Genomic DNA, 140,493 nt, shown 5'->3' with positions numbered 1-140,493 from the left:
TACACTTGTTTAGCCAGGAAAGCCTCATTAATTTAAATGTTTTAATTAAAAGCTATCTGAGGGAATTATAAGGGAATGTTACACTTCTTTAGCCAGGAAAGCGTCACTGAGTCTAAAGGGTTTTGTAGGGTCATGCCAAGTGTTTGCAGTAGGGGGCGATGTTGCTACACGGACGGACGGACGATATAATCTATTGTAGGCTGGTCCACTTCGTTCCTACCAGTATAATATAGGTTTTTGGGTCAGATCGAGTTATTTATAAATCTGTCGTAACCCTCCACCACCCGACACGGCCAAACAGTAAAAAATGTGTCATGTTTTTTCAAAGGACAAAATTATTCACTTATTTAGCCCACCAGTGTGTTGAAGAGAGAATCAGCAGCATTTTAACATTTGAGTATGACGTTTCGCTGATAATTACAATCAGCTTCATCGGGCAAGAATGGTGAAGCTCTCCTGTTGCTTCCGATGACGTCACCCTGCTGCTGCTCTATTTAAGACGTGACACATTTTTTACTGTTTGGTCGTGTCGGGTGGTGGAGGGTTACGAGACATTTATAAATAACGCGATCTGACCCAAAAACCTATATTATGAATGGTACACTATACACGGAAACAAACATATAGTATGTGCTCCTTACAAAAGGATTTGGCCAAACGTGCCGATATAGCAGGACGCTCCTTAAATATAACAAATCACGCTGTCATGGACCGGCAGAGCCCGTCAGAGCACGAATTCATTCGGTCTGCCGTCTCCTGCTATAAAGTCGGACCTCCACCCGGTCTCACGCCGCCACAGTGGATGGGAATGCGATGTTCCTGTTGCAGGGCTAAAGTCTGCCGGTAAGACAGTACCCACGCCAGACATGGTGTTGGAGATGGCGATGTCCTCGGCGATGTCGACGGTGTTGGTGACGAGCTCCGGCTCGAGAGTTACACGTCTGAGCTGTTGCCCCCCGTGTCTACATGAGCTGCTGCCCCCCGTGTCTACATGAGCTGCTGCCCCCCGTGTCTACATGAGCTGCTGCTGCCTGGGTCTGCCTGGTCTACTCCTCCACGGGCCTGTCTGTGCTGCTGCTCCCTGCAGCTGCCTGAGCTGCTGCTCCCTGGGCCTGCTTGAGCTGCTGCTCATTGGGTCTGCCTTAACTGCTGCTGCCTGGTTTGCTCAGAAACGCTCTCTGTTAGCAAGGAGCCAAAGCTTCTGCAGGAAGCCCTCGACCATCTTGACCCACTCCTTGAGGTTTTTACCCTTCACCTGCTTGATCAGGTTATTGCCCTGTTCGCGAATACGCTGCTTGAGAGAAACAGAGAGTGAAGTGTTAGGTTACATGCACACTAGCGTAGAGAAATAGCAACGCACAAAGGTGTGCTTACAAACAGCAAGAACCTGAACGACTAGTAAACTTCGTGACTGGGAGCTGACCGCCACCACAAACTCAAGCACACGGGCGAGAAGCCGTACATGTGTGACGAGTGCAGCAAGACATTACTTGCGCTCGGCCTACCTGTACGTTTTCACGTGTGTGTTTAACTGTTGTGGTTCTTTGTTATTTTAAAGATGGCAGTTCTGCTGTATATTCTACTGCTCTCCCTCCCGGCCATATCTAGTGCCAAACACAACTCCACCACTGGCAGCCCTAGTTATTTATCGTCCATACTTGATGCTCCATTTGCCACTACACCTGCTAGTGAAACAGCTTATAGCCACTTCTACACTCCATCATTGTATCCTTTTAAACCCTATCTCTGTCCTATTACTTCACCAGCACTCCTTCCTAACTTCATTCTGCTCTTAAAAATGTCACCATACGTAAGCAGCTGCTATTCGTCCATTCGTTCGTCGCTCTTCATCCTTTCACAGAAAATACTTGTGCAAACTATTAATTCTACTTTTCTTATTTCTGGGAGGTATTGAGCTTCACTCTGGCCCAAATGTAAAGAACTCATTTAATTCTGTAGATTTTTCTGGCAGAAAAGGTGTTGGTGTTCTACACGTCAACATCAGAGGGCTTATGATTAAATTAAGTCAACTAAAACTATAAGTGGCAAATCTGGACTCGGACATTTTCTGCCTTACAGAAACATTTCTCACTCTGGCCGTCAATGACTTGCAGATTATTATTGACAACTACAACCTTTTTCAACTTGACCGAGGGTCTAAAGGAGGTGGAATTGCCATATATGTTCGTAGTACTATTGCATGTTCACCAGCTCATTCCTTGTTAAAGAAATATTGCTTTTAAGGTCTGGCTCTCAGAATCACTCTCCCTAAAAATCAACAGATATTGGTAGTGTGCTGCTATAGACCGCCTAGTGGTAAGGATGTTGAAGCTCGGAACGCACTGAGGGAGCTTCTTGGGGGCCTTCCTAAAGGTGAAATCATTTTAATGGGTGATCTCAATTGGAATTGGCTAAACCCGCCGGCCGTGGCCACAAATTTTGCAGATGAATTTAACCTGTTTCAATTAATAAATGTCTCCACAAGACCCAACCTAAAAAACCCAGGACAATCATCTCTGCTTGATGCCTTATTAACAAATGCCCCTCACAATTTCGCGCTGATTGGTGTTCTGGGTAATAACCTTAGTGATCACTCCTTCATATTTGGGGTGAGATCATCAGCCAGACCCAAAGCCCCCCCTAAATTGGTTGAGAAGCACTCCATGAGACACTTCAGCATTCACGCATTTACTAATGATGTGCTTCACTTGGATATTGACAAGGTTTGTGATATCCCCAACCTGACTACGGCTTGGGAGACCTTCAGGTACACGTTTCTCCAAATTCTTAACAAACATGCTCCGTTAGTTAGATTTAAAACTAAAGGCAACCGCCCACCATGGCTTGATCCCTTGATTACTAAGCTCATGAAAACTAGGGACAAGGCTTGGGCATGTGCTCAGAAAAGTAATTTGGTCCATGACTGGTTAGAATGCAGGATTTTAAGGAATGGATGCGTCAAAAAAATATGGCATGCAAAAAATGCGTACTTTTCCTCCACTCTCCTGGAATTACATGGAAATGCCAGGATCTTCGGGAAAACAATCAAAAGTATCGAAAAGGCATCTAACACAGATAATTTGCCCGTTGAGCTTAACCGAAATGGGGAATATTTTTTAGAGCCCCAAAAAATAGTTGACAATTTTAACCTTAATTTTTCTGAAGCTGGTGACCTTTTTGATAATGTATTGGGAGTCACCCCTGCGCATGCAAATTCCTACACCCCTGTCCAAACATTAAACGAATTTAGTTTCTGAAACAACTGTCCTACCTCAAAGGGTCCTCCTCTACCGGAGCAGATAGTATTCCCGTCTTTGCTCTGCTAACTGTTGGTCACCTAATATACAAACCTATAGCCCATGTTTTCAACCTGTCCATCAAAGAAGCATCAATACCTCTAGAATGGAAACATTCCTATGTTCGTCCACTTCACAAAGGGGGCCCTAAAGATGATCCAAATAACTACCGACCAATCTAAATTTTGTCCCCGTTGATGAAAATTTTAGAAAAATTATTGAACTACCAAATTAGCAGTTTCCTGTCCGACAACAATCTATTACATCGAAAACAATCTGGGTTCCGAAAAAAATACAGCACCACATCTGCTGCATTAGACTCTCTGAATCACATTTACAGTAGCCTTGATAATAAGCAGTACTGCGCCAGTCTTTTTCTTGACTTATCCAAAGCCTTTGATACAGTCGACCACAACACCCTGCTTAGTAAACTAAGTTGCCTCCCTTTCTCCAAATACGCAGTAGAATGATTAAAAAATTACCTCTCTTCTCGCACCCAAACTGTACTCACAGATGGTTGGAGGTCAAACAGTGTTAAGATAACAAAAGGGGTTCCACAGGGTTCAATCCTCGGCCCCCTCTTGTTCTCTCTTTATGTCAATGAATTGGGCACTGACCTGGATCATTTCAGGGTAAATCTTTTTGCAGATGACACGATACTGATTACTGCTGGCCGCTCTCCAGATGACGTGATTGCTAAGCTCCAGGGTGATTTCAACAAACTACAACATCAGCTAGTTGATCTTAAACTAGTCCTGAATACCTCCAAAACCAAGGTGCTATGCTTCTCATCAGGAATAAAGCAGGAAGCTATTTTTCCCCAATTACATTCCTTAAATAATTATCAAATAGAGCAAGTCAAGATCTATAAGTATCTTGGGGTCATTCTTGATTCAAAACTGAATTTTGAAGATCACATTGATTATATTGGTAAAAGGACAAAAATAAAAATTGGTTTTCTGTATCAACACAAGCACTGCTTCCCCCCTATGTTCCGTTTGGAATTGATAAAAGCTACCATACTGCCTCTACTTGATTACTGTGACATCGTGTATAAATCAAACCCCAGTACTGTACTGAAGAAGCTTGACTCAATGTATCACTCGGCCTTAATATTTGCATTGAACTGTCCATATAGGACTCACCACTGTGATCTCTACATTGGGTCAAACTTAACATCTCTCAATGTTCGACGGCTTGTGTATCAGATCTTATTTATTCATGATGTACTTACAAAAAAATCTCAGATTACCTGCTGGATCTCCTCTCTGTTTCAAAGAACAAATTTGACCCAAGGTCTTCGCTCATTTACCAGCTTCACATTCCCTATTGCCGTACAAATACTGGAGGAAGGGCCTTTGCTATTGATGCCCCCAGGGTCTGGAATGCTATTGCCAATAAACTGCAACTTGAATCACTACCTATGAGATCTTCACTCAAAACTGCTCTAGAGGAGTTGTACACCCCAAGCTGCCACTGCAATTCAGTGGCCTAAAATACAATGTTTCGCTCCGGATGATCGCTGCAAAGTATGATCTGTATTTTGATTTAGTGTGCTGATCTTAAAGGTGCATTTAAAAAATGTTCATAATCAACGATTTTTGGGTTTAGATCGCGTTTATTTATAAATGTGTCGTAACCCTCCACCACCCGACACGGCCAATCAGTAAAAATGTGTCACGTTGACAAAGACAAATAGTTCACTGCTTTAGCCCACCGGTGTGTTGAAGCAACAACATTTACAATTTGAGTACGACGTTTCGCTGGTAATTGCAATCAGCATCATCGGGCAATTCGCCAGAATGGTGAGGCTCTCCTACGTGTTAAACAGAATGGTGAGGCTCTCCTACGTGTTAAACTAAAAAATGTTGATACTCCGACTGATGCTCCTGCTGTTGTAGAGTGACTCATGCAGCCAGCTATGGCTACAGGGTTTGGTGGTACATGTTGTTTACGTCGTTTATTATGAAAATTCGGTCACAGTTCCTATGATCACTGTTTCATTGCTTTTATGGCTTTATTTTGGTGATTTTCGAAAAGTTTTTTAGTTTGGCCATGTTTGTTTGTTGTAGTACAGAGTTAGACTGATGGCCTTAATCTAAGTTGTCTTGTGGTTGTTGTTGTTGTTGTTTGACTTGCATCCCACTGGGATTTTTGCACACAGTGTTGGTGTACGGTGCTTTTTCTGCGATATTTTGCTGTCTTTTCTTGGATTTTCTGTTTGCACATAAGATGTTTTCTTGTTCATGTTTTTGTTTTTTGTTTGTTGCGGTTGCACCCGATTCAAGAGCCGAATGGCTCACAGGGCTATACCTAATAAATGAACTTGAACTTGAACAGTAACTACTGCCGATTTCCTGCCAGCGGTGGTTTCAGCCTCATTAAATAAACATCACTTTACAAGCATTCTGGAAGGCGAGTGTTGGTGGATCGTACATATGTTGCGAAACTCACTTTTACCGTTGGCGTCGAGGTGCAGTCATACCACGGCTCGCCAGGAGACGGCGGTACAGCCAAAATGTTGGGGCCGTCCATAAATGACGTCACGCGATTTTGGACGATTTTTGCCCCCCCCCCCCCTAGTTACACGGCGTCACAAAAAGTCAGACCCCCTCAAATATGACGTCACAAAGCTCTGCCCCCTCCCCCCCCAAAAATATTTTAAACATGCTTCAAATCGCTTTAAACTATTGTCATTATAGTGCGTATATAATGTGGCGCTGCAATCTGATGTTGTAGGAAAACACATTTATTAAAAATACTATTCAATTAACTAGAACGTGTTGTCTATACTTATTTAAAGTTGCGCATTTTGATGTGACGTCATATTTCTCACCCCCCCCCCCCCCTTCGTCACACATCGTCACAAATGTCTGACCCCACCCCCCTAGTTGCGTGACGTCATTTATGGACGGCCCCTTACGGACTCCACTCGTCACTGATGTTGGCCCTGAGCGATAAAATCCATCTGGTGGGCCACCCACTGCACGAACCTACACGACCCTTCGTGGAATATGGAAATTTAAAAAGGTCGGATTATTTTTATAAATAGTCTGAACTTTACTTATGCATCGTCATTCCAGGCTGTATTGCCTCACTAAGATGGTTTTAGAATACAAGGTGATGACCTTTTGTTAAGGCCTGGCCACCACGTATTGTATTTGCCCAGCCACGCGGCGAACGACCTCGCCTGGTATGAAGGGATCGTGGGTTCGATCTTGACCCTGACGCCTGCTGTGTATTTTGGAGTTTGCGTGTCTCTCTTTCCGTGGTCGCGTGGATTTTTCTCCGTGTCCTGCGGGTTTCCCCTCGTGCGATTCGAGTTGTATTTGGTTGCTATACATTTCCACGTGATAAGCCACTACGTTGAGCGATCATTTGTGGCCAGGTCGCTTCTGAAAAAGAGCTGTGTAGCTCAGTGGGCCGTACCTGGTAAAAAAATAAAAAATCGAAATTTTTCGTGTAAACAAATGCCGCAATAATGTTTTTACAGCCCCTTTAATAAGCCACTCATGCATGAAGGCATTCTCAACACCGTGTCAGTCGGGTCACTGTGCAACCGTCGCACACATCCATTATACTGTCTAATGTAATTAAATATGCTTCGTGATATAATGTCACGATGTCATATAAATACAATAAGTAAACATTCTGCCCCAAATCAGAATCTTTATCCCGGATAAATTCGATGAGTGATGAAACTCTTTTTTTTAACAGATGTCCAGTAGTTTTCACAGATCCACCCGTTGTTGCCATATCTCGCAAGCTACGCAGGTTTCAGCATGGACAATGCGATCACCATGCAGAACACACAGGTTGCCACGGTTCACATTCGCAGGAAGTCTTTGGATATCAATGCTGTTTTGAAGTACTGTACAGTATCGTCAAATACATCAGCAGGGCCTGTCTTACCCCTGAATACAACTCGGAAACATGTGTCCAATAATGACCTGTAGCTCAAGTTCAAGTTGTTTGGCCGGGGCGGTCATTTTAGGTATAATCCCAATTTAGTCATTTGCGGATAATTTTATAAATCATGGCACATTTGGACCCTGACACCGGCAAATTACGTCAGAGGATCTTTAACGCCCACTGTGAACGAGACTGCCCTTAAGATTGATTTTGACAGCTACAGTAATAATTTGGGCGGTCGCTAGATTTGAACCTTGAACCTCTACCAACAAGCGGTGAACGCGCTCCACCTAGGCCATGCCACCACCCCAAGGATGCATGATGCATCATTCTATATTAATCTCAGAACAAATCACGTATCCATTGCAATTCGTGCGAATCATTGCTTACGGCCAAATCACTCTGAATACGCCCGATCATGACGGATCTCAGAAGGTGAGCGTGATTCAGCCCGGTTAGTACTTGGAAAGGGCTTGCCAGGTGTTGTAGGCGTAAGGCTGCGAAAGTGGCGATAATATATTGCGGTGAAAATCTGCCGTTCGTCTCGGCCCACACCGTCCACCAGCCACACATCGCGACTTCGTCCCGATTCTCGCGAAAATCCCGTCACGCGTGAATCTTGTCTCTTGCACGTTCTCCCTCCTACGGTGCCGGTACCGCAACGGTGAGAACCCTCATTGCGTCAGCAGCCTCCAACAACCCTGCCTCTCACGCATTGCGTCCCAGCACTGATCAACGAAGGCGGATACATGGGGAATCATCGGCCTTTGATGGGCGGCGAGTCTTGAGCCGTCTCAGGTGAGACCCCAACTCTCTGCGGCACATGTGATGAGAGCCGGCTGGTGTGTGTGGAGAGAGGTGTGCGCAACCCCAGCCTCTTTGCTGTGACGGCAGTGGCTAGTGGACGACAGCAACGACCCCAGCGGACGAGAGATCGAGTCACGGTCAACACGAGTTGTGAATTTGGGGGGCCCATTAGCTTTCCAGAAGGAAACAAGAATTAACTCAGTATCATTTCATTGGTAAAAATGGCAATGAAGGCAACAATATTTTTTCTGTTGTGAAGAATTTATCGTCCTTTTGCAGGTTAGATGTATCGTTGCCTTGGGCAAGTGGGAATGGGTCGGCAGAGTGCGAAGATAGTCAGCCTCCAGCATAGACGGGGCTTCCAGAGGCATATGGCAGCGGCGAACATTGATGACTGTACGATAGGGATAAGTCATAATACGGACAAAACCAGTCTACAGTTGTGTTTCTGTTTTACTGCTGCCTTTTGGAATGGTGACATTTCCTTAAGTCTTTAAGTTGGTGGTCTAGACTTCTACAATGGCTACAGATCCAGTGCATTTCAACTGGTGGTCTGTATGTGGCTGCGTGACCTTGTACATGCAATGCATACCTCTGTGGTTAAACCAAGTTGCTTCCAGTCTGCATTACGTCTGTTGTGGTTGAATGATATATGACACCGTACTGGGTCCATCTACATTACACCTGCCTTCACTGTACACCGGCCTTCACTGAGCAGCACGGTGAAGTCTGGATGAAACAACTCCCACGAACAGCACTGAATAACAAATGTTCCAACTCATTTTTACATCAATACTAACCAACAGACGTGTAACGAGTGATGAAGATATAAGTATCGGTGTTACTCTTTCTGGCAATAACACAGGTGTTAAGATGTTCAAACACCAAATAGATACATTTGGTAAGACATCAAGTCTGCATTAACCACACGTACTTGTGGCAAAACATGCAAACAAACATGTTCTGATAAAGTCACGTAGGTATAAAATTAAAGTAAACCACGACGTTTCGATTGCAACACAAGCAATCATAATCAGGTTGGAAAACCCCAGCAATAATATTTTATGATGATTGCTTGTGTTGCAATCGAAACATCGTGATTTTTTTATTTTTTTATTTTTTTTTATACCTACGTGGATTCCTGCGGTCACGAAAGCTTCAAATCAAGAATTCTTTGATAACATATGGATTGTCTTTCAAACTGGTTGGCCTATACCAGAGACCGCCTTGTTCTTTAGAGCATTGTCTCACACCAGTGTTAGACCAGAGGACGCCAAAAGGCGAACAGGACAAAGGCAATGCAATTATTAGATCATTTATAATTCGGGTGGAGCAAAAATATCCCATAGATGTCTGTCTCTTTGACGTGGCTCTATCATTGCTTTGTTCGTCCATGAGCCAGCGCAGAAATCGTCAAACACTTCAACCATAGCAACACTTTCGCATTATACCGATGTATTCGGATGGATCAGTGGTTCTCAACCGTGGCAATGTCCCAGGGGGGTACATGAGGTGATTTATAAATGTGTAAAATATAAAATCACAAATCTGTCTGTTTGTCTGTCTGTCTGTGTGTGTGTCTGTTTGTCTGTGTGTCGCCGGACCATACGCAGTTTCATTGGACGAAATGTGAGGGATTTGCGAGACGCGATTGGTCCGTTTGGTTTTCCACGGCGGTTGCCCCTGGCAACGGGTAGCGACGCATTCGCTGCGGGGTGGACGCCATTTTTAATTCCCATTAAAAATATGCGCATGCATTAGCACGCGACTCTGAGGTAAATTCATCAAAGTTTCACGTCCTCTTCACTCCCCCCCCACCCCAATGTGTGCAATTACTATTATAGGGTCGGTAGATAATAAAATTATAGCGATTAGACAGTATTATTGTAGCGCGGGGGGGGGGGGGTTAACGGCCCCAGTACCCAGCCTTAGCCGGGTGGGCAATTTAGGCGAGGCCGGAGGCTCTGCACGGTACTAGGCCTCGACACCCCACCCGTGTCAAGCGACGACTTTGTGGTATAAACTCGATATACCCAGCGTTGCCCGGGGAGAAAATACATTTAAAATCTTCTGAAAACTTTCAAACATTACATAACAATGAAATCTGTGTATATATGTAAGGTTATTAAGAAATATATTTTTCACCCGGGCAACGCCGGGTACTTCTGCTAGTAAATGTGTAAAATGATATACATAACAGTCATTGGTGAATAATCATGTATGAACATGCTAATATAAAATAACTACGATACATTTTTATCAACATGGTAATCTATAACGATATAAAATACCTTTCTAAACTCATGAATCGTTCACGCATGCAGAGTATTTTTTTCGCTTGCAATTTACTAGCTCGTTAGAATACCTCACAAAATGGAAAATTGGTTAATATATTCATATTCATTATTCATACATCAGAACCATGTTGGGTCAGGCAAGGGAGTCCTCGGTTGAAACACAATTCAACAAGGGGTACAGTCGCCAAAATACGCTAAACACCACTGGTATGGATAATCATAGTCAGGTGATATCCCCACTCATTTCAATTGGTCATCACATAATTGAACTGTAATTGGCTACATAAATAATATTAAAAAAAGTTTTTTTCAAACACGTTTTAATGAAATGTATCGTACTAGTAATGTAAGAACTCCACTACTCCAGGAAGTGGCCCCGAAGCTTGCCATAACGTCAGGGACCGTGGTCAGTTACAGCCAACGTCAGTTGATCGTGGACAATTAGACCCAAGCCGAAAATAACATATAAAAAAGAATGTTTTAAAATGTTTTTTTTAATTTTTTATGATAGAATATAGTAGTCATCAGTATGACATAAGTATACCAAGTTTGCAGTCGATACCACATTTGGAAGTGGGTAAAGATTGAGTTACAAGATTTGAGGATACAACAACAGTCAGAGTGAGTTAAATAAAAGCGTGTAAATAAAGAAATTGGGACCACCAAAGTGACACCATCTCAGGTGGTACCGACAGGTGAAAACCCATCTAGTATGGGCTCGTGGGCTATGTGCGTGCATGTGCAGGAAGCGGTATAGGAGTCGCGGTCATCATTCTCTGCTCAAGGCCAAAATCAGTGCCAAATGTCTCAACCCGTCCTGTGACTCCCCGAGGTCTTAATTGAATGCCTGGTACGGTGTGTAAAGAACCGTATGGAGACAATTGCGGTTTGGCGAGGTATTGGCAACGCTACTCCCTCGAGCGCCGTTCTAGCCCGAACAGGCATTTGCTTAAACGACACTTTCCGCAACAGTTTGTATGTAAATATAAAAAATATTGTCGAAACCAGAAAAATGCAATACCTTCGTCAATATCACTGGTGTTAAACGGAAAATATAGCATAGGCAACATTTTGGGGCGATTGCCCTTCTTCAAAGTGCATACGTTTATTCTCCCCTAATATAAAAGAGACATTTGTGAATGTGTGTCTCTTCGAAATGTTCAGCATACTTCCCGACATGCAACAAGCTTGAAATTTGGCATGTGGGTAGCTTCCAGACTGTACACAATGCAAAAAGTATGAAAATAGACTTGTGTTTTGTGGGGGGGGGGCGCAATAATGGTTATATTTTGCATGGCAAGCGAGCGGTGACGTCACATCTGTGACGTCACATCTGTGATGTCACCCGCATGCGGTAGCGTCACGCAGTGTGCCTGCTGACGTCACGCATCCCCCCACCCTCCGCGTAGGCCGTGTAATCGGGTAGTAACGCTAGTAGGGTTATATAAAGGCAGTATTATTGACGAATATGTTTAGTGTTTTGTTACGCGTGCTTGTGTACCAAATAATGTGTATATCTAAACGGGGATTTTTGTCTTTATAGATAGAGTGGGATTATTTAGCTAGAATAGCATTACTTGTACAATAACTATAAAGTGGATGTACTCACTGTTGTATATGTGACCCTTTTTCCAAAATTCATATTAAGAATAATTCTGCCGAAAAAGATATTTTTTTTCAATCAATCGCGGGGCCACAAAGAAAGGTTGTAGCACCCACCCTCACCACAGCTGCCTTTCATGCTCGAGGTCAGAGGGCAGGAGATGAACCATCCATAAAAGAGAATGACACCCACCCTCCCGCCAACGGAAGGGTCGGTCATACAAAAAAACACGCCCCCCACCCTCCCCGATGACAGAGAACACAGGCGTTTGGCGTTGGTTAACTTTTTCATGTTTCTTCTAATAACGAAAATCCAAAACTTAGTGACAAAGATTAAGCGGACATTATCGATCCTCACTCACTCCAATTAAAAACCAGGCTACAATCTACACCAGTGGATCATGACTCCCCATTTATTAATTCAATACTAATGTTATTGTTACCTTTAATAATTTTCTACGCGACCTGACCGAAGCATCAAAGAATAATGATGGCAGTCAGGGTCGTTTTTAAGCCAAAACGAATTCCCTAGCCTCGGGATATCAGATAAGAATTATAATAATAACTCGAGAACAAACAGCACACACCCAGGATACAGGCAGTGAAACGAAGTTTAGTAAACCCTATGAAAATACGTGGTAATAATAATGCTAAATCACGAAGCTTGAATAAACACAAATTAAAAAGAATAATTACGAGTAGTAGACAAAGGATCATCGAGAATAATTAAAGGCGAAACAAGTCAGTCATACCTACCCAAGATGGAATGCACTCCATAGGGAAAGAACCTCCCAACCGCCTTTGTCTTCCCGCAGCACAGATAGCAAGATTTGCACACACAAGCAAAGAACATCTTCCCATAAAAAAAAATCAAACCTCGATGGGAATACTGTGAACCCGGCTACAACATACCTTGAATCACTTACAATCAAAAGTACAAGTAATTATAAGAAGTAAAGCGAGTCTCATTTTACCTTCTAAACAGAAAACGGAAAAAACGAGAAGGTTTGTTTGAAACAAAGAGTAACACCCACCGCGAGGAATTATTGCAGAGGCTGAACGGACAATCTGGGACAGCTGCTTCGTTTGAAGAACTTAATTATTCCAATAAATCACAACAACAACAACAACCGCCATTCGCCACTAAGTGGCGGAGACTGGCGAAGATTATAGTTATCACTCGTGAAATAGCGAAAGCACCCAGCGTCTGCCATCACCGAACGAGAGCATCGTTCATCGCCAGAGCACCCGGAGCCGGAGAGCGCGCACAGCCGCGTCGCCCAGTGCCCAAAGGTGCCAGCCACCAGCGCACGAGCGAACGAACAACGGGCGCCACCGGGGGCCACCGGGGGCCACCGAGGGTCACGAGCGACCGAGCCTCTTCCAGGACAACATCGTGCCGACGCCGCTCATCCAGCTAGCAGCGGAGAAAGCCGACGGCTCGCTGCGGCCACGCCCCCCGAGCGAGAGGGAACTTCTCCGAAGCCGTTCGCATCCCACCCCCACGCTCACAAACCCACGACGCGCCCGACGTCTGCTCCCCCAAGAATTGATCAAGGGGACAATCAAATGGGGGCAATGGAACCGACCCTAGCCAATCATAAGAAGACTAATTATAAAAGTGTATGAACTATCAGCTGGCCGTGAAGGCATCGTGGCTCATCGAGTGATAAGACGCTGTCTTTCAGACGGACCTGTTCTTCACCTGAGGACGGATGCTTGCGTTGTGGCCGAAACGTCATGAGAATTATTTTATTATGTTTTATTTTTATTATTTTATTATTTCCCTTCTACGTGACTTTACCGAAAGAACCAAGAAGAAGAATATGTCGTTTATAAGTTCTAGATTTGAAGCTTTCGTGACTGCAAGGATTCATATTCTTAGGTTTTTTTCGGTGAAGTCACGTAGGTAAAACATCGAAATTAATGAATTTTATTTTCATTAATTTTGTCGTTTATAAGTGCCTTAGTCGTTTTTAAAAAATGTGTTTTATTTCGGTTTTTTTTATCATCGATGTAAACTAAACTTTCGAAACCTTCGTCACGCTTCTACACGCTCACAGAGATAGAATGTCGTATTAAACCTGTTCCTTTGCCATAGAACCTTGTTCACAAATTAATTAAAGCTTAGCCAGAGATACGAATCTTCCGTGAGAGGGCACGCTCACCGTTAATTATATAATCTTGCTGATGAATCTATTGACATATACTTTTGCCTTTGGGGTATAATAATTTGCTTTTATTGCCTTTCGTATGAATATCATTGCATGCCTGTTTTAAAGACTCTCTGTCGCCGTCTAAGCTCGCGTTACGTGGTGGAATTAATGATATGTGCGGTTGCCAAAGTGAAACAACGCAATCCTTGATGGTTATCTATACTGCTCGCGGAAGGAAATTTCCTCGATGGTACCGTGGATAATTCCAAGCATGAGAGTTTGCATATTAGAGTGTCATGTATTTGTTTAGAATTAAAATTGCTTAACAAAGAAGTGTTTGAGTGTTTCTTTCCTAAGTTCATGCATAGCAATCTTTTTTATAAGAACTGTATCCTGCGTTGAGATATGAATTTGGAAACCTAACATAACACACTAAGATATAATCAACAAATGTTTAAGCAGCGAAGCTAAGCCTAATTATTATAACTGCCCACATTAGCATAGTTACAAACATTCGCATTAATTAATAATCTATGTGCATAATTGCATAAATTAGCATAATCGCAAAGATTTACACATTTTTTCGATATCCATTAAATTATTATTTTTTATCATTTTTTTCATATACAACATCACCCTAACTTTAAATAAATACAACTACAATCTTTATTTGAAGCTTTCATGACTGCAGGAATCCATACTCTTTGGTTCTTTCGGCAAAGTCACGTAGGTAGAAAAAAAAATCACGATGTGACTTTACCAAAAGAACCAAATAGTATAATACAACTCCAGTTTGTGCAAAGACCGGCCGGTCTATTGTGGCTGAATTAGACCCGACTTCAATAAAATAAGCGTTGTGTAAAGAGAGACCAGTACTCTGACCTTGCAACAAATAATACAGTTGTGCGCTATTTGATTTGGAGTGATTGGAGAGCACCGATGTTTGCATAGGCTATTTGAGAAATGCTCTCTATACTTTCAGAACTAAAGCTGAAACACTGGCAGGCCATACCTCGACCTGTATGAAGGATTATCCTTTGTATGAATAGGTGAAGTGTTCCGTTGCGACCCACATTGCTGAAAGTATATGCATGCACGCAGAGGTATAAACTATACGGACACAATCTATATTCTATTCTTGCGAATGGCAATATGAGAATAGGTTTTCCCCTTTTTTTCTGGCAACAAACAGGTGTTAAGATGTTAGAACACCAAACTGAAACCTTTTACAAGGAATCATGTCTGCATTAACCACAATACTTGTGGTCAGAATGCAAACAAAAAACATATTCTGTGCATTGTATTTGAAACCGATTGGTCCACACCAGAGACAGCTTTCTTTTGAGCCTCGTCTCAAAACGGTGTTGGACCAGAGGACGCCAAAAGGCAATATGTTTAAGAACTAAATGCCAATATCGGAGTCTGCTAGCAACGAGAGGGCTTCACAGGCCTTGCTATTCCCCCTCCGTTACAGGGCGCATACTGCAGTGGTTTACTACATGGCCCACAGTTTGGATCGCAAGACCGCAGACGCACAGCTGTGGCCTGTCTTTCAATTTCCATTCATGAAGGAGATGTGCGAATCGGTCTGTTGATGGTCTGACCACCAGTGTCTGAGGAACGTCAAAGCCAGAAGGTGCGATGTTTGGGTCTCAAATGAGGTGTTTATCCTGGACAACCGTGTTGTTCCACTCCGTTTTGCCGGCCTGTTGATGGTCTGACCACCAGTGTCTGAGGAACGTCAAAGCCAGAAGGTGCGATGTTTGGGTCTCAAATGAGGTGTTTATCCTGGACAACCGTGTTGTTCCACTCCGTTTTGCCGGCCTGTTGATGGTCTGACCACCAGTGTCTGAGGAACGTCAAAGCCAGAAGGTGCGATGTTTGGGTCTCAAATGAGGTGTTTATCCTGGACAACCGTGTTGTTCCACTCCGTTTTGCCGGCAATGTTCTTCCAGAACTGGAAGAGATTGTCGGATGGTGACAGCGCAAAACCAGAAGGGAGGTGGGGACTTTAGTCGGCAGCGAGATGAATTGTCGAGGTCTTGGTTGATGATGTGGTTGTCGTTGGCAAGGAAACATGTAAACTACCTTGCAGTTTGCATGCCTCTGCGAATACTTGGTGGTATAAAGTTCAGCAAAACAAGGAGCCAGAAGATTGGTGTCGGTTTCAGTCTTCTGATTATGATTAGCCAGAGAGGTTACTGAAGTCACCCTCACAAGAGATTAAACAGTCTTCATGGGTCTGTAGGGAATACAGCTCAACACAACACTGTATTTTGGATTGTTTACCAAACGTAATTAAATTTCGATATAAAGCTTTCGTGACCGCATGGATTCATATTCTTGGTTCTTTCGGTAAAGTCACGTAGAAGGGAAATAATAAAATAATAAAAATAAAACATGATAATTATGTTTTTTTATAAAACATAATAATTATGTGCATGATAATTATGTTTATTTTTATTATAAAACATAATCATTATTTTATTTTATTATTTCCCTTCTACGTGACTTTACCGAAAGAACCAAGAATATCAAACGTAATTACTTTTGACGAAAAGGACCAACATTCACAAGAACACTGAGTCGCGCGCGTGTGATGCAAGCGTGTTGTGGATAAGGCCACCGACATATTTTTGGAGGCCCAGGGCACAGATACCAGAATAGGTCTCCAACATCTCGACCTTTTCTGCGGCCTGGGGAAAATCGCCCCCTTTGCGCTGCGGCCCGGCGACGGCAGTGGGCGTACAAAATGTTGCAAAGCAGAACGCTGCGTGCATCAAACTGGTTTTTCAGGTACAATAAAGGCCGCTGCCGCGAGACGTGCAAAAGAGTCAATTACGAATTGCAATTGAGCAATTGACCGCTGCGTACATTGAGGCAACGGAATGTGTCGCGTAGTCACCCACAACGTCACACGCTGAGGAATCCCGAGAAATGAGTGAAAGGCCATGAACGTCACGTATCTGAGAGGGCGTAAACCAACGAGATGGAACAATAAAATCAGTTGTCGAATTCTGGCAAAGGCTACACCACTCTCACGATTTGTCTCCATTTATTGAAGCAATGGTATTCGCAGACGTAGTATTGTTTGATGCAAGTACAAAATATGATGAAGCTCAAATGTCCTATAATTAAGACCAGATAACCGAAAATAATTATCCAGATGTGCTGTAAAACAAACGCGTTGTTTAATTGCAAACGCAATTTGCATTTATAATATCCTCTAAATTCAGGCGCGTCTGAAGACGCTGTCCAAAACATGGGAGTCAAGTGAAATCACATGTCAAGGCAGGCAGACGGGAAAGTGTCATTAAATAAAACACCGTACAAGTTCTAGGGTATTGATAGGACGGATCACAATGCATATTTCCAAAACAAACGTATCCGACTCGCAAACATGGCCAAACGTACGCGTCCTTTATATGTTGTCGAACAATGTGCATTTAAGGGGTAGTGAGTGATGTTTAAGTCGAATTCAGATAAAGGTGGCGGATTCCATTCAATCACAGCGCCCATCTCCACTCGAGAGAAGGAGCAGTCGTCGGTCGAGGAACACAACAAGGTGCTGAGCTTTAACATTACGTTGGGGTGACCAGTGGTGGAAACCCTAGGCTTTGCAGGTTGCAGAAGACAACGAACGACCTTTCCTTTGTGTAATCTAAATTTCTTGTGTTTTTTTATTGTTTTATATTTTTTTAATTTTGTTATTTCCCTTCTACGTGACTTTACCGAAAGAACCAAGAATATGTCTTATGGTTTTTATTGTTGACTTGCACCACATTTGGATTTTTGCACACAGCGTTTAAGTACGTTTTTTTGGAATATTTGCTGGTTTATTCCAGGATGTTTCTGTTACGCGTCGTCGCTTTAAGATGTTCTGTGTTTATATTTAGTTTGTTGCGGGTGCACCCGACTTAAGAGCCGCATGGCCCACAGGGCTATACCAAATAAATGAAACTTGAAACTTGAATAGTCCCCTTATTACACAGGCGACAATTCCTTCTTCAAAGGACCCTCTTATGGTCGTATTAGCAGCCACTGGAGCTATGCACCTTTAAATATAGATTTCTTTTAAACGAATTTCTTCAGAACTGCTTTTTGTGTTTAGTTTATTGCCCTTCGCCCGCACCTTCGATTATCTAAGTGCGGTGCGAAAGAACTTCAACATGCCAACATCCCCACTTCTATTTGGCGTTGTCTTCCCCTTAACCCCTGGCTGACACTCACTCCCAAATGTCGATTTCGTTAACATGCCCTCCTTCAGCCCGCCACACACGCGGTGTCCCCTGACTCTCGTGTCCCCACCTCCCACCGGCTGACTCTCGCTCCCCCGCGGCGCGCCTGACTGCTTGAGGCGCGGCTCCGTCTCGCTCCGGATGCCGCCCGCAACCTCCGCTGTGCCGTGCCCACTGCCCACGCCGCCCGAGTGAATTTCAACATCCCGTGTCCAACGCCGCCGATCGCTGCGCGCGTGTCACGACTCGCACAACTGGTTTAGAGCCGGGGGGGGGGGGGTGTTATCATTCTTCACCCGCCTCACCAAATATAACCCCCCCCCCTCATTTAGCCTGAATACAGCTTTTAGGAGAAGGTAGCTGTTTGTTAGCCAGCACCACGCCCGGCCGCCTTTGTCTCCCCCCCCCCCCCCCCAGTGCTGATGTTTACACACCGCACCAGCTTTCTAATTTAAGGCCGACTCGTCCCGACGGGGAGGCCCAGGACCGGCTCAGATGAACGTCAGTGGTGTTGGGCCGTGAACGGCAAATCGCAAAGGCGTCCCTATCGCCTCGACGGGGGCTGACCACCACCACCACGCTTCCGCATCCCACACCCAACCTGCACCCCCACCCGACCTCGCATTCCTCTCACACCTCACCGCTCCCCTTTCCTCCGCCTCCTCAGCATTATCCACTCTCACGCACAGAGAGTGAGGCAGGGGGAGGAGGAGTTCGGACACGAACCGCACCTGCATTGGCGCAGGTACAAAAGCCGAGTCAGATAAGACTCACCCCACCCCACCCACCACCACATCCACCACCATCACCACATCAACTGCTGCTGCTGCTGGCACAGAAAGACACGCTCAGGTAAGCCAGCCACGGCCGTTCACCTGTAACCGTACGGCAGCTTGCGTGTGTCTACCCCATCGCGTCGCAGGGGACGGGGGCCCCCACGCCCCCCTCGACCGTAGAGAGCCAAGGGGGTCCTAGTATTCGTAGCGATGTTGTGGGTTAGAGCGACGAGGTGGTTTGCGAGGGCGTTTGGAATTTGACACCCAAGGGTGACCATGAACGCGAGTTGGCAGGAAGTCGCGTCTCCTTGTTATAATATCTCTTACATGCACATAACGGCACTGTATTTCTTCACGCAAGCCATCGGCCCGGCAACGAACCGAGACTAAATCGTCTCGGCAGAATTTCGTTCGGCACAGAGCAAACTTCGATCTTACAGCGTCTCGTCACCAAAAAGTGAAGCTTGCGTGAATGAATGCTGTGGAGCCGCCAGATATGCTACTGTATGTAGTAGGCAAGGCGCCTCTCGTGAAGACGTGGATCCAAGTTCTGCGAAAAAAGATATAATATATTACAGATTAATTGTAATACATTACTTGGTCAACACAATGACGCCAATGATTGTGTTGTGGTGGTGAAACGGGTGCGCATTTAAACTGAAGGTCCACGCATGCTGTGTATATAGACCCCAGGTGTACACCTGACTGGGATTATGCCCTTCACGGCTCGGCTCATAATAGCATCTGTTCTTTCCCACTCTAGTGACCAATGTGTTTTATTAGTCATATACAGTCACGTATGAGGGTTGGGCAATACATAGGGCCGATGTGTACCTTGTGTGGCTGTGTGTTGCAACATTTTCAGCTGGCGGACACAATTCTATAATTTCTAACGTATGAGGTTTCATATTATCGAGGGATGTTGTTTAGACCATATGCCATGGTTAAGGTTCAATTTTTAAAGAACCCTTTGTACGAATGAATAGTTGCCACGTTCACAAACTAGTGCTGGCGCTAGGAGGAGGATAAAGTGTCATTCTTGCCAATGGGTTGAATACTCTTCTTCTGGTTCTTTCGGTAAAGTCACGTAGGTATAAAATAGAATAAAATAAATCACGACGTTTCGGGCGTAACACAAGCGTCCCACCTGATGACGGACGCTTGTGTTGCGCCCGAAACGTCGTGATTTATTTTATTCTATTTAATACCTACGTGACTTTACCGAAAGAACCAAAGAGTATGGATTCCTGCAGTCACGAAAGCTTCAAATCACGAATGGGTTGAATATGAAGGCATTTGGCGCACGTCAGCAGTTCTGACAATAGTATAGTCCGATTCTAATGTCTGTGACCGCAGTTTTGACAGTGACGAGTCTGTGAAAGCGGTGGCACCGTAATAGCTCGAGGACCAACCAGCAAACTTCTCTTACTCTGGCATTAGCAAGCTACTCGGAAAAATGAAACAAGCTTAGTGCAGGCGAGTTACGTGGTGGGCAGCAGAGTGCATATAGCAGCACATTACATTTCTGTACTGCACTTGTGCGTTCCTAATCCACCCATTCACAAACCCGTATTGACCAGTTTGTTGAAAGCGTGGTTAGGTAACCCGCATGGGCCAACAGCTGATCGACAAAAGGGCTGTACATACGCGCATACGTATACGGCTCTGTGGAGAAACCGTCGCTGTGTTTGTCATTCATCACAACAAATGTTCCCTGAAAAGTATCGTCGGTCTCTTGACTCACTGAAACGCCATCAAGGAGCATAAACCATCACGCAAACTCCGGTCATCTGAGCAGCGGCTCTTGGCTAACCATCGAACAAAGACGGTCACTGAATTGTGCACTTTCAGATGCGCTTCGGAAGCTGTCTGGAACGCGCTTTCCTTCCGACATTCGGAAGCCGCCGGAGCTGTGCACTTTTAAATCTAGATTTACAACTAATTTTTTGAGAACAATTTTTTTGTCGAGTTTGTTGTTCTTCCCCCGCACGTCTGATTACCATGGTTGGCTATGTACGGCGCGAAAGAAGTGAATTATGCATACATCACGTGTCGCTTCAAGGAGCCATGCTGCTAAATCGGCCACAGCTCTCCAAGGTCTTTGGCTGGTTCGTGGGCTACGGGATTTGCTTCCTGCTGGTGCAGACGGCGAGGGACATCAAGATGTACGAGCGAGCGCAGTCCACCAGCTACCCCCACGGCCACCTCGACACAGACGAAGAGCCACTTCCCATGGTCATGAACCTGGATTCTGACGTTCTGAGCCATCAAGGTAAGATAGACATTCTCCCCTCCACCTCTTCCACCCCCAGGGCCTGACGAGAGGAGGAACGGGTTGTATCTGTACATGGTTTACATGGTAAAGGATGGGCCCCTAATCTAACATTATGTATCAGGGTTCCAAATATCTCTCAATGGGCCTGCCCTACTCCGAAACCAAGTCTGCTCGGTCAAAGTGCTTATGCAAATACAACCAGTGTGAAATGCCAGCTAGGTGCATATAACAACTTACGTAAGTCCCTGTTAACTCCCTTGGTTGCTATTTATTGGTGATGAAGTCATCTTGATTTTAATTGGTTTCAGAATCCTGGTTTGCACTTGGATATAAGACTGCCTAAGTTGTGTACTTTGGATGCGAGTTTGCCAATATACGGCAGTACAAAGTTGATTCTTTAGTCTCTCTGTGAGGATCCTCCGAGTGTTATCCGCTCTTAAGCGCGAGTTTAGTTAGGGCAGCCAAACACTCCACAATGGAATTGGCCACACACCGCAGTGCAGGACCCTCCTGAAAACCCCCTTTAAGCTTACCTGGATAAATACACATTCATATTTTAAGCTGCTACTTAACAGCCCTTTGAGCCGAAGTCCTCAATACACCTTGCAGATCTTACCGATTATTAGACCAAATTTCACGCCGCTCAGTGTGTTCCGTGATGGTGTAAATCCATGACCTGTTAGTATATCGCTCGCCACTGATGGTTAGCCGTGTTATTGAATAGAACTTTGGTCGCCAGGTAAAAAAAAAAGTGAATTATTGCTAAACGTTAAGGTCGTATTTTACCTTAGGTTTTTTTTTTTTATCCAAATGGCCACAGCTATATCTGCAGCCCCAAGCCTATCACCCTCACTGTCATTTGCTAGGGATTTCGGAACAGGTTCACATACTGAAGTGATGTTGGATTTCCACACAGTGGCCCCGCGTCTCTATAAAAAGAAAAACCCACACCCAAAAAACAAACAGCTTTTGAACCTTAGACGTTGGATACAATGTGGGCCGCGTATCTCGGGCTACCAAAATGGGGTTGTTACTGAGAAGAACAAACAATCACAGTCAGGCGCTCCGTAATAGTCACTGACTTAATTGCTTTGATACGTGAAACCTTTTTAAGGTATGTCACGAGGGTGCCAAAAATACGCCCCTAACTGATTTTGAATTTCATTATCTCATCACAATCTACGTATATACATAAATTGCATTATGGCCAGGTATGCAGGGCTGTCAAAAGGTTTGTCTTGGCCTGAGGGGGAAGAAATGACAAAGATGGCTACCGTGGCCCTTTCTGAGGCCCCCATGGATCTCAAGCTCGGGACACTCCCACACTGGCCCCTCCTCTCTCTGTGACCCTGTACGTAGGAGCTCATTCAGGCCAAAATTATTATTTTTTTCCAACAAACTACAATACTTGTTGCTACGTTCTCTAACATGGGTCCAACTCCTCACGACGGTTGCTATGCTCAGGTTACTGTGTTTGATTTATTTGTGTACCGGGCGTGGATTGGGAGAGGTCTACACCTGGGCAGAGGGGGTAGAAGAGATCGGGGTGGTGGATGAGGGGGGAGCGGAAGCATTTAACAATTATGGGAGCAGTGCAGTCCCAATTTTAAGCCACGAGCTTTGTTAACTGGGCGGGGGATGGCGAGGAGGTAAAGGCGCCAGTCGACGGAGGGAGAGCAAAAAGTCGATTCTTATCTTCACAAACAGAAAAGCACCTTGAACCAACATTGTTCTGGTGGTAGGGGGGGAACTCGGCTTTCATTACCAGTGACCCCGTGCTTCACTTTTTAAAGTAATGTATTAGGTTTTAAGCATGGAATTAAACGGAGTTAGGGAGCTAAATACACAAATATCTGGGGTAAGGACATTTAAGCCCATGGGGGGGGGGGGGGGCAGCAATCAAACGAGTGTGTGCATTTGTCACAGCACAAGTCCGACTAATAGTTAAATAGTAGCAGACCGATTAAACAAATAAACCTCCATGATTTTAAAGGTGGCCAGGTGACGACGTGGCTTGGGAACTAACACCATGTCAAAACATCGAGTCGGCACCATTGAAATAACCCTGGGTTGGAATCTAGCATGTATTTCCATTTATGAGACTCCTGGTGTTACACAATGCATTGGATTCTCACGTTTATTGTTATTTGCCTGTGACTAATATAGTGATAACAATCCTCAGACCTTATTTTCCTGTATCAGTCAACTTTTGAATAAGGAACCAAATGTAATCTCCCACTCCTCCACCGATTTCTGTACTAAAATTCAACAGTTTTTGCACGATTCCCACTATCAAGTCCAAATTAATGTCTCCTCCCTGTGTATCCTCTCTTTGCTACTTGCCTCCAGCTCCGTTCGAAGGCACATTGTTAACAGAGTTTCCCGCAATTTCAACTGCGGAACTACTCTCTTTATTTGCTGCCTCTCGACCTACCAGCTGTCCACTGGATCCCTTCCCTTCAAGGCTGTTACGGGACCATTCCGTTATACCGAGGCCGTTTATCCTTAGTCTTCTCAGCAGGTCCCTCAAAACCAGCACAGTCCCAGACATTTTTAAGATGGCTGCGGTCATCCCACTTTTTAAAAAGCCAAGTCTTGATCACGAGCTTTGCCCAATAATCCAACCTTCCGTATAGCTGTGGTCACTCGTTTACATCGGCACCGGGCCTCAAGCGATCTGTTTGACCACTTTCAATCAGGGTTCAGACCTGCACATAGCGCTAAGACTGCTCTTGTAAAGGGTAGTCAATTATTTACTTATGTCAGCAGATACAGGCTTCGTCAGCTTCCTCATTCTGCTATATTTAAGCACAGCAATTGACTCCATTGATCACGGGGTTCTCTTTGAGCGACTGGAAGTTTCAATGGGGATCTTCTGGCTTAGGTTTGTTGTGGTTTCACGCTTACTTAAAAAATCGTAGGTACTTCGTCACAAAAGATGGCTTAAGTCACTCATTAGACCGGTTTTCTGTGGTGTTCCGTAGGGATCTGTGCTAGCCCATAACTGTTTAGCATCTACATGGTACCATTGGGTATTCTGCTCCAACATCTTGGCTTATCCTACCATTGTTGTGCAGATGATCCTCAAATGTATATCCGGTTAGGACCAGACTATGCAACAGAATCTACTGCGCTATCTGCATCACTAACGGTGGTGAATTCATAGTTACGCCAAAACATTTTGCTCGTAAATGCTGACCAAGACCGACGCCACTTTCATCGGTTCCCCTCTGCATCTGTCTAAAATTGGTTCCCCTCTGCATCTGTCTAAAATTGGTTCGCCTCGTTTGTTGATCGATGGTCACGATGTCAATCCCACACGGGAGGTCAGAAACCTTGGTGTTCAGTTTGAGCAGTCATTATCTTTTTAGACACATATCTAAGGTGGTTAAACTGGCATTTTTCTAGCTAAGAAATATTTCCAGAATGCACCTGCTGACTTGGAGAAACTGGTCCATGCTTTTGTTTTATCCCGACTCGACTACTTGCAACGCCTTACTGAATGGGATACGGAGTAAAGTACTGGGTAGACTGCAGCTCGTTCAGAATGCAGCTGCGAGAGTGCTTACATCACGCACACCATTTCGTGAGCACATTCCACCAGTCCTCCTGTCTCTTCAATGGTTACCGATCAAATTCCGAGTGGATTTTAAGATGCTGATATTAATCTATAAAGCTTTTAAAAGGGCTCACCCCAGATTACTTGCAGGAATTCATACATTTATATTGTCCATCAAGGCTCTTAATCTCTTCTGATCTCTAACTGCTCAGCACTCCCAGGTCTAGGTTGTGCTATTTTGGTGATCGGGCTTTTCTTTGCGTGGCACCCAAGCTATGGAATGCCGAGCCACTTGAAATCAGGGCAATCAGAGTGGGTAGATATATTTAAGTCTGCTTTGAAATCCCATCTCTTTAAACTGGCCTTCCCTCTTTAGGTTAGACGTATGCCCTGGTTCTGTTTTTGTTTCTTGCTTTTCATGCATTGTGATCCTCGGATGAAATGTGCATTATACAATTTAATTATTATTATGATTACCTCGTCTGGTATACAGCAGGTCGTGGGTTTGATCCTGACCTGATGCCTGTATATTTGGAGTTTGCATATCTCTCTCCCCATGGTCTTGTGAAGTTTTCTCCGGGTCCTCCAGTTTTTCCATACATATTTGGCTACTATAAATTTCCACGTAATAAGCCACTTCGTTGAGCTATCATTTGTGGTCAGGTTGCTTTTGAAAAATATTTGTATAGCTCAGTGGTCCTTACCTGGTAGCATAAAAATAGTATAGTTTTAGTTTAGTCTTAAATGTTATTGTGCCTCGGTTTATTTGGGTTCTCGCTCAGTTTCTTGGGGGTTTGTCAGTAGTGGTCTAATTGACTTGAAACCTTTTGTGCTAACATGTATGGGTAAGCTGTGGTGTTGAACTATAACGAATGTATGCCCTCAGCCTAGCAATCCAACACACCGGTGTGCTGTACTAGTGGCGAATTGGCATGTTCTGTTTACGTGAAAGCCCTTACTAGTTGGGTGTCTCGGGTGGTGGCGGGTTTTAACGACACATTCATACATTTACGTGATCTAACCCAAAAAAAACTCATGGATAGTAATCATTGACGAAAATTAAGTTGTTTAAGATTTCTCTTAAGTTGGGTTATTACAACGCTGGGAACTAATAACATATGCTTTCATTGCCATTTCACAAACGTCACTTGCAGAGAATGCGATGCGGGAAGATAGTATTGTTTGTATTTTTAGCCAGGTGAGAACGAAATAGGCAAGGCGTCGTCGCATCTGCAAGAGTGGCCTGGGTAAAAGTGCAGTGCCACCTCGTGTAGATAAGAGGCAACTGAAGAGATCTTGGAAGCAATTTTGAATGGGCACCTCTTCCAAAGGCTCTGATCGAACATGGGGTGATTTTACCCTGCTTTCTGTAGGAGTTTCTGAACAAATTCCACTTGATCCGTGCCGTTAATGCCGACGGCATAATTAGAATACAGTCGAGAAAGTAAAATAAACAAACAAATGTCACGTTGTTCACGCGCATAGACACAACCGCTTTTGTGATCCTCCACGCAGGCATGGACAACTCAACGGCAGTAGCACTGCTCAAGAAAGTGAGGGTGCTGTGCTGGATCGTCACGCACCCGAAGAATGTCCAGGCCAAAGCTCGCCACGTCAAGGCCACCTGGGCCAAGCGCTGTGACCGCGTCCTCTTCATGAGCTCGGAGGAGGACAAGGAGCTTGGGGCCATCGGGCTCGGCACGGGGGAAGGCCGCGACAAGCTCTACTGGAAGACCATCAAGGCGCTGTACTACATAAATGAGAACCACCTCGACGATGCCGACTGGTTCCTCAAGGCCGACGACGACACCTACGTCATCATGGAGAACCTCAAGCTGCTGCTGGTGAGCTACTCCCCGTCGGAGCCCATCTTCTTTGGGCGCAAGTTCAAGTACTTCGTGAAGCAGGGCTACATGAGCGGGGGCGGCGGCTATGCGATGAGCAGGGAGGCCGTGCGCAAGTTCGTGGAGGCCTTCGAGACGGGCAAGTGCACGCACACCTCCACCATCGAGGACGTGGAGGTGGCCAAGTGCCTCGAAAAGGTTGGCGTAGTGGCCGGAGAGTCCCTGGACATGCACCGAAGGGAGACCTTCCACGGGGTGTTTCCCGAGGAGCTGCTGACCAAGAAACACGAGCAAAAAAACTTCTGGTACAGAGACTATTCCTACCACCCCCTCGAGCTGGTGAGTTGTTGGACCCTCCTCCCCCCACCATGCGCCCCACGTGTGTACACAGCTCTGTAACAAAAACGGCCGCCCACCGCACAGAATGGTAACGCTGCGTGCACAATCTGAGGAGAATGCAAGCAAATCGCCCAACTAGAAAAAAAGGTCATGCAGGCTGCTTGAATTTTCAAATATATATATATTCCAGATGGAATATTTATATTTAGATGGTCTCGATAACATGTCAGATTGTCTAATGGGAGACGATGTTTTTTTCGGTAATAGCAGCAGCTTTCAAATATACCCTGGCTGACTGCCATTATTTGCATAGACCCTATTTTTCTCAGCATGCAGCAGTTTATCATACCACGAAATAAAAACTAAAACTAGAACACGTATTCTTGGGTCTTTTGGTAAAGTCACGTAGATCGGTTCAAATAAAATAACAAAAAAATTACAAAAAATTCCGACGTTTCCATCGCAACACAAGCGGTCGTCTTCAGGAAAAAGGGGGTTAGCTTCCAAGGCAAACTGTTTACAAGGGTATGAAATGGGCGTAAAGCACAACTAACATCCGAAGGTGGTAGGATGGGAACATGATAGCCAATTATGACTTAAACTGGTTCATAACGCCCTTCCAATGATTGCTCAGTTTTTATACCCACCTTCTCAGGTACCGAGAATCAACATTATCAACCAGTTTAAGACGTCATTGGCTATGATGTTCCCATCCGACCACCTTCCGATGTTAGTTTTGCTTTACGCCCATTTCATACCCTTGTAAACAGTTTACATTGGAAGCTCACCCCCCCCCCCCCGCCCTTTTCCTGAAGACGACCGCTTGTGTTGCGATCGAAACGTCGGAGTTTTTTTTGGTTTTAACCGATCTACGTGACTTTACCGAAAGACCCAATAATATGAATTCCTGCAGTCACGAAAGCTTTAAGTCAAAACTAGAACACGAGATGTGTGTATGTATGTTGAATGTCTTACGCACCATATGGGGGAAGGACAACAAACTAAACACAAAAAGCAGTTCTCAAGAAATTAGTTTGCAATCTTGATGATTTAAAAGTAGATCGCTCCAATGGCTTCCTAATATCAGAAGGAAGAGCAGTCCAGACGGCCGCAGAAGCGCATCTGAAAGCGCGCGATGCGGTAACCGTGTTTTGTTCGATGGCCAGCCAAAAGCCGCGACTATCTTGAAAGAACAAGGCAGCTTCACTGCTGGATTCATGTTGGGTTATTCTGCGTGCAGAATAATAATTCATGCAATAACGTGTGCCTAGAATCATGTGAGAAAATGCATTTGTTGGTATATTTTTAATCGTATCGTACCCTCACAAATGAGATGTCGCTCACCCACTGTGGCCTAATGATACGTATTTGAGATGTCATTTTAGCTCTTGGTAGAATATTATGGTAATGCCCTTCAGCCGACGAAGCTTCACCTTAGTCATAGGCCTCTTATTCAGGAGGGCCCTGCATTGAGATGTTTGGCCAATTACAAGAATGTTTTTACTTCATTTGTGAGGAAACTGGAGAAACCGGAGAAACCACGAATACAAAGGCAAATATCCCCCAGATAGCCTTAACAGACTGTTGGGGCAAGTGCTGTTAGTGAGCACCTAATGAAGGTTGTCACGGCACACGAGGGAGTGGGTGGCCAACACCACGCCTGGCCGCCTTTGTCTCCCCAGTAGCGATGTTTACACACCGCACTATACTAATTTTAGGCTGAGGCTCAGGACCGGTTCAGATTATCGTCACTGGTGTTGGCCCGTGAGCAGAAATCGAACTCCGATCGCTGGGTTCGTAGGGCAGCGCGCTAACCGCTAGGCCACCGCTCCACACCGAATACGTGGGGGTGGTGGTGACACTCAGCGCTGCCATCTCCTGGCCACATCCGCAATTTTAATAATATAATACGTCATTACAGTGCTGCACAAAGTTAAATTGGCAATTGCAGCAAACTTATGTTAGGTCAACAAGTCCTATTGATCACGTGGGTTATGGAGTCGTGCTTCTCTCAATCGCTGGTCTTGTACCAGGAGTGGAAATTCCAAATTGCTATGGCAGGGACCAGCGTAACCATGACACAATAAGCTGCTAACATTACCATCCTCAATGCAGCCCATCTCTAGACGTTGCCCCTGTCCTGTTGCGGCCCTGAAAAAATCTCTACCCACCCCCGTGTGTTTCCACGTGTCCCACTGCGTTCCACCTATACCCCATGTGTCCCGTGTGTCCTAACCGTGTCCTCCCCGCTACGTGCTCCAGGGTCCCCGGTGCTGTTCGGACTACTCGGCCACGTTCCACTACATGTCTCCCACGTGGATGTACACCTTCGAGTACTTCGCCTACCACCTGCGCCCCTATGGATACAGCCACCGTGTGCTGCCCATCAACCGGACAGCCCAATCGGTGCTCTTTGGCCGAAATTCAGACTCCTCTTCTTCCCAGCTGAAGAGCCTACCAGTGGATTCCAAGCTACGATAGCTGCAAGCAATGTTACATCTATACGCACATATATATAAAGAACTTTGTTTCAGACCCATTGTTTAATTTCCCCCCTTAATTCAATACGGAGAATTGTTCGTGAGCTTGTAGCCATTCTTCAATTCATCACTGTAATTTTATTCTCACGCCCTTGATACACGCATTGGATTAATGCATGTAAACATTAGGTATTTGAACATTGTGTGACTTGCCTGTGAAGATTTTTAACCGCAGGCTAATGAAGAATGAATAAGACTGAGCACGACAAAACAAGTGAGAAAATGAGAGGATGAAAATGAGACGTGAAAACAAGGCAGACAGAATATGATGCTTAAATATAAATGACACCAAAATCATGGCAAGATGATCAACTCAACCTGCAAGGAGAAGAGAATGAGAACCATCTTTTGGATAATTGTTTACAATTGTGTATTTATTTATTTTGGTGGGCCGTGGTGCCATGGCAGAGTGGCCGCTGTCTCATTCGGAGAGTCTTGAGGTTAAGTCAGAGATGGTGGTCAACTCGGCCCATCATTGTCTCCCTCGCCTGGTATGAAGGATGTTGTGGGTTCGTTCACGACCCTGACGTCTGCTGCTGTATATTTGGAGTTTGCATGTCTCTCTCCCCGTGGTCACGTGGATTTTTTTCTCTGGGTCCTCCGGTTTTTCCCTCCATATTTTTGAAACGTTCATTTAGATTACAGGTGTCCCTCCATTTACAAAAGACACATAAAACGATATTTCGTAAATCGGATTGGCTTTTCCCATGAGTTTAAAACAAAAAATAAACATACATATTAAGATGATTAAATAAGACGTTGAATTTTTTAAAAATCTTTTGTTAGGGAACTCGCCAAAAGCTCTGCATATTGGAAGGCCTGGAAACGTGATGTGGAGTTGCGACTGTTGCACTTAAGAGGGTTCTGTGACGTCACGGACGGTTGATGCAGCCTCCCACGTGCTTATTGTTTCATGGTCTCGTGGCATGTGAAATTTCATTGCCGCGGAAATTCGATTTTGCTCATAATTTGTCAATTGCGTTCATGCTAAATTTCGTAAACCGAACGTTTGTAAACCGAGGAATACCGCATTTGGCTGCTGCTATAAACTTCCACTCAATAAGCCACTTCGTTAAGCTATCAATTGTGGCTGGGCTTGCTTCTGAAAAAGAGCTGTATAGCTCAGTGGGCTTCACCTGATACAATAAATAGTTTAGTTTATCACTCCAGCGGTCGTTAAAAAGAGCACCACTTTTGTGGGGTTTAGACAATCATCGTCCTGTGGAGGGGCTCTGGCCCACCATAAAAATGTGGAATTTATATCACTGGCTTGGGCTGTACATGGACACTCACTACTGTGTGTGGATAATTGTTTACGAATGAGATGGTTAAGCCAGATAATTGCGTCAGGAATGGCGTGTTAGCTCTTTTCATGGATTTTCATTGACGTTTTCATTAAATTTTCACCTATGGCAAAATCCCCCGAAATGCACTTAATTTCGTCAAACCGTAGAAGCTAAGCGGAATAGAGTCTGGCTCGTGCTTGGATGGGTGATAACCATGCACAAGCCGGATGCCACAGGCAGCAACGAGTCTGTGCTACATGGTGGTCAGCAGAGGGCAGTGCATCATTCTCCATTGCTGACCTGTGGTGATATCAGAGGTCGCAACCGGGTACCCGATACCCGTACCCTACCCGATACCTGGCTACCCGTACCCGGCCGCACCAGGGTCGCAAACGGGTACCCGTACCCGGCCGGGTACGGGTAGGCCGTGAGTCACTGGTGAGTAACCGTTTGTCACTCATTTCCCAACGTCTTGTCTCTTCTCACAATTCAAGTTCCTAGAATCAACCCACCCGCGCCTGAAACATGGCTTCATCCCAGAGGTCGCAATCAGGTACCCGATACCCGTACCCTACCCGTACCCGGTCGTACCCGTACCCGGTCGGGTACGGGTACGGCCGGGTACGGGTACCCGTTTGCGACCCTGGTGCGGCCGGGTACGAGTAAGGAATCAAACCCCGTTTGCGACCTGTGGGTGATATGCTACCAGCGTCGTGAAGAATGGTCAAATAGCATTCACAACAGATCCACATGTTGTGGGGGGAGGCCCCTCGGCCAACAGTGCATTGGAAAAACAACGGGCTGTGCATGGGCTTGTATGCAATATGATGTAACACACGGGCAGGGGTCTGCAACCTTTAGCTCCTTTAGCCGCATGCGGCTCTTTAAGGACTGCTTCGTGACGTAATTTATTGAGGACGGTCTCGTATTGGCATGCACTGCGGTTCTTGAAATGTTGAGGTTTTTACTGAATTAAAAAAAATGTCTCTTCTTGCTATTGTGTTTGGCGACCCCCTGCACTCGGGGGCTACAATTGCGCGGATTCAGAGCACTAAATGCGAGCAGAGGAGGGATTTAAAGGTTGCATGGACATCTAATGATTATGTTAATTCATTCCTCGTGCAACGTTAATATTTGTTCAGAGTGGGCATGCTCTAGTTATTTCAAATTACATGAATGCATAGTCATATGTAAGCATGCCATTACAGTCGGCACACCACATTCCTGTCAGAAGTTACGAAAAATAAAAAATAAATCCTTCATACTACTAAACCCTTAGAACGGGGGAAACAAAAGTATGTTTATTGAGCGACGTCTCGGGCAATTTCCCCCTGTTAGTAATAAGTAAATGTGCGCGGAGATTATTATTGTGTTGTTAATTGTGCCTGTACATCACTGCCAACGACGATTCACCTCGCCGTGTCCGCTAGGGGAGCGCTGCTTCGCTTAAATGTTTCGTGTTTTCAAATTTAGTTTTATTTTTTTACAAAATGAAAAGAAAATGGCGGAGACCAAATGGAACATTCTGGCAATATTCATCGACTGACGTTATCGTCGACTAATTTTGCGCCTAAAAATCGCGGCCACCGTCTCTCGAAGGTGGGAAACCCCCATCCCTATAATCCCCGCCCAGCGTGAGATGCCGATTATGCACGTGACTTCGGCAAGCGCCGCCCATCACCTCCAGTCCAGCGGCACAATTGGGAATGTTGGTGACACTTGTATCCCCCTCCAATTTTCGTGTTGCCCCATTTTTCAAGCACTTGAGCCGATAATCAGCGGTCGATTACGGAAACGATCAACCTTGTGGAGACTTTAAAAGTAATAAGCAATTTCTCCTTGCATACATCGGTCTCTTCACATTCAAACAAATCACGTGTTTACGCAACCCAGAGGCCACGCGGCCTATGGGTTGCATTGCCGGTTGTTCTGCATGAATGTCAGACGTTTTGCTGCACGTGCAGGGAGCTTTTTCAGGAACTGGGCTACCCACACGGTTTTTTTATATTTAAAATCTGTAGTAAATAGGCCATTATTAATCCACAGCCAGCATCTTGTTGACTACGTCCCCACGAAGCAATGCCACGTATGCACAGGCACCTCGGGCATGCCTGCTGCCTGTCTCAATGTCATTTCGCCGGCAGACAGTTGCTGCAGCTCACACCAAGGACGTCAATGTCGTTTCTCTTTTAACTGTAAACTGTAGGGTAAGCTTAATGTCATTTGGCGCGTATTGTTGTCATTTGAAAATAAAACCGATAGCGGGGAGGGTTTGCATTGCACACCGAACTAAAAAAAAGAACGGAACGTTCTCAAGACAACTTCAAAAGGGGGTTTTGAATATGCGGCCAGTTTCTCACTTCGGCTACGGGAGTCGAGAAAACGTGGCCACATCTCAAATTGGGGTTTTCTCGCCATTTACAGATTTAGACTGAGAGAAGTCCTGGCAGTGGGACACGAGCAAAATTGATACACACAAGATTACTACATACACAAAACTACTCAACATGTTTCAATAACACTGGCTTTAGATAATAATACAAATATATATACAGTACAGTACCCCCTAAAACGGTGACATTTCGGGAGATTGCCGTTCTTCACTGAACGCGATGGCCCATTGCCTAAAACGTAACGTACTTTATATATGTTAAGGCCACGGTGTTATTGACCAATCTATGGAGTCTTGTTTGCGTTTAGAGACGACAAACAGAGCGGGGTTCAAAAGTGCCAACAGGAGACAAACCTGGATAGTTTTTTTGTTGAATGTGGGAGCCACCCCAAGCACGCCTTCCGCAGAGGCGCGTCAGTTGTGTGTGTGTGTGTGGCGTGGTGTGTGTGGTGGTGTGTGTGTGGCGTGGTGTGTGTGGTGGTGGTGGTGTGTGTGTGGCGTGGTGTGTGTGGTGGTGGTGGCAACATCCTGTTGCACCGCATTCCAGATACCATCACCGGGAGGTTCGGGCAGGGTCTGAGACGACCAACTCGGGAGGGACGGAGGGAGGCCGGGCCCAGAGCCAATCAACTCGGGGGAGGCGTTCAACACCTTTCGGCAGCATTACCTTCATCTCACCCACACTGCTGCCAGATCCGTCATTCGATAGTCATGATCGTTGTTTATTGGGGGTTTTTTTTTGTTGCACAACGCCTTTGTGTATTGCGGCATTGTGCAATATACGAAGGCGGTGGGCTCACGCGAGGTACGGATTGGAGGTAGCTGTTATGCCACAGCAAATTTAATGTTGACGTGTCCTTTGTCAAATACATTGCTGGATGAAGGCCTCCTTCATATGCTACAACGTTTTTTTTTTGAGTGGGGGGGGGGGGGGCGGGGGTTGTATGACCATACTTCACCACGTTGGTCACTGAGGGGGGGAATCGCGGATACCACTCATCACTGCTGTTAACCGTAGCCGGGAGTCGAACTCGGGTTAACTGGGTTTAGAGTGCAGTGAGTGGCCAACCGTGCAGCCGATCCACCTTGCAGGTAGCACAACCCTCCCATATGGGGTTAGAAAGTCAATACCAAGAGATTCCCGTCTGGATTGGTTGGCTCATTTTGTGCGTTCATAATAAAACTGAAGTGGCAGGAGAAATTCAATGAACTTAGAATGTCATTTATTCATCCAGGGAAGCCTCTCTGAGTCTCAACACATATTGATGAGGATCCTTCCTTTGTACATTTGGCCCAATCAATTTTAAAGAAGTTAATCAACTTCATGTGGCGCTGCTGTGGCGACAGTGGTGCGCAAGCACACCATTCTATATCTTTCTGGAAAACAGCCATATGGCTCAGTGGGCCTTACCTTGTAAAAAAAAAAACGAGTTTATTATTTCGTGTTTAAAATTAACAACACACCAAACTCAACGCTTTCCATGATGGACTATGAAGAAGGACCATTGCTCAAAATGTCACCCCTCATGTATATTTTTGTTCCGTTTTAAGTCCACAGTGTTAGTTACACTTTTAAGAAGTGTTTTGCAATTTAATGTTGTCATCACAGATCCACACACAGGCCAAGGACCCACTTCCTGCACTGACATCCACATCCACCACTCGTATAGGTGCTGCTATAGACTGGAATGGAAACTCATTAAAAAAAAAAACAACGTGAATTTCTGTCGGTCATGAGCAAGGTCGCAGGATTTTTACGAATTCGCGAGAACCACATGCGGCACTTTCCCGTGTCAATTATCACCAACAGCTTCAGCATGCTGCCTGCATTAGGGCGCAATAAACACGTGGCATCGATCAACGCCACGGCTGAGTCATTGGACCAAGAGCGCTCGTGCTGCGTAAACTTTTCCAGGGCATTCAGTGCTGTGGTTTGACAGAAATTGCCAGCATTTACAGGAAATATCTATTTTGGTATACGGTATTTATAACTTGCATTGTGACCTTTCATATGAAGACGTTTCTTGCCAAAAGTGTTCCAATTGATGAATATTAAGAGTTATAGTTTTAGCTTTATGTGTGATATATTACACACTAATAATTCCCTTTGCCAAGAAGTTCTCACCGAGTCCCACGGCTCTTTCAGGAGGGTGTCCAGATCCTGCAGGACGCTGCTGGCGAACGGAGCGGAACAAAGCAGCCGTCCCAGAATAAACGCCTCATTTGAGACCCAAACATTGCACCCCTGCCTGGCTTTGACATTCCTTCTCAAAGACGCCGGCGGGTGAACCGTCAACCGCGTCGGAACATCAACAGGGCGACGCGCGCCATCTCCTCCTTCTCAAATGGAAAGTGGAAGACAAGCCACGGTCGTGCGATTGTGGTCACGCAATCCAAACTAGGCCTCGGCAAGGAAAGGTAGTTTACCCTTTTTACCGGGTAAAAGGGTAAAGGTGTCGACATGCCAAGGGGTAAGGTAAAGGGTAGGGTAAAGGTAGCTCGGAAGAATTACCCGGTAGGGTTAAGGTAGCGCGAAGTATTACCCGGTAAATATGGTACATTGTTTACCGCTAAAAGCTCCGTGGCGCAGTCCGTGGCTTCCATTTAATAAGTAATATTTAAAACAACTTTTTTTAAACACGCTTTTATGAAATGTACTAGTAATGGCAGAACTCCACGACTCCAGGAAGTGGCCCCGAAGCTTGCCATAACGTAGTTGAGCGTGGACAATTAGACCCAAGCCGAAACATAACATGTCAAAAATAATGTTTAAAAATATATATTTTTTTATGATAGAATATAGTATTGTCATCAGTATGACATAAGTATACCAAGTTTGCAGTCGATACCACATTGGGAAGTGCGTTAAAATTGAGTTACAAGATTTGAGGATACGACAAGAAGCGTGTAAAATTGGAATCATCGAGAGTATTCTATATGAATAAAGCGCTCTACCTATAGCATTTACTGTTATAAACCTTGTTCATGTGTAGAAGTACCCCAGTAATTACCCTGTAATCGGGTAATTTGTATGGGATCAGGGTAAAAGGTAGGGTAAAGGTAGGCTCGTTGTTCTTACCTTACCTTGCCGAGGCCAAATCCAAACTATTGACCGTACTGTAAACCCACTGGAGTCTGCGCCCCTTCAATGGAGGAGGAACATCAAAACGACACCAACTTTCTCCTGAAGCCCTTTCGTGGTGCCCTCGACATGGGCACTTAGCTCCTGATGATCTTGCGCGCCGTTATGCAGAAGAATAGAACACCAGAGTATCCTCTACATTGGGATGTTTTGCAACTTCCATTAAACAATGCTCTCGTCATGACTTAGGGTACTTATTTAATAATATAAACGCCCAACTTGATCTGTGATGAATATGATGAACGCTGCACTTTCCGTCGTTTTCATGCAGGGGGCGCTGCAAACCTACGCGCCCCGTGCTTGAACGACGGAGGCGCAGGGACAGACGTTCGATTACGTTGGAATCGATCAGCAGACGGCGGTCGACTCGCACGGCCAGCAGCTCCGTGTCGCCTTATCTCGATCCCGCAATCACAAAAAGGTGAAAGTCCGCATCGAACCGAGCCCCCAGCAAGGACATCTACTTAACGACGAGAGAAAATTCACACGAAATGTCGTTTTTAATTAAGTCTTTCAGATGTAAAATTATATTTGTATATAAACAACTTTCTCTATCTGTCTGTGATGAATATGATGAACGCTTGAGAGAGAGAGAGAACGAGGCGATTCGGTGTTGATTCCCAGCATCTACGTGGCCCCCACCGGCACGACTTTGTCATTTGTTTTGCGAGGACGACAATTTCCCATTCTTTCTAGATTTGAAGTTTTCGTGACTGCAAGGGTCCATACTCTTTGGTTTTTTCGGTAAAGTCACGTAGGTAAAATATAAAATAAATAAAATCACGACGTGATTTAATTTATTTTTATTTTCTTTAATTTATTTATATTTTTTATTATTTTTATTTTATTTTTGACCTACGTGACTTTACCGAAAAAACGAATGTCCCATTCTCCCCGCATACGCTATCACAATCAACAAGTCGCGGGGACACACGTTCCATTACGTTGGTAAGCGCACAACTTTATCTTTCTATGATGAATACTAGGTTGTTGGGGGGCGCCAACAAGCTAATAATAATAATAAAGATTTAAGAAGAAGAAGAATAATAAAGATGACTGTCCAAAAAGCATCAGTGAGTCATAAGGCTTCAACAAGGCCTGGTGGTCGCCCATCCAACCAGTAAGCAGGCTGAACTCTTTCATTCCCAGGTCTCACATTTTCAGGCACCTTCATGGTTTATTTGATCGCGGTCAGCACTCGCTGGAACAGACGTGGAAGCAAGCCCAATGCGGTATATATGCACACGTTTTAATACTGAGTCGACATTTCTTTTGAAAAGAGCTGTGGGCTTTACAACACATAAATGTGGCTTAATGCATGTGTAAGACTACGAAAAGAGCGCGGAAAGCAACGTCACATTATAAAAATACATAAAAAGCATTCATAGTGCATTTAAAATTCTTATCAGGCTAAGGATGCCAACAAAGGATTGTTTTTTTTTTCACGGGACAGTCACGAAGAAAATGCATTGACAATGGCAGTTTTTTGTTGTTGATGTAAATGTTCAGCCCAGCTCGACGAACCCCTCCATCGCCCCCGTGTCCCCTTCTCCACAGGCGACTGGGGAAGCCCTCCCGTGTTTTTTGTTACGGGAAAGAGCAAGGGGGAGGGGCAGGGGGGTAGGGGGGGCAGTGGGCCACGTGTGACGACGGTCGAGACTTGCGGAGCAGTCGTTTCACATGCGTGCACCGGCAGGTGATTTAAGAGGCACGTATGTACGTGTGTATGTTGAACTTCTTACGCACCGTACGTAGCTAACCGTGCCAATCAGAGACTCAGTAAGGGCTGTCCTTGGTAAACAAGCTTAATTACATATATAAGTGATCATTAGCAGGCTGTTAACGGACATTGGTACGAACTCTGCAACCTCGAGAAAACAAATATCTATAATTTCACAGACGAGTTTTTAGGCTGTGTTCCTCCAGGCCCGTCTGAGGAGAGTTTGAAGCTGCGGTGTTGAGAGAAAAAATACTTTAAATGACTTTGCGGAGTGCTCATTGCATTGCTCGTGATGTCTGGAATACCCTCCCACTCCCAATCCGACACATCAACTCCATCACAGTATTATTCAAATCTGAACTAAAGGCCTTTTTTTATTGGCAATCCATTTTTGGACATTGGAGCGATTGGTATAAATGAGCCGCAACTTTTTGGCCACTCCTGTGAATGTTTCCTGGCTTGGCTGGGAAGTTGGTACTGTGCCGGGGGATGTGTGGTGGTAGACCTCGTGGACTCGTTCATCTGCTGTGGTAACTTTCTTGTTGTTGGCGCTTTTTGCTTTGGCGAAATTTATTCATTTGTTTATTTATTTTAGATTTTTGCTTCGTCGTAGGGGTTTCATTCGCTCGGTCGTGGATTTAGTCCTCATATCATGAATGTACAGCGTTATAGGGATGCCATTGGCATGCATGACGCGACATAAAATTAAAGTGTTATTACCGTCATTGTGGTCTGAGTCTTGCATTTTTGAAAACACCACAGCAGGTGTGTCAGTGGGGGATGATATTGCACTCCTGAAAGTAAAACTATTCAAAGTGAGTTTCACGTGAAGGAAGCTTCAAGCTCACAGAGACTCACGTTACTTATTAACACTTACCCTGCCTCATTACACAAACATAAAATTATCGGCTGACGTTTTGGGTAATGGCCCTGCTTTGAGAGCAAAGAGAGGTGAAGATTGATTTGCCGACTTCTAAATTGAAAAAAAAACTGGATTTTTTTATGAAATTGACAAACCGTCTTTAATCAACACATGGATCGTTTTATACTAAACTATTCTAGATTGTTATTTGACCAGGTAAGGCCCACTGAGCTATATAGCTGTTTTTCAGAAGCGACCAGGCCACAAATGATAGCTCAACGAAATGGCTTATCACATGGAAATCTATAGCAGCCACATACTCTGAAATGTAAGTTTCTAAATGCGGAAGGAAAAACCTGAGGATCCGGAGAAAAATCCACGTGACCACGGGGAGAACATGCATACTCCAAATATACAGCAGGTGTCAGGGTCGAGATCGAGATCGAACCCACGACCTCATGTATACCAGACGAGGCGGTTAACATCTCGCTACTGTGGCACCCTCCCGTAACACACGGCGTTGGTACCTGTGTTTTTGAGTCGGGTATTCCTTTCAGCTGAAATTTTGCGAGCGAAAAGTTTCTTCAAAAATAAATCTGAGGCCCATATGGGGGGGGGGGGGTGGAGGAGGGGAGTTCGTGCTCCGTGGGACAGTTTCTTTTAGTGTGTATGTTGAACTTTTTTCGCACCATACCTAGCCAACCGTGCTAATCGGTCGTGGCCAAGAAGCTAAACAGAATGCATGACCAAGTTGACAGGGGTACACAAGCACTAACTCGCCACGTTTAGTCATCACAACTGCGTTACAATAGAAATTATACATATGAAGCTGATGCTTTGCACAATGACAATTTTCTTCAACTCTCCTTCACCGACTGACTGACCGACGCGTTAGCCCATGAAATATTTGTTTCCGCGATAAGCAGTGTCGCTGACGAATGCTGCGGCAAGCCCTTGCGGTTTTGTGCGTCTCAACAGTTAATGTCACACGTCGCTTCAAAGTTCAAATGCGGTTCGCAAGCTGTAACCAAAGACAAATATCCCCCCTGAAGCCTAAACAGACTGTTGGGGCAAGTGCTGTTAGCGAGCACTATGAAGGCCTGCACGGCACACGGAGGAGTTGGTGGCCGGCACAACACAACCGGCCTCCTTTGTCTCCCCAGTGGCGATGTTTACACACTGCACCAGCTACTCATTTGAGGCTGAGTCGACCTAGGGGAGGCCCAGGACCGGTTCAGATAATCGTAACTGGTGTTGACCGTGAGCGGGAATCGAACCTGGGTCGCCAGGTTCGTAGCGCAGTGCGTTAACCGCTACACACACACACGCGCACAAATGAAGGCACTTTCTAGGCAGCTAAAACTACACAACAGAGCTCTCCTACACTTGGGGAAGGTTTCTGGCTTAACTTAAAATGTACATTTGGATTTCGATACCAACATAATTGTTGCGGAGGGTCGCTTAAAGGCACCATCTGATGCTATGCCAAGGCATGTATCTCAACTCAGCATTTCTGTGTTTGTGACAGCGGACTGAGTCGGATCTGAAAACGGCCGGTTTATTGGTTTTAATATTGTTCACTTTGTAAGTTAAAACATATGGAACTTCATTGAATGGTTTTCATTTCACCATCTGCATTTGAATGCAGATATTTGCTTTACCAGGCAAGCAATTACGATAAAAAATATATATAAATGTAATTTTTGTGTTTTTTTTTCTTCTTCCAGAAATAAAAATCCCCATCGATAAAATCTTAAAACAGTGCAGTAACTGTAAACCGCGTCTCTTTCAGAGTTATTTTTCTGAATTACATTGGTGACAAAATTCCAGTCCAATTTCAACGAGGAATATCACAATTTGAGACCTGTGATTAATTAACCTTATTATATATTTACGGTTCTGCTGAAATAACACCAACTTGCAGTGCTTATCTTGAAGTAGTCACTGTTAGTTAGTGTCATAGTCGATCGGATATTTTTTAACTCTCAGCACTAAACTTTAGACCATTTAAAACTCTAGGCCGAGCATGCTCCCCGATAAGTGAAAACAATAAGCCTCTTTGTCGTGAGTTTAGGGGGCCCACAGACGTGACAATGGTTGCGCCAAATGTGAGCTCTGTTGTGGAACAACAGTGGATTTAAATCCAACACTCGATCATGATGTGAAAATAATATCAATAACTGTCGGCTTTGGAAGGCATGCGTGTCACTGTGAGTCTGAGCTACAAGCCAATGAGACCACACGTGAATTTCACGACAGAAGACGTTCAAATTCGACTGTTTTTACGTAGATTTCTCTGGCGCAGCCCTGTGTTTGACGAGGGCCCGGATGTTCACAAGCGCGAGTCCACCTCTGAGGTAGGCCCCTGCCAGTGGCACAGCAGTGCGCTGGCACAAGCCTGCACGCTCGATAGCCACGAGACTGCCTCCTCCTGCTGCTCCTGCGGCCCAGCAAACCACAGCCTCGCAAGAGTCGAAAAAAAAAGAAACGGAACAAAACGGACCTTCACAGTTCAACGGCGAGCCACAATTGGGCACAGCTCCCACGATCACCTTCATTCGCCTGCGCTCACCGTTCCGCTCGCCTCGCTCGCCTCACGATCTTTGGCGTAGTGCGCTTAGCATGAGTCCTGGCGCAAGCAATGAAATGGAACCACCCCTGTTCAATTTCCACCCCTAATCCCTGCACCCCCCCCCCCCAGCCCTGTCCCTGGGCCCCTCCTGACCATAGGTCTCGGTGAAATGGCACCAGCGGCACACTCAATCGCCACACCACTGCCCGCTGCACCCTACCGCACTTCCACCCGCCCTTGCAATTTACCGTCGACGGTGGCGAGCCTCGTGACTGTGCGCGCTCGCTCCGTGCGCCCATAAACGAGGCATCTGCTTGTTTTGCAGCACCTCTGTTACGCCACGGCGTGGGGTAAACAGTGTCAAAGATTATCTCTTCTGTGTTTCTACCACTTAGCACTTTTATCAAAACAGATAGGCTTTGTGTCGTATATGCAATGTGGATGTTCGTGGTTTTTCGCCAATTTTCGTATCTGGTTTTGCAAGGCCTGGGCCATTAATTGCGCATTGGCAGGGATTTACGAGTATTGCATTTATGATGTAATGATGTCTGCTTGAAAACCTCTCGGGACTGCCACATGTAAGTGCATTATCGCTCAAAAAATAACTCAATAACTGTCTGCCCTCCCAGTGGAGTCTGGTGAAGTCATCATCAAAGCTCGAACAAGGATTGTGATGCAGCCTCTCCTATCTCTACATATCACAGGACCAGCAGAAGACCTAAACAACACTTCTTATCTTCAGCCACCACTGACACGGGCAAAAGTCAAGAGCATGAGCATGGAGCCTCACTCATTTCCATTGGTGCAAAGTCCACATTCTTACCACGCAGAGCTGAGTATTTCCAGAGGAAATCCACCACTGTTGAACTATCCGCAAAGTGATACTTCTTTTTCCCGACCGTAGAGGGATGATGGACTGGCATCCAACCCCCATGATCGGGATTCAAATTCACAACCTTCTGACTGCAAGCGGAGCTCAGGGTATAAACCACTGGGTCATGTGGCTGGATTCAAGTCGATATAAAGCGGATAAAATATAACATGCGTACACGTAGACTTGCGTTAATGTGAAGTCAAATGTCTCCTTTTCGGCCACATTGGTACTTCCACAAACCACATCAAGACAGAGAAGCTGTTCAACGAAGTCTCCGGCTCGTTGTGATGGAGCTCGCGTGCCGTCGCTCAGCTGTATTGGCCCGTTCGCAGGATGTCGGGAAAGGAAGGCAGAACCTCTGGGCCTCCCAGGAAAGCCTCGTGGCCATGAGCGCCGCTCGGGTGGCAGGACACGAGGTTGCTCCTCAGGTCGAAGGTCGTCACCACCTGCAACTCGGTGCCAGAGAGCAAGGGAAGTCGGGGAGGTCGGCGATCAGTGGGTGGACCCAAGCACAGCTTCACAAGTCACCACGACCAGACCCGCTGTGATTGGCGGTTGCAATGATATAACATAACAAAGATTTGTTTTGGTTTAGATCGCGTAAGTATAAATGTGTCGTTAACCCGCCACCAATCGACACGGCCAATTCAATAGCTTTATCAAGTAAACAAACCATGCCCATGAGTTACTACTTCAGCCCACCGGTGTGTTGGAGATTAAATGCACGACATTTACGATGTTTCTCCGGTGATTACATCCAGTATCATCGGGCGATTTTTCCAGAATTGCCATTTCGTTTTTGTGACAAACCTTACTAATTGGCAGTGTCGGGTGGTGGTGCATTAAGGACACATTTATACTTACGCGATCTCACCCAAAAAAACATGAATAATATTGGATGCGAAAGTCAAATTATACATCGTTTTATGATTATAATTATGAAAAAACAATAGGTTTCATCCCTACCGTCAGGAGCACAGGTGTTAAGATGTTCAAACTAAAAATAGACACCCATCACGAGGGGTCAAGCCTCCTGCATTCACCACACATGCTTGTGGTAAAACGAACAAACATCCATTGACAATGTATGCATTGTCCTTGCAACTGATTGGCCTACACAGGAGACAGCCTCATTAGCCGATTAGCGTGGTTGGCTACGTATGGTGTGAAAGAAATTCAACGTACATATTATGGCCTTGTCTCAACAGTGTGAGACCAAAGAACGTCAAAAGGTGAACAGCACAAACACAATGCAAATATTACAGCATGACATTCCTGGGTCCAGCAGTTTCATCTATGGGACATTTTTTTCCAGTATCAAGATGATGAAAAAACGAATAAGCTTTAACCTGTCTGGCAAGAATACCGTACAAGGTGTTAATATGTTCAAACATCAAATTGACACCCATCGCAAGGCATCGCGTCTGTATTAACCACACATGCTTTGTGGTTAAACGTGCAAACAAATGTACGTTGGTAATCTATGTCATAGCTGTTTATTTGGTGTTTTAACATCTTAACACCTCTTGCCGTTAAAATGATAAAGCCTCTTAATCTTTTCATCATCTCGATACTGGCAAAAAGGGCCCCATAGAATAATAATAATAATGATGATGATGCTGCTGCTGCTTGCACGGTGATTACTGAGACGTGTCGAGCTTAGTCTCAAGGCTCTTTTACAGGAGGCTCCTTCATTGGGATGTTCCAGTGCAACCGTGAGGTGCTATGAACATTTTTTTTTATTTTACCATGTAAGGCGCACTGAGCAATGTAGCTCAATTCAGAAGCGGCCTGGCCGCAAATGATAGCTCAACGAAGTAGCTAATTGCGTGGAAATGTATAGCAGCCAAGCGCATGTTTCTAAACGTGGAGGGGAAAATCCACACCACCACGGGAAGAGAGACATGCACATTCCAAATTGACAGCAGGTGTCAGCGTCGGGATCGAACCCACGACCTCCTGTATACGAGGCGAGGTAGTTAACGTCACTCATGATCCAATCCCATCACCCGTGTTTCTCACGAGTTTTTCCATCGGATGCGGAAAGTCCGAGAATTACTGCGTCACAACCGCTTCCATCATCTCAGCCGCCGGCACACCACAGGCTTTGCCCGTGGCTCATCCGCGGGGGCCCTGGGACCGCCGCTTGACTTTCATCGGCGCCAGGCGACCACAGAACAACTTTCAACATCCACTCCCCCCAACCCCTGCAGTGCCTTCTGCAAGCTGAAGAGCCGTGACAATCCGTCCATTTTAAGGGTCTGGCTAAACCTGCCCGACAGGTTACGCTGTCTAAATAAAAAAAACACATGTGCGAAATCCCCAACGGAGACAAAACAACCGAAGCAAATACGACTTTGGAGCGTCAAACTCGTTTCCTAATGAAACAAGCGCGCCGCCCCGGGCCATCGTGTGCTGAGGAGATACGGGATAACGAGCCGTGTGTGTGTGTTGCTATTCGCTGGCGAGTCGCAGGTCAGGTTTGCATGGCTGATACGGTGGCAGTTGACATGGGTTGCATGCAGAGGGGTCAATTGTATCAAGGGGGTTAGAGTTAGAAACAATCCCCAATTGTGAGTGTCCTGCCACGTGTTTCCTGCACCAGAGTGTGGACAACACAATCGCACGCACGCACACAATCACAGATGCGCGCACACGCATGTGCACATAGAACCACGTGCACATGGACGCACGCACGTGTATTCAAACGCACACACACAAATATGCAAATATGCCCATAAAGACAAAGATCCCCCGTATCACCTTAACAGACTGTTGGGGAAAGTGCTGTTAGCGACCACCTATGAAGGTCGGTACGGCACACGAGGGTGTCGGTGGTCAGGCTAACCGCTACACTACAGATCCCCTAAGCCCATGCACACACACGCACATGCACAAATGCACACAACAGCCGCCATTTTCCACTTAGTGGAGGTGATGTCACCACAGCGCTTGTGCCAGGCTAGGTGTGCTCCGAGACCATCACGTGAAGCGCGAAAGGCCCGCTGGCAGGAGGTCACGGGGCAGACCCGGGTGCTATGGGTTGACTGACGGGGATGACTGACAGATGCACCAGCTGTGCTCCCCAGAGTGCTGACTCACTCATCATGCACACAACAACGCACGCACGAACTCGCATGCGGGATCGCTTTCTGCCCAGCGGTGTACGCGAGAGCGAGCAAAGCCTGGCGGGGTCTGCTGAGTGGGCGGTGAAGGTTGCTGCCAGCGCATTTACATCCAATAGCCGAGAGATTCCCCATGCAGAGCTCATGAAACCCCTTGGTCGCGATCGCCTCGCGAACCCACAGAAACCCGACTGGCTACGATCCTCGGCCACGATTGGCCGCGAAGATTTAAAATCAGGGCCGCCACAACGAGAGAGCCGCTAGACCGGTACAAAAAGAACCCCTCTCAATGTTCGATTACCGGTTTTTAGAAAGTTGTCAACGGGGAAATATTTCCTGGCAGAATTTTTTAAATGCACCAATTGGCACGCGCCGACGCACGACGGCTAAAGTCACCGCGCAGTTACATTTGGCCTCATTTCTGAGTTTTCGTTGTCGTTGTTCCGCTCATTCACCCGGGAAAGCCAACGTTTTTGTTTCTCGAGGGGCGCTTCCAGCAGGGTCCCACCAGGTTTTCGTCCCAGAAGGCAATGACGTTGCTCCGTGCGGTCCCAGCCGAGTATTGTGCAAGTCACTTTCAGCTTTAGGATGTTGGGCCAATCAATGCCAGTTACGTTTTCCTTTATTGTATTCAAAAGGCACAGGCGCATCGCTGCAGTTGCTTGCTCACGGAAATGGCCTCCACTGGAGGAATCTCCAGAGGGAATTTAGCCTACGCTTCCACGCTGAGCAGACTTCTCGAAAGAGGTTGGCGTACCCACACTCTATCCCACCACGCAATGGACTCGTCCAGTGTGCTACCCATCACACCGATTGGCGCGGTTGGCTTACGTACGGCGCTACGTACAGTGTGAAAGAAGTTCAACGTCCAAAGGTGGCAACCAACCGCCTTTCGTCTCTCACTTGAGAGTCCAGCAGCCCGTACATTTAGTCTATTCACGCGGCAAAACGCGAACCGGGGTTACCCCAGTGACGCAAACAAAAACGATTTCATGAAACCCTCCGCTCAAATCGAGCGCGTTGCAATTCAGGTCAGCGTGAGAGCTGCGCATGCCACAGGGCACGGATGAGAATCCCTCCCGTTAGTGCGCCGGGCCTCTGGCGCTCCACTTTCAGTATTTCGAGTTATCCCATGCGCCTGCCTCGTCAGCTGCGGACGCACGTTTGCCCCAACACTCTCATCCAGCTGTGTCAACTGCGTATGCATGCGTGTACGTTGACATTCTTTAGCACCCTATGTAGCCAATCACGCGAAGGAAGGACCACAAACTACTATTTACTACGACTATTTTTGTTTATGCTACCAGGTAAGGTCCACTGAGCTACGCAGCTCTTTCTCAGAAGCAACTTGGCCACAAGTGATCGCTGCTCTACGTAGTGGCTTGTCATCGTCCTGTAGAAATGTACAGCAGGAGCCAAACTCTAAGGGGCCGTCCATAAATGACGTCACGCGATTTTGGACGATTTTTGACCCCCGCCCCCCGCCTCGTCACACGGCGTCACAAAAAGTCAGACCCCCCCTCAAATATGACGTCACAAAGCTCTGCCCCCCCCCAAAAAAATATAAAACATGCTTCAAATCGCTTTAAACTATTGTCATTGTAGTGCGTATTTAATGTGGCGCTGTACTCTGATGTTGTAGGAGAAAACATTTATCAAAAAGTATATTTAATTAAGTAGAACGTGTTGTCTATATTTATTGAAAGTTGCGCATTTTGAAGTGACGTCACATTTCTCAATCCCCCCCCCCCCACTCGTCACACATCGTCACAAATGTCTGACCCCCCCCCAGGTGCGTGACGTCATTTATGGACGGCCCCTAAACGCATGATGTTGATTCTAACCGTGGAGGGAAAAACTCGAAGAAAAATCCCCATGACCACGGGGAGAGAGACGCGCAAACGCCAAATATACAGGGTCTAACTCACGACCTTCTGCATACCAGGCGAGGTAGTAAACATCTCGTAGCCACCGCAACTCTTGCCAGTGGCTGAGGACAACTGCCGAGCGGCAGCCAACGGAGAGAACGTTCGCCCCCAAGACGGCGTCGCTCACGGGGGAAGAGCGATGCGATCAGCTCGTGGTGCTGGGAGGATTGTTGTGTCCCAGGACGGTGAGGGATGGTGAAGGCTTTGGGGGAGGCCTTGATCCAGCAGTGGATTAATTGTGGATGATAATGATGCTTGATTATCACCCGACCACTCATGCAATGGGCCTTAGCATGTGTGTGTCGGTGCCAATGTGTGAACCGGTCTTGGGCCTCCCCTAAGTCGACTCAGCCTTAAGTGAGTACCTGGTAAAAATCAGCATTGGCGAGACAAAGACGACCACATGTGGTGCTGGCCACTCACCCTCCTCGTGTGCCATGCCGGCCTTAATAGGTGCTGCTAACAGAACACAAACGTTGGCTGCCACTCAGCAGTTCTTCTCATGAACCGTGCCAACCTTGATGGGTATTTGATTACAGGACTTGCCCCAACATTCTGTATGGATAAATCTGAGACTTTTATCTTTGTGTGTGTGTGTGTGCATGTGCGTGAGTGGGGAGCGGTTGTGTAGCGGTTAGCACGCTGCGCTACGAACCCGGCCACCCAAGTTCGATTCCCGCTCATGGCCAACATCGGTAACAATTATCTGAACTGATCCTGGGCCTCCCCTAGGTCGACTCAGCCTCAAACGAGTACCTGGTGCGGTGTGTAAACATCGCCACTGGGTAGACAAAGGCAGTGGGATGTGGCGCTGCCCACCCGCCCCCATGCGTACCATTCCGGAAATTCATAGGTGCTCGCGAAACAGCACTTGCCCCAACAGTCCGTTATAACGGGGGATCTTTGTCCTTTTGCGCGTGAGTGGACGGGCTTGCTAACGTGTGAACGCGTGCGTGCGAGCGTGCTTGCTTGCCTGTGTGCGCGTGTGTGAGTTTCGTAAACCTGCTTCGAGTTACACTTGCGGCTCGCTGAGGGTGCCCCGGCCCGGTCGCCCATGCTGAATGCATGAGCTCCCGCGAGGTAGCCCATGCTGGCGCTGCAGCTGTGTCGAATTCGAGTTGTTGCGAGGCATCAAAGCGCCCGCCGGCAGAACGCGAGCGGCACAATCGTCCCGTGCGTCGCCCTTTCTGCCAGACGCGCACTTTGAATACGAATCCTCTCTGTCATGGGGCGACTTTTTACTCATGTTTAATTTTTCGACCCCAAAATAAAATGTGAATTAACGGACAAGATATGTTGAATGCGATGTTTGTGTTCTGGACAAATAAAGACTTTCTCTGTCGTCAGATCGGTCCTCCCAGCGGTGAAGTGTGGAACGTAGCTGCTCACGCGGAGACGGTCGCTGTGCGTGCCAATTAACATCCGTCTCTTTCACTGGGTTTTAATAGCAGTCAATAAATATGAACGATAATAATCCACACTTTTATCTCAATGGACAAAGCTCCTTTAACATTTCCCTAAAATAGCTGAAAATGGAGTTAACGTGTTAAAAATTTTTTTAACTTCGCGTTAATCTTAAATGATGGGCAAAGGCAAAATTGTGTCATGTTCTGCACTTCTGCCCTCTATCAAAGTAACTCTGATTCGTGTTGACGTAAGTTTCCCCGCGGAAGCCGGGGCAACAGTCACCCAAGACGAATGGCAGCCGCTAACTTCACAAGTAAGACGCGCGCACACACACACACAAACATACGCGCGACAAAAAAATTACTTTCTCACGTTGAGCTTCCAGCACGACCGGAACTATTTTTGCCCGTTCTTTGCTCGGCCAACCAATTGAACGGCAAAGTAAATATCTGTTTGTTTAAACTGAGGAATTGTCGACGGTGACAGGCAAAGTGCCTCCCCGCGTCGCGGCCCCAACGCTGCCTTCACGTCGGCAGACGCGGGTCCCACTCACTCCGTTGCCATTTCGTGAATGTACTGCGTTGACCTATTGACCCGCCCACGCTCACGACGGGTCTCCCACGTCAGTCACCTCGCACACATCTCCAGAAAGTTTAACGAAGTGAGAAGTGCTGTAAAATTACCCGAACACTGGATTCGCATAAATGCCTTCTTTCACTATTTAAAAAGCCTTGCTGCCCCCTGACAAAGTATTTACTACAGCTGCAAAGCATCAAGGGAGGGAGTAGAGGGGGATGGGTGGGGGTTCATTTTTGAGCTAAATTAAATAAACCTGCTCTCCCTCATGGGAAACTGACCTTTACAATAAGCCATTAACATTTTCTGGGCCACTCAGTCCAATATGGATCGTAATAAAAGTTACTTACAAGGCTATGATTTATGCTTTCATTGTCACTTACCTAACGATTGTGTTGGGGCAAATACGGCAGTTTTTAATCTTCGTTCGAAAAAGAGAAAAGTCGAGAAGGAATTTATAAATATATTTTTTATCAACCACAATGCCCTCCTTTGAGCTGTGTCGCTCTATTCTGGATGGGCCATCGGTCAGTTAGTTTAAAATGGTGGGAGGGCGGCATCTGAACCAACCCAAACGCCAGACGTGCATCGGCAGTGGCCAATCGCCCGGTGGGATACGTGTCGCATTGGCTGAGATGTGCGCACGAGAATGGGCACACGCACTAAAGGCGGGTTGAGGAGAGGCAGTGGCGTGGCGTGCTTGGCAAGGGCTCGGGTGCGAGGAATTAAATGGGGAACTCCGTCCAATTTTCCCCTTTCGTCTGAGCCCAGGACCTGAGACTGTATGGTCCGTGGACTGAGAAGAAGAGAGTGCGACCAAACTTCTGCTTCAGTAAAACAATACAGGCAATTCACGGTCGTGCTCTTAGGCCATGTCAAATGATTTTGCTCTGCTGCTGCTACTGCGAGTGCTCACCGGCTGTGTAAGCGCCGGCTGCTGGTGGAAGTGGGCGGCGAGGTCCGGGTGGAGGCCGGCCACGCCACTGCCCACGGGCGCCACGTGCATCTGAGAGACGCAGGCCGAGTACTGCGGGGGGTTCATGCCTTCCACCTCCATCGGTGTGTACGGTGGCACCGGCGCCGCGTTCCACGGGTCCCCGTTCCCCGCGGAAGCCAAGCACGTGCCGATGCCGGCGCCCGTGACCGTCGCGTGCTGCCGCACGTGAGCGGCGGCGGCGGGCCAGCCGCGGTCAGAGCGGCCGTTCTGCATCAATCCGGCAGACACCGGGCCCTGGCAAGGGGGCGGAAAAGACGCCACAGGGTCGGCACCAAAGTCCAGGACCCCTCCCGCGTAGCCGTGGCTCGGCAAACCGGCGAAAGGGCCCTGACACGCGCTGCCATCCATCGTGCCGTGGCCGTGAGCGTTGTTCACGAGGGCCGGCCCGGTGACCCCGCACTGTCCCACAACGCCAGGCATTTGCATCTGGTCTTGCGTGACGTTCGCGCAGTCCCAACCCGGTTGCATCGTCGGGCTCCAGTTTTGCAATTTGCTTCCGAGTGCCAGCTGACCATCCACGTACCCCGAGCGGGCGTGTGCCATGTCATGGGCCGACACAACATTCGCGTTCCACTGTCCGGCACCGCCGCGAGGCGTGCCCTGCTTGGGCAGGCCGAGTGCCGGGACGTTTGACGTGCCCTGTGAAACTACGACGGCCCTGCCGTTTGCCCCGTCGAAGAAGTTCTGCGCCAGGAAGCCGTTGCGAATGTCGCTGCCCTCCGACATCGCTGCCTGCTTTGGCCTCGACATTGGCGCTTTCTGCACGCAGTTCTGCGCCGTCTCGCGGCCGCTGTAGAATTCAAAGCCGTGAGCGAAAGGCGGGCTCGGGAAACCGAGCTGCGCTCCGGACGGCTCTGGACCCACGGCGCCGGCGTTCGGGTTGGGCAGCTGCGACGCTGCGCGGTCGGGACCTGGCGCGACGCAGCAGTCGGGCTTCTTGAGCAGGTCCTCCACAAAGGAGATGATGTCGTCGTTGGAGAGGATGTTGCCCAGGTGCGACGACATCTCCATGTCACCCATGATCAGCTGCCGCTCCTCCTCCACCAGCTCGATGTCGTTGACGTTCACTCCGAGCGTATCCAAGATGTCGGTCAGCTCGTCCCTGGTGCTCGCACCGGAGTACGGCGTCAACGGCGCCCCCGCCCTGCCGCCGTCGTGCTCCTCCAGCTTGATCCGGCCCAGGCTCCGATTGAAGTCGTCATCGCCACCGCGGCGGCACACCGAGCCGCCGGCGGCGACGCTGCTCGGCGCGAGCCACGAGGCGTCGTTGAACGTGTACGACGGGAGGCGGTCCTCGCTGGAGGCCGCCGTGCGCACGTACACCGACTGGTTCTGCAACATCAGCGCGGCCATCAGTGAGCTGGGGTCCATGGGCCACGACTTCCCGCCGCCCCTGCCTCCGGCCGCTTGACTCTCCCCCCCCACCGCCGCCGCCGCTGTCTGTTCCGTTCCTGCATAACCATCGCTGCCACCGCCGCCACCGCCGCCGAGGCTGGGGTCCCCCATCGGCGGCTGGAAGACGTCCGTGTTGTAGAGCAGGGCCTCGCCCGTGGTGAACGTGAACGGGAACTGCGTGGCGCGCTTGCGCAGGTGCTCCTCTCCCTCCTCGTCGCTGCGATCGGCGGACGCGGCAAGGGGTGGGAGGTGAAGGGGGAAGCGGTAGGGGGGGGGTGTGGGGTGCGGAGCGGGGGACGGGGGGACGGACAGCGGTTACGTTACGAAGTCACGGCAAGAGCCGAACGACGGTGGGGCTGTTCTGCCTGCCGACTTTCGTCTGCGCGCAACCGTCGAGTTTGTTGGGCGGCTCATCGGCGCGTGATCGGCGGGGCCCCCCCACCTGAGCGGCCTTTGCGTGGCGATGATGTAGTCGGGGCGGTTGCCCTTGTAGACGAGACGGGCGTTGGCTTGCACCCAGGCCCAGCCGTTGTCTTTCGTCAGCAGCCGGAAGATGGTGAACCCACTCTCACCGGTCTTCATCACTGGGCCGAGAGGAAATGTGAGAAACGTAAAAATGCAGCCGGGATGTAAACATCTCTTTAGAACTGCTTCTTGTTGTGTTTAGTTGGTTAACTCTTCCCCCCCCCCACCTCCGCACCTCCAATTAGCACGGTTGGGTCCATACGGTGTTAAAGAAGTTCAACATACATGCAAGAGGCCATCGTGGATAATAATCTTATTATTACACTGAGTGGAATAACTCCTTTCCAGGAGGGTCCTGCTTTGTGTTTTATTTTATTTTAAGATTTCTTCAGCTAATTAATGTTGTTGTTTATACAACTTGGAGGAAAGCGAGTACCCGGAGAAAATCCACGTGCGTGAAGGGGCAACGCTCAATCCCCATACAGATGGAAACAGATGGCGATTAGTCCACTTGCTGTACTGCCTTCGCCTGGCGAGCCAGGGTGTGGTACTTAAACGGCCGACGGGAAGGGAGCTTCGTAACATTCGTGCGATCCACCGTCTCTCATTGCCTCCACAGTGCTGGATTACAGGCCACATGCATAGCCAACATTGCTCGGCAAAACCGACGATGCTTCTAAAAGCTCGCGAGTGCACGCGTAGAGCCCTCACTTCGGACGTGGTTGTCAGCGCAGTAGAGCATGTCCCCGGCGTGGATGAACTGGTAGCCCGTGCCACGCATGCACAGCTCCATCTCGCTGTAGCCCAGCACGATCCGGCCCCTGACGGCACAACATGACACGGACGAGGGACGCCGGCGATTAGTTGCATAGACGGCGAGCGCCCACTGGCGCCGCTGGCACCGCTAGCAAAGCGCCTGGCGGGACAACTCTTGCACACAGGAAAACTGGAGGTGCAATGATTCACCTGCCCGCAGGCATTCGATGAATCGTTGCAATTTGGGGTAGCGATTCACTTAAAAAAAGCGTGGTATTTCGGAAGACGTACGTCCTGGCAAAAAGAGGCGTTTGGAAAAACGGCGTAGATCACGCCAACGGTTTAATGAGTCAAGAAGAGTTCAAATAGTGCTGAGGGAGACCCATCTGAAATATACACCATCCGTACTCATTATGTGCGAGTGGCAATCCTAATTGTGGTGAACTTAACAGCTGTTTGCGGCTGCCGAGAGTCTTGTGAACCCATCTGTTAATGGCTGCTCGTCGAAAAACAGATTGTATTAGGAGCTTAATCATAAATAATAATTGACAAATCGATGCATCGATGCTAAGCCTCTATCACTGTCATGCAAAACACAGCTACCGTTCTCTCTGTGCCGCTTCACAGTGATCGGTGTTCACGAGCCAGTGACACGATGCTACGTAACTCTGAACGGCCCCCAGATGTTTCCACGCAACAACAACAACAAAAACACGAGACGAAACTTTGCGGTTGCGTCTCACCTGGTCGAGCTAAGGACACTGACCGAAAGAGATTCACGAATAATTGACATCACCGGCGCCGGAAATTAACCAACAAAAATGTCCCGTGCTCTGAGGAACAGCGCGACGAGACCGTGCGAGCGAACGGACGGCGCAACCGCTCCACCGTCGCGCGAGCGCGTGCACGAACTTGGCGTCGCAGCCCGTCGGCGTGAAGTCGAGCTTGTGCTTGGTGCGGAATATGATGTTGCGCGTGCGGATCTCCAGGATGGACGGCGGCTGCAGCGGCGTCGCCACGCCGAACAGCGCCAGCTGCGGCGGAGTCGGCGAGCCGTCGAGCCCCCGCTGGTTCTGCCCGTGCAGCAGCTTGAGCCGGCCCTGGATCAGCAGCGCCTGCAGCCACCCCCGGGGGCAACGTGGCCACGACGCGTTAGGGGCTGGGCACGTTAGGGGCTGGGTGCGTTAGAGGCTGGGCGCGTTAGGGGCTGGGCGCGTTAGGGGCTGTGCGCATTAGGGGCTGGACGCGTTAGGGGCTGTGTGCGTTAGGGGCTGGGCGCGTTAGGGGCTGGGCGCATTAGGGGCTGGACGCGTTAGGGGCTGTGTGCGTTAGAGGCTGGGTGCATTAGGGGCTGGGCGCGTTAGAGGCAGCGCACGTTAGGGGCAGTGTGCGCTGTCTGAACTCCACTTCCCGTGATGTTTTTTTGCGGTCACGATCGACGGCTGATGTGACTCCTGTGTTCGACGTTTAGACAGCTACAGCCGCATTTGTTAATTGTCATCATAATAAAAAAAGACGATTTATGACACGTGCATATTTCACGAATTAGACGCAATGCTTCCATCGGGAACTCATAAGCACGGAGCTAGAGCTCCAAGTTCCTCGTAAGCCACCTTGAATGGGTGAGGGGATCCTGAACAGGTGAAAACCTGAACGAGTGAGAGCTTTCAGCTGTAGCTTGATGCAGGTCATGGTGGTGGTTAATTTAAATGTGTTCACACGTCAACTTAAATTATCCCTCAGGGATCCACGGCAGTGCCGAATGCAGTTGAATCAAAGTGGCCCGAGTTAAATTAACTGTAAAATAAAATTTACTAATTATGGGAGTTTTATTTAGCACTCGTCGATGACCAGGCTGAGCCTGGTCATAAACTCGCTACACTTGAGAAGTTTAATCACGGTAGGCTGCAACCTAAATTCAAACCCTGGATTCTCATCATCAATGTCTTCTCCCGCACTGCGAACTTTATACGTTCGCGGTTGGCGAGTGAGCCAGCGGACGGCTTCGGAAGCATCCTGGTGTATATCAGACTTTGTTTCAGTCACCTATGTTGTAAATTTAGAATGAGTCCACTTATAGACCTACGATGAGATTTATCACACTCGTCAATCCTTCGCGACTGAGTAAACGGCAATAAATCCGAGTCTAGAGGTGCAAATTACAAGCAGCTGCCGCTCTCATCGGGGCTGGGCCCGGCGGGCGTGTGGGTGAGGAGGGGTCGGGCCTAGGCAAGGCATGTGGGTGAGCAGGGGTCAAACCTTGACCCGGCCGGGTGTGTGGGTGAGGAGGGGTCGGGCCTAGGCAAGGCATGTGGGTGAGCAGGGGTCAAACCTTGACCCGGCCGGGCGTGTGGGTGAGGAGGGGTCGGGCCTAGGCAAGGCCTGTGGGTGAGCAGGGGTCAAACCTTGACCCGGCCGGGCGTGTGGGTGAGGAGGGGTCGGGCCTAGGCAAGGCATGTGGGTGAGCAAGGGTCAAACCTTGACCCGGCCGGGCGTGTGGGTGAGGAGGGGTCGGGCCTAGGCAAGGCATGTGGGTGAGCAGGGGTCAAACCTTGACCCGGCCGGGCGTGTGGGTGAGGAGGGGTCGGGCCTAGGCAAGGCATGTGGGTGAGCAAGGGTCAAACCTTGACCCGGCCGGGCGTGTGGGTGAGGAGGGGTCGGGCCTAGGCAAGGCATGTGGGTGAGCAAGGGTCAAACCTTGACCCGGCCGGGCGTGTGGGTGAGGAGGGGTCGGGCCTAGGCAAGGCATGTGGGTGAGCAGGGGTCAAACCTTGACCCGGCCGGGCGTGTGGGTGAGGAGGGGTCGGGCCTAGGCAAGGCATGTGGGTGAGCAGGGGTCAAACCTTGACCCGGCCGGGCGTGTGGGTGGCGCGTGGTGGGGGGGGGGGACAGCGGGAGGAGAGGGGGGCAAGTGTTCACCAGAAAGCCGGACGAGTTGTCCAGCAGGCAGCGGAAGCGACACATGAACTGGCGCTCCAGGAAGGAGGAGTTCTCGGGCGGGAGCTGCTGCGGGTGGAACGTGGTGACCGTGCCCAGACCTTGCTCCACGGCCGCGCGCCCGTCTGCGGCGATCAGAGACAAACGCCCACTCGTCTTCATTACTTCATTTGTTCGTTTGTTCATTCGTCGACTTTATTCGGGACCAGGTGAGAGCTCATTCAGACTACGAGTCTCTTTTGCAAGGCAGAGCTGAATCATCAAGCTATTTTTGACAATCCACTGCTGGATGAAGGCTTCCCCACGCAGATCACGGAGGGCGGGGGGGGGGGTGGAGTTTGACCACACCTCGCCACGTTGGCCAGTGTGGGCCGGTGAGGGGAGCACCCACCCACGGACCAGTTCAGATGTCGCTCGCCACCGATGTGAGAGGCCGCACGGTGCCTGGGCCACCGCACCGCAGCTCCACCCCTTCAATTGCTTTCGCTGAATATTGCAGCAGTGCAGCACAATCCACTTGTGGGCTGTACTATGCTCTATGCTCCCACACATCTGAGCTGGTCTTGGACACGCCCCCCACCCCCCACTTCCCCATCCCACCCACACTGACAGGCACGGTGAAGTATAGCCAAACAACGCCCGTGACCCCGCATGGCATGGGGAGACCTCCACCCAGCAGTGATTTCCCAAACCGGCCGCGCGCACAAAAGCACACACACACAAGCACACACAAGCACACACACGCGCACCTTCTCGGTAACATTTCATCCCCCGTGTGCGTACGCCGTAGTTTTTGATCTTTCACACACGTGTTCCGTGTTGTTCCTCGTTACCCAGGTCCTCCCCTTGAAAGGAGAGAACATCGCTCTCAGTGGGGCACCCCCACCACCCCCACCACCCCCGCCACTGTCGCCCGCGCTAAATCAACGACGCCGTCGACCCGCTCGTTTTTCTCGCCTGAGGGCAGCCCCCCAGAGACCGCCGGCCGCTTCTCACCTCCTTGGCCGCCGTCGCCGCCGCCGCCACGGGCGCCCTGCGTGGACGCAGGGTTGAGCGCCCAGTGCAGCTGGCGGCGGAACTCGCCGCGGTCCTCCGTGTGGACGAGCTCGTACACGCTCTGGTGGACCACGTCGCACTGCGGCGGCGGCGGCAAGAGGGAGGAGGTTCGGAGTGACGCGAGAGCGGGCGCAATGGCTGCACACCGGCGCGATGCGAGTTCCCCGAGAACGAGCGAATTGAATGGGTGGACCAAAGCCATTTGCCGTCGTTAGTTTAGTGCTGGACACAACCACATTTGCCAATGTGATTTAAAACTTTAATCCTTGCCCATGTATTGATAGTTCAATTTTAATGTTATTGAGGGACTGTGTGTTGTCTAGGTGTGGACGGGGACTGTTCATCTTGTTGTTTTGCTGCCTTGCCCAAACTTGAAAATTGGTGTACTTATGCAATTTGAACGTACATACTTAATATATTTATTTTATTTATTTTGAGTGATCTGCTTACCTTTCCTATACTTTGCACTCCTATGTTTGTTGTAACTTTCTGACCCGCCCCTACTGAACGCTTCATAGCTCATCGGATTTCTCCAGGATAAATACAGAATCTGATTCTGTCTCCCATTTGCTCGGTTTTTGCCAATCGGCCGCTCACTTCGTCTGTCGTCATCCAGAGCCCATCGGCAATGGTCGCTGTACCCGGGGGGATTTAATTTTCTCGCTGAATATGATTTCGAGTCGCCCGTGGACTGGCGCGGGCACGTGACTGGTAGCTGCGTTCATAAACGAGAGGTACGCTTGGATGTGGTGTGTGCGGGAATGGAAACCGAGATGTTATCTCCCATGACAGGTATGCAGGAGGTCGTGGATTCGAGCCTGACCCTGATGCCTGTTGTATATTTGAAGTTTGCATGTCTCTCTCCCCATGGTCGCGTTTTTCCCTCCACATTTAGAAAGATGTGCTTCGAGTATTTGCCTGCTATAAATTTGCACGTGATAAGCCACTTCGCTGAGCTATCATTTTGTGGCCAGGTTGCTTCTGAAAAAGAGCTACACAGCTCATGGGACCTTACCTGGTAGAATAAAAAATAGTTTAGTAGTTTTTTTATGAAGCTCCTGGTCGTTACTCGCCTACCTGTAGGGCCCCACGACGCTCAAGCGTGGACGCATTAATCGCTGCGCTGCAGAGGTCACCTACGTGACCCCTGCATGACTCTCCTGTCCCCCCGGCATCACGGAAACTCGGCGGAGGGATTGACGGATTCGCTCCGACGCGAGCGAGCGATGTGACCTCCTCGACGGGAGGTCAGGAAACGGCGCCGGAGGCGGCGGTGGCGAAACCGGCGGAAACTCGGCGAAGGGAAGAAGAAGGTGAGAGCGCAGCCCACCTGGTGGAAGCCGAGGTACTCCTGGATGGTGTGGGACGTGTAGAAGACAAGCCCCTCCGCGGTCACCACCAACGCAAAGCCGTGCAGCGCCTGCACACGCACGCGACACAGCAAGGCGACGAATCTCAAAGCACCGCGGGGGTGTGCGCGTCACAACGCACGAAGGCAAAGATCACCCGTATAGCCTTAATAGAGTGTTGGGGCAAGTGCTGTTAGCGAGCACCTATGAAGGCCGCCACGACACGCGAGGGGGTGGGTGGCGAACACCACGCTGTTTGTCTCCCCAGTGGCGATGTCTACACACTGCACCAGGTACTCATTTGAGGCTGAATCGACCTAGAGGAGGACCAGGCCAGGTTCAAATAATCGTGAGCTGGAATCAAACTTGGGTTCGTGGCGCACCGCTCTCCCCGATTACCTGCACTCACACACGCGCACAGTGCAGCTGTGCGCGTGTGTGAGTGCGGCTGTCATTTTCTATAGACATTGACGTCCGCCTACGCGTCACACCCCAGAGTGGAGTCGGAGAGGTGTTGGCCGCAGCGCTCGCGCGCCAACCGCTACACCGCCGCGACGCAGCGAGGTGACAATCTGAAAGCGCCGCGGGGGCTGTGCGTGGCAAGAAACGGGCACCAACACCGTGCACGCGACGGTGCTCACGTACTCCGCGGAACGTGCACGCCAGGGGGCCAGTGGCGCCGCTGTTCAGGGTGTGCAATCCAGCGACCCGAGCTCCTTTCTTGGCCGCGGGTAACATCGGCGGTGAGCGATGACCGAAAACGGTCCCGACCGGCATGGCAAAGTACGATCAACCAGTTGCCTAAAGCCTCACGCAGCACGGGGAGGCCTCCTCACCCAGCGATGGGTTGACAAAGGTACACGTGAATCATCGTGAGTTGACGCTGTGATTTTGGGCTCGCTTTGATTCCCAGAGGGACTGGAGGTGGCTGCGCAGTGCGCTAACTACAGCGCCACCGTTTCACCCTGCAATAGCAAAAGAAAACATGACCTTTATAACCTGATATTAGTATATCCTTCAAAAGCATTAATTGGTCTAACTTTATTAATGCTCTCAGGATGTTTATTTCCCCATAATTGACTCTGCTGTAATGTCGTTGCTGTTGTGGTCTTAGTTTTACTGTCACGCTACAAGAGGATATTTATTTATTTATTACGGTCACATTTCTGAGAAAGGCCCGAACCTTGCCAGAAATGGATTCTCCTGCCGTAATGGATTCGCATTCGAGAGTTTGAGTAGCAGCCCTGTAAACGTGGCCATGTTTAAAGGGGGGGGGGGGGGAGGCGTTCTTCAGTTCCCCCCCCCCGCCTCCAGACGTTTGGTGGTGAGGGCAATCACCGGACAGTCCCACCGAGCTGTCCTCGGACCCGACGGTGGCCACCGGGTCCGAGTGGGTGGCTGTCCCTCCCTCCCCGCCCCCCCAGGGCCGGATGTGACATAAAGAACGACGCACGCCCCATTGATCACCGCTTCAGAGAACATTCTGCCGCGCTCGCCGTCCTGAGGCCTTGCCATTTTGCTCGTTCATTATTTAAAATCGTCCCTCCCTTCGAGCGTACGGACGAGCCAGACACGGCGCCACTGTACGCGTCGTTCACGCGGAATGTTGCAAACTTCACCCTCGAGGGAACGGCTTCTGGGGTGTTCCCAACGTCGGGGAAAACTCTACACGGCGCAAACGGCTCCGATCGTAATGATGACAAATACCAGAGTGCGCCTGGTGGGACAGGCAATATATATGTTGTTTTCAGTGCCACAAATGGAATCCTCGAGGCTGCTCAGAAGGTTATTGATGAGTACGTGGCTGACGTGTGTGCAGGCGTAGCGACTGCACCGAGGCCCAGGTGGCTACACAGAGGTTGGGCACAGTTGCAGAGGGGGTGGGTGGGGTGGGTGAGGTGCCCCATATAATTAACTCGCTCGACTATTATCACGAGCTTCACTACCCGGCTTCGCCTGGACTTGGATTCTTGTCTTGGATTAATAGAAGGCCTACGCGGAGGGTTGGGGGGGGGGTGCGTGACGTCAACAGGCACACTGCGTGACGCTGCCGGGTGACATCACAGATCTGACGTCACCACTCACTTGCCGAGCAAAATATCTCCATTATTGCGCACCCCCAAAAGTCTGTTTTTATACTTTTTGCATTGTGTACAGTCTGGAAGCTACCCACATGCCAAATTTGAGGTTTGTTGCATGTTGGGAAGTATACTAAACATTTCGAACAGACACACATTCACAAATTTCCCTTTCATATATATTACTCATGGGGCTCTGCCAACCACACTGTGCCGCTCATAAGCATGGCTGCTGCTGCTGCTGATGAAGACGATACATGGGTAAGGTCCTGAGAGGTGGCGGCAATATGGAAATGATAATGATGATGATACACCTGGCCCTCAAAACGCAGGGCGGATGGTATGCGCACACGAGGGTTGATCAGCGCTTGAGCCTGCGATGCCAAAGTGCCAAAGCAGGCAGCCTGCCCTTGCTGCAACCCTCCCCCTCGCCACCCCGCTGAGCCTGGACAGGCCATTCGTCTCCGAGGCTTAGTCGTCCCACAAGCAGTTTATTGTGCGAGTGCGGCCGTAGCCGGGACGGCGGGAGAGCCAAAACTGACGCCTGGCAGAGGCAGGGAGCTGCAGGTCGCATGCGGCACGAACTTCAAACTCTTAGCACAACGCTCCCGGCAGCCTGAATCATCATCAACATCATTGCCATATCGGCAGCAGCCATCCCTCGTGAATGCTGCCATATTAAAATCCACAGAGCTCATGCCCACGAGCCGATTGCATCGCTCCACTTCCTCGGACGCTTCAACACAGGAGAGGAACCCCCCACTGCCAAACCCCTGGGCTCAAAGGTCAACAGTTCAGTTGTTCTTTGAGCTGTATTCTAAGAAATAACTCGTCATAGTCATCATCGGCAGCCACGATCTATCCACTGCTGGATGTAGGCCTCCCAAAGCCATCGCTATCTCTCACGGGATCGCGATGCAAAATTCCATTATACTCCCGCGCACGCTGCTGTCGACGCTCCATTTCCACAGTGGGCGCCCCCCCCCCCCCCCCCCCTCTCGGGCGCGCTCTCTCCTTTGGCTGCCGTTCGTCTCGGCCAACGAGAGAAAGTTTGTTCGGCCGCTCTGGACCCGCAGACGGCGTTTGTTCGCTGTCTGTGCATGTGGGCAACCACAGCGTTAATCCTGCCAACATGTGTGTACGGCATTCAGGGATTAAACACTCGTAGGTACGGTTTGATCAATGCACCCGATGCCTCGACACAAACCAAGAGGATCAATGGGCACGGCAAGTAAGTTGGCTGCGAGGGCTTCTACGAAGCGGTGGTCTTGTACGCCTCAACAATGATATCGGTCGCCCACAGAACGTCCGACCCGGTTCACGGACACCGGAAAGTCAACTCTGCGCCACAGCTCCGGTGCTAGGGGGGGATACTGGGTCAGGCCGCGCACCACCAAATCTATCCCTTTAGCCAACCCAAGTTCCCTCTCCTCAGCGCGGCTTACACTGCTACGGTGCCCCCCACCCCCCACACACAACTGCTCTGCTACTCCCCCCCCCCAATCCAAGAGTAGCTCGAGCTGGGCCTGGCTTGCACCGACATAACTCAACATTCCAGTACGCCCCCCACCCACCTCTGTCCATGCACTCTCACGGGGGCAGAGCAAGGACTGCCAAACAAGCACTGCAAATGCCTAACAGTGACAAATTTTAAAAAATTTAGGGGGGGGGGGGGGGGAAGACTCGCAAAGCGGCGAACGGGCGCAGAGTCGCGCAGGTCCGCGCCGTTGCGTCCGTCGTTGAGACGCGACGCACGGCCGGAGCGCTGGCGAGACGGCGCGTTGGCCTGCGTGAGGCTCCGAGGCAGAGTCACGCATTCTTGCATGTGGTTTCTATAATTGTGGCTCCGTGTGCCAAGTCGCTATTTGCACGCTATACCCATCCCGCCCTCCCGCCCGTTTGTTCGCTCGCCGCGAGGGGTAAGGTGGAGAGAGAAGCAAGCGTGGGTACAGCACAACGTCGCCTCTCCAACTCCTCTCTGGACACTGACGCGTAGGCGGACGTCAATATCGAGAGAAAATGACAGCCGTAAGCATGTACACGTGCTGCAATTGTGCGTGTGTGTGCGCGTGTGTGTGCGCGTGTAAGCACCTAGGTGCTTGCTAACAGCACTTGCCCCTACAGTCTGTTAAGACTATACGGGGGATCTTTGTCTTTATCTTTGTGTGCGCGTGTCTGTGTGCGTGTGTGCGTGTGTGTGTGCGTGCATGTGTGCGTGTGCGTGTCAGTGTGTGTGTGTCAGTGTGTGTGTGCGTGTGTGTGTGCGTGTGTGTGTGCGTGTGTGCAGTTAATTGGGGAGAGTGGCAGTGGAAGCAGTTAGTGCGCTGCGCTACGAAACCCGGCGAGCCGAGTCGATTCCCGCTCACGGCCAACAATAGCGACGATTATCTGAACAGGTCTTGGGCCTCCCCTAGGTCGACTCAGCCTAAACTGAATACGCGGCCGGGCTTGGTGCTGGCCACCCACCCCCTCGTGTGCCGCGAACGGCCTTCATAGGTGCTCGCGAAGAGCACTTGGCTCCAAAAAAAGTCCGTTATGGCTATACGGCGGGATTCTTTGTCTTTCTCTGGTGCGGTCAATTGGTCGGGTCGGATATGTGACGGTGCCCTGAGAGTAGAAGAGAACGCAGACAGGTGAACAGAAACACAAATACCTGGCATCTCCCATGGGGGCGAATCGGAGCGATGAGCTCACGCTCGGAAATCTGACGGGCTGCCAAAGCAAGCGTTGGCTGTGCGGCTATTTGGTCTGGCATCCGAGATAAAGCGAGCGAACTTTCCACTGACAAGGAAAGAATTACCCTCCGCAAACCTTTCATCTGCAATCTATAAACGAAGTAAACTCTATTTGAACAAAACGTTATTTTTTTATAATTACGTAAACAACCAATATGTAAATTGCTGTAGGGCTCGCGGCTCACGATTGGGAGCTTCTGAGTTCAAATCCTAGTTGGGCGGGGGGGGGGGGGAGTTGACACAGCCCATCATCCCTCCGGGGTTGATAAAGTGAGTGATCCTTTGTATAAACTCACACCCACCTGAGGAATGTGGAATTTCCACCACTGGCTCAAGGCTGCACAGATGAGATGAGCATTTCCCCTTCAATGCCCATATGAGTGGGATATCCCTTGTTTAACTTTTATATTTTATTTCCCAGAGGGCACCGGTAATCACACAAGGGTCTTAATTTCATTGCCATATCCCACTACGTTTGTCTGCACCTCTGACGCGTTCTGTTCCGACTTTTTCCGTTCCTCCGCACGGATCACTCCGCCGTTGTTGCTGTCCTTGTTCTGTGCTGATGGCACCAGGGAACTCCCTTCGCAAAACCTCGCCGGGCAACCGACTACTCGGGACTTTCCCCGTACGAAATAAACCCCGATCGATGCTCCACCTTTGTCACGCTCACGGCGGCAGCGTTACCGATGGCTTCCAAGATTGCGTGTCCTTCGTGGAATAACCCGCGACAACAAAAAATACCCAGGGGCCCGTGCGAGCGATCGAGCGACTGAATCGCTGGGCGACGGCCAATGCGACGGTGACCTCACGCGGTGCAGAGTGGAGAGTGGGGGGGGGGAGAGGCGGCCGCTCTAACGCCGACCGCCGGCGCCGGCTGGGCGGGCGGGCGGGCGGGCGGGAGCGTTGCCCGGGCACGCTCGCGTCTCACCTGCAGGAGCATCTCCCCCTCGGGGAACGCCGCAGGCACGTCCACGCGGCTGCTCGGGACCCCGTAGACGGCAATCCCGTTGCTTAGGTGGCGCTTGTGGTTCACGGCTGTGGCGGGCGGGGGAGGGAGAGCAGGGGGAGGAGGAGGTGGTGGTGGTGATGCGAGGGAGGAGGGAGGAGATGGGTACAAGGTGACATCAGCCACAGCAGGCCAAGGTGGCAGCTCGCAATTACAAGTGACGCTGCGTTTGACAAGGGTTTGGCTTCCCCCCCCACACCCCCTCCCTGCCCCCCCCCCCCACCGCCCTTGTGAGAGCCGAGACGCCGCTGAGGATTCGTGCTCTGCGCTCAAGGGTCTCGATACACAAATGCAAAACCAAATTCGTGTTATTATTCTCAGCGTCAATGTTTGTCTCTGAGCAATAACGTCACCTCCCCCGTGTGGCGCTGGTAGGGTCTGTAAACGTCAACGCACCATCGTTATCTCCCTCGCCTGCTCTTCAGGTCTGGGTTCGATCCCGGACCCTAATTGGCTGCGTCAGGTGGTGGCGGGTTTCACGACGCATTTTATTTACGCGATCTACTAACCCAAAAAAACCCTCTATTATGGACACCTGTATATTTGGAATTTGCATGTTCTCTCTCCTCGTGGTGGCGTCGATTTATCTCCGGGTCCTTCGGTTTGCCCTCAATACAAGTGCGTTTAAATCATTGGGCTATTACTATGAATTCCCACGTGTGATGAATGAATAAGTCACTTTGATGAGCGATGATTCGTGCCCAGGTCGCCTCTGAAAACAAGTCGATAGCTCACTGGGCATTACCTAATCAAAAAAAATAAAATAAAATTCACCTTGCAGGCAGGGAACCTACGACCCCATGGGGCCAGACACGCATGGCCCACGGCTTCGTTTCGTACGGTACCTCGGCCACATGAGGTTCCAACCACTTCGGAACGGCCCGCAAAACGATCACTTATCCGTCACTGCGAAGCATCTTAGCCACGCCAATCGGGTACCAGAGGGGACCATTGTGGACCTGGCAACAACACTGCGTATCAACTCGCAGCGAGTTCAGTCTTCGTGTAGCTCCGAGCACACGGCCAGCGCATAGCAGAACGCTGGCCGTGTAGCGCGACCCGCTGTTCAAGTGCCAACCGACGTGCGCGTGCCCGCACGGGGAGATATTAAAGTGCTTATTCGGCCCTCGGTACGTAAAAGGGTTTCCCCACCCCTGGCTGGCATCCTTACTCCGCTTTGTTTGCCGCTTTGCCCACGAGGGTCGGCGGAGCGGAATGGGGAACGGCAAAACGGCCCTGCCATAGGCGACGCGCGTCGATAAATTAGCGAGTGAAACGCAGAAGAAATACACAACGCACGTAAACACACACACAGTAAAATAAACAATGTGTGAGCAAAACAACATGACGAAGGAGAAGCGGAATAAAGAAATACTGTAGTCATTAGTGAAAACACGGGCACGGGCCTCAAGTTAAATATTAATAGTACGCTGGGAAAACACATCACGTGACTGTGCGTTGACGCTTCGGGTCAGAGCCAATATTTCGCATCTGCTCACGGGAGACTCTCACCCAGGACGTGGCCATAAACGGCGCTCTACAGCTCGCCAAAGTGAGAGCGGCGTGTGTCAGAGTCCAGGACGGGGCGGGGGGGGGTACAGCACGGTACCTGCGCGTGTCTCCGCTGGCCACACGAGGCCAGAGCGGCGATGGGGATCGCGCCGCGTGCGGTCGGCCCACAGCCGCCCGCGTGAACTGGAGTTGCTACCTGTCCCTGGTGGGGGGGGGGGGGGGGGCGGTTCTCTTTCTACCCACGATTTGTTGTAGTCGCTGTGTCCTGGGGAAATCTGTAAGTCGCTTTCCGAGACATTTGAACGTGCCAGTTTTTTTGTCGGTTGCGTGATAACAGAGCACTCGAGATAATGCGTTTACAAGTGCAGTGACGTTAATGGAGCCACTATGGTGTGTAGCGCTAGCTGCTGTCACAAGAGTGTAACGGTGCGTCTCGAGCCTCTCTCTGGCACCAGGGTAGCTATGGCGTGGAAGCGGGACCTAGAGGGCATGGTTCGGATGACGGTCAGAGAGAGGGCATGTGAGGACGTGACAGTCTGGGCGACCCCGAGAGGGCACGTGACCGGCACAGGGTAGCGAGGGGGCCCAAAGGGTGGCTTGAGGGACACGTGGTGTTCGGTCGAGAACCTTCTGGTGAGATCCAGAAGGGGGCGTGGCCGAAGGCGGAGCGAGGTCACGCCTCTCGGGAGAATAAAAGGGAAGTCGCGAGAGCAATCGCGGCTGTCTGGCTTCTGGAATCAAAGCCGTCGGGCAACGTCTCCTCGATCTTTGGTCTTCGGTCGTCACGTTCGGCATCGTGGGTCAGGCAGTACGTTACTGACCTGACACGGTTATGTAGTTACCCTGTTGGGGTCTAGTTAACTGTTGTACGTTATGTAGTTACCCTGTAGGGGTTGTTGAATAACCGTGTTGCCTCCAAGTTCAAGTGTGTGTCCCCGTGAAATACACTACACATGCAGCTCTCTCCCCTCCTCTGCTGCTGTTGTGATAAATTCTGCTTCCCGTGATGAGAATGTCGCAATTAGATGCACTGCCCGGCAGACTCAGAGGTTATGCCACGGTGTGGCTATGACACTGGGTGCCACCCACGATCACAAGGCAATGTGGTGGTGTGGTGCGCGCCACGCGGCCGCTCTTATCACGTGCCGCAAACCTCCCCCTCCCCCCAGCCTGTCCCCGTGGGTGTTTGTGCGAGAAACCTGAAAGCCGTGCACGCGGGGAGCGGCCGGCTCCATTGGCAGAGGGAAACGCAACGTACAGGAGCAACTTGCCCCGGAGCAGAAGTCGGCAGAGGGCAAACGCTGGCAACGCCGTTCGCCACGTTATGTTTTAAACAAATTCCGAGTCGAGATTACGAGATTTGAGCATTCTTCACCATCAGTCGATCTACTGCCCAAACCACTGCAGCAAAAAAATGTTTTTTGTCACTGGAGCTTTTAAGTCGTCAAGCTGCTAGCCGGACGGTTCAGGGCTCAATAGTGCTGAGCTGCAACCGCTGAGATGCAGGGTACAAATCCGGGCAGACACCTACGATTAAACCGGTTCTCAGGTGCAATGACTTGACGGTAGAATCCTGGTCACCAATGACTGCACACACACACACTAAAACAAAAAAAAAATCTAAATTGAGCTTATCGCTTGATCTGGCTAAATTATAGCTCTCCGACTAAATTTCAGTTCGGTTGACGTATGACAAACGCCATTTTTTCAGGACGTTATAAAAGCGGGGGGGGGGGGTGAAAGAGGCCCCTTGAATGCAATCTCCGCTCGTTTTTAGCGACGTCATCTTTTCCGCGGCCACTTCTGAGACGGGAGGGGGGGCGGGGGGTGATGCAATAATGGTCGTAGCTGCAGACGGTGTTTCTGTTCGTGCATTGCCACGAAGCCGGCGGCGCACATTTGGAACGTGCTCGCGGCGGCGGCAAAGAAAAAAAGAAAAATGGGGTGAACATTTACTCTTCGCTTGGGGATTGTCATTCCGGTTTCTTGTTGTCGAACCGGACGGGGAATGCATGGCGGAGAGCGCGGGCCGGTGTCGAAACGTGTGCGAGTGCAGAAACTGCTGCTCCCCCTTCGTGAGCGAGCGGAGGCCTGATGCAGGCGGCTCGGCTCGGCGAGCATCGATCACCAAACGTCAAACGGAGCAACTCCCGATCTCCGTGCCAATCTCACATCTTTTTACCGTTGAAAACAAAACAACAAGAGCAAAAAAGTGATGAAATCATCGCAACGTGTCTCGGTTGTCAGAGTTAGCCCACGCTGAACCTCCAGAGCATCTCCACCCCAGGTTTCATCACTTTCATCAGCACCACGTGTGTCCGTGTCACATCGGTAACTGAACGTTTCGACCAAATTCGGCTCCTTGACATTAACATGTCAGTGGCATGGTGGGGGCGGGTGGTGGGGTTGGGGTTAACTCAATAGACTTTCAGCAGCCAACAGGGAAGTTGGCGGTGGCATGATTCAGTTTATCAGGCTCAGTTGTCTTTGTTTAACCACGTGAGCACCCTATGAGATTGCAAGTTCCTTTTGAAAGTGTGACCCGGGTCAGCCAAGAGGAATATGTTTTCAACCTGGTACCAGTCTTTCATGTAAAACAACATCTCACGGCTCTCCATAAATCCACTGCTGGATGATGGCCTCTCCCATGGGGCGTTGTTCAACCGTACTTCACCATGATGGTCATTGAGAGTCGGTGAAGTGGCGAGATTAGGGACCACTGCAGATATCGCTCTCACCGCTGGCGTTTGCCTCGTCTGGGAACCGAACTTGATTCTCTGGGTTCGCGGTACGAGCCGTTAACGACGGCGCCACCGCTGCTGCTTCAATGCGTTTCACAAAGCGGCTCTGAAATACGAGGTCATTTGGCTCCGCTCTGCGAAATCATCGCAGCCCTGGCCATCGCGAATGATGTACACACACACACGCGCGTGCGCACACATGCGTGACCGTAATTCACGTTAAACAGAGCGAGCGCTTTGTCAGGAGGAACATAGCGGCTGCTCGATTCCGCCGATGGCGTGGAGGCCTCGTGATGCCGCCCCGCTGGGGACAAGGGGCGAGCGGAGGGCAGGTGGCGTGGGTGACGCGGGTGAACATATCAGAGGCAGTCTCCGGTTTACGGCGGTCCGATTTGACGACGATCCACACCGACGATGTTTACGTGGATCGATTTACGACGCAGAAACCCCGATTACGACGCATCTTCCGACATGACTCGCATTTGAACAGTCGGTCTCGTTGGCGCTTTCGTCGTTGGGAAGTGTTTTTTGTGGATGCTTACCTATTAAACTCGGTTAAATATGGCCGATAAATGTAAAAAGGCATCGGCAAGTGATGTTTCTTCTGTTTTTCCTGTCTATGGGAAAACGACGTCGGAGTTGCCAAGTGGGGACTGCCTGTATTTGTGGCGGGCCGAATTAGAAATATTTAATGGATGATGAACAATAAAAAACATCAGAAAAATAATTTCGGGGGAAAGAAAATTTCTTCCAAAAGCGAGAGGGCGCAAGGTTTCCTGCTCACAGCGCACATGGTAGACACGGGGGGCAGCTGTCACCGCTGGTTCGTCGTCGCTAGGTCAGAATCCCAGAACTCGCTCTTGAACAGCAGTGTGGGTAGGGGAAGTGGGGAGCACCGTCACCACACGGGCTGCAGCGAGCTCAAGGAGAGGAGAAGGTTTTAGCAGCAACAGCAGCCAACAGCAGCAGCACCACCATCACCTCCTCGGCGCAACTTGGGACGGGGCGGTAAATGTTGGTTGCGGCGTACCCGCGACGCCAACGTGCCGAAAGGAAAAACAAACTGACGGCGTTCAGGGGCGCACCAGTTCACCGGACCGCATCAGCCTGTCGCCTGCTCTGCTCGTGGTGACCTCGCCGCCGCTCTGTCGCCAAGTCCAGTGCTCAGAAGTTAGAAACCATCACTCGTGGCTCACGTGCGTGTGTCCGCATGCCAAGTCGATCATTCTCTGACACGGGCCGATTCAGTGCCAGCATTCCGAATGTAACTTCTGAATGGAAATTTCTTCATCTCTTGATATGAAACCGATAGCTAAGCTGGCATAGAATCTTGGAGGGGGGGGGAGGTGGTTGGAGTGAAGGAAAGTAGGAGGTCGTGGGTTCGATCCCGACCCTGATGCATGCTGAATATGTGCAGTTCGTGTGTCTCTCTCTCTCCCCGTGGTCACGTGAATTTTTTCCGGGTCCTCTAAACATGCGTTGATATTATTTGTCTCCTATGATTTTCCACATAAGCCACTTCGTTGAGCGATCATTTGTGGCCAGGTCGCTTCAGAAAAATACAACCCCTACATGACACACCTCAAACTTCAAGAAGTTAAACACGAAGCTAAGATTGTACTCAATGTCCCACGCATCTCTGTCTGCTGCGTCCCTTCTTCCAGTGGTCCCCCCCTTCCCCGGGCTCCTCCGGCCCCGTGGGCACCAGCGCAGTTGCACCGCCTGCACGCTCGTGAGCCACGCCGCCGTAGTTCCCCATGAATTACAAACGCGAGCAACGCCCGCGAGACGGTGACGCGCCGAACGTGTCTGCAACGAAGGTCGTCTCTCTTCCCAGATTTGCTCTTCCCCCTTTTTTTTTTATTGGTGTAGCCCGACTGTACTTCCGGCTTATTTAATTCTCAGTTTGATTCTCTGTTGAAATGTGGGGCACAAAGAGGCCGCAGTGGATTTTGAGCGAGACATGCCCCCAGCGGCTCTGAGAAAGGCCGCATTGAGAGAGGGTGGTGGCTCGTCAATGCCGCCCTGTCTGCCCGCTGCCTTGTGATGCGGCGGGGATGGCATCCTCGCGGGTGCACGGGAGATGGCGCGGACCGGCGGCCAGTGACCAGAACAGCTGATTTGTAAAATAAATAAATAAATATAAGATTAAAAAAAAATGGTGTTACCAGCAGCCTGTGCTGCTGGTGCGACAATCTACAAGCATTGTTTTAGCCTCTTCCAAAAGACGAGTTCACAAAAGTCACGAGCGTGGTAGAGTATGGGTTTGAGAAATCAGGTCATCACGGCAAAATGTCGTCAGTGTTACCGCAATTTCAATCTCACCACCGTTTCCTTCTGCTAAAGCTCTCGAGTAAGAACGGGTTGTGCTGCCTTCATCGGTAACTGCTGCTCTCGTTATGTTTTGTCACCGAATGTTTTATAACGTTTTAATTTTTACGCATCTCATCGATGACACCACATCTCATTTTCACAAATCGCTTCTGTGCTTTCGCTTAGCCTCAAACTCAAAAGTGTGGATATTACTGCCGTAATATTTAATAATAACATTTATAAACTCGATTTGAAGCTTTCGTGACTGCAGGAATTACTCTTTGGTTCTTAAACAATAGAATACGACGATTCGATTGCAACACAAGCAGTCGTCATCATGTAGAACTAAATTATTTGTGGCCAGGCTGCTTCAGTGTGTCTATGTTGTGTGTCACTCTCTGTGTGTCTCTGTGTTGTCTCTCTCTGTGTGTCTATGTTGTGTGTCTCTCTCTGTGTGTCTCTGTGTTGTATCTCTCTGCTTGTGTGTCTGTCTGTGTGTCTCCGTGTCTGTGTTTTGTCTCTCTTTCAAATTTAGTTCTACCTGTTGCAATCAAAACGTCGTATTCTATTATTATTTAATGTATTTTCTTTCTACGTGACTTTACCGAAAGAACCAAAGAGTAATAACATTAATCTTTTTTTTCATCGAATGTAAAGCTTTTATATAGTTGGTTAATGCCACCACATCCCAATCTTACCATCATCACCACTTCCTTCTACAACAGCTCTCGACGAGTGCGCTGTATCTAAAACTAAACTAAACATTTTTTTTATTTTACCAGATAAGGCCCACTGAGTTACACAGCTCTTTTTCAGAAGCAGCCTGGCTACAAATAATAGCTCAAAGAAGTGGCTTATCACGTGGAAATTGAATGCAGTTGCCAAATACTATTGTAATGGGTTCAACTGCATCGCAGACGTAGACTTGGAGGCAACACATGTATTCAGTTCCAACACACGGGGTAACTTCCCCGTAACAGAATAACAACCTATGGTGGTAACCACCAGGCTAACTACACTAGTTACAACGTAACTGCTACTACGGACCAGGACCAACAGCTTCGGCCCGGGTCCACGTGTTGGAGACTCGTTGAACGGAGAACGTAAATGAAGGGTTTCTTCCAAGATGAACAACAACAACCCTGGTTCCTCTCGGGACCTGGCTTAGATTCTCTGTGGTGTGGCCGGCTCCGCCCTTGGCCACGGCCACCTTCCAGAATCCTCGGGAAGGATCTGGGTCCCAACCACGTGACCACCCCTAGCCCCCTCTTGGGGCCCCTTTGTAGATTTACCTGGTCACGTGACCTCCCGGGTCAACCAGAGTACCATGGCCTCGAGAAATCTCATCCTTCGGCCGGCACTCACACACCCTATCCTGTAGGGCTGTCGCTGCACGCAAAGCGTGGTGCCATCACGCGCTGTCATTCAGCGCTCACGGGCCCCTCTAGGGCCGGTACCGCACCCACACCACTGTGGTGTCCGCGATGTCGCTACACCGCACGCCGTGACCCTCTAAGGCCGGCACTGCACCCAGCATGTTGACATCCCGCGATGTCACTACGCTATAAACGCATGTTGATTCTAAATGTGGAGGGGAAAACCAGAGGATTCAAAGAAAAATTCACGTGATCACGGGAAGAACATGCAAAGGCAAAATATACAGGCGACAGACAGGGTCGGGATCGAACCCACGACCTCCTGCATACCAGGTGAGGTAGTTAACATCTCACCACCATGTATCGATGGAGCCGCCCCAACAAATGGCACTTTGCATTGGCTCCGTCTTCACCCAAAAAAAATTGCGTAACCGTGAACGCTTTTTCATCGAGCACGATTGCGCGGATGGCTTTTCCTTCCATGATTTTTCCGCCGAAATGCTCTACTTTTTCACTCTCTCGGTCGTCGGTCATTAATGTGCACGAAAAAATTTGAACAATTGCGCGACATCGCACACGTTGCGCAACGGGCGTAAAAATGAGAATCATTCAAAACGAGGCACCTCTCATGCGGGCCTCAACATCCCGCACTGCCGCTCGCGGCGCTGCTCCCTTCCTGCGGCACGCTCGGCTGCTCCCAGCCCAACAATGTCCCATTGTGCCGCCAGCGCCGCGGGCAGGGAGGGGGAAGGCGAGGTTGGTTGCGGCGGAGTGGGGGGGGGTCAGCGAGCGGTTGCCGATTACACGCTGTCGCACCTCGGCGGGGATCGTCATGGCGAGGGTTCAGTCACTGTGTTTGTAATTTGTCATGCAGTTTGTTTTTATTGATGAGTTTGCAGTTTGTTTTTATTGATGATGTCTGTTGAGCCTCACCGTAGGTAGCCAGCCGTGCTAATCGGAGGTGTGATGATGATGGTCGAGGATGAGAGCGGCAATGGGCAGCCAAGGAATGGGGCGAGTCCAAGAGGGCGTCTATCGGGGAGATGGAGCAGTGACGGCCGTTCGAGTGCAGCAGGATCGTGAGAGGTGGCGACGACTTGAGGGAGGCCTTCATCCAGCAGTGGATTGACCAAGGCTTATGATGATGATGAGTTTTATTTCTGTCATTTTTAAGATTGTTCAAAGAGTTTGCCATCGGCTGCTTATCGCTATGCCTGCCAAGTCCTATTGCCTGCATGCTCTGAGCACACTTCACGATTTTTGTTAATGAAAACGACACAACACCAATCGTTGTGAAACTCCCAACATCTTTCCGATAACAACACTTTTGGTGGGGGGGGGGGGGGGCGAGATTGCCAATTAGATACTTTCAATTAAGCGCTTTAGGTGTTATCTCGCCCCAGCACATGTGCCCGTTTTTGACGTGCGCTCGCATTTCTCCGGGCAGTCTAATCCCCGAACAGAGCGGAGGCTCCCTCAGTGGGCTGAGTTGCCAGCGTGTGTGATTCCTCACTGCCAGAACGTTTCTTTCTCCCTGATGATCGTTGCTTCCACTTTCCTGTTCCCCGTGACATGGCGGCACGCAACGGGCTGCTAAGTTTACTCCTGCAAATGATGCAAAGGCTTGGATGTACAATATGCCTGTAACACACAAATACACAAATACACAAAGCGAAAGATTCCGCTCAGCCTGCAAAGACTGTTGGGGCAAGTGCTGTCAGCGAGCACCTACGAAGGATGGCACCGCGCACGAGAGGGTGGGTGGCCAGAAACATGCCTGGCCACCTTTGTCTCCCCTGGCTACACACTGCACCGGGTACTCATTTCAGGCTGAGTTGATCTAGTTGACCTCTCCGCACTGGCAAGTCGCCGGGTTCGTAGCGCAGTGCACCAGCCACTACGCGACCGCCCTCCACACAACAACAGCAGTGACAACAGCTCACCACAGCGCTGGTGCCAGGCTAGGTGTACTTCGAGGCCACGAGAGCTGTGGAAGACTCGCTGGCAGGAGGTCATGGCACAGAGCCAGGTGCCATGGGTTAACGCATGTTGAACTTCTTTTGCACCGTACGTAGCCAACCGTTCTAATCGGATGCACCATCTGTGCTCTCCCACTGTGTACACTCGCCCTGGACACGCGTGCGTGCGTGTGTGTTGCGATTACTGCGCTGCGCTACGAACCCGGTGACCCGAGTTTGATTCCCCGAGGTCGGTTCAGCCTCAAATGAGTACCTTATGCAGTGTGTAAAAAACATCGCTACTGGGGAGACAAAGGCGGTCGGGCGTGGTGCTGGTCACCAAACCCCCTTCGTGTGCCGTATCGGCCTTCATAGGGGCACGCTCGCAACACTTGCCCCAATCGTCTGTTGAAGGCTACTCTGGGGAGTTTTGTCTTTGTCCCAGCACCAGAGGCGAAGCTGCCCGGGGGGGCAAAACCTGGCACGGGTAAGAGGCTCCCGTGGCCCGCAGAGGGGGGGCACCGCTCGACAGCGGCGTCTGGCCCATGAATCGAGTCGCATAACAGGAGAGGGAAAACCCGAAACCATTCATCAGAGCCTCCGCAAAGCTCCCCCGCGACAGAGGCGCTAGGTGGGGTCTCAGCTCGCTGCGTGCAGGTTGCGGCTTCAGGGCGCCGCGGCGGCGGCGGTTACGCAACGTGGAGACAACGGCACGGGGGACGCGAGTCGCGGGAGCTGATTCACTTGGACCCGTGGACGGAGCAAAGCGCCTCTCCGTTGGTTCGGTGGCGGCCGTGATGTAGGTGGGTGGCGCGGAGGGGGCGAAATATACGGAAATAAACTTTCATCGCTCTCGACGAGTATTTCCCAGGAAGTGATCGAACAGATACATAAATGAAGGCACAGTCAACGTCCCCGTGGATTAATGGTTGCAGCTTTGTTGGAAGTCAACAGTTGTTATTTTATGTGGAGAATGACTCCTGTCAGAGAAATGTGGGGGATTTCCACCACTTGCTCAGCAGCCACGAGCTGACTCATCGATCACAGGAGGAGTGCTTTACGTGGCTCACCTCCTGGCTTCCTAAGGTGTCCTCGCACGTACAAAACACTTCTTATAAAGGAACTGGCCAGCCATGCCAACGCAGACACTCTTGAAAGAAATATACATACACAGACGACTTCCATTTTCTGACAGCTCTTCACGAGTCCACTGCTGGAGGAAGGCCTCCCAATGCTGCCCGTTGTTGTCTGGCCACCCTTCACCACGCTGCTCAGCGCGAGTTGGCGGACACAGTGATCGCCCAGGGCCAGTCCAGAGACAGCCACTCTACAACCGACGTCAACCGCGACCGGGAAATCCAACTGGGTTCACTCGACACTATTTATATATATATATATTGTAAAAAATGCATAACGAAACGACGTTGCAGTTTTGAAGCTCCCTTTGCGAACGAACGAGATCCGCCGTGGCGAGGGCGACGCTCGCAAGCAGCAGCCGGAGCAGGGTCCCGAGGCTTTGCTCTGTTTTTTATTGTATTTCTCTCTTTCCTGTGAAAATGGCGCGCTTGTGACGGAGGCCGCCACCGGTGACTCACGGCCCAGAGGGCCCGGCTGGCTCCTCGCCGCTCCCTCCCGGCGGCCGCCGCGTGGCCCCCACCACCACCAGCACCACCGCCGCCACCACCACCAGCACCACCCCCACCACCACCACCAGCACCACCGCCACCGCCGCCACCACCAGCACCACCGCCGCCACCACCACCAGCACCACCGCCACCACCACCACCAGCACCACCGCCACCGCCACCACCACCAGCACCACCGCCACCGCCACCACCACCAGCACCACCGCCCCCACCACCACCACCACCACCACCGCCACCGCCACCACCACCAGCACCACCGCCACCGCCACCACCACCAGCACCACCGCCGCCACCACCAGCACCACCGCCCCCACCACCACCAGCACCACCACCGCCGCCACCACCACCAGCTCCACCGCCCCCACCACCACCAGCACCACCACCGCCGATGCGCCGTTTGACGGCCGCTTAACGCTCACCGAGAGGGGGGGGGTAGTTTTTTGTCGTCGCTTTTGAGTATTTGGCTGCTGCAACAAGTTTCTGCGTGACAAAGCGATTTGGGTGATAAGCAGGTGCCTTCTGAAAAAGAGCTACATTGCTCAGGGGGCCTTACACCTGGTAAAATAATTAAAATGTTCTAGTTTAGTCATCCTGCGCTGCAAATGAACGGTTACAATGATGCACAAATCAGCAGGGTATTGAATACCAAAACCAAATCAAATGACAAGAGCATTGAAACTGCCCAAGTACTTAAAACGATCAAAATACCGTTCATTGCGGGAGTAACTGATAAACTAGCCAGATGTTTGGAAAAACAAAACATCCGAGTCAGATTTGGCACGGTACATAAAATACGGAAATGAATATCTGGTACAAAAGATGTATTACCGAAGCTATCAACAGAAGGTGTGTACCGGATTAACTGCACTTGCGGTAAATGTTCTATTGGGCAAACAGGACGAATGATCAGCACGAGACTCAAGGAACATCAGATAAATACTTCCAAATGCAACTGTCAGCAGTAGCAGAACACGCGTGCCAACAAGGACACTCAATTGATTTTGATAATGTTGAAGTTTTTGCAAAACTAGCTACTACTGGCCAAGACTAATTAGAGAATCTATCGAAATTGAAAGAAATCAAAATAACTTTAACGTTCGGATAGCTACCGCCTTAGTGCTGCGTGGAAGCGAATCATCAAATAATAAATTATTTAAATGCATGCCTACAAAGGGCAGCGTACTTCAATAGGGATTACCGTTGGTAGGGCTATTTTATTAAACACAATAGACAGGAAGGACAAGTTCAAAGGGCTCGCATAGTGCACATGCATAATGTACGTTGCCTCAGTCATCCCCCCCCCCCCCCCCCATCATTGTGCAAGGAACAAAACATTTCGACTTCTCCACAAATCTGGCTGTCGCCTGATGAAGCTAGTTGTAATTACTAGCGAAACGTCGTACTCAGATTCTAAATGTTGTGGCTTGGCTCTCCAACACACCAGCGTGCTGTCCTAGTGACGAATTGGCCACGTTCTGTTTACGTGACAACCCTTACTAGTTGGCTGTGTCGGGTGGTGGTGGGGTTTTAATGACACATTTATATATTTACGCGATCTGACCCAAAAACCTCTATTATGGATGATATAGGTCGCGAAAGCCTACGTGTTAAACGGTGTTGAGATGGTCAAACACCAATAAGATACCTTTTGCAAGGCATCAAGTCTGCATTAACAACACGTACCTGTGCCAAAACACGCAAACAAAAACATGCTCTGAAAATAGATGGCATTGTCTTTGAAACTAATTGGCTACAGCCTTATTTATGACCTGGTCTCACCAGTGGCAGATCAGAGAACGCCAGAAGGCGAACAGCCCAAAGACAATGTACGTATCAGAGCATGTATAGCTCGGGCTGAGCAGTTATATCATGGCACCTCTTTTGGCAGTATCAAAGTAAGAAAACCAAGGTGCCATGATCGAGCTGCTTAACCCGAGCAGCTACGTCATGCATGCCGAGACCATAAACTCACTTCACTTGAGAACCCAGCTTAATTACATCTCAGTGTATGCGAGTCTATGGGTCTCTTTTTAAGTCTCTATGTGAGTATATGCGTCTATACGGGTCTCTGTGGGAGTCTACGGGTCTCTATATTAGTCTGTGGGTCTATTTGTGAGTCTAAGGGTCTCCATGTGAGTCTATTGGTCTCGATGTAAACCACCAGTGACAGGCCTGGGACCATCAGCTCACGACACTTGGGAACGCAGTCTAATCACAGGCGGCTGAGACCTGGATTGGAGCCCGGGATCTGAGCAGCGGCGGCTACACAAGGAAGGGCATCACGTGTCCCACGGGGTCGAGCGCTGCACTCGAAGGTTACGATTATGCAATCGTGAAGATAAATAATTATATATATTACTCATCATCATCATCCTAGCCAACAGAATCGACTGCTTTAATCTCGCTTCTCAAATTGGCACAATGAAACCTATTGCATCAGTATGATCAAAACATTGTTTGCGATCAGCAAAATATTCACCGTGCGCTCGGTTTAAAACTATGTACTATTGCGTTCGTGAATAATTCAGAATGTTTTCTAATTTATAAATGAATTATAGATGCTGCGAGCGAATGCAGGGTTGACTGTGGCACGTTCATTGCCTCACCGCGGTATTGAGAGAGAGAGCACCTCTGATGGAGGACCATTGCCCCAAAACGTTCATCGTCATCAGCCATGACCAATGGATGAGGGCCTTCCCAATTCGCCACCGCATCCCTCGAGGCCACGCAATGCCGTCACGGTGGACGTGCCCTCGGACGCGTTCCCTCTGTGGGCTGCCACTCCATCCTTGGTCTTGACCATCGGCCATCGCCCCCCTCTACCGACGTGTCCCACCCGGGCCGCCTCTTTCGAGCTCGCTCAATCTCATCGGCGCACCGTTCGCTCAACTGCGCATGCGCGAACGAGTGGGTTGGGAAGGCCGGCGGTGGGGAGTGACGGCCGCCCGCTGCCGTACGTGTATGCACGACCAATGGGAAGGGTTCAATCTCCAACTATGAGTGAGTAAAACTTCTCTGGACTCTACCTCTCTGCCCTGAAGAAGGGTGAATGCCCGAAACGTCCCCGTCCTACATGTTGTTTTCCTTTGCAGGGCAAAGCCAATGACGTGTTCCTCTGCTAAGCGTTGCTAATTTATCTTACAAATGCTCTGGCTTAGCGAGTTGGGCCCTTCCTCTCAAATCCCCTCACTCCCTCCCTATCCCCTCTGCGGGGAAAATGGAAAATGACTTTGTTCATCCAAGTAGGATGTGCTTCGAGGACGCTGCGTTATTAATCCGCCAACTACGCGGACGCCCGTTGCGTCTTCAGCGCGCGCGGATCTTTATCAGCTGGGTCTGTCCGGCTGAGCGACTCGTAAACAAATCCCACACCCGGCACACCATATCCAGTATACCCTGTTACCCTAGATGTGGCTTTCAAACGACGTGCCTTAATCCAGTCTGTCAGAAACCCGGAAAATATTTCCAGACCCGGCACACCACATCCAGACTGGTAGTGACCACAGCCACAGTCTACCAGCGACCCAGAATGCATTTTCTCACACTTGGCCCACCACGAGCAGCATACCTCTCGCTCTGACCGCAGACGCTAAAATATGACTCGGTAAGGAATGTGAAACCCGCGTAGGTCTTCACTGACCGCCGAAGAAGCTCTTGGTCCGCAGGAAGCTGACGCTGAGCCTCAGGATGGAGAGCTTGTCCAGCTTGGAGATGACGTCCGGAGGGAAGGGCAACATCCCGGCCAGGCGCTCCATCTCCGCGTTGAGGCGGTCCCGGTGCCGCTTGGAAGGATTCGTCTTCTTGGGCACCACCACTTCCGCCTTGGGGCTGCGAGGTGCACACGAATGGGGGGGGGGGGGTGTTGTGCAGGGTTACACGCGTGAATGTGTGTGTGTATACGCTCGGTGCTCGCTAACAGCGCTTGCCCCAAAAGTCGCTTCAAGCTATCGGCTATAGGGGGATTTGTGTCTTTGTAAATACATTGTGCGTTATACACCACAGCAGGTACACATTTGAGACTGAGTCACCGAAGTTTAGCGCGCTGCGCTACGAACCCGGCGACCCGGTGTTTCATTTACGCTCACGACCAACACCAGAGACGATTATCTCAACTGCTACTGGGGCTTCCCTAGGTCGACTCAGCCTCAAATGAGTACCTGGTGCAGGGGGTAAACATCGCCATTGCCGTGCCACTTTTCCTAGGTCCGTAACGGTTAAATGAGGGATCTTGATCTTAGTGTGTTTGTGTAAAGCTGCACACACACACAGACTCTCAATTGTATTTCATACTTGCAGGATTACACAGACGTGTGCGCATGCATTGCTACGCACACGTATTTATCCGTCGATATGCATGCACAAACACGTGTACATGTAACCCTGCACACACAAGTGTGTAACTAAGCACGTGCATATACACACGTGTAACGCTGCTTGCTATGTACATGTACACACGTATGTAACTATGCATATTTACACACACGGGTGGGTAATTATGCATGTTATACACTTACAGACGTGTGTAACTTCTGTTAGCGAGCACCTATGAAGGCCGGCATGGCACATGCCGCCTTTGTCTACCTCGTGGCGATGTTTACACACCGCACCAGGTACTCATTTGAGCCTGAGTCGACCTAGGAGAGGCCCAGGACCGTTTCTGATAATTGTCACTGGTGTTGGCCGCGAGCGGGAATCGAACTCGAGTCGCCAGGTTCGTAGTGCAGCGTGCTAACCGTTATACCACCACTCCCCGCACCAGGGTTACATAGGCACACACACATTTGTGCATGTAAATCTTCACACACACACACGCAGGGTGTTGATTTTCAAGTGACAGCAAAACGTGACACCGAAAATAACCACTCTGCACTATCTACGAACACGTGGAGACACAGACGAAGTGGCAGGTTGCACTCAACAACAACATCTTAAAGCTCCCAACTTCACGTGACATGCGGAAAAGTTGAAGTGTATTCCAGCGATGCCCCGGTGTAGGTGCAGGTGATGCGTTCCTGAAATGAATGTTCGACGAACGAACGTCGAAACGACGTCAATCGAAGCGGTTGTACAGGGTCAAATGGGTGGAGGCGACGGATACTAGAGAAAGGGCGGAAGCTGCTGTCAGCGACGACGTGAGTGTGCGTGTGTGGGGTCGAGGCGACGCGAATCGGGTAGCGGTGTTGATAATAAAGTGACTACGTACTTGCGAAATGACGTAAAAGGAGGGAAGACGTAAATCGAGGCAAGACTGTAAATCATGAAAATATAAGAATTGTTTTTTTTTACCCTTTCTGTCAATAAATAGGTGTTAAGATGTAAAAACAAGTACAGCATTAACAAACACAGTACTTGGTGAACATGCAAACAAATTTGCTCTGATCATTATCTCAAGGCCGTAATTATAATATATATTGGGAGGGGACACATATTCAAATATGCTCAAAATGTCCCCCCCCCCAAATATATTGCTGTAAAAAATATTTCTGTTTATATGATTGTGGTTATGGTTGTACTTTATTAATCCTTAATATTTGCCGTTACATACCATGAAACAAGAAAAGGTGAAAAAATAAAAAACAGAGCAATGCAATACAATACACTATTAGATATTATTGTAAAAAATAAATCCATCTTACGTGCGTGTTAGTGATTTTTGAAAAATATTTTAGGCAGGAAATGAGTTTTAAAATTGAGATTTTTTTTTCTGGAAGATTTGGTCCCCCCCAATGTTGACTCCAAGGCTACGGCCTTGCAACATCTGATGCATCGTCTTTGACTGATTGGCCTACACCAGAGACAGCTGCCTTCTTTGTGGCCTAGTCTCACGACCAGTGTCAGGCCAGAGACCAACGCCAAAAGCGAACAGCACAAACACAATGCCACAAATATATAATCGCATCAGAGCCGTGTTAGTTTGCATGTTCACCACAAGTAGTACTGCGTCTGGTCAATGTAGTAACTTGATTCCTCGCAAAAGGGTTTCTATTTGGCGTTTGAACATCTTATCACCTCCTACTTTAATACCAGAAAGGGTAAAAAACCTATTTTTATTTTTGCATGCTTTGATGCTGGCGAGAAAGGGTCCCGTGATCGTGTAATCACTTCCACGTAAGGTGGCAGGGCCTTTCACGCGAGCTGCTGAGAGTAGAAGCCTCACACTGCCATCGACGGCGGAGCGACCGAACATCGATTGTCGATCTTCCGCTCTCCAGAGCAACAGCAACAAAAAACACGACCCACGTGTTTTATTTTACATATATATGTACAAGAAGCGACGACCACGGAGCTCTGTGAAATGAAATATGGACAAGCGTGGCCGATTAATCGATCATATGCGGATACTATTGCTGGTATTTTGTGGGGTTTCATTTTGTGTTTTGATCGCTCATGAACAACGCTCCTCTCGATGCGATGACAACGCTGCGGTAGATGTAAACTCGAATTGCGCTGCTGGGGTCGTGAAGTTGACAGCGGTTTTGAGCGTTGATGGCGTCTGATGAAGAACAGCTTTGTAACCAAACTGTGTACCTCTGCAATGGCCGACTCACAACATCTCATTCGTAAATAAAATAAACTAATTAAAATACTCAAGCCGCAGTGTTACGATTGTGGCCGTACAACCCAAACTATGGACCACACAGTAAAGCCATAGAGACACACAGATGTTGCTGTACATTCGGTACAATTAATGCGATTGTGTCGTTAAAACCCGCCACCACCCGACACAGCCAACTAGTAAGGGTTGTCACGTAAACAGAACGTGGCCAATTCGTCACTAGTACAGCACTAACCGGTGTGTTGGAGAGCCAAACCACAACATTTACAATCTGAGTACGACGTTTCGCCAGTAATTACAACCGGCTTCATCAGGCGATAGCCAGATTCGTGGAGAAGTCCACCTGCCTCGTTCCTTAGAGGCGTAGACGTGGTGACCACCCTTCTGCGCTCTTGAGTCAACGTACATGATGCATGCGCATTATGCGAGCCCATTGATCTTGTCCTTCCTGTCCATTGTGTGTAATAAAGTAGCCGTACCAACGGTAAACTACAGAGCGTAGAGTCGCCCACGGCAAGTCTGCGCTTCCTCAATGGAGGAGGAACAGCAAAACCACACGGGCGCTCTTGTGAAGCCCTCTCGTCCGTGGCCAGCAGACCCCGACGCTCGCACGAAGCCCCTGAACATTCCTTGCTGCCAGCATACGCAAGCACAGAACTCCGCAACGCAGAAGCGGGATGATTTAACGCGTGCTTTAATTGCCCATCGCATCAACACGAGTCGCACGGCACGACTGCATTCACGATTTCATTGTCATAACTCGTGTTGTTGTCTGGCGCGTAAAGCCAACGGCTACGCTGCGATGACCGTTGTTGTTGTTGTGGCGTGGCCGCTGCCTCCACTGGTTTCGAATTTTGCTCCGAGATTGAGTGGTGCAAGAAACCAGCACCATGACCACCGCCACTCGCATCGAATTTCGCTCCGAGATTGAGTGGTGCAGGAAACCAGCACCATCAGCACCATCACCACCGCCGCTCTCATCGAATTTCGCTCCGAGATTGAGTGACGCACGAAACCAGTACCATCAGCACCGTCACCACCCTTATTCGCATCAAATTTTGCTCCTGGATTGAGTGGCGCAGAAAACCACCACCAGCACCATCGCCACCGCTGGGATCGTAAAACTCCCGCATTGCGCGCAGACCATCACAGACACTGCGGCGCGCGCGATAAGATAACCTTCGACCACGGCATTCGTGTGTTTGTCCCCTCCGCGGTGGAGGCGACGGAATTTAGAAGAGTCGCGCACAGTTCAGCTCGGAGTGGATCAAGGAAAAGTCGGGGACATGATTGTGCATTTTGTTTTTCAACGATTAGCGAACAGGGAGGTGCGCACGTGTGGAGAGACGTGGAGAGAGCGAGAGATATACACGGGGGGAGAGAGAAGCTCGCGGAGACATCGGCAAGGGGAGAGATAAACAGATGGAGGAACAGAGACGGGGATAGAGATGCAAGGGGAGAGAGAGACGGAGCAACGAGAAGACACGACGGTACACGCGTGTGCATCTGGCGTGCTTAACACGTCGATTCAGCGTGCACGACATGCGACACGTGTGTGCGCGCGCGTGCACGTGTTGCGTTTCTTCACACAGCACGTGCCACGTACTGTACACGAGTGGAACCCCACCGCGATTGGCATATCTCTGAGCCTCACACGCATCGTCGTCATCCACTGTCTCTATCCGCTGTCGTATCAACGCCTCCTACCCACGCCATCGCCGCTCCTCGCGGCCCTGCAATTCCACATTCCATCTCACTCCAGCACTTGAAACTAATCGCATCGCTCCATCTCCGCGGCGGCGTTCGTCCTCTCCACGACGTTCCCTCATTTGCCTGCCATTCCTCACCAACGTACCCGTCGCGTTTCGCCCATTCGATTCGCGTCTTATTCGTGTGCTTCGTTTCAACACGCGATGATCCGAAACCAATGTTCTGTTCGCGTCCCCTCCTGTGTTGCTCTGCACGCGTGGAGCGGTGACGCAAGTATCTTGAGCGACAAATCCGGCAGCCGATCCGAGTTACATTCCGTGCCACTGCCAGCATCGATATCTCTCCACCGGTCTTGCTCTTCACCACCAACGCCGATTCACCAGTCGGCAACTGACCAATGTGACGGTGGAAGTGTGGTCGACCCCCCCCCCCCACCGACGCACCCACCCGTGACTGACACGGCGTGGGGAGGGAGCAACTCATCCAGCAGTGAAGTCTCGTCGCGAGTGGATTGGCGATCCGAACCCAATTCCTCCTCCCCTTCATTTGCCCCACGAGACTGAGTGCGCGCTGCGTGCCTGCTGCCGGGGTGTGCGGGAGACAACTGCTAGGGCCCCCCCCCCCTCCTGACGCTGCGCTTAGGGTCTCACGGACTCGGGGAGCAGCTCCTAGTGTGTGTGTGTTGGTTTTAACCGCGGGTTTTTTTGTATTTGTGTGATTAAATTTAGTTCTGCTTTTTTTTTAGATCTGCACAGTAGCCTGCGACCGCCGGGTGAAATGTGCTTACGAAGTTTAAATCATTATTAGTATTACATTTCATTATCAATATCAGCCGTTTTCGGTTCCCACGCTCATATTGCATGCTCTCTATATACCGTACTTATATCAATTCACCCGGAGGTGTGGAGCGGTGGCGCAGTGGTTAGCACGCTGCACTGATGCCAGCGAGCCTAAGTTCGCGATTTCTGCTCACGGTTAACACCGAGCATGAAGAGCACTTGAGAAGCACGTGGAGGAGAAATGAGTGGCGCAGCGCTACTGCCATGGACCCTGATTGCGATGAATTCAAGATGAACCCCTTAACTAATTCACCCCCCCCCCCCGGTCCATGGGCCGTCGATGCAGTTGCATCATCGGCGCACTGGGTCAGCGACAAATCTCTTCCTCCACCAACCGGCCACTGGCATGCGTGGTTAAATATGGTCAAACATCCCCCCACCCCCACCTACTCGCCCTCCCCACCGCGACGGGCACTGCCTAATGAGGCCATTTCATCCAGCAGTGGATTTTCAAAGGGTACTATGCAATATATATCTTGAGCGAATGGAAGCTGGCGAATGGAATGTACGTTGCGGTGGTTGTTGTTGTCTGTTGCGAATGGTCCCAGTGTATTTCGTTTAAATCTATGCACGGCGCGTATTATACCGCAAAAAAAAACCTCCTACGGAGTTTTGTTAAATGGACCCTCGAAACAGACACACAATATGCAAAGGGTTTAGCTTCTCCGGTGGGCTACCGCAGGGCTCACAGGGCAGCGGGTGGGTGCGCTGAGCGAATAGTTTATAAAAGGGGCACAGATGTTTGAAATTACAATGATGATGATCATTATTATTATCATATCAGGGTCATTGTTTGATCATTTGGGGGCAATAATTACCAGTGTTATCTATAATAAAGGTTTTTTTAAGGGGGTTAGATCGCGTAAATATAAAGTGTGTCGTTAAACCCGCCACCACCCGACACAGCCAATTGGTATGTTTTTGTCACGTAAACAAAACGTGGCAATTATTTACGAGTACAGCACCACCGGTTATATATTTATTATATTTACGCGATCTGACCCAAAAACTCTCTTATGGATAATATTGATCGCAAAAGCCGACTTCGTGTTAAATTCCCAGTGTTGTTGAATTAAGGAAAGTCAGTTGCACGTGAACGCTTTCTCCTCTCTGATTCAGCGTCACACCCCACAGACTGCGTCTACTTTGCAGCGTGTATCACGAGTGGTTGAAGCAATTAAAAATTCGGACCGAACCTTTTAATTTTTTCAAGAGTGTCCAACTTTTAAAGTTTTTAAAAATATATATTATTCGAGTTATAATGCCCGTGCCAACTTTTTGGAGCTCCGTAAACATTCCGGCACAGAATTATAATGTCCATCACTCACTCACTCAACGATCGTCTATTGATATCAGAAGATGTGTGGAATTGGGGTAAACCCTGACGAGAAAGACCATCTCTCGACTGCGGTAAACACCGACGGCGCAATGGCGTTAGGGTCGTCTGGCGCGTGCCTCCTCCTACTGCGAGGCATGACACGGGGAGGACGGTGGGGGGCTGCTGTCCAATGCATTACTCTTCCACTTCAGTGGCCGGTCCTTGGGACCTCCCTCTGGCCCCGTAGGCACCGGTGCAGTTGCACCGCCTGCACACGCAATAGCTACGCCACTGGCCAAGAGAACTCCCGTGAAACCGACCCCCCCCCCCACGCCCCCCGCATCAATGTCTCGCGGTTACCTTCGTATCACGGGTTTCTTGCGCTTTTTTCCCGCGTACAGCCCCCCGGAGCCCCCCATGCTGGAGGCCGCGAGTTGGTGGGGGGACGCAGGGGGGCCCGAGGCCCAGGGCGCGAGCGGTGGCCCCGGGGAGAGAGCGCAGCCGTCTCTCGGCATCCTGGCGTGAGACGACGGGGGGAGGAATCCTTGCTCCATGCTAGCGTCTGCGGGGCTGAGCGCCAGCATGAACCCCTGCGCGGGGTCTGTGGCGTCACGGACCCCGCGGGTTCCCCGAGGCGGGTCCCTCGTTCCGCGACTCTCGGCGACTCTCACGGCTCAGCAGCGAGGCGAGGCTCGAACGGCGGCGGAGGAGCTGACGGCTGAGAGAAAGGCAAACAGGCAGGTAGAGAGAGAGAGAGAGGATCGTAGGCTTATTCGGGTGTCTCAAGTTGTGACGCTGGCGGATTTAAAGGCGGCGACGGCGGAGGCGAGGCCGCGATGGCGCACGCAGTGCACGGCGCGATGGGGCTTCGCCACGAAGGCGGCTCCGCGCAGACAGGCTAAGGACGGGGGGGGGGGCTCAGGGAGGAGGAGGAGAGACGGGGGAGGAGGAGGAGGCGGCCGCGGCGGCGGCTGCACAGGGGGCGGAGGACGCGAAGGAGGAGGAGAGCCGAGGCGCGCTCACCCCGGCAGCGCGGTCGCTCACGTGGGCGCGCGTGAACGTGACGCGGGATTCTCTTCCGCGAGTCTGAGCCGCGCCCCAGCGCGCTAACCCCGGCCAGGGGTGGAATCGTGCACTTGGTGTGGCCGACAGTGGGGTGCGGGTGGAACAGGGGTGGTGGACCCCCCGTTTTGAGAGAGAGGCCACCACCACCACCGCCACCAGAGGTGGTGCTCGAGGTGTCAACCGGCCAGCAACGATGGCGTGGCGCGCCTTGTCTGGGGAGCGCGCCGCCAGCGATGGAGGAGAATCCCCAGCGTTCGTGATGCTGCTGCTACTCACTCCCTCGCGATGGCTCAGGCGTGACAGCAGCGTGAGCTGTAGCGAGAAGGGAACTTGTATACTGCGTGTGCTGTCGTTAGTGTTAGTCGCAACAAGAACAACCACCAAATGCGGTTGGTAACTTCTGAACGGAGAGCCATGCGTTCTTTAAACTCGTTATAGGTTATTTGTGGTGGCGTTCGTACGCTTCATTGTAATCTGTGTTTAATGTCGCCGTTGATCGACAATGCGCATGTAAATATTGTTCAGATGGCATTATAATTATGTAAATAATGTTATCATCATTCATATAAATATATACATAATTCCCCGTGTTTGAGTGTGGTGTTGCGTAATCGGTGATGTGTGTATGGAAGCGTTCATTATTCCCAAATAGAGTCACAATGAGCTCATTAATGATGCACCGCAGAGACGAAGCCTGCACGTGACCTTGTGTTCATGGGCAAGCGGAGTGTCCGTTGAGATCAGTAGTCCTTAATCTCTGACTACGGACGATAACGGATTTTCTATTAAATATAGAAAATAATCCGTGCAACACAGAGCACAGTTGGAAATTCTATTTATAGTACCTAATATGCAATCGCAATATTACAATTTCGTAAAAAAATTGTTCTTAAGTAATGTCTTATGTTCTTGGTTCTTTCGGTAAAGTCACATAGAATGGAAATAATAAAATAATAAAAATAAAACATAATAAAATAATTATTTCCATTCTACGTGACTTTACCGAAAGAACTAAGAAGATGAATCCCTGCAGTCACGAAAGCTTTAAATCTAAATTTAATGTCTTATTATTATACCCATTTAATGTACGTATCATGTTTTTGTACGTGCATATATAAAACGTCTAAATAAATGTATGACGGTTCATACGGAGTCCAGCGGGTTCGCACAGCACGTGTCAACCCACTGACAATTACAAACCACCGCGTTCATCCACCACCCACACAATCGCGTTCACTGCCAACACCGTGGATGCGTAAAGAGTTGGTGGGGCGGTGGGGGGGTAGAAGCGACGTGGACGGGGTCACTGGGCATTGATTCACGGGGGCATTGGGTGACGAGGTCACGGTGCCTCTCGCCGCTTGCCGCTGCGTGGTGAGGTCACGGCCAGTGACCCTGAGACACGTCGTGCCAAGGCGAGATCGGCTCTCTCCCTGCGCACCGCCTTCTGCGGCGTCTCACTCAGCAAAGCCGAGCAACGCAGGTCTGTGTGTGTGTCAGTGTGTGTGTGTGAGCGTGTTTACGTGTAGAGCGGGGAGCGGTCGTGTAGCGGTTAGCGCGCTGTGCTACGAATACGGTGGCCCGAGTTCGATTCGCGCTCACGGCCAACACCAGTGATGAATATCTGAACCGGTCCCGGGCCTTCCCTAGGTCGACTCAGTGTCAAATGAGTACCTGGTGCGGTGTGTACTAAACATCGCCACTGGGAAGACAAAGGCGCTCGGGCGTGGTGCTGGCCACCCACCTCGTGTGCCGTTCCAGCCTTCATAGATGGCTCGCTAATAGCACTTGCCCCGACAGTCTGCACAGGCTATACGGGGCGTCTTTGTCCTAGGTATGTATATGGATGGCGACGGTTTTGCGGTAAGGCTACGGCGCTACGAATCCGGTGATCTGAGTTGGAGTCCAGTCCCGTGACGAGTCACATCTGAACCCATTCTCCAGGCTTTTCTTTTACGTCGACTCAGCCTTAAACGAGCACACCCGGTCGCGACGAGTAACTTCAGCCCGAGGGAGACAAAGGTGGTCGTGCGTTGCTCTAGCCACACCCCTCTCTCTTCGTGCGTCGTGCCGGCCTTAATAGGTGCTCGCTGACACCACTGGCCGGCTACACAGGGGACGCTTTTTGTTGTGTTTAGCTTATGTATATGTGTGTGTGTGCCTGTCTAGATATGTGTGTGTGGGTCTATGTATATATAGTTGTTTATGTATGTTTATGTATGTTCGTGTATGTGTGTTTATGTATGTGTGTTTATGTATATACGTGTTTATGTATGTTTATGTATGTATGGTATGTACTATGTTTATGCTTACGTGTGTTTCAATGTGCTTGTGTGTGTTTATGTATATGTATGTTTGTGTATGTTTGTGTGTATGTTGTGTATGTTTATGTGTACGTGTGTTTGTGTGTTTATGTATATATGTGTATGTTTATGTATATGTTGTTTGTGTATATGTGTGTTTGTGTACACATACAAACAAAAACATTCCAGACAAATGCGTCAGACTGTTGAGACAACCCCAACATCCATGCAGAACGCCTGACCCTTCAGAGTTGACACACACGCCGTGGGATGTCCCGTCCGTATGCGACTCAGACTTGTAACTGAGTACCCGGTGCACTGATGAAACATCAGCACTGGGGAGACAAAGGCGGCGTTGGCCAGCCAAGCTCCCCTCGTGGCCTTGATAGGTGCTCGCTGTTGCCTCGACAAACTGTTCGAAGGCTCTAACGTGGGGGACATTTCGGCTGCCAGGGTATGCGTGTATGCAGATATATGCTCCGATGAAGCGAAAGAAGTTCAGCGTTATTTCTATGTTTGTGTGTATTTACGTGTGACTGTGGGTTTACGTCTTCGTGTATGTGGTGACATACACGTGTGTGTGTACGTGCATGTGTATGCGTGTACATATGCATGTCTTTGTGTAAGTGTACGCATGTATAAATGTACATTTGAGTGAATATCCCACTGCTGTACGAACCGGGCTATATTAATTTTAGTAATCCCCCGTCACGGCTAACATCAGTGAACCGATCCCTGAGCCTCGCCACTGGGGAGACAAAGGCGGCCGGACGTGGTGCTGGCCACCCACCCCCTAATTCGCTGTGCCGGCCTTCATAGGCGCTCGCTAACAGCATTTGCTCGTTCAGCCTGTGGGGGATCTTTGTATTTGCTGTGTATATGTAAGGATATTTATGTATGTATGTGGTTTGGTTTGTTTCCCTATGCGGTGAATGCTGTGTTCGTTGTCCCACGTGTGTCTCTTAGCATGTCACTCCTTTACTCCTTCCTTTAACTCACACGTCATTTGTTTTTGTGTGTTTTTACTCTGCATGTTATGTGTCGTTGTTTGTAGTATAACAGTAAACATGTTTCATGAAGGAAAACGCCCAAGATAAGATTCGATTATGCATTCTTGAAACAAAATAAAAAAATTTGTATTGTGTATGCACTTTTGTGAAATAAAAAATGAGTTAAAAACTTAAAAAAAGAATAACGTCATTATCTCGGTGCGCTTAAGTTGGCAGGGCTGAGATTAATTACTGAGGCTGTACAAAGCCAGGAAGTTGATTAATTTGTTCTAATGGTCGATGTTTAGGGCCCAACGCAAAAACTGTTTGGATGACAACAACAACAACAAAAAGCCACTCCCGCTAGTGGCCTTGGTACTTGTAGAAAGCTCATTAGAGAAGGGGAGATGCATGTTGACTTCATTAACGTCATTAGGGGGAGATAATCGTGCAGTGGAAATGCATTTAAATGTGTTATTGAAATTGACCAAAACATCTGAATGCAGAACCCGATCAAAAATTAGTCTTGTTGAGGAATTTTTGAGTCTTGTTGACGAATTTCTCAACCGGTCCTGGGTGTTGGGACACAATTTTAACACAATTAATGGACTAGATGCGAGCTTTTTACAATAATAACTCACGACAAATACATTTAAAATAAAATAAAAACTCTCACTCCCCTCACCATTAACACCGCCCCAAGACTGTATGCATTTACTGTATATAGTACGCTAACGTTTCGGGGAATGGCCCTTTAATAGAGGGCCACTGGAGCTTTGCGCTTTTAAATCGAGATTGAAAACTAATTTCTTTAGAACTGCTTTTTGTTCAGTGTGTTATCCCTCCTCCTCCGCAGCTACGTACGGTGCGAAAGAAGTCCAACGTTGAACTTCCCTGGCAAATGTGCCATTGTTTTCTGGCATTGTAGATTTTAGAAAATACGCATGAAAGTTCACCCCACAAAACCTCTCTTTGTACCCCAGAGAAGATACAGTCCCCACCGCGGTAGCTTTGCGCTGTGAAACTGGCACCCAATACCGAATGTGTTTGCCGTTGCATTTGCTATTTAGGACAAAGACCCCCGTATAGCCATAACAGACTGTAGGGGCAAGTGCTGTTAGTGAGCACCTATGAAGGCCGGAACGGCACACGAGGGGGTGTGTGGCCAGCACCACGCACGGCCGCCTTTGTCTCCCCAGTGACGATGTTTACACACCGCACCAGGTACTCATTTGAGGCTGAGTCAACCTAGGGGAGGCCCAGGACCGTTTCAAATAATCGTCACCAGTGTTGGCCGTCAGCAGGAATTGAACTCGGGTCGCCGGGCTCATAGCACAGCACGCTAATCGCTACACTACCGCTCACACGCGCACACATATCTTTATATACACATATACAGGGCAATGATCCCCCTTATAGCCTAACAGACTGTTGGGACAAGTGCTGTTAGCGAGTAGCACCTATGGAGGCCAGTATGACACGTGAAGGTGTGTCCGGCCACCTTTTGAAACGTTTACACATCGCACAAGGTCGGTATTAGTTTGGGGCTAAGTTGAGTGTGTATTCATGTACACGTATAAACAGCAACTTCCTCAATCCACTGCTGGATGAAGGCGGTTAATGGGGGGATGTCGTGACCACGTGACCCGGTGTGTGTGGTGCGGTGACGAGGGGGGGGGGGGGTCCCTGTACCAGATCAGATTACCCTTCGCCCACTGTATGTTTGTCGAACTTCTTTCGCACAGCACGTAGCCAACCGTGCGCATCGGAAGTTAGCCGTGGCAGGGAAGCGAACTCAGGTGTCCGGGTTCGTAGCGCAGCGCGCTAACCACTGCGCCACCGCCCCCCGTAAAAGAGATATAAACACCGAGACAGTCCACAAAGGACAAACACTTTTACGATTTAATATACACAGAGCATATTTACTTTGGCGCAAAAGCATACACACGCCTATACACACACAGAGGGTGTGTGTGTGCCCCTCGTGTGCCTTCATAGGTGCTACTCGCTAACAGCACTTGCCCCAACGGCCTGGTAAGGCTATACGGGGGATCTTTGTCTTTGTTTTATTTCTGTGGGGAAGGAGGGGAGTGTCAATGCGAAGTGCCTAATGGCTCTCGGTGCTTGTTGTTGCCCTTTGAAGTGTTTTCTAGTTAGTGCCGCGGGTCGATTCAGTTCCAGATTTAAGCTTCAAGCACGTGGAGCGAAACGTCGGGCATCATAGCGCATGACACGGCGGGACAGCCCGAAGAACACACGCGGGGCAGCTGTGCCGCTCGACCGCTATAATCTGCGCAGTTGCATAACACGAGTGCTGAACTTCAGCCGGAACGGTCCGAATGAACGTTGCACGACACATCCATCTCGCCTGGCTTTGTCTTCAATGTGCCCTGTATTCATATAGAGACCTGTCCATTGGGTTATTGGAATGTATTGTACAACGATAATTTAGGGTGAATATGGATACGCGTGTCCTTGGATGCGCCTCTGCGGCCGTCTGGAACGCTCTTCCCTACCGATATTAGGAAGCCGCTGGGAGCTATGCACTTTTAAATCGAGAATGAAAACTCATTCCTTTAAAACTGCTATTTTGTGTTTAGTTTGTTGTCCTTCCCGATTAGCACGGTTGGCTACATACGGTGCGCAAGAAGTTCCACATACATACACACATACATACACACACATACACACACATACACACACAAAGACAAAGATCCCCCGTATAGCCTTAACAGACTGTAGGGCAAGTGCTGTTAGCAAGCACCTATAAAGTCAGGCACGGCACACGAGGGGGTGGGTGGCCAACACCACGCCCGGCCGCCTTTGTCTCCCTATTGGCGATATTTACACACCGCACAATGTACTAATTTGGGGCTGAGTCGACCTAGGGGAGGCCTGTGCTGCAGCCCCAGAGGCAACCACCACGCGCAGGGGAGACACGCGCCCCACACTCGCGACGAAGATCACCCCCCCCCCATCCCCACGGACAGCCTCTAGCAGGCTGTTGGGGCAAGTGCTGTTAGCGGCGCAGGGAGGAGGTGGGTGACCAGCGCCGCGCCCGGTCGCCTTTGTCTCCCCAGCGCTGACGTATACTCACAGCGCCAGGTATACATTTTTGTTTAGGCTGAGTCCACCTTTAAGGGGTAAGCCCCGGGACCGGTCCAAATATTCGCTGCCACTGTTCATGGTCGTGGCCACGGGTGTCAAACTCGGGTCGCCGGACTCGGTAGGGCAGCGCGCGAACCACTGCGCCACCGCTCCCCACTATACAGAGACACGCAGAGACACAGAGACGAGAAGAGGCAGACACCTGGAGGAGGAGGGGGGGGGGGTCACGTGTCGAGGGAATCCACGCGTGAAGCTTCAGCCACTGTCGCTGGCTGCGGTGGCGCGCGAGCCACGTGTATCTGTTCAGCTCGTGCGGCCTTGTGCCGTTCCAAGCCCGCGGAGATGGAACGGTGATTATTACTGCGGACGGATCTTTGGAAGGGCGCGGGCTCGCGGTTATCTCATCAACCCCACCCGCCAACCCCCCGACTCCTGCCCCCGCCCCCATACGAAGGCATGAGCTAGGAGAAGAAGAAGAATTATGATGAATGTGAGTTTTTGTTTTAGGGCTGAATAAGGTTCGTTTATACATTTCACAAACTCCACTTCCCACTGTACTTACGGCTCTGATCGAAGCGGTTTAACTGGAGGTGGACAGCGGTTCACCGCTTCGCAATTGACCAACAGACTCAATAGGCTCTGTGAGCGCGGTGGCACCGGAGAGGCAACTGCTTGTTTCCTGGCCAGACACAGCGCTAGCGTCATTCATCAACACAGCCCAGGGTCCTCTATCCACACGACCCCAGGGTGCTTCATCCACACCACTCCAGGGTCCTCCATCCACACGACCCCAGGGTCCTCCATCCACACGACCCCAGGGTCATTCATCCACACAGCCCAGTGTCCTCCATCCACACGACTCCAGGGTCATCCATCCACACGTCCCAGGGTCCTCCATCCACACCACTCCAGGGTCATTCGTCCACACGTCCCAGGGTCCTCCATCCACACCACTCCAGGGTCCTCCATCCACACCACTCCAGGGTCCTTCATCCACACGACCCCAGGGTCATTCATCCACACGACTCCAGGGTCATTCATCCACACGACTCCAGGGTCCTCCATCCACACCACTCCAGGGTCCTTCATCCACACGACCCCAGGGTCATTCATCCACACGACTCCAGGGTCATTCATCCACACGACTCCAGGGTGCTCCATCCACACGACTCCAGGGTCTTTCATCCACACGACCCCAGGGTCATTCATCCACACGACTCCCGGGTGCTTCATCCACACGACTCCAGGGTCATTCATCCACACCACTCCAGGGTCATTCATCCACACGACTCCATGGTCCTTCATCCACACGACCCCAGGGTCATTCTTCCACACGACTCCCGGGTGCTTCATCCAAACGACTCCAGGGTCATTCATCCACACGACTCCCGGGTGCTTCATCCACACGACTCCAGGGTCATTCATCCACACGACTCCCGGGTGCTTCATCCACACCACTCCAGGGTCATTCATCCACACAGCCCAGGGTCATTCATCCACACAACTCCAGGGTCCTCCTTCCACACCACTCCAGGGTCTTTCATCCACACGACCCCAGGGTCCTTCATCCACACGCTCCAGGGTCATTCATCCACACCACTCCAAGGTCATTCATGCACACCACTCCAGGGTCATTCATCCACACGATCCCAGGGTCTTTCATCCACACGACCCCAAGGTCATTCATCCACACCACTCCAGGGTCATTCATCCACACCACTCCAGGGTCCTCCATCCACACTGCCCAGGGTCATTCATCCACACAGCCCAGGGTGCTCCATCCACACGGCTCCAGGGTCATTCATCCACACGGCTCCAGGGTCATTCATCCACACAGCTCCAGGGTAATTCATCCACACCACTCCAGGGTCCTCTATCCACACGACTCCAGGGTAATTCATCTATACAACTCCAGGGTCATTCATCCACACGACGCCAGAGTCCTCCATCTAGGTGGAAACATCTGCTGGTGGAGCTGACAAGCTGAGGGGCGCTACGTTTCCTGCTGTCACGAAAGGGAAGCCTCTAACGCTGTCACGCCCGGTGTCGACTCAAGTTCGAGTGCTACGCTTCTCACTGCGGGAGATATAACAATGACAATGATAACTCGGCTATTGAGGACAGTCTGTAATGCAGTGTATTTCATGAGTCTTAATATTTGTTTAAGGGGTGGGGGGTCGTGGGGGGGATCATGCTTTACGATCTTTGCCCATTTGCTGTTTTAATGAGGGATTTATATGGTGGAGGAAAATGACGGAAGACATCGAGTCAAGAGATAAATATTTCAGAGACAATTAGATAACATCCGATATGAAGTGGGATGAATAGAGTGAGATGCAGACGAGACACAGGCGAATGCCCCCTTGATGGTAAGCGTCTCGTTATGTTAATTCAGATTTGAATTCGAGCTGATATTTGGTGCGCCCATATTCTAGCCGTGAATCGGGGGTGCTCCCTGGAGCTCTTTGGGAGCCCTAAGCTTTTGCTTCTCTCCCCCCCCCCCCCATGCCTCACGCCGCCACTCGTGCAGTGCTGCAGGAGACCTGGGCCCTCTTTCCCCGCAGCCGGCTGCACGCGCGACTCGTGCAGCGGTGGCCGAGGCTCGCGGCTCGCCAACAGCAAAAATGCCATCGCTGGCCACCCAAAGGCCCCATTACTCTTCCTCTGGTGCCGATTAACCGCACAGCAGCAAGAAATCGCCAAGTGGCGAACGTCCGTGTCACCGTTTCATTTAACGTCGTGAATACATTACATCCAGATGGGAATTCATCCATCCCAGGCTCGTTTGGTTTCCTAAACGCGGCGATTATTAAGTACAGTAAACGGCGCCGTAATTAAGGAGGCCCGGAGCGCATCCGGTGGGGATTGTGCGCATTAGGGCCGGTAAACAACCGCTTTCCGCCTCCACGCGCAAAGTGCCCGACTCGTGCCCCGAAGGCCCGAGCCTTGAGAGGGAGATTGAAGCTGGGGCCTCACTCAAGGGTCGATCGCAGTCACAATGACCCCGGCGTGAGCCACGTGTAGCCTGATTTGAACAAGCGTGCCATCGGAATTGGGGGTCGGGATTCGAACCACTCCCTCGTCATCTTCGCGAGCCTTGCTCGCCGGCCCTCCGCGTGGGGCACGTGGAACGCACCGGCAGACGGGAAGAAGAGCAGGAGGAGGTGGTCACATGATGATGGTGATGATGACAGACGGCGTATGAAGCTGAGCGGTGACCTCCCGCGCACGGGGCCGCCCCTGTGGTCCTGACAGCTGAGCCAAAAGTGACCGCGCGTGACAAACGAGCGCGGTGGTTACTTTTGATGTTTGCGGTAGAAAGTTTTGTCGGAAAGAATGTCAATGTTTGGATATAATTTGAAGAGCGCGTATTGACCCGGCTCTCCCTTTGAAAAAGAGACCAGTAGCCTCAAAATGAGCTCTCACCTGCTTTGAATAAAAAAAAGACTTGCCCCGCGTTATTGTAAAGTGACCTTGTTTTGTTTAGTTGTTTTTGATGTTTCGTAAATTAATATACAAAGCGGCATCGCGTTTGTATAGACGCGTCATCGGCACACAGCAGAATTAGCCACGTTTTATCCACTGCTCGATTAAAGTCTCCCCCCAGGCGTCGGCATTCCTCACGATCCAGCGATGTTAATGGCTCGTGCACCGCGAGCTGATTGTATGGCTCCACGGTGGGGCTACATCCATCCTCTCGACTTGTCCTTCCCTTGGCTGCCGCTATCATTGATCTCATCCACCTTCTGTCCATCCCAAGCTCACTTGACTTGTGGCTAACAGTCAACACGTTGTGTGTCCAGCCTGCGCGTGTTCTCCGCTCCACGCGTCCCCCTCTCCTCGCCTCGGCGTAATTCCCAAGCGTGCACCTCCCCGTGCTAGCTTGGCGCACTTTTAAGAATGTTTCATTTTTTCGTTTGCAATGTGCCCAATACTTCCGATCCGTATCTCACTGCAGGAAATCTGCACTGGTTCAACAGCTTCACATTGCATTCCAAATACCATCCGTGAATTGCAACGCATGTTAAATGTAATGAGTCATTATTCGTATATCTTTGAACCTCTCACGAATGATGATACATAATACATAGCATTGCACCACGCAAAGCCACGTCAAGCTACTGCAGCTACTGTAACTGCTGCTGATGCAACTGCTGCTGCAGCTGCCGCTGCTGCAACTACTGCTACTGCAACTGAAGCAACTGCTGCTGCAATTGTTGCTTCTGCAACTGCTGCTACTGTAACTGCTGCAACTGCTGGTGCAACTGCTACTGCAACCGCTGCTGCTGCAACTGCTGCTACTTCAACTGCTGCAACTGCTGCTGCAACTACTGCAGCTGCTGTTACTGCAACTGCTGCTCCTGCAACTGCTGCAACTGCTGCTACTTCAACTACTGCAGATGCTGTTACTTCAACTGCTGCTGCTGCTGCAACTGCTGCTGCAACTACTGCAGCTGTTGCTACTGCAACTGCTGCTCCTGCAGATGCTGCAACAGCTGCTCCCCATACGCCGTGCGGGCCGTGGGAGCTCCTTGACCATCCTTGACCAGGCTGGCCCAGAAGCGTGCTGGGCGGTGAAGGCGGGAGGGAAGCCAGAGTCGCTGCAGCGTACATACATTGACGACAACCGATCTCGCTGTAGGGCCCCCTCTGCTGATAACGCGGCATGGCAGCAGCCAACAAACACCCGTGTCGCGCACGCTGGGCAACCCCCGTGCCAAGCACTCGCAGAGGCTCAAACCACCTCGCGAAGCTTCCGAGATCTGTCGCGACGCGCACGCGTAACAATGACGATAACTCACGCGTGGCTTCTCATCCCAGTCACGTGGCAATTGTCGGGGGTGGGGTGGGGGGGGGAGACGCGAGACGACATTAGTCAGTGGGGGGGCTGTGTAAATTTTCACAATGAGCATGTCACAACTTGAAACTATTACTCGCGGAGGTTGGACGAGGGGGGTGGGTGTAGGAGTTGGGGAGGAGTGGGGGAGGGATGGGGGGGGATTTGCAGTCTTTGCCCACATGTGGCTCGCAAAAGCCAGAGAGAGAAAGAGAGAGAGAGAGGGGCGCGCGCCAGTTATCATTCAGCCGGAGTAATGCGGTTTCGAATTAACTGCCCGGGGTCTGTGTTTTTCTTTCTTTCTCATGGCGCAGCCTATAAATAGCCAACATTAATTCACGGTTAGAGTAACACTGATCTGCGCCCGAAACTTGGCGTAGCATCTAACCCGCCTGTTTCGAGTCACCTTGATAAGCGAGAAAGGGAGCGAGAGAGTGAGCGAGAGGTGGGGGATTTACATAAAGCTAAGTTTTAAAAAAAATTACGAAATGATGAACGAAGCAAAGTGCCGAATACACCTAGCATCTTCTTGTTTCCACTGATCGTAAAAAAAAGATAAGCAGAGGGTTCGCTTTGTGGAACACGCTTGTGTGTGTGTTGTGTGCGCGCGTGTAGTGCGGAGTTCTGAGATTACGAACCGCGTGAAATGAAACGCGAAACGCGCGCGTCTGCACACGAAGACATCGTGCGTCTGTGTCATCAGCGCGTCATCCCTTCGATGAGTAAGGCCGGCTCGGAGCTGGTAAACACAAGGGCCTGGCACGTTTCTCGAGGCGGGGGGGGGCTAGGGTTAAGGTTAAAGTACATGTAAGAGTTCTTGGCTCTGGCGAGTTTGGGCAGGGTTAGGGGAAAGGCTTGCGCTACGACATGGTTAGCTCGCGTGCGAAGTAAATACGGTGAATGTATGGTTGGTAAGTGTGGTAAGAGATAAGGGTCGCGTTATTGTCCGGCAAGTGTGGTTAGGGACTTGATTGGTTGGTTTGTTTATTGGCGTTATGGGTAGGGCTGGTGTGTGGTGGACCAGCCTGGCTAGGGTTAGCAGGAGGGTTTGTGCAAGGAGCTGTTAAGTTCGTTAGGGGTAAGACTGATGTCTGGTTGGCTAGTGCTGTTCGTTGCGGTGAGAGCTAAAACGACAGGGCTTGCAATGCAGTACCACGTAATGGGTTTTTGTTTTCGGCTGTGCTGCATGGCTCTCTGATGTCTTTGTCCTGTTGAAGAAGCTCCATTCAGTTCCCGAAGAAGCTCCTAACACGTGGAGCGAAACGTCGGACATCGTTTCAAACGACACGCGGTGCAACATCCCGGATAGGATATCGGATCCGTGTGTGACCGACACGCACGCGATGCCCCCGTGACAATGTGCTTCCTTTCTCCAGATTACCAAATCTGTGATATTCTTTTCCACTTTTGGTGTCACAGAACGGTGGCCCGCGCGCGGCCTCTGCACGGCAGAGAGAGACAGGGAGGGAGAGAGGCTGGGGAGCCCCTTGGGGTCTGCGCTTGCCCGGACTCGCCGGAAACACGAGCGGCTCCGCGCGGTCACCCGGGAGCGCACGACGCAGACCGCCGCGCGGTTTTGGCAGCGCGATGTCTTCCTCCTGTACCCGTTAGGGATGCGTTCACTACCAGAGTGGGCTAGGAGCCAGAGCTTGCGGTTAGGGCTGGGGGTAGTGATCGAGGCTGGTGGACTTGTTGTCCGCGGCTAGGTCTGGTTTGGCAAGTGCACGTCGGGGTTTGGGAACTCGTTTGTGTGTTTCGTTGTGTCTCCTTCCCCCGCACCTCCTTCGATGATCGCGGTTGGCTACGTATGGTGCGAAAAAAGTTCAACATACACACAGGGTCGGGATGACGCCCGGGGCTAGTCGGACACGTGTCCGCATAGCCCGCCACGGTGGAGATCTCCCTGTCTCTCGATTTGAAGCTTTCGTGACTGCAGGGATTCATCTCCTTGGTTGTTTCGGTAAAGTCATCTAGAAGGGAAATAATAAATTATATTATTGTATTATGTTTTATTTTTTTTATTTTATTACTTCCCTTCTACGTGACTTTACCGAAAGAACCAAGAAGATCCCTGTCTATCGCTGTTACCCATTTGACTCGGCCATCAATCGGCTGCAACAAAGTACAAACTGAACCTTGAAGGATGTATTTGTTGTAAGACACGAAAATGTTTCAGCGTGGGAAGTTGTCTGACGCGACCGGATTTCGTGGAAGAATCGTTGTGGGTCCGACAGCATCTTTCAGAAAATTCCCAATCGTTATCGCGAGCGTGCGGAATGTTCGTCTATTTTAAATAATAATAACCACCGCGTTGATAGAACACGCCCAGCATCAACATTTTATTGAGGCCCACTTCGCACGAGGAAGTACGCAGGGAGAGCGATAAAAACAGCGCCCCATGCCCACGCCCCAACAACACTGCCACGATGTCAGCACAATCCCCGAGTAGCCGAGACGCGTGAGTGCCTTCCGTGTTGTTGTTGTTGTTGTGCGGCAGGGAAGCACTGGGGGGGGGAGGGGGGTCGTGGGTTCGAGGAGGACCTACCTAAGATTGTTGAGATCGCGAGACCGTGAGACGTGGTGACTTTCTTGGCGGAAACCTTCATCCAGTAGTGGCTAGATCATGGCCGAGGATTATGGTTATTGTTGCTTTGGACCAATGGCCTTTCATCACAGATGCGGTGAGATCATTGCGCGCTAGGGTTTAGCCTAAGGGTTGCCTAGAGCGTGCAGTGTAATGGCATTTACAAATGAGAAAACACTTTAAAATTACTCGCGCCGTTCATTTTGCGTTGTTTGACCATACTTCACCACGCTGGCCCGATGAGTATCTGCACGATGGGCACTGCGAGTGATCTATGGGTACCCCCATCCCGCACAGCTCCTCGGGGTCGCGGCACCCATTGAAAAATGAATACAAAAGCAGTTTATTTTAAACTCGGCGTCCGGTAAACATTTTGTTGATCTCACAGCATGTTGTGTTGACACTGATACGATACGTTTAATTGTGCGGATTTGTGAAGTGAGACTCTAACAATCGATTCTGTTGGCCGTTTCGGTAATGATCAGCTATATTTAATTATTTATCTTCACGATTGCGTAATCGTAACCCTCGAGTGAAGCTCTGTACCCCGCGGGGCCCGTGATGCCCTTCCTTGTGCAGCGCCTCCCCTCCCACTCGGAGGTCAGAGCGCTGAGTCGCCACCATTCAGAACCCGGGTTCCAATCCAGCTCCCAGCCTGTCCTGTGACTAAACTGGGTTCCAAAGCGTCGTGGGCTGATACCAGTCACTGGTGGTTTACAAAGAGACCTGAAACACTAACATAGAGATCCATGGACTCACATAGAGACCCATAGACTCGCATAGAGACCCATAGACTCACATAGAGACCCTTAGACTCACATAGAGACAAATAGACTCACACAAAGACCCATACACACACACACATAGACTCGTAGACTTACAAAGATACCCGTAGACTCACATAGAGACCTATAGACTCACACGGAGACCAACTGACGCACATAGAGACCCATAGACTCAAATAAAGGCCAATAAACTCACATAGAGACCCGTAGACTCACATAGAGACCCGTAGACTCACACAGAGATCCATAGACTCACATAGAGACCCGTAGACTCACATAGAGACCCATAGACTCAAAAAGAGGCCCATATGCTCACATAGAGACCCATAGACTCAGAGACCCATAAATCACATCGAGACCAATATACTCACATAGAGACCCACATACTAATATAGAGACCCATACACTTACATAGAGATGTGCGATGTGATTAAACCGGGTTCTCAATTGTAGCGAGTTTAAGGTCTCAGAGCGGTCACCAATGACTGCACGCAATTCGTTTCTGCACGTAAATTTGAGATCGTAAAATGTGTCTTACTGGCATGCATAAAATCAATAATAAAAAAATAACTATCACTACATTTGATTCTGCAATTACTTTGGCCGAATGACAACTCTGCGAAATGAAAACTATCGGTTTGACCGTCATATGACGAGAGCATTCCTCTCTGTAGCAGGGAGGTGGCGGTGGAAGTGCTGCCCCCTACTGTGGAGGTGACCTGGAGAGATCTCAGACGTAGTTCCGTCATATCCGCTTCCGCGGGGACCTCTATAACCTGGGGGTGTGTTGGCACTGCTTTTGCCAGAGTTCTGGATGGATCCTTCATCTCGCGACGTGACATTGATGGCACGGGTGAGATAAAATTGTGGAAAACCAAGAGGAGACATTTGAATAAGATAAAAAAATGCGGTGCCGTGGGCACGACGTGCGGTTCGTACCCCACCCGGTTGGGTCTCGTTATGGACCGTGACGTGCGCGAGGTGTCAAGTGGGATGGGAACGCGTCCACACGTGGCACACACACACACCACAGACACAGGCGCAGGCAGGGCACGTGACATCCGTTTGGTATGTAAATAGGAATGCCACCTCGCCTGGAGGGATATGGAACGCATGTTTTTTTTTTATTCTTAATACACTTATATTCAAAACTCGCATCATTAATATATTTAATAAAAGAGGTATTTATATAATTATATAATTATTTTGATCGTTGCATTAAGAGGGACTTTGCTCATCGTCTTAAAGTCGCCCAACCCCTTCCCCCACTGCCCCCACCCCCCTACTCACACTCCCCCATCCACAACCCCAACCACTCCTCCTACTCATACTCCCCCATCCACAACCCCCACCACTCCCCTACTCACACTCCCCCCACACCCATCCACAACCCCCACCCCCCCTCCTACTCACACTCCCCCATCCACAACCCCCACCACTCCTCCTACTCACACTCCCCCATCCACAACCCCCACCCCCCCTCCTACTCACACTCCCCCATCCACAACCCCAACCACTCCTCCTACTCATACTCCCCCATCCACAACCCCCACCGCTCCCCTACTCACACTCCCCCCACCCCATCCACAACCCCCCTCCTACTCACACTCCCCCATCCACAACCCCCACCACTCCCCTACTCACACTCCCCCCACCCCATCCACAACCCCCACCCCCCCTCCTACTCACACTCCCCCATGCACAACCACCACCACTCCCCCTACTCACACTCCCCCCACCCATCCACAACCCCCACCACTCCCCTACTCACACTCCCCCCACCCCCATCCACAACCCCCACCCCCCCTCCTACTCACACTCCCCCATCCACAACCACCACCACTCCCCCTACTCACACTCCCCCCACCCCATCCACAACCCCCACCCCCCCTCCTACTCACACTCCCCCATCCACACCCACCACCACTCCCCCTACTCACACTCCCCCCACCCCATCCACAACCCCCACCACTCCCCCTACTCACACTCCCCCATCCACAACCCCCACCACTCCCCCTACTCACACTCCCCCACCCCATCCACAACCCCCACCACCCCCCCTACTCACACTCCCCCATCCACAACCACCACCACTCCCCCTACTCACACTCCCCCCACCCCATCCACAACCCCCACCACTCCCCCTACTCACACTCCCCCCACTCCATCCACAACCCAAATCAACCCAAACCCATATCCGGGGGGAAGGGGCGGGACATAAACAGAAATGGGCGGAGCCTAATGAGAGTATGGGCGGAGCCTAAAATGGAAAGGCGCAGAGCCGAAATGAGAAGGAGGTGAAGCCTCGTCAATGAGGGAGTGGAGCCTTGTCAAGAAGGGGGTGGAGCCTAGTCAAGAAGGGGGTGGAGCCTAGTCAAAAAGGGGGTGGAGCCTAGTCAAGAAGGGGGTGGAACTTAGTCAAAAAGGGGGTGGAGCCTAGTCAAGAAGGGGGTAGAGCCTAGTCAAGAAGGGGGTGGAGCCTAGTCAATGAGGGGATGGAGCCTAGTCAAGAAGGGGGTAGAGCCTAGTCAAGAAGGGGGTGGAGCCTAGTCAAGATGTGGTGGGGGACGAGTCAAGAAGGGGGTGGAGTCTAGTCGATAAGGGGGCTGGTTTAACGAAAGGGGGCGTGATCATAACGATGAAGTAGGCGGAGTTTATGGAGGTTGAACTTCAGTGTTCATTTAAAGGCAGGGGGGGGGTCTGTAACCAAGAGGGCAAGCAGAGCCATTCATTTCGAATGCGGTAAAAATGTAAAAAAAGCCTCAATATTTCAAGAGCTGCAATGCGCGTGGTTGCCTACCTATTGACTTAAGGGTAGAAACCAATCGGCGCAGCAGGTAAGCAGCACAGCTTCAGTGCGTCGGTCGACGAGTTTTACAATGGCAGCTTCAGCTGAGCCGCCTGCCCATCTCGCCGCCGAAGCCGTGCCTGCGATCGCCATCAGTTCTCCGCAGTGGATATCGCGTGGTGCGCTCTCTGGCTCGTGGTGCTACACTCTGGCGCGTGGCCTGTGAGGTGGTCGATGGACACTGAGCTCACAGTTGTAACCGTGCCCGCTCTCCAAATCGGATAATTCCGTCTTGGGAATTTTCTGCATAAATCATTGGCATCACGGGCTGTGCCGTTTGTTGTTCTGCACGATGTTCTGACGTTTCGCTCTCAGGCAGAGCTCTACAGCGCAATTGCGGAAACGTAATCAATAATTGGTATCGCACTTTTCTTGCTGTTATTAGGCCGGCCGGTGTGGTTCAGCGATAGAGCGAGCGGCAGTTCGAATCCTGGCTCGGGAGTTGACTCAGCTCATCGTCCCCTCCGGAGTCGGTCAATGAAATGGATACAACTTTGTGGGGAAGGCCACGATGGTCGTCCGACGGACAGACTCGTCCCTGCCGTAGTAATGAGTAATTTCCACGACAGGCTGACGGCTATGAACGATAACAAAACAAGAACACAGCCTGAATCCAATGTTTGAGCTGGAAATCACTTTGACTGTTTACGATACCGATGGAACTTCTATCTCCCCGCAGCTGCGATGGGCGAGACTTGATTGTTTGTACAAACTGCCACGAGCCGCGCCACACGGAGCGGTGTGCGGCCCTCTCGTCTTGCCGGCTCAGGTGGCCCGTGAGCGGCGGTGCCTCGTGCACCGCGAGGACATCCTCGCCACCCTCGCCGTGCGCCCTCATTTCCATCAGCAGGGAATCCCCCACGCCGTCTGTGGAGAGCCGAGGGGGTGGCGTCCACGCGTACATCTCGACGCTCCCACACCCCGCACCCTCCGGGGAGGGGGGGGAGCATGGGGGGGGGGGCTGCTCCGAGCCAATTACCAACAGATGTTACGGAGCCAGAGTGGGACAGGAAGACGATACGTAGACGATGCACACAGCAGGATAAGAGGTGGAGGAGACGATACGTAGAAGATGAAGACAGCTGGAGAGGAGGGGGAGGAGGAAGGAGGAGACAAACATAAATATCTGTCCAAGAGCATTGACAAAACGCAGAGAGGAGGGAGGATTTGAAAAGCCAAATTGATTGTGATCCGTGTCGGCTCCACGTGGAACGTCCGTTAGATGTTGGCCTGGCGATGATAACGCGTTGTTGAAGGCACGAGTCGAATTTAACTTTTACCACAACGCACGGGCTTTGCTTTATGGAGCGACGTGAGTGAGAGAGTATTTTGGCTCGTCTCGGCGTCGTGACTGTAATGTAAACGATCTCGTAATTGCGCTGAAGGCTCGCGTGGATCTTTGCCAAGCGGAACCGTGCAAATAAAGTGAATCGCGATACTGCCTCCAGACAAATATTCTCACGGGGCAAAACACAAAAAGCCTACAACAACAACAATACCTGACCGAGCGTCGCCTAGCAGGGCCTTTTAAAATAAATTAATATGATCGGCGACGTTTCGGGCAAAGGTCCTCCTCCACCGCAATTTGGCGAGGCCACAGAGGACGTCATAATGCCGCAGAGTTATTGACGCATGTGTTGTTATTGTCGTTGTTGTTGTCGTTTTTGTTGTCGTTGTTGTTGTTGTTCATTGTCCTCGGGCACCACTGCCAACGGCGGCAGTATCCAACCGCGCAATTCGTACCAGAGGTCACGTTGATACTCGCGTCAACACGTGACACAAAACGTTGGGGGCGCGTCGATGCGTGGCAGCTCGACAAGAGGCGAGGACCCGGGCAGCCAGTCGGTGAGCGGCCACGAGTGGCTGCAGGTGTTTTGAGTGCACGCCACTTGGAGTTTGCAATGCGGCGGAACTGCTGTTTCTCCCTGGCGGAAGCAGGCGGATGGCCTCGCTATTCTGGCAAATCGCCCGATGGTGCTGGATGTAATTACCAGCGAAACGTCGTACTCAAAATTGTTTAATGGTGCGGATTTACCCTCCAACACACCGGTGGTCTGAAGTAGTCACTAACTGGCGCGTTGTTCACGTGACAACCCTTACCGGCTGTGTCGGGTGGTGGAGAGTTACGACACATTTACACTTACGCGATCTAACCCAAAAAAACCTTCATTATGAATAATATTGGACGCGAAAGCCTGCTACGTGTTACACATGTGGGGGGGGGGGGGGGGGGTGGGGATAGTGGATTTCGGGGAGCGAACTTCGCGGATTCTGTCTTCGGTGCCACCAAGAAGCATGGGGAGGGAGCGAGTTGTCAGAAGGACCCTCACCCCCCCCCCCCCCCAGCTTATGAAACTTGAATTAGTTCCTCCCTCCCCCCCTTATTTTGAGCTGTTTTCCGTCAAATTTGTGACATCATATTCTGAGCCCAACCACCACCACGACCACCGCCATCCCCCATCTGCTTTTATTCGGCCCAAATTGACAAGCCTCGCAGTGACACCATGGGGCTGGGTGGCTGCGGGAAGATGCGTGGGGTGGCGGTGATGAGTGGGAGTGAGATGGAACGACGTTCAAGTGCCTTGGAAAAATAAGGGAAAAAACCCGTTCACGTTAAAATCAACGTTACTAAAAAGCCTGGAGATGCAATTGCTATCAACACGTTCTCCTAACCAGGTCTCACACAATAACAAAGAGAGAGTGCGGGCGTTTAACATTCACACTTAGGGGACCGCAATCGTGAAGTCGACAGACGCTCGTGCAGATATACATCAGATCCTCTTTCATCTGCGTTGTTATTGCCGTTTAACAGGTGTGTGTGTGTTTATTTTTTATTTGGCTATGAATTCTTCACCCGGATACGGATCTCCACATTTACATTCGCGAAAATAAAAAGAGATGTGCCGACATTTCTTGTGTGCGGTGTGCATGGTGTGGGGAGCGGTGGTGGAGCGGTTAGCGCTACGCTGCGCTACGAACCCGACCACCCGAGTTCGATTCCCGCTCACGGCCAACACCGGTAACGATTATCTGAACCGGTCCTAGGTCGACTCAGCCTCAATGAGTACCTGTAGCGGTGTGTAAACATCGCCACTGGAGAGACAAAGGCGGTCGGGGGTGGTGCTGGCCACCCACCCCCTCGTGTGCTGTGCCGGCCTTCACAGGTGCTCGCTAACAGCACTTGCCCCAACAGTATATTAAGGCTATACGGGGGATCTTTGTCTTCTGTTGAGTGGCCGGGCGTGGTGCTGGCCACCTCAAGCCCCTCTGTGTGCCCGTGCGCCCGCCTCCATAGATGCTCGCTAACAGCACTTGCCCCAACAGTCGCAGGCTATACGGGAGATCTTTGTCTATTGTTTGGGGGAGGTGGTGGTGGGTGGGTGGTGGTGGTAGCGGCGGCGGGGAAGTAAACGTAACCGCAACCAATCCACAAACCACGGCGCAACCAAAAGCCATGGGTTTTTTTTTTCTCGTCGACAACCATCACCATGGACACAAACCCCCCAAACCGCGGTCAAAACAGCGGCCTCGGGTTTCCGAGTGCGCCGTGTCAGGAAGAACGACGGGTCGGAGAGGCTCCCACGCATTGCGAGACTCAAAGTCAGAAGAGGCTGTTTTTAATTTCACAATGGGCCCCCCCAACCCCCGCCCCCCCCGTCTGTATTGCCGTTGCGCTGGGTAAAAAAACACAGCACGCGCTTAGAAAGTGCCACCGTGACCGTGAGCAGCCGCACGCGAGCACAGTGGCTCACGTGGCATTGTTGCTTGTAATGTTGTTGTCGTCGTTGTTGTAGTCGGTAGTAGTCGTAGTGGTGTGCGTTTCACGTGGATTAAAAAAAACATAACAAAAAAATATGTCGGATAATTATTTCTAGATATGAAGTTTTCGTGACTGCAAGGATCCATACTCTTTGTTTTTTTTTTGTAAAATCACGTAGGTAAAAGAATAAATAAAAATAAAAATAATGCAGTTGTTTTAATATTTAATTTTATTATATGTTTTTACCTACGTGACTTTACCGAAAAAAACAAAGAGTACGGATAATGATTGTTTGCTTGTCACGACCGCGCGTCGTGAGAGTGGCAGTCGATTTCGTGCGATTTGTGAAGATGGCTCGTGGAGTGAAACAACAAGAAAAAAAGAGAGACATCGTATAAAGCAAAACTCACAAAAACATTGAGAAACGACGCAAACGAACGGGCGAAAATTAGACGAACGTTTACATCTCAAATCGTGATTCTGAATCGTGACGATTCACTGATAGAGCTGTGCTGGTGAATCATTCAATATGTTCCATCGACTGCAAACTCATCACGTGTAAGACTGTAAACATGAGTAAAGTCGTACCCCGATTCACGTCTCCCCCATTTACGTCGTTACGCAAATACCTCGTCACTTTAATAAATTGCGTCTCCCCAACCCTCACACTCACGTCATTGCCCTCGTTATCCGCCGCCTCTAAGCCTCCGCATCCACCTACTACCCCGTACACGAACTACTTTGCGTCGCGGATAAATGAATGTGCTATATCGTAGCCTACAATATATTATTTACGTACGATTTGGACAGAAAGCTGCTGTGATTCGCGTCGTTTCGATATTCGTCGTGGCACCCCACAGGAACGCATCTCCGACGTAAAGCGGGGTATTGCTCTGTCTAGTATATATGTTTTTATCAAGAAAAATCGAACGGAAGCGAACTTAAAAAGACTGACACATGTTGGCGGGTTGGCTTATCACGTGTCTGACTCTCGCGTCTCGAGCGATGTTCACTCATGAATTAACAACAGCACCCATTCCCACGGTGACACAGCAGGGCGTTGGGGATTCATCCCCCCAACCTCCCCTCATTTAGAAGTTTTTTTCTCTCTCGAATTCATGACATCATATTCTGGCGCCGCGGTGGCGAGATGTTAACTACCTCGCCTGGTATTCATGGAGGTCGTGGGTTCGGATCCTGAGCTTGATGCCTGATGTATATTTGGAGTTTGCATGTTTCTCTCTCTCCCCTTGGTCGTTTAGATTTTTTTCCGGGTCCTCCGGTTTTTCCCTTCACGTTCAGAATCAACATCACGCGTTTCGACTCTTTGGTTGCTATACATTTGCACGTAATAAGCCACCTCGGTGAGCTATCAATTGTGGCCAGGTCGCTTCTGCAAAAGAACCATACAGCTCAGTGATCCTTACCTGGTCAAATAAAAAATAGTTTAATTTTAGTTGAGATGCACTCATACCTCGAATTCCCATATGGGGCAGCCAACTGGAGTAAACTCACTCTATCTGTCCCACGGAAACGAGGTCTACGGGTGTAGTCGAGTGATTTGAAATCGGTGCATCAGAGACAAAGTCTTTACTTTTGGCGTTTGCAACGCGCGTGACCTCGCACTATGAAACAAATTATCCGGCCACGATGCTGAACCTGGGTGGTCCAACACGAGGCGGTGTGCAATACACGAGGTCGCACTCATTACAACACAAAGCGCTTGCCACAGATGAACCACAACACCTCGCTGGTCTCGTCAAGGAGCATAAACCATCATCACGCCAACTTCGCTCATCCTCGCAGCGGCGGCTTTTGGCTGCTGGTCATCGAACAAAGGCGGCGGTCACCGCAACATCGCGCGGCGCTTTCAGATGCGCTTCTGCCGGCCGACTGGAACGCCCTTCTGAACTTAGGAAGTCACTGGGGCGATGCGCTGTTAAAATTGGATTCAAAACGCATTTCTTTAGAACTTATTGTTGTGTTTAGTTTGTTGTCCTTCCCCGAACATCCTTGGAGCACGGTTGGCTACGTCAAGTGCGTAAGAAGTTCAACATACATCACAACACACAACACACACTATGGCGATAGCATGTGGCGAGCATGGCACGCTGAGAGGACCGTTGTTATAGTCACGATAGCACCTCTTGCTGTCTGTAAAAGCAAGCATTATTATTATTATTACTGCTGACGTTCCTGCCTGCTGAGTGTATCATCGTTCACAGGAAATAAGCAAATTACAAGGACTTATCTACTTACGAACGAATTAGGTTCCAGAGGTCTGTTCGTAAGTCGATTTGTTCGTAAGTCAAAATTTACTCCTGTTGATTCCAAACGTGTTGTACGGCGTGTACACTAAAAATGGGGAATGGTTTTACAAGTTGTATAATCTCCTGTAGGGGTAGATGCCACTCGTTCTTTATGTTCTGCAGATGTAGATGCCACCACCGCCACCTATTGCACGGCGGTTAAACTTATGGCTCTCAGTCCGAACCGGCAACTGGACATACAGACAGGTTTGTTCATATCTCTGAAAGTTCGTAAGTCGAATGTTCGTATGTGGAGCAGTCGCTGTAGTTGGTGCTGCCTTGGCAGTGATGCACAAGCACAATTTACAACAACATATTCACCATAATCGTCAACAACACTGTGACCTTAAAATAACAGATATATATAAAAGACGACGTTTTGGGCAATGACCCTAACTTCATTGCACATAAACCATAGCTCATAAACCATATGCGATGAAGAAGTGCCATTCCCTGGAACGTCGCTAATTTCTATTTTCTTCTTTCAAGGCGGTGTTGTTGACAAGTGTATGGAGTTTTTTTGTTGTTGGTTAGATTGCAGAAATGGCTTGAGTGGGCTTAACCCTCTGTGGAACGGCTCGGGAGGAACTCAGGAAACGCATCCGGGGCTCCACAGAAACCCAATTCCTTTTGCCGAGCTCAGTCCGAGCGGCTCCTCCACCCCCCTCGCAAGCCGAGCCAAGGGGAGGGAGGGGGAGGGAGAGGGAGGGGGCACTTGTTTGGTGGCTGGTTAAGTCACGCAACCAGATTTATCATCGCGGTCAATCGCACGGTGGCTCTCTTCCCGGCCGCTCTGGGCGAAGTGGGCCCCGCCCGCCCCCACATTCTGTAGTGGCGGCCGAAAGGTCACCGAGTTCCCGGCGAGAGTCGCCTGGGCCCCGCCTGGCCCCTGTTGGGCCCCCGTTAGGGTCCCCGTTGGGTCTCTGCCAGATCTCGATTTGGTCCCCGCCCGCCTGGACCCCGTTGGGAAGCCACCGGGTCCACTCCTCACTCATTGCAATGTCCACGTGGCCGTGCGCGCCTTACCCGCTTATCAAAGACCGTGGCTTGCTATGTGTGAGTACTGCATTTTAACGTTTTGGGTTCATACCCGATTCTGATTCTTATTTATTCCGAGTCAAATGTGTCATTTCACGTAAGTTTCTAGTTTTTTGTTGTTGTGGGTGTCGTTCGGATTAGGGTTATTTATGATGTAAATGTGTCGTTAACCCACCACCACCGGACACAGCCAATTAGTAAGGTTTGTCAAGTAAACACATCGTGACAATTAATTACTACATCAGCACACCGGTGTGTATTGAATACTGGGTTTACTAAACCAAAATAAACTTCATTATGAATATTATCGGTCGCAAAAGCCTACGTGTTCAACTATTTATGATTTTTTTTCTCTTATGGTTTTGAAATATAGCTTTTGAATTTAACCCAGGACACCCTTGTGAACGGGCCTTAATTTCTCCTCGAACACATTTCACAAGCTCGCTGGTAGCCTGGAGCACGCACCTCAGTCGCTAAGCCACAGCCCATGGTGAGAAGGTTGTAATCGACGTGTTGTGGAAGTTTTTTCCGGGTGACCGATCTGGCTAAATCGTAACCCCACGTGTACGTAGCGACATTAGCACAGATTTCTCCCCAAGTTCCCAAACCACAGCACCTTACGAAACGCGCACATGAGAAAAGTTCGTCGGCTTTATGGACGTAAATGTATTATTTTTCTGTCATATTTCTTGTTGAGCAGTGCCCCCCCCCCCCCCATCTGACGAAAATCACACCAACAAGTTGACAACCTGTAGCACCTCTCACAACCAGCGGTGGCCCTCCCTGTGACCCCCTCCCCCTGTCACCCCCCCCCCCCCCCCCACAGGGAGGGGGTCACAAGGGGGGGGGGGTCACTCTCCAGAGGCCAGGGGTCCGCTCTCACCACTCGAACTGGCGATCGCGAGGTCTGCGTTACCTTCCGTGTGTCCACGCGCGCGTTCCCGATGCCGTGGAAACCCCATCACCACCTATACAGGTAGACTTCCTGGACCGATATTATTTGAGTATGAGACCCCAGAAGGTTTAAATCGCCCCAGAGGCTGTTATGCTTAAACAAATGCTTGCTGCTTAACGTTGGTTCAGCAGTTCAAGGAGCTCATGGCCTAACCAATATTTTCACGTGAAGAGAGAGAGAGAGACAGGGACAGACGGCAGTCTGTTTATTTGATTACATTTCATAGCGGCGGAGTAAAGCACCACCGCGGCACACGAGCCGACGTGACGTGACCTCTACTCCTTCGCGATGATGTGTAAGCCCATTATCTTCATCCGTATTATCATTACTTTCTAAGTAAACATCTACCCCCCGGGTAAAATAAAGGCTTCTTTCATTTTTGATTTGTTTTATATATTTTTTTCTCTCTCTCGTGTAAGCAGGAAGATGAATGTTTTTCTGGACCCAGTCCAGCCCCGCCACGCTGCTTCCTCGGACCCTGATGCCGGCGTCTGCACGCACTCACCCCCTCCCACCTCCCCCCTTCTCCCCCCAATCTCCCCCCTTCTCCCCCCGTGCCTCCAAGCACCGCTCCTTTGAAGGCGGCGCTGCTTTTAGGGATCTCGCTGCCGATGGAGCGGAGCAGCGGCCACCGGAGCGTAAAATAAACTTGGATGGGTTCCCCTTTCCCCATCGTGGAGGGCCTCTGGGCCACCCCGACACGATCCACCCCCACCACCTCCTCCTCCTCCCCGCCGTCCCATCCCCACAAGCCGAGCCCTCGATTGAGATGCAAACAGCCACACTAATTAGGCGCCCGGCCCAGACAAAATAACCAGGAGGGAGTTTCCGCTTTCATATTTCGCGGTAAACATCTGCTCGAGGAAGTCTTCACACGAACAAAAAAAGCAAGAAGCGCTCATTATAGATATATATTGTTGTTGTTGTTGTAAAACAGTTAATGCTGTAACCTCAACTTGTAACGCGGCACTGCTGCCGCGTAGTCTTCACTCGCAGAGAGACCGCGAGAGAAGCACTCAGAGAGGCGACGTGAAGAACCGTCGACGAGCAGCCACGCAATTCCCACTGAGCTGTCATCATTTGCACCGCGACCCAGCAGCGCTGCTAGGCTCGCGTGCTGCTGCTGATGATGATGATGTTGTGGCCTTACCGGCAGAGGTGGAGGGCTCGTGCCCCGCGACGTGATAAAAAAAACGGCCCGCGACTTCTTTGTCAAACGGCCCGCAGCCACATTGGCAAGGCCTGCCAGAATCTTAGCCGCACCGATCGGGTACTAGAGGGCAGCGTACACACACAGTCTGTCCTCCTACAACGTGGCGGTAGTAGCTGCGTTCCTGAAGAACACGGCGTTATGGACAAATGGCGTTATAATAAATAATATGTAATGTAGCGTAAAGCACACGCGAGATGCGTACGCAGGCTGAACAAAGACTGAGGCGCGTGGGTAGCGTATAGAAGCATCCAGCAGCATCCCACTGCCTTGTGCGATGATGCTACGCCGAGGCAGCCGTACGGCCGCTTATTCCGATTCGCGCGACGCAGTTCCGTTAACTCGATCGCGTTATATCCAATTCGCATCCGCGTTATATTAAAAATCAAAACGTGTTCCTTAATACGTCCATCGTGTTATATCCAGTTCGCGGTATGAAAACAACACGCGGCGTTATCTGAGAATAGACGGTGTTGTCGACGCTCTGTGTGTCTCACGTCACTGCGCTCAGTCACCTGTCAAGGCGAACCCTCATGATTGTTCGTGTTATTATTTGATCGTGCTCGGGTGTTTTTCTGTTTCATGAGCCATTCGGCTCTTGAATCGGGTGCAATCGCAAACAAACAAAAAACAAAAACATGAACAAGAAAACATCTTAAAGTGACTATGTGACGATGCGCAAACAGAAAAATCAAGGAAAAAACTGCAACATTTTCCAGAAAAAGCACCGTACACCAACGCTGTATGCAAAAATCCCAGTGGGATGCGAGTCAAAGAACAACAACCACAAGACAACTTAGATTAAAGCCATCAGTCCAACTCCGTACTACAACAAATAAACATGCGATCATGTGTAGTTTCCCGCTAAATTGAAAGTCCTATTCTGCTCTCAGTTAGTAAGAGACTCCCCATTGGTGGCCACTGGAGAGCCGTCACGAGTGTCGGTGAGAAGGAGTGGCTTCATTCGCTAATATAACCCAAACCGTGACTAGTAATCCCATTACAATTACTAAAATACATACAGGGCACTACTTTCTCTGACTTGAGACTACATTTTGAGTACTTGTCAATGCATGAGAAACTATATTTCACGAATTATCCAATTAATTTTACTTGATAGAAAATCATCATTTCAGACCTGCGAGGTGGCAAGCAGATGACATTGGATTATTGAAGCAATTTGAGCAGCGCTTAGAGCGCTGTCCCCTCGTATCTGTGAATCTTCTCCAGGAAGCCCCCGGTTTCCTCTCACATGGCAACCTATCGTTCATTCATCGATTGGCCAAACATCGCAAGTGCAGCAAGACTCCACGGTGGCGAGATGTTAACTCCCTCGCCTGGTATGCGGGAGGTGTCATGGTCCAACCCCGACCCTGACGCCTGCTGTATATTTCGAGTCCGCGTGTTCTCCCCGTGGTGGCGTGGATGTTTCTCCGGGTCCTTCGGTTTTACCCTCCACGTTCAGAAACCCGCGTTTAGAGTGTTTGGCTGCGACACATTTACACACGATAAACCACTTTGGTTGCGCTATCATGTGACCAGGTTGCTTCTGAAAAGGCAGCTAAATAGCTCAGTGGGCATTACCTGGTAAAAATAAAAAACAAGTTTTAAGTTGAACTCCCCTGCGAAGGAATGTGCCACTGGAGAGACAGGGGGAGGGGAGATAGGATGGGACTAGAGGGGATTATGGGACATCAGTGAGGATTTTCTCGATAATATGCTACATTCTAAAACGTAGCCATTACAATATAATCGCAGACCCTCTGTGATGCTCTCATGGCCCGGGTACAACTGGAGGTAGCCGGGTCCCCGCACCTGCCCTAACCGCACCCTAAGCCAGGAGTGCCATTAGGGAATGTGTAGAAAAGCTTACAATAGCTTCCCTAATTGCTCCGGCCAAAACACTCATCTTCAGGGCAAGCCAAAAATAACGAAACAACAAGAAGCTTGGAGCAAAAGAAAACCCCGAACAAAAATCTAACAGCGACCAAAAAAAAACGTTTCCCGCATAGCCGACGTCTCAGTCGAGAGAGAGAGAGAGAGAGCGAGATAGAGAGAGCGAGAGAGCGAGAGAGAGCAAGAGAGAGGGTCGTGAAGGGGGGGGGGAGGTTTGTGTGGGCTAAGGGACATCTGCTTCTCGGCCGTGCTAAGCTGCGGCCGCGTGTGCGGAGGAGTCCCGTGGCAGCGATCACACGCACGGGCCGCAGCACCGCCGCCTCGCGCAACCTCCGCGGCACTACTTCGTGTGTCCGCACACATACACACACAAGGTGACAAACATTGCATTTTTTTGGTAAATAAATTCAGAGTTAATTAGATATTCATTGTATTTATCACCCGACCTTTTATGCCAGTTTCAAAGCATGAAAAATTAGAATAGGTTTTACCCTTTCTTACTCTTAGTTCTTTCGGTAAAGTCACGTAGGTAAAAAATGAAATTAAAATTAATAAAAATGAAACAATAAAAATCACGACGTTTCAGAGAAACGTCGTGATTTTTATTGTTTTATTTTTACGTGACTTTACCGAAAGAACTAAGAGTATGAATCCTTGCAGTCACGAAAGCTTCAAATCTAGAATTTACCCTTTCTGGCAATACAACAGGTGTTAAGATGTTCACAGACTAAATAGAAACCTTTTGCAAGGAATCAAGTCTGCATTCACCACACGTGCTTACGGTGACCATGCAAATAAACATGGACCGATCAAATATAAGCGCTGTCTTTGGAACTGATTGGCCTGCCCCAGAGACAGCCTTCGCCATGGCCTTGTCTCGCTACCAGTGTCTAAGCAGAGAACGCCAAAAGCCGAACAGTACAAACACAATGCACGCATTTATAGCTCGGAGCGAACAACTATGCAACATATATCTATGCATACGGTGGCATCAGATGATAGTGGCGTCCTAGAGGGGAACGTCCATCAAGGAGATGGAGCGATCAAATCAGCTTGTGTGCACGTGATAGGGTGGATTGTGACATCACAGGATCGTGAGGGGTGGCGGCGGCAGCGGCTTGGGGAGTGGATTGACCATCATGATGATCAGGTTGTTGAAGATTGCAATGCCACCCAGGAAAAAAAAACACTTCAGCGCCACTATTCGTGACTTCGTTTGATAAAGATAATCAGAGGGGTGCGTAGATAGCACAGGTTTGCCTTCATTCTATTTGTCAACTCCTAGCAGCCCCAGACAGCAACGTGGACATGGTCCCAGTGCCTTTGTCGATGTTTCTCACTTGGTGGTGATCCGAGCGTTGGCGTGGCCATTATTGTGGAAAATAAAGTAGGAGGAACAAAACAAAAGAGCGAAGTTCACGTTGGCTCTGCGCGTTAGTCTGTGCTTGTTGAAGGGAGGTGATGCAGGTCTGGTTGAGATGTTGTCGCTTGCCACTGACGATGTTAGTCGTGGCCGGGAATCGAACTCAGCTCGCCGGGGATTATCGCAAGGTGCCCCAAATCACTGTTCACGATTGCTGCCCAAATGACGCAACTCATGCATGGGCAAGGAAGGGGCACGCCAAAGTGCCACTGCGTGAGAGACTCACAAACTGTGGATCGCACCGCTGTGCTCTGAGCTCCCTCGCTTCAGAGGAGCAGCCTGGAGCCATTCGGTGTCGCTGGGAGCCACGGAGTGCCTCGCAGACCTGGAACGACGACCCTCTTAATGTTGTTTTCTTAAAGTTGCCATATGAAAAGGAACCGTGGCATATAGTGCATAATAACAATGTCATTTGTTTATTCAGGAAATAGAGGAAGCATGGTAAGTGGATACATATGTACTGTGCATTTCAATATTTATATACAGGAAAATATACACACGCATATGGGCAGCGGTGGCCCAGCGGTTAAGGCAACGTGTTCTATACCCGGCGGACCTGAGTTCGATCCCCAGCGGTGGCTTAACATCAGCGGCGAGTGACACGTGAACCCGAAGCTGGCGACCTCCCCCCCCACCACGCATATCCAACGCGCCCTGACCAAGCTGGTGAAGTATGGCTCGAACAACCTCCGTGACTCACAATCCTGGGGAGGGAGGGGAGGCGAGGAGGGAGGGGACGAGAAGGAAAGTCATCATTCAGCAGTGGATTGAGACAAAGTTCTGTAATTATGTTTTCGCATTACCCGTACTGCACAAAAACACGTGGGGCGCCACGGTGGCGAGATGTTAACTACCTCGCCTGGTGTACAGGAGGTTGTGGGTTCGATCGAGACATTGACGCCTGTTTATTTGGAGTTTGCATGTTCTCCCCGGAGTGGCGTGGATTTTTTTCCGGGTCCTCCGTCTTTTTTCCCTCCACATTTAGAATCAACAGGCGCTTGGAGTATTTGGTTGCTATAAATGTCCACATGATAAGCCACTGCGTTGAGCTATGATTTGTGATAGCCGAGTCGCTTCTGGAAAAAAAAAGCTATCAAGCTCAGCGGGCCGGGCCCATGCATGGTAAAACAAACAAACACAAATCTATAGTTTAGTTTTTAATAGTTTAGTTAAGTTCCACGTGTGTACACCTCACGCGTGCACGCAGACAATGCCCGCACGCGGTTTTTTTTCGTCCTGGTTGCCATCGTTGTGACTAAGGCGCGTGCACACATCTTCGGGATTCTAATCCACTTGGCACACATTCCTGGTGAGTGTTGGGTTACGGCTCTCCGCTCTAATTTCACTCCCGTGAGCGCGCCCTTCGTTGTGTGCGCATCGCCAAGTCCACAGCAGCAATCGTGGACTTGGCCCCAAGAAAAAAAAATTCGTCGAGTTTGGGGGGTGGGGGCGGAGGAATAATTACAAACACGAGCTAAGGTAAGGCCGTGTGGATCTTTCAATATTTGCGTTCGCAGCCGGTGTTTGCAACAATATCCACATCGCCGCGTTGGCTAACGGGACTTCCTTGACGGAGCGCGTTACGTGCCACCCCCTCCGACCGGACCAGGGGTGTGAACAATTCGAGTTCAGCGGCCGTTTGACATTTAGGCAGCGGATATAGCCTCCTCCATAGCGGCATGCAGAAGGAGGTAACGTGAACGTCATTGGGTACGAGGTGCGCAAGATGCGTTAACGTTGGAAGCGCATCGCGTTCGCCAATAACACGGTGGCCTTAAATGGGGTGGGGAAAATATGCAATCGGCGACGTTTTGAGCAATGACCCTACTTGCTTTGAGGGAGGGGGTCGTTATTGCCCGAAATAAGTGCTTGCGGAAAGCACAGGTAGAAATCTGAAGAAGCCCCAAGATCTTTGTTTTTTGCGTGAATGTATTAAACGTCTTTCATTGTAATATTCACACCGATTGTTTTTATTTATTCAGACAACAAGTGACCATTAATTTGTTTCTCTTTTTACTTATTTGTTTTTTATTTAAACTTTTCGTCTTCAACAAGTCCTTGTTAACAAAGCAGCAGATAAATAGCATTTGTTTGCTATGAAGAAGGGTATTTGCGCGAAACGTCGCCTAGTAAACATTTACGAATGTGGTGAGTTATTAATTGTGCTTGTGCACCGTTGCCAACCCAGCAGCAGTCTTACTTGGTAAAATATAAAAAAAATAGTTTATTTTTATTTGTTTGAATGGAAAAAGAAATACATTCATTGTTCGGCACGATGTCAGACGCCACGTAGTCAACAAGACTCCGTTATATTCTCCACCCGTACAGCACGTGCACAGTGCAAAGCTTGCACAGTGCTGCCCGTGGAGTGTAAGTGTGCAACTCAAACGCCCTTTCTTTGAGCGACTTTCATCATCAGTCACGGTCGTTTCCCGGCGTTCTCATCGGACAACAGCAGCAGCAGCAGCGCTGGCTCCAAGTTTATATCCACGGCCGAGTGAGTACCGCGCCCGTCTGGTGAGCGAGTTCACATTCAAACGCTGGCTGACACCAGGGCCTGGGTTTGGTTTTGCACCATCAAAAGGGCCCTATGCCCCCCCCCCCCCCCCATTTACGGTGGCCCTCTATACAACGGCTCTGCTGCCCCCACCGCCCACCACCCATTGTTGTCCTTCCCCCGCACCTCCGATTAGCACGGTTGGCCACGTTCGGTGCGAAAGAAGTTCAACATATTTATATATCCGAGAGGAGCTGGAGCCGGCACGACGCTGCTATCCGTCTCATTGCATTTGCTGACCGCATTTGTAAAGCCCTCTCGCAGATCCTTGAGCCGTCGGGGCCACGGGTCACCCACAGGCGCTTTAGAGGTGGGGTTGGCGCATCATGCGGAGGTCATCACCTGCTGGGAGAGTTCTAAACCGACGGCCGGGAGATGGCAGCACAGCAAGTAGATTATCGCCTCTTAATAAAAACGTAATTTACAATCTGATGTCAATCCACTGCTCGATGAAGGCCCCCCCCCCCCCCCCTGCGTTACGTCGGCCGCGGTGATTGCGCGACCATACTTCACCAGGCTGGTGAGTGCAGGTCGGGGAAGAGGCTTTGGCCCCAGGGTGGCTCGTCCACAGAGTTCGCCATGGCCGGGAAACGAACTCAGGTCGCCGGATGCACAGCGCAGTGCAATACTCCGCCATACTCCCGATCCCAGCCCCTTATCCCCGCTCATGCGTGACGGGTTTTCTCCGGCTGTTCCCGTTTCCTCCCACAAGCGAAACCACTCACTCTGAAGGAAATGGCCAAACATCCCAGTGCCGGACCCGCGCCTGAAGGAAGAAAAAAAAGCCCGTTGGGACTCAGCGAGGCTTTCCTGGATAAACAAATGACAATATAATGGTCATGATATCTTTTCCCCGTGGAAACAGCTGCGGTCCCCTTGCAGAGACACATGTAACCCCCCACACCGCCTGGGTGCACATGGGGACTAAACGGAGCTCCTAGCCGTGGTCTTATCCAGGTGTCCCCATCCCACGGCTCAGAGGGATGGCGTTGGTCAAAAGGTCATTCCTTGTTTGAGCACTCAAGCAGCACTTGTCCGAAATAAAAGCGATAACAAATCACAACCCTTTGTTAACAAAGCTCTGGACGAAGGCCTCGCCACGCTGTGTGAGTCATTGGGGTCGTTTGCCCATCCTACCTCTGTCACGCTGATCGGTGTGGGTTTGGTGATGGAACGTGGAGGATGGTGGCCAGGACCCGATGTAGATTTCGCCCGCCAGCAGGCCTGGAATCAAACTCGGGTCGCCAGTTTCGGAGCACGGCGAACGATAACCCCACTGCGTGTCTCCGCTCGTGCGTTTCGAGTCATTGGTGTCTGGTGTGCGGATGCTGCATGGTGCGTGGGAGCTTCACACACACTCGGCGGTGTGTCCTGTGCAAGGAATTGTTTTTGCAAATTCATTCTCTGCGCGCCTCGGGAGGTGGCCCTTAATGTCCCCGGGCTCACAGGATTCTGCAACCTCATCTCAGAGTTGACTTCTGCCCGGTCCACACACACACTCACATACACACACACACACAAAAACAAACAAACACACACACACACTCTAATAACGAGCAAACATCCAAATAAACAAGCGGCCAAGTGGCTATGGACGCACGCACTCGGAACGCTGAGTGCGTCACAAATCTCGCTGATCCAAGGCAGATGGCCTTGCAGTGGCAGTGAGCGCTGGAGAAGCCCCCTTACGCCAAGCCCTCTGGCAGTAGCAGCAGCGGCGGTGGCAGCGGCGGTGGCAGTGGCGGCAGTGGCAGTGGGACCCAGAGCGCGGCAGGGGTCCGGTGGGACCCCCCCCCCACATCCACAAACCTGACTCCGCATTCGCCTTTCCACCACCTCCCACGTCTGGTTTCTACCCCTCGACCTATCACCGGCCGTGCCTCTCTGAGATTTCTCACGGGGTCAACTTTATTCTTTGTCTCGCCAGGTGGGCACCCGACAGATCGGGGAGAGTTTCATTCGCAGAGCGTGACCTTGGCGAGGCTTCGTAACCACGCGTCGATTCATCACTTAAGATCGACCCTAACGATCACGGCACAGATATTCAGCGTGGGAACCAAGCTGCGAGAATAGTCGTTCCTAGGGGGGGGGGACGCATTTTTCATTTCAGGGACACGCACACTCGGGGGAGGACTGTGCATTCTGTAACAGCGCGCGCTCTGTGCCCTGCAAGTGACTGCAGCTGATCAACGTGCGCCTCTGCTCCACGCACAGCTCCCCCACTCCCCTCGCTGTTGCAGCCTCTTCTCCCATCGCACGCCTCAGCTCGAGATTCGATCCCTGAACTCTACGGATGGGAGTTAGCCCGGCTCAAAACTTTTAACGGGAGCGGAGGAGGAGGGGGGTGGTCTGAGACTGCCGGACAGCGGATGGAAACATTCTTGACGAGAGAGGACTTCGTGTTTACGCTTGTCCGACCAGGTCACGGGGGAGATGTCCTCTTGACGATGACTTGCCGCAGATTTCTCGAAAACAAAACAAACAAAGCGGCTCCCAAAGGTGAAACTGAACTTCTCAAAACAACGTCAGTAACAACAACAACAAATTACGCGCCCGTAAAAATCAGCCTTCGATGATCGCATGCCAGTCACGTCTGCTGCGTTGTTGTTGTTTTGCCGAGTAAAACCTCTATCTCTGTGCTACCTTAAACTTAAAACTGAAACAATTTTTTTTATTTTACCAGGTAAGGCCCATTGAGCTACATAGCTGTTTTTTTCAGAAGCGACCTGGCCACAACTGGTAGCTCAACTCAGTGGCTTATCAACGTGGAAATGTTTCGCAGCCAAATACTCTAAAAGGCACGTCGATTATCAATGCGGAGACGAAAAGCCGGAGGACCCGGAGAAAAAAAATCCACGCGACCACGGGGAGAGAGAGAGAGACGCCAAACTCCAAATATACAGCAGGTGTCAGGGTCGGGATCGGGATCGAACCCACGTACCCTCCTGCATACCAGGCGAGGTAGTTAACATCTCCAAGCTACCGTGGCGCCTCGCAACGAATCTCGTAGCGGGCGGGCGTCCCGAGTGCTGTCACCGGCGCGAGGGGTCCCGGCGGCAGCGGAGTCTCCGTGCGGGGGCTTTGATAGACGCCGCCTTCAGCTGCGAAACTGAGCGGCGCCGCGCAGAAAGCAAAGAAACATTTCCCGGCGTTTCCTCCGCGCAAGTCGCCAAAGAGGACAAAAAAAAACCTCCCGGTGCCAGAGCTGCGGGTTTATTATTTATTTAATGCGAACCGGGTGGGACTGAGATTGGAGGGGAAGGGAAAAGGCCAGAGATCACTAACATTTGATTTTGGCGAGGCCTCTACAGCCGAGTGTTTTTTCTGGCGTTTTTTTTCTTTCTTTTGTTGGGGGGGGGGGGAGGTCTGCATGGTGCCTTTTTTGCTTTTGTTTATAATTTCTTTCCCTCCTCGACCCCCCACTCCTCCCACCTCTCTCTCTCTCTCTCTTCAGTCCACACGCACAGAATTGGGCACAGCTCTCCGCTTGACTTCTCTGACCTTCATGCCACGAACCGGCGACTCGCACCACCGGGTCGAGGTGGGGGGGGGGGGTCGCTGAGAGCAAACACGGGGACAGAGGCGACCACAGAGCCCCCCCCCCCCCCCCCCGGCTCACACCGTGGCAGCCCGGCCCACGCTCTCTCACTCATTCCCACTCAATGCCCCCCCTCCTCCTTCCCCTCAACATCCCCCCTCCCACGGCCCCGCCCCCCCTTGCCCCCCCCCCCCCCGCAGGCCCCCACAGGCAGCAGCAGAAACATAAACACATGGACGTTGTCGGGAAAGGGTGAGGGAGGGGTATTTACGGGAACTTCGTAAATTCCGTCGAGAGCGAGCCGGGCCGCCTGCTATTTTGTTCCAACAGCTGCCAACAGACGGAACAATAACAGGGCGCCGCGCATGCGAGATCATTTATACCGCGCGCAGCCCCTTCCAACGCGACGTCGATGGCGCTATTTATAAACGTGTTTACGCCTCCAAAGGCGCATGGCAGCCTTCGTCTCGTGGTGTCGAGAAGGAGATCGAGGGGTGATTTATTATTATTTATTTTGATATAAAACGCAGCGGGTTCCCGACCGTGAGGCTTCGCAGTCGGTGTCGCGGCTTGCTTTTGGTTGTGGGAGGGGGGGCATTGCAGCGTGCTACATTTATCGATAGCCACAACTGATTTTACTGGTAGGAACCTCCTGGTTACACCAGTCCAAAGGGGATTATTGTGTCCGTCGTGCAGGGAGGGGCTGGTGGGGAGAGAGGGGCTGGGTGGGGAGAAGAGGGTGAGGAGGGGCTGGGTGGGGAGGGGAGGGTGGGGGGCTGGGTGGGGATGGTGGGGTGGGGCTGGGTGGGGATGGTGGGGAGGGGCTGGGTGGGGCTGGGTGGGCTGGGTGGGGTGTGGGAGGGGTGGGGCTGGGTGGGGAGGGGCTGGTCACCCCGTGGTGCCTTTATAAAACTCAACGTTTAACCTACTCACGCCGGCTTGTGCCCGCCCTCACAGTCGGGCATATTTGCGGAATACACCACGCCGCCGTTGACCCTTGACCGAGCAACCCAACGTTCCTACCAGCTCCCTTCGCAGGAATGTGTTTCTAAGAAGGTCACGGTATTCGCTCACTGTCGTAGAGAGCGAGAGAGAAAGAGAGGGGATGACTTAGAGGCGCGAGGTACCATGGACGCGTGGGAAGGCAGGAGCCACAAAATGAGCCGGTGGCAGAAATTGCCCAAGCTCTGCTGTCCTCTAGAGATATGAACATGATTTTGGCTCATCTCGGAGCGTCTCCGCATGTTGGAGGAAACCGGAGAACCCGGAGAAAACCCACGAGTGCGAGGGGGAAACGCTCTATCCCGTACAGGTGGAACAGATGGAGTCCACACGTGCTGTGCCTCCCTCTTCTGGCGAGCCAGAGTATGGCACCTCAACGTCCACGGGAAGGGAGTTTGACCACAATTGTGCAGTGTGTGTATGTGTGATGAACTTATTTTTGACAAGTGATTGAATGTGGTGTAAGCGGTAGGCTGCATCAATTACAGCCGAGCAGATATTTAACGAATGTATTGATTGAATGTGTTTTCTTGAAATGTTACTACGTGTAACCTCAATTTAGTAATTCACAGGTATTTTATTGTTGCCTTGTGATGTTTGGTCAATGGCAGTTACATTGGGTTTGTTTTTTAATCGTAGGAAGAATCCAGAGAACTCCGTGGAAACCCGTGCCGAACAGGGGGAGGAACATACAAACTCCGTACAGAGAGGCGCCCGAATCGGGAATCGAACTCATTCGACCCTTGTCGCTGTGAGGCGCGTGCATCACCCCTGCAAGACCCTGGCTGGCACCCAGACTAAGACAGCGTCAAACACATTTTGGGTTTTTTTTGTTGAATGCACGATGGCACAACAAGCAAAGAAAGAAAACAACAAAAAACTGACTCATTTGATACCAAAAAAAACCGTTGCAAAATATGTTTTACACGTGGCAATTATTCAGAAGTTACTCAGGAAATTCACACCACAAGCGCGCTGCTGCTACTGCTGCTGCTGCTTCTGCAGAGACGACCTCGTGTATGCAACGGGAAGTGAGCAATTGCGCTCGGTAACGCGCGCGTACAGTGCGCCGATGTCCGTGTTTTCCTATCGATATTTTTGCATCGCGGGATGATCCACGCTCTGGCAGAGACATTGGAACTGAAGCTGAAGGCGCACAACGAAGAATCGTGGGGCGGGTGGGTGAGGAATTCACGCCGCGTGCTTTGAATGTTGAATTCCACCGAGAGATGTAAAGGAGGAACGCTGGGATTGAAGAACGTACGCCAAACTAGAACCACCGTAGATTATTTAATAAATAAAAACAGTATCACTCGAGAGGTCGATGACCCGTGGTCAAGACGAAGAATGATGGAATGGCAGCTAAAGGAGGAAGCACACCCAAGAGAGAGAGAGAGGGCACGACCGCCGCGGTGAGATCAGCTGGCAATGGATTGTCGCACCACGTGGGCGTCCGAGACGACAACAACGTGGTAAGTTATTCATCCGGCAGGGGACATATCGTGACAGGAATGCCCGGGCTCCCTTTCCTCTGCCACATACGCATGCACAGTATGCGCTGTAGCGCGCATGGCCCCACAACCGAGAACGTCAAATCGTGCAAACTCTGCTGGAGTCGAAGAGGTGGAGATGCAGACAATTACACGCCCCTATTAATCCAGCGGCGCTGAACGCGCAGTCATAACAAGCCGCCAATGCAGGCCACTAGACCACAATGGGTCCTCTTGTGCTGGGTCCAACTGTGTTTGTTACGTGCTGAGGGTGGCTGGGTTGCTGGATGGCCGTGCGTCAGAGTGGCTGTACGTCTGTGCAACGGTGTAGCTGGGTGGTTGGGACGCTGGTGGCGAGGGTGACTGTGGTAACTGAGTGGCTGAGCGAGTGAGTGTTTGGGTGGCCGGGTGGTTTGGCTGACCGGGTGGCTGGGCCTCACGTCTGTAGAGCCCCTGGCCGGTGCCGGACTGCTGCTCTGTCTGGCGACGCCCAGCGAGACGCGGAGGAGGGGAAGGAGGAGGGTGAGGGATGTTGTTAAGTCTCTCCATGAGGCCGAGTGTGAGAACGCACATCGCTCGCGTGGAGCCGCACGCCTGTCGTGCCCCAGATGTCCCCCACAAATAAAAACCAAACCACCCCCTCGGGACGAAAAGCGTTCGTCCCGAGGTAAAAGTCTCGGTGGGGGAGGTGGGGGTTTTTTTTTCACATGCAAATTTTTTTTTACTTTCTCAAAAAGTTTTTTTTTATATTATTGCTTGTATACTTTATCGCCCTGCTAGTTCAAGGTCGCCGGCTTGACATGCGTCTACCAAAATGTCTTGCCGCGGCACAAACATTTTACGCGCATAAAAACTCGCGCGCGCCGTGGGGGTGTGAGTGGTGGGAGCTGGGCGCGTTGCTCGTTAAAGCCGGACGAGAGAGAGGCGGGCGGGGGGGGGGGCTTTCATCGCCAGCTCGTGTGTAGGGGGGCTCACTCTTCCCGCTCGAGGTTGCAAGGGGCTCTTCGCTCGCAAACGGATCAGTCGGTCGCTTGACACACGCCGAGCCTCCTCGAAATCCTCTGCGCGACGAGGCAAGCGAGAGCTTTGGCCACCCGCCGCCCCCCATCGTCAACATCCAAGTGCAGTGGCGTAGCCATCGAGCAACGCTGGAGGTGTAAAGTGCAATGGAGACCAGCCACAGGGCAATCAAAGATGGGCAGAGATGGGATAAGGGGGCACATTTTCTTACCTTGAAACTGGGTCCGTGCCAACCTACTGTTCGAGTGCGTTGGAGCTTGCAGTCCATAGCATCGAGATAGCGCGGTAGTCACATCTTTAGCGAGGACTGAACTCGCCTGATGGTGATGATGATAATGTTGCTGCTGCACATGTGGTATTGTGCCCCGTTCTGATTTTGTGGGCTCAGCGTAGTGACCGCCACGGGGCGATGCGCGCTGGAGCCAGCTCACCACCCCGGGGTTGAGCAGCCGCACACACGAACGAGACCACATCGACTAAATTCCTCAGATCTATGCGCTGGCTTCCACTCCAATCCTGGATCAATTACAAGATCGCCCTCACTCTCTCCAAACTCATCTGCGGACTCATTCCTCCCTCCTACCCCTCGCCTCTCATCTCGCTGCACTTCCCGTCTCCCTGCCCTCAGCTCCATCCAGGCTTTGCTCTAGAAACCCCCAGCTCACCTCTGCTCAAAGGGAGGTCGCTCCTTCTGTCTTGCTGTTCCCTCTGGCATGTATTTGCACCGCTGCCCTTCTGACATCTCCTTTCCACGCCCCCCCCCCCCCACCTTCAATCACCCTAAAAAATACAAATCCCTTTCCACGTGTGTCTGGCTGTTCGTACGTGGTCTTAATGCGCAGTTGCTTGCAGATTCCGCTACGAATCTGAAATTGTGGTGGGGCACTGCTGAATAACGCGCTGTGAAACTCCCGGGGGGAGCTGAGTTCAATTGCCGGCCACGGCTAATAATGATGTCATCTGAATCTGTCCTGAGCCCCACGTGATCGATCCAGCCTTGATCACACGTCACTGGCAGCATTGGCGAGTGCGCTCACCCCCCAATGACCCAACAAAGTGAATTTAATTAATAATAATACTCGTGAGGTCTTTACATGCAGCAGCAGAGTCGACAAAAAAAAACAGGAGCTGAAAATCTCATAAATCTCAATTATGTTGTGTTTGTAACGGTGGCCTTTGCAGATGACGGGGCTGGGGGAAATGCGATGGAAAAGTACTGGGCGGGGGGAGGGGGCGTCGATGGTGGCGCACGTGGGGTGGAGGCGGCGCCAACAGCTCCCCGGCTGGGGAGAATGAAGTGGGGGGGGGGGTTGGAGACCCACGGCGCGAGCTCACCCCCCCCCCCCCCCCCACACGGCCCCCACCCCCTTCCCCCACAACGACGTTTCGTTTGTATTCGCTATGGCAAATAGTGTCGCGTGTCCCCGTTTGACAAATCCCTCTTTTGTTAACGGACGCGGACTCACGAAAAAAAAAAAACCGACGTGGATTCATTCACACGCACAGACGCGCATCGATCGCCGTTCGTCTCCCTGCTCACACAGCCCTGAGCCTTTGATGGGAATTCCAGATTCCTATGGAGAGGTGGGAGGCGGGAGGGGGTGACCGGGTGAGGTCGCTAGGTACATGAGACAACAGCTTTTTGCTGTTCCACAATGTATCAACCGTTGAAGGGTAATTGGTCGATAAGATTTTAATTGTTTTTATTTTACCAGCTATATAGCTCTTTTTTTCACAAGCGGCCTGGCCACAAATGATAGCTCAACAAAAAATGGATTATCACCATGTGGAAATGCATAGCAGCCAAACACCGTAAACGCGTGTTTCTAAATGTGGAACGGGAAAACCCGGAGGGCCCGGAGAAAAATCCACGCCACCACGGGGAGAGAAAGAGAGAGACACGCAAACTCCACATACACAGCAGGCGTCAGAGTCTGGATTGAACCTACGCCCTCCTGTATAGCAGGCGAGGTAGTTAACATCTCGCTTTGCACCCGCGATGTTGAGCCATTTCGAGCGGGAGCGCTCCAACCACCGCGCCCGCACTCAGCCAACAACACCTGCACTCCCCACGCGTTACCTTTGGCCGTTCCTCTGCCGGGGCCACTGCAGGCGTCAGGACGTTTGTGAATCTCAGCGTGCATCTCGGCGTGCTGCTGTGCGCACCATGTCAAGCTCTCGTTCCAGCCCCAGTCAATGTCCGCGTTTCGGATGCCCCTCGTGACCGCCAGGGACACTTACGCGCGCCGATTCCACGTTAGGGGCACACCGGCACGTTGCCTCTGGCAAGCTCGCGTGGATTATGCCGCTGGGAAAACAATTCCCCGAGCAGATGTGGCTCGAGGAGGAGGAGCAAATCCTCAATTTTTCACTTTGCTAAAAACTAAACTGTTTTTATTATTTGACCAGGTAAGGCCCACTCAGCTATATTGCTCTTTTTCAGAAGTGACCTGCCCGCACTGGCACTGCCTCATACAGATTTTTTTTCATCGGCTGACGTTTCGGGTAATGGCCCTCTTTTTAGAGCAGAGATAGTTAGATTGATTTGCCGACTTGTAAAAAAAAAACTGGGATATTTTGAATAAAATTGGCAAGCCAACGTCTGTAATCGACACATGGAGAGTTTTCTACCAAAGCAACTATTTTGACTTGTTATTTTACCACGTAAGGTCCACTGAGCTATATAACTCATTTTCAGAAGCGACCTGGCCACAAATGACAGCTCAACGAAGTGGCTTAGCATGTGGATATTCGTGGCAGCTAAATTACTCTAAACGCGTGGTGATTCTAAATGTGGAGGGGAAAAACCGGAAAACTCGGGAGAAAAATTCACGCGTCGGGGTCGGGATTGAAACCGCGACCTCCTGTATACCGGGCGAGGTAGTAAACATCTCGCCACCGCGGCCCCCCTCAATTGATTAGTTCACGGGGCGAACACAGTGATGCGAAACCCCCGACGACGTCTGTACGAACTTCTAGTTTTCTCTCCCCAACTTTTAGCTCTGCGCGTAACACAAACACGCGGTGGCCGCGTGTCGCGTTGCACCTGGCTCGCGTGTTGATGAGCTTGGACTATTGTCGATAAATTAGATTGCTTAACGCTGGGGTTAAAACCCCCACAAAACAGTTATGCAATATATTTGCCGCGAAGGTGAAATTCGACACAGCTGTGTGCATTCTGCTGGGGGCATTAAGTAACGGCTTTGTTGTTATTGTGGTGACGTGTACACATACCGTGTGTATGTTACGACATCCCAATGTCTGTGGCAAAATTGTCCATAAGTATGCAATAATAATGATTCATGGTTTCATTATTTTGGGTTAGATTGTGTAGCTATAATGTTTGTGTTTTTACTCATACCTTTCACCACCCGACAGAGGCAATCAAATTAAGTTGTCACGTGAGAAAATACGCCAATTGATTTTGGTTTTCAGCATTACGGGAGGAATGTCGGGAAAAGACTACGAGGAAGGAAGAGATGTTAACTACCTCGCCTGGTACACAGGAGGTCGTGGGTTCGATCCCAACCCTGACGCCTGCTGTATATTTGAAGTTTGCGTGTCTCTCTCTCTCATCATCATCACGGTGGCTATGAGATGTTAACTACCTCGCCTGGTACACAGGAGGTCGTGGGTTCGATCCCAACCCTGACGCCTGCTGTATATTTGAAGTTTGCGTGTCTCTCTCTCTCATCATCATCACGGTGGCTATGAGATGTTAACTACCTCGCCTGGTACACAGGAGGTCGTGGGTTCGATCCCAACCCTGACGTCTGCTGTATATTTGAAGTTTGCGTGTCTCTCTCTCTCATCATCATCACGGTGGCTATGAGATGTTAACTACCTCGCCTGGTACACAGAAGGTCGTGGGTTCGATCCCAACCCTGACGCCTGCTGTATATTTGAAGTTTGCGTGTCTCTCTCTCTCATCATCGTCACGGTGGCTATGAGATGTTAACTACCTCGCCTGGTAAGCAGGAGGTCGTGGGTTAGATCCCGACCATGACACCTCTATATTTGGAGTTTGCGTGTCTCTCTCCCCGTGGACACGTGGATTTTTCTCCGAGTCCTCAGGTTTTCCCTCCGTATTTAGAGACATGCATTTAAAGTATTTGGCTAAGCTAGACATTTCCACTTGTTAAGCCAATTCGTCTGAGCTATTGTTTGTGGCCAGGTCGCTTCTGAAAACAGATATATAGCTTAGTGGGCCTTATCTGGTAAAATTAAACAGTTTAGTTCAGTTTGAAGAGGTACCAGCACAAGACAGGAGAACGTGTGATGATGATTATACTTCAATGAAAACCCTTACTCTACCTCAATCGGAGAATGTAACACATGCTCTTTGTATTTGTTATTAGTATGCTAGTTTACCCCACACTCAGAACTAAAACTTGTAAAACCCTTCGTCCACATTTACCGGCACCGCCTTGTCGTCTGCAAATCCGCTTCATCTCAAAGTCTGTCCTCCGATCGATCATTTTGTCCTCCTCCCGCCAGGTTTTATCCCAAGCTTCTTTCCGTGACCGTCTCCACAAAGACGTTGAAGAGTGTTGGTGACCGTGCGAACCTCCCTCTCACACCTATTCCGACCATTGCATCGGGTGATTCGCATGCGGCTTTCGCACCCTCGTTGTGTGACCTGGGTTACAAGGCTGCGATTATACTTCGCGATGCAGACGAGTGAAGATTCGTGAAGGGAGAGAGAACAGCTGAAGCATAACACTGTGGTGCGGTACAATGATGATTTTTTCTCCGCACTGCCCGCTGCTTAACAACGTAGCCCCGCAGCAGCCTATAGCACCTGACCAGCTGCTTAGCTTCCGAGATCTGATGAGATCTGGCGCATTCTAAATTCAACTTTTTTACCAGATAAGGCCCACAAAGTGATCTGGCTACAAATTACAGCTCAACCAAGTGGCTTATCGCGTTCAAACGTAGAGCAGCCAAATACTCTACACGGATGTTTCTGGGTGTGGAGGGAAAATCCGAAGGACCCGGAGACAAACCCACAGACCCACGAGCATATGCGAAATGCAAATATACAACAAACATCAGGGTCGGGATCGAACCCACGAACATCTGCATACCAGGCGAGGTAGTGAACATCTCGCCACCGCGGCGCCCCATTCAGGGTGATTGGGCCAGAGGCGCAAATCTATGACGAGAAAATAAGACGCACGCCTCGCACCACGCCCCACCATTTCACGGGCATTTCCCAAAGACTTAAAATAAAACTCCACAATTTGGGGCCATTTTCATCTCAGCTATTTCTGCGACCACTTTACTCGGCCTAGTCAGATCTTTTTATTTTTGTTGCTGTAAAAATATAACAATTATATTGCTTTTTGACGAGAATATGGTACTAATTACCACGGCACAAAAAAAATCGTGCGTGATTCGAGAGATGTCGGGAGTTTATTACAGCCACGAAGTTTCGCCGATGTTTTTTTTTAAACAAGCGCGCGCGGAGGCGAATATTCATCGCGTGTCGAGTTCCCCCCCCCAACCCCTCCCAGACGCCGTCCCCTTGTCGGCCCCGTGGGGGCTCGGCTAGCAAGGAGGTCCCCGCCAGCAACGGCGGCGCAGGCGGCGTTCAATGTGCGCTCACGAGCACCACCGCGGCCGCGTTCGTTGGCACCACCAGCAGCAGCAGCGTGGCGCCACTCGAATCACCGTCGCCGACAAAAGCCACCCCACTCACGGATTTCGCACCCCCCCTCCACCCTCCTCCACCCTCCACCCCGCCCAGATCTCGCTAATCCCTGCAAGTCTCCAACCCCCCGCCCCCACCTCCTCGAATTATCACCCTCCAAGCCAGGGCCCTTGTAACGCAACACCACGTAGCGGTCAGCCTACACTGAAAGAGTGCGGGGATGGAGGCGCCACAACGCGGGCAACGCCGCGTGGAAGGCGTTTTGGGCCACCTCGAGCCAGGACTTCGGAACAACTCGGAATAAAATGGAACATCCTGTCGCTCCCGGTCCTAGCGGTCGAACGGTCGAACGGCTTTGATGGGCGGGGAATCACGTTTGTGGAAATCCCCGGGTCTCTGCAGGAGCTGCGTGCGCGCGACCGTCCGCGTGTCGTGCACAGCGCGCAGCGGTAGAACCCCCACCTCCCCGAAGGGCGGCTCTACCGCTCGGTGCAGGAAATCAATTTGCCTACCCACATCCGTCTCGTTAGAAAAAAAAAACTAATGAAACCAGACATTGGTGAAACGAAATACCGTTTAGCAAATCAGCTCTCATTGCAAATTGCCAGGGCCATGGATCTGATGGCAGAGCTGAAAATATTTGAAAACGTTCGCATGAACGCTCTGTAGATCGCCACGGTGATAACTGTTTATAGATGCCAAACTGGTGCTGCTGATGACGGCGATGAAGTAGCAGTGAAATCGTGATATTACAAAAAGTAAAAATAAAAGTCACTGTTTTCATGCCCCAATGGATATGGGGACAGTGCCTGTTCTCCGTACACAGCGAGCAGTGGACATTACACATTCCCATGGCGTGTGTCAGTTCCCCTACAGGACAACCATTGTCAACTTCCCACCGAGTAATGTGGTACACATTTTATTGACTCAACAGGAACGGGCTGAGTGAATCTTCATGCGTAATACAGTCACAGCAACTACCTAGCATTGTTATTATTTTGGTATTGACTTAATGTGGCGAAATTATATCTCAAGCGAATTAAAGGCATCAGTATGACTGTCACGCGGCGAACATTACTCTCAATGGCAGGGCGGGTGTTAAAGTGCTGCGCCCTAAGTGCCTGAAATGAGGTCTCCTTGCAAGGGATCTCACATTGATAGCCGCGATGACCGCTTCCACGAGGCCACGTGCGAACACGTCGGGGATTTGTCTTTGCTCTGCGAGAGATCCGATGTATACTTCGTCTCGCGACACGATGCTACAGCACCGTTAAGATAAAACGGGGGAAGAAAAAAATACTTTAAAAGCATCTCAAGGTTAAGTAGAAGTTACTGCACTCATTTTCCAAAGGACCCCACGGTTCCCGTTGGCTGCCACAGCTGGGGCAGCTCAGTGGCGTGGCTCACCACACACGATGTCACCAGACAGCGTGGGTGTGTGCCGCCGCATGGCACAGTGCTTAACCCCCCCCCTCTCTCTCGAACCTCCTGCCCGTGCGATAGATTATATTATCAGAAAGAGGAACAGAAGTAAATTTCACTCCGAACGGCTCGCTCCAGTGAATGTGAATATGGTACCAATAAGCATGCTGCAGTCTGGCTTACAGAGAGAGCACGTAAAAACTATACGCACTGCACATTTCTCTACCAGCCTGTAAAAAAATAATAATAAAGATTACACATATGTTGGCGGTGAAAAATCTTGGCAGCTGTGATGCGAGCCCAAGTCCCGCAGAAACAAAGTAAAGCATTTTTAGAGGTTCACTGTAAATTACATGGATTTTACTGCGTTTGGACGGAATTCATTCGAGTATTTTCCAACAAATTTTCAAACAACATTTTACCGTGGAAAGTAAAAAAATAATACCGTGCTTAATAGATCCTCGCCCAAACTCTCTCTCTCTTCTCGTCTCACCCGACTCTCACCCGCACGATCTCTGCTCCGGCAACCAACGCCTCCTGTCAATGTGCTCTCTTAAACATTCAGCTCAATTGGAGGTCGCTCTCTGCGTGAACACAACAACACAATCGCGCTCTTTATGTACACCCACACATATATATAATTGTAACTCTACTTACGTACGTCGAACTTCTTTCGCACCGTACGTAGCCAACAATGCAGCTTCCACAACACGGTGCGTAACGCATGCATAAATGTGTAATAACCGAAATGTTCCAATTACTACGACTCATACATCTGAACTCGAAAAAGTGGTGGGGGGGGGGGGGATTAAACTTTCCGTCGAATGTTTAAATCGCGCTTGTACAAAGTTGATATTGCAGCGGTGGTGGTGCCCTCTTTAATGTGTCGCTTAAGCTCAGCGCTAAGACAACAAACATCAAAGCGCGCTTACCACAAGCACGTAATTCTCGCAGGTGATGAACGAGCGTCGTCGGTACAAAGTTGGCCCTGCTTGACTCACCTTCGCCCGACTCCTTTTTGAGCCGATTAAGCCATCCGAAATGCCTTCAAAGCTAAACATTCAACAAAGAACCCGCGGGGTCATTCATTGGATCTCCCAGCGTTACTCGCAGACGGAACCCCATTGTGCAGGTACACGGAGTGGCAGTGTGCTTATTACGGCACATTTTGCTTTCAAACCCAACAGTTTTACAATTTTGAAAATCTGCTTGCGTGTGAAAAACAACTTTCGCGTTCAGGACTAAAGCGGCGACATTTTAATAGTACGGTTTTTTATTTTTGCAACGCATTTCCAATTTCCACCTCTCAACAGCGGATCACTTGTATGGAATCGGCCAACTTCCCAAAGACACACCGAGCCAGGACCCTACTGCAATATAATTGTCAGACTCAGCGTGGCTTTAAAGGATAAAACCACACACATTGCACGTCCAGTTGCTGCCAACACACAACCCCACACTCAGATGTGGCATCTGGGGCCGCAAACCAGGGTGGATTTGGCAGCCAGGCTCATAGTCTGGCAAAAGAAAAGATCACAACCCACGACTCACGGGCCCGTGCAGTCGTGTGACCGACATTCAAAGCCACCCTCTGGGTGGCGTCGCGATTTAAGGCGGGTCGGAAAGCGGGCGGCTCGTACGGAGACCCTCAGATTTTGGGATTAAGGAGCGTCAGCCGCGTCTGTTTGACAAGCGGCGAGTCGCTCGCGAGCTCGTTCGGCACACACGCGGCGCGCCCCGATGGGCCCCTCCTCCTCCTCCTCCGCAGCGAGATGTTTACTCAGGTGGCGGCCACAATGAAGCATCGTCCAGCGTGACTCCGCCAGCATCGCCGCAGATCGTGCACGAATACAGCACGTCTACAACACGAATACAGCACGTATACAGCACGAATACAGCACGAATACAACACGTATACAACACGTATACAGCACGTATACAGCACGTATGCAACACGTATGCAGCACGTATACAACACGTATACAGCACGTCTACAACACGTCTACAACACGTATACAGCACGCATACAACACGCATACAGCACGCATACAGCACGTATACAGCACAAATACAACACGTATACAACACGTATACAACACGTATACAGCACGTCTACAACACGTCTACAACACGTCTACAGCACGTATACAGCACGCATACAACACGCATACAGCACGCATACAGCACGCATACAACACGTATACAACACGTATACAGCACGTATACAACACGTATACAGCACGAATACAGCACGTATACAACACGTATACAACACGCATACAACACGAATACAACACGTATACAACACGAATACAACACGTATACAACACGAATACAGCACGTATACAACACGAATACAACACGCATACAACACGTATACAACACGTATACAGCACGAATACAGCACGTATACAACACGAATACAGCACGTATACAACACGAATACAACACGCATACAACACGAATACAACACGTATACAACACGAATACAGCACGTATACAACACGTATACAACACGCATACAACACGAATACAACACGTATACAACACGAATACAGCACGTATACAACACGAATACAGCACGTATACAACACGAATACAACACGTATACAACACGAATACAGCACGTATACAACACGAATACAACACGTATACAACACGAATACAACACGTATACAACACGAATACAGCACGTATACAACACGTATACAACACGCATACAACACGAATACAACACGTATACAACACGAATACAGCACGTATACAACACGTATACAACACGCATACAACACGTATACAACACTATACAGCACGAATACAGCACGTATACAACACGAATACAGCACGTATACAACACGAATACAACACGTATACAACACGATACCACACGTATACAACACGTATACAACACCTCCACCACTTATGAGAATGTACGCTCACGAATACATTGACACATTCCGTTTAGACGTAAAAAGATCCCTGCCCCCCCCCCCCCCCACCTTGTATAGCCTGCAAGAGACTACTGGGGAAAGTGCATTTAGCGAGCACCGGAACACGAGATGGGTGCTGATATTCACACACCACACAATGTACTCATTTAAGGCTGAGTTTACCTAGGGGAGGCCCTGGACCGGTTAAAATTTCCACCAATTGGTCTTAAGAGGCAATCGAACTCGGGTCGCCGGGTTCGTAGCGCAGCGCGAACCGCTACGCTCCGCTCGCCACTGATACTCACATAAACCCACCCACACACAAAGACTGCAGTAAAATATGGTTTTGAGAAAGGGGACATTTAACGTAAATAATGTCAATTCCAATATGTATTGTCTAGTTTTTAACGATTTAGTCCATATTAAGATATATATACAACTTAATTTATGGATGTAATTTACTTAACCAAGTGGCAGCCGTTTGTGGCTAGATTTAGATTGTATTTATTTCAGCAGAAAGGGCCAAATTAAAGCTGTTCGGCTCCATTTCATGGGTGTCCTGCAACGGTGCAGATGTTACCACACAGCGCAGATCATCGTTACAATCATTGTTTAAAAACAGCCAGCGTCGTCTCGTTCCTGCTTCTAGGCTTTGGGAAATCTGGGTAACTGTGCCACTATCGGACAAAGGTCGTGAACTTTCAACAATTTCCGTCGATGATGTTGAGGTCAGACGCACGCACGCATCCCCACTGCGGCGTTAGAGTTCAACGCGTCATTCCAGCGGATGCGCTCAAAATAATATCAGAATATTTATACTGGAGGATTCCGATGAGCTATAAAGTTAAATTTCACAAATGTCCAGTCGGGGCACGGGGTAAGAACGTTGCAACAAACAATACACAAACATTTTACACGTCGGCTTTCGCGACCAATATTATGAATAAAAATGTGTTTTGGGTTAGATCGCGTGTCGGGTGTGGAGGGTTACGACACATTTATACATGACAAGAAAGGTAAACATATCACTCAAACAGATACAAATAAAAGTAAACCATCCCTATCCTACCCGACAAAACCCACCGAGGTATAAACGTATTGCTCAAAAGCGATCTGGCCACAAATGAGAGATTTTTTAAAAAAGTGTCATCATTTGGACATTTATAGCAGCAAACGAATCTGAATAGTCCAACACCCGCGTGACCAGGGGTCGGAAAACCCGCGGCTCCTGAGCCAGCATGCGGCTCTTTAAGGGGAGACTCTGCTCCGTGATTGGTATTGATTAAGGACCGCCACTCTTGAAATATGTCGGGGTTTTTTAATTGACCGAATTCGAAAAAAGTAAATGGCCTTTATTGTTATCTTTTTTTGGGTTTCCAACAGCCTGCCTATAACTGTGCGGCAAACATTGTGGGGGGGAAGTCCCCGCAGAAATTACACTCCGTCTCGATTGCCCGATGAGTAGTCGTCGTGCACTTTTGGTTGGACGTTGAGGTTACAGTCACAAGCTTCAACGCCACAATGCATTGCATCCTTCCATGCTGCCGGCCAATGCAGCCAACTGTCGTCTGCTCCACACATCACTCAGGGGCGGTACATAAATGACGTCACGCACCTAAGGGGGGGGGGGGGTCAGACATTGTGACGATGTGTGACGAGGGGGGGAGTTGAGAAATGTGACGTCACATCAAAATGCGCGACTTTAAATAAATATAGACAACGCGTTCTACTTAATTAAATATACTTTTTAATAAATGTTTTCTCCTACAACTTCAGAGTGCAGCGCCACATTAAATAAGCACTACAATCACAATAGTTTAAAGAGATTTGAAGCATGTTTTATTTTGGGGGGGGGGCAGAGCTTTGTGACGTCATATCTGAGGGGGGGTCTAACTTTTTGTGACGCCGTGTGACGAGGGGGCGGGGGGGTAAAAAATCGTCCAAAATCGCGTGACATCATTTATGGACGGCCCATTTCCAGGTGTAATGGTGCATCTCAGGGACCGGTGATTGAATTGTATATCAGTGACTTCATTACAAGGCACACAGCTCAGCAGATCTGTCTGGGGCTGGCAGGGAACAACAGTAGTGCCAGAGACAGAGTCTGCACATATTGCACCCCCCCCCCCCCCCTAGAAGACGACTGGGGCCACACGGCAGCGCAGTGGTTTAGCGCGCGCACTTCGCTATGAACCCGGCGACCTGAGTTCTATTGCGGGACACGACGAGCATCGGTGATGATTGATATCTGAAGCAGTCGCGGGTGCACCCCGCCCCTTCCACCGTCTCTTCCCCGTCACGAATGAGCGAGATGGAACACGGACATGAAAAGCCCCACCATGAGCAGCGTGACATCGGAAGGCCTTCGCCCAGCAGTGGATTCTAAAAGCCTTTGTCACAAAGCTGCGTAGATTATCGTAGCATCTCAGAAAGAGAACGAGTGTTGCAATAAGCTGGCTTCACGGCTGCTGATTGGTTGTCGCATGGCGAGAGCGCGTGCGCGGTTGTGACGTCGTCGAGCACGTGTGCGCGATGACGTCACCCACAGCATGCCGTGGGTGACGTCATCGCGCACGTTGAGCAGGGTTCGTGCGTTCTGACGTGTCGCCTGCCCACCCCCACCACCAGCTTCTATCCCGGCCGTGCATCCCACGCCAATGCGCGGGACACGCTATCACATTCTATCACGCGTACAAGTACTGTTCTGTATATCAAGAAGAACAATAAGTTTTGCTGGCTGGCTGGAGGGTCGGACGGGACGGTCACGTCCAAAAGGACGTGTGGGGTTGCGAGTTCGCTCTCAATCCACATTTGGGAAGAGCGCGAACAAAGCGGAGCGACCCCCACCCAACCCAAACTAGGGCTGAGCCATTAATCGATTTCAAATCGAAATTTGAAATAATGCGATTAGCAAATCGCAACGGCTGCGATTTTTTGCGATTTGAAAAGTCATACTACTTTCTTATTGGAATTGTTTTTATTATTATAATTGTTCTATGTTTGATTGTTTTATTTCAATTAAAGCATTTTAATAAATTCATATTGGAAGCAATTAATATATTTTAAGTTCTCATCCTCGCATTATAATATATGGAGCGGTTCATATTTTGATGGTATCATGTGGTAATGCTCCATCACATGTTTTAAATCTATTACACAGCGAATATTGAACTGAACCTTGACTTAAAAAAATTCAATTGCAATATCTGTCAGAAAAATCGCAATTAGATATTTTCCCCAAATCGTTGAGCCCCTAACCCAAACCACTCGGCAGCGCTGACAGCAGAGGGCTAAAAACAAAACAAAAAAACAAAAAAAACGCGACGCCCACAAGCCGACCGTACTGGGCCAAAAAGCGGCGGAGCCTCTTAACTCCCGGGACCTGTTTACCTGGTGGGAAACAAAGACGGCCTTGTTGTCTTGGCCGTGCAGATAACGGCTGGAATGTAAACCCGAGCCCGCTTGGGGGCGAGCAAGTGAGCAACAAAAAAACCAAGCCC

General features: G+C 50.1%; 2 protein-coding genes across 4 annotated transcripts; one reads left to right on the top strand and one right to left on the bottom strand.

Annotated features, from left to right (window-relative positions):
* Positions 1–19,099: 19,099 nt before the first annotated feature.
* Positions 19,100–31,499, top strand: LOC133344755 (glycoprotein-N-acetylgalactosamine 3-beta-galactosyltransferase 1-like). The gene is made up of 4 exons (XM_061554887.1): positions 19,100–19,160; positions 21,147–21,356; positions 26,434–27,101; positions 29,364–31,499. Exons 2-4 carry the CDS (start codon positions 21,152–21,154, stop codon positions 29,580–29,582), a joined length of 1,092 nt encoding a protein of 363 aa, XP_061410871.1. The 5' UTR covers positions 19,100–19,160; positions 21,147–21,151; the 3' UTR covers positions 29,583–31,499.
* Positions 31,500–37,691: 6,192 nt separating this feature from the next.
* Positions 37,692–87,179, bottom strand: LOC133344754 (aryl hydrocarbon receptor-like). Of its 3 annotated transcripts, none has more exons than XM_061554884.1 (11): positions 86,632–87,179; positions 79,489–79,676; positions 64,225–64,331; positions 58,462–58,551; positions 57,072–57,210; positions 56,058–56,200; positions 54,051–54,253; positions 53,094–53,203; positions 52,360–52,501; positions 50,442–52,134; positions 37,692–42,935 (listed from the first exon to the last, which is right to left on the bottom strand). In XM_061554884.1, exons 1-11 carry the CDS (start codon positions 86,853–86,855, stop codon positions 42,798–42,800), a joined length of 3,177 nt encoding a protein of 1,058 aa, XP_061410868.1. In that variant the 5' UTR covers positions 86,856–87,179; the 3' UTR covers positions 37,692–42,797. The 3 variants fall into 3 exon arrangements, with proteins under 3 accessions (XP_061410868.1, XP_061410870.1, XP_061410869.1); XM_061554886.1 differs by lacking the exon at positions 86,632–87,179 and adding an exon at positions 85,009–85,119; XM_061554885.1 differs by lacking the exon at positions 86,632–87,179 and adding an exon at positions 82,884–83,059.
* Between the last annotated feature and the right edge of the window lie 53,314 nt (positions 87,180–140,493).

Source organism: Lethenteron reissneri, chromosome 20 (genome assembly GCF_015708825.2).
Source record: "Lethenteron reissneri isolate LAM-NWPU_2019-01 chromosome 20, ASM1570882v1, whole genome shotgun sequence".
In the NCBI taxonomy this organism is placed as follows: domain Eukaryota; kingdom Metazoa; phylum Chordata; class Hyperoartia; order Petromyzontiformes; family Petromyzontidae; genus Lethenteron; species Lethenteron reissneri.
Note: the sequence above shows the minus strand (reverse complement) of the source record. Positions and strands in the feature narration are given on the sequence as shown.

Coding starts and splice junctions, on each gene's coding strand:
- LOC133344755 (XM_061554887.1), top strand. CDS start 21,152: ATGCTGCTAAATCGGCCACAGCTCTCCAAGGTCTTTGGCTGGTTCGTG. Junction 21,357..26,433: donor TGACGTTCTGAGCCATCAAG/GTAAGATAGACA, acceptor TCCTCCACGCAG/GCATGGACAACTCAACGGCA. Junction 27,102..29,363: donor CCTACCACCCCCTCGAGCTG/GTGAGTTGTTGG, acceptor TACGTGCTCCAG/GGTCCCCGGTGCTGTTCGGA.
- LOC133344754 (XM_061554884.1), bottom strand. CDS start 86,855: ATGCTGGCGCTCAGCCCCGCAGACGCTAGCATGGAGCAAGGATTCCTC. Junction 64,332..79,488: donor GACCAAGAGCTTCTTCGGCG/GTCAGTGAAGAC, acceptor CGCCCGCCACAG/CCGTGAACCACAAGCGCCAC. Junction 57,211..58,461: donor AGTACCTCGGCTTCCACCAG/GTGGGCTGCGCT, acceptor CCGCCGCCGCAG/TGCGACGTGGTCCACCAGAG.